This window comes from Myotis nattereri (assembly GCF_964212035.1).
Source record: "Myotis nattereri genome assembly, chromosome: X".
NCBI lineage: Eukaryota > Metazoa > Chordata > Mammalia > Chiroptera > Vespertilionidae > Myotis > Myotis nattereri.
In genome coordinates, this window is record NC_138078.1 from 141,898,177 (window position 1) to 142,037,796 (window position 139,620).

A 139,620-nucleotide genomic window follows, 5' to 3' on the forward strand; every position below is an offset into this window, starting at 1 on the left:
AATATATTTTAAAAAATATGTCTAGGACTATATACATATCCAGCACTGCCCTAGCCGGTTTGGACAGAGAGAGAAACATTGATGTGAGAGAGACACATCAATTGGTTGCCTCCCTTGACCTGGGCCAGGGATAGAGCGTTGGCCTGCAGACTGAAGGGTCCTGGGTTCGATTCCAGTGAAGGACACTTGCCTGTGTTGCAGGCTTGTTCCCCAGTAGGGGGCGTGCAGGAGGCAGCCTAGCAATGATTCTCTCTCAGCACTGATGTTTCCCTCTCTCTCCCCCTCTCCCTTCCTCTCTGACATCAATAAAAATATATTTTAAAAAGAGATATCCAGCACTCAAGGGAAAATCATGTCTGGCATCCAAACTAAAGTTACCAGGCATGCAGAGAAGCACCAAAATACAACCTCCTAACCAGGGAGGATATTAACCAATGGAAAGGCCTCCAATTTGAAAACGAAGCAAAACCGCCTTTATTCTAAGAAAACATGATCATCTTGCAGACAATCTGATGGCATCTATAAAAAGAGCTGCTATAATAAGTAAGTTTAGCAAGAGCTGCAATATAATTTACAAGGAGCTCATTCTTTCCAATGAAAGGCTTAAACCAATTGTCCCAGCACTTTTCTTCACTGCCCTGGGTCAAGGCCAGTCAGCCCACAAAGCTATGCTTTTAGTATTTTGAGGTTGCTTGCTCTTCTCATGCGAACTAGATTTAAAACACATTTTTGCCCAGGAGACTCAATCGTGACAAGGATGTGGGAAATCAGCATTCTCGTGAGGGGGTACGTTTTTTATGGTGCCTGTTTTTTTATGGTTAATCCTCATCCGAGGAAATTTTCTCCATTGACTTTCAGAGACAGTGCAAGGAAGCGGGAGAGACAGAGAGAGAAACATTGATGTGAGAGAGACACATCAATGGGTTGCCTCCCGCACGTGTCTTGACCTGGGCCAGGGATCAAGCCTGTAACTGAGGTACATGCCATTGACCAGAATCAAACCTGGGACCAGTCGATCTGATGGCCAACGCTCTATCTATTGGGCCAAACAGGCTAGGGCTTCTGCAATGCAATTTTGCACTGTAGAATGAGAGCTTTATACAATAAATCGTATTTAACTCAGTAAGTCCACCTCTTGGAATCTATCTTAAAGAAAAAATCACTCATGCAAAGATTTATATACAAGAATTCCAGCCTGGCCAGTATGGCTTAGTTGCTTGAGTGTTGTCCCGTGTACCAGGAGGGCACTGGTTCTATTCCGGGTCAGGGACATGCCTGGATTGCAGGCTGAATCCCCTGTGGGGGGCCTTCAGGAGGCAGCCGATCAATGATTCTCTCTCATCATGGATGTTTCTATCCCTCTTTCCCTCGCCCTTCCTCTCTCTAAAACCAACAACAACATTTTTTAAAAGATTCCATTGCACCTGAATGGCGTGGCTCAATGGTAGAGTGTTGACCTATGAACCAGGAGGCCACATTTCGATTTCTGGAGGCAGCTGATCAATGATTCTGTCTCATCGTTAATGTTTCTGTCTCTCTCTCCCTCTCCCTTCCTCTCTGAAATCAATAAAAATATATTTAAAAATAAAATAAAAATTCCATTGAATCATTACCTATAATAGGACAAAAACTGAAAATAATTTAGTCAATAATTACATTATAATGTATCTGTTATGTCTCCATTCAGTAATGCTTTTGAAGAATTTTTATTTATTTATTATTTTTTTAATATATTTTATTGAGTTTTTACAGAGAGGAAAGGAGAGAGATAGAGAGTTAGAAACATCGATGAGAGAGAAACATCGACCAGCTGCCTCCCGCACATCTCCCCACTGGGGATGTGCCCGCAACCAAGGTACATGCCCTTGACCGGAATCAAACCCGGGACCTCTCAGTGCGCAGGCCGACGCTCTATCCACTGAGCCAAACCGGTTTTGGCAAGAATTTTTAGAAAGAGGAAAAGTTCAGCCCTAGCCGGTTTGCTCAGTGGATAGAGCATCGGCCTATGGACCAAAGGGTTCTGGGCATGTACCTCTGTTGCAGGCTCCTCCCCAGCCCAGGCCCTGGTTGGGGCACCTGCAGGAGACAACCAATTGATGTGTTTCTCTCACATCAATATTTCTCTCTGTCTTTCCCTCTCTCCTCCACTCTCTCTAAAAGCCAATGGAAAAATATCCTAGGGTGAGGATTTAAAAAAAAAAAGAGGAAAATTCATGTTAGATGAAAAATATTAGTAAAGCCCTGGCCAGGTAGCTGTTGGTTAGAGCATTGTGCCACTATGCCAAGGTTGTGGGTTTGATCCCTGGTCAGAGCACATACAAGAAGCAACCAAGCCGAAACCGGTTTGGCTCAGTGGACAGAGCGTTGGCCTGCGGACTGAAGGGTCCCAGGTTCGATTCCGGTCAAGGGCATGTACCTGGGTTGCAGGCACATCCCCAGTGGGAGATGTGCAGGAGGCAGCTGATCGATGCTTCTCTCTCATCGATGTTTCTAACTCTCTATCTCTCTCCCTTCCTCTCTGTAAAAAATCAATAAAACATACTTAAAAAAGAAGAAGAAGAATAAGAAGAAGAAGAAGAAGAAGAAGAAGAAGAAGAAGAAGAAGAAGCAACCAATAGCCCTGGTCAATTTGGCTCAGTGGATAGAGCGTCGGCTTGCAGAAAAGGGTCCCAGGTTCGATTCCGGTCAAGGGCATGTACCTTGGTTGTGGGCACATCCCCAGTAGGGGGTGTGCAGAAGGCAGCTGATCGATGTTTCTCTTTCACTGATGTTTCTAACTCTCTATCCCTCTCCCTTCCTCTCTGTAAAAAATCAATAAAACATATTTTTAAAAAAGCAACCAATGAATGCATAAATAAGTGGAACAACAAATGGATGTTTCTCTAGCACATGAAACAATAAATAACAAAAAAGAAAAATATTAGTAAAAATGCTAACCTTGCAAAATATTATACATTATGTTATTCTTTTTTAAAAATATATTTTATTGATTTTTTACAGAGAGGAAGGGAGAGGGATAGAGAGTTAGAAACATCAATGAGAGAGAAACATTGATTAGCTGCCTGCTGCACACCACCCCCTACCAGGGATGTGCCCGCAACCAAGGTACATGCCCTTGACTGGAATCGAACCCGGGACCCTTTAGTCCTCAGGCCGACGCTCTAGCCACTGAGCCAAACCAGTTAGGATACATTATGTTATTCTTATGCGTTCACTATATAAATACAACTATGAAACTAAGGAAGGATTCCAAAATGTTCACACTAGTTCATACTGAATGGCAGGACCCATTTTCCATTTCCTAAATTGTCTTCAGCTTCCTTGTAGTGTTGGAATATCTGATTCCCAGAGCTCCCCTCCAACCCTGGGACAAAGACAAGACTATGAGGAGGTGCTATTGTTGAAGAGAAACTCAGACATGGAATAGAGCTCAGTTTTATTTGCTGTAGTGACAAACACTTAAGCACCAAACGAAACAAGTGGACCACAAGTGTCCAAGGGCCAGTACAGGCTAAAGATGAGGGCCTTGTAATAAAGTGGCAACTACTGCAGGAATCACTGCCGTAGGAAGGACCAGATACAAGGTTGGGCCTCAGCCCCCTTTTCCTAGCCCAGGCTCAGCGGGGAACAGGGGGCCCGAAGCGCTGCATGGTCCGCATCACTAGGGAAAGCTGGTCAAGAAAGTTGATGATGGAAGTTCGGAGGAGACGAGAATCTTCAGCTCTCCAGTGGCTAAAAGGGAGGGGGAAAAAGAAAATCAGCCCGGCCGGTGTGGTTCAGTGGTTGAGCATTGACCTATGAACCAGGAGGTCACAGCTTGATTCCTGGTCAGGGCACATGCCCAGGTTGCCAGGTAGATTCCCAGTGTGGGGCGTGCAGGAGGCAGCCGATCCATGATTCTCTCTCATCATTGATGTTTCTATCTCTCTCTCTCCCTTCCTCTCTGAAAACAATGGGAATATATTTTTAAAAAATAAATTCAAGTTAGAGGTGATGACTCCTCCCTTCCTTGCTCTGCCCCTCAGGCATTACACTGAATCTTTTGCTGTCCCCATGACAACACCCCTTAGACCGCACCAAACCTAATCCTTGAATGTTTCCGGGTCTCCAGCAAAGCACCCCTTGGTGGAGACTGGCCCTGCCACCTGCTGCCCCGCCTCCTCCCCGCCCCCCTTGTAGAGCTTACACGGCTAGAAGGCTGCCATTCACTGTGAATTCCTTCCGAACCACTTCTCGGTGAGGTTCCACATCGGGGGCCAGGGATCCACGGGCGATGTCTGCCTCCAAGGGCGACGGGAAAGGCACACTGAGGGCGCTGGTGGAGATTGTTAAGGCACAATCCACACCGACTTTGTGTCTCAGGTCCCCTCCCAGGCCACCTGGGCTAGTCTCACCCCCTCCAGGCCACCCCTGGGCCTAATTCCCACCAGCCACCCCGTTACTCCCCTGCTGTCATTTATTCGCCTCCAGACTACCCCTGGCCGGTACACACCCAAGCAGCGCCTAGTTCTCTCTGCTCCCCTTTCGGCCCCGCTCGGTCTGTCCCTCTGCACCCCACACAGCCGTCCCGGAGACAGCCCGCAGCGTATTTCCGCTGTGCCCCCGGGGTAGGATACAACGTATGAAGTTGATTTCCCGGCCTTCCGGCCGTGAGTGCGGCGTCTTCCCCGCGCCCTGAGGCATGCTGTGCTCGCGCAACACGTGGATCTGCGCTGGTTGTATCGCCCGCGGCGCCCGCACCTTCCCGGACCTGGGCACGGGTGAGGCTTGAAGCTGTGGCCTGCATGTCGCCTTGCTCCGCCTTCGATCCCGCCCCTGGAGCATGGCTCTAACCCCCGGCTTTCGCCACAGGCCCCGCCCCTTCGCGTTGGCCCCGCCCCTCGCGCTGACTCCGCCCCTCAGGCCTGCGTCACCAGGCCCTAGTGAGCCCCCCAGTTGTGGGGTCAATTCCACTAAGCTGGCCCTGCCACCCGCGGGTCCGGGAGACCCCGTATCGGACTCCCTCACGAAGCTCCGCCCCTAAGCGCGCCGTTAAACCGGAGATCCCCAGAGCTGCAGCATAGGTCCCCCCGCTGCCCGCCCGCCCGCAATTCGGTTGGGCGGGAGATTGGTTCCCACCCAGCCCAGCCCTGCCACTGCCGGGAGACATCTAGTGGCTGCCTAGCCGGCGCGCGCTCCCTCATGATGCTCCGCCCCTTAGAGCGACGTGTGACTTCAGTGCCCCTGTGCAAACCGTCCCCCCCACCCCCCAACCTCGTGTGAGGCCAACAGACCCGTGGGCTAGTTCCCACCCAGTCCCTTCTTTGGGCCCAATGTTCCTAAGAAATGTGGCTCAAAGTTCTTGTAGTGATTTGTGGAGGGAGGTGGGGTCGGATAGCCCACAGGGCTACTGCTCTACACCCTGCCCCATCTCCGATGTAGATGGAGAAACCAAAGTGGCTTTTTAAAAAAATACATATTTTTGCCCTAGCCGGTTTGGCTCGGTGGATAGAGCGTCAGCCTGCGGACTGAAGGGTCCCAGGTTCGATTCCGGTCAAGGGCATGTACCTGGGTTGCGGGCACATCCCCAGTGGGGGGTGTGCAGGAGGCAGCTGATCGATGTTTCTCATCTATGTTTCTAACTCTCTATCTCTCTCCCTTCCTCTCTGTAAAAAGTCAATAAAATATATATATATTTTTTATTGATTTCAGAGAGGAAACGAGAGGGAGAGAGAGAGATAGAAACATCAATGATGAGAGAATCATTGATCGGCCGCCTCCTGCAACGCCCCACACTGGGGATCCAGCCCGCAACCCCAGCATGTGCCCTGGCCGGGATTGAACCTGGGACCTTCAGTCTGCAGGCCAATGCTCCATCTACTGAGCTAAACCGGCTAGGGCTAGGTCTTCATTTTTAATATAAACCACATCATGTCAAATCTCTGCTTAAAATCCCTTTTATTTTTTTATTTTATTTTATTTTTTTAATTTTTTAAAAGTATATTTTATTGATTTTTTTACAGAGAGGAAGGGAGAGAGATAGAGAGAAACATCGATGGGAGAGAAACATCGATCAGCCGCCTCCTGCACATCTCCCACTGGGGATGTGCCCGCAACCCAGGTACATGCCCTTGACCGGAATCGAACCTGGGACCCCTCAGTCCGCAGGCCGACGCTCTATCCACTGAGCCAAACCGGTTTCGGCTAAAATCCCTTTTAAAAAATATATTTTTTATTGCCCAGCCAGGCATGGCTCAGTAGTTGTGCCTCAAACTATGAACCAGGAGGTCACAGTTCGATTCCCGGTCAGGGCACATGCCCAGGTTGTAGGCTCTATCCCCGGTGTGCGCCATGCAGGAGGCAGACCATCAGTGATTCTCATCATTGATGTTTCTCTCTCTCTCTCTCTCCCCCTCTCTCTCTTCCTCTCTAAAATCAATCATATATATATTGATATATGATCATATATATATATATATATATATATATATATATATATATATATATTTACCAAAAAAGGTACATGGGAACAACCCGGCATGTGCCCTGACTGGGAATCAAACCGTGACCTCCTGGTTCATAGGTTGACGCTCAACCACTGAGCCACGCTGGCTGGGCTGTAAATATTTTAAATGCCCAAAACTACATTTGAAAGAGTGAGAAAATCAAATGCTAAAGTTGAATAAAAACAAATGAGTCTAACTGCTTATCCAATTTATAACAAAACCGCACAGAGACAAGGATTCAAGTGCCTTTTAAACTCAGCTGTCTGACTGTGCTTCCTTCATGGGATATATTCTCAGGACAAAAGGCACTGGTTTCACTCTTAGGGTGTTTGTTGTCGGCAATGGCAGCAATGAGGTGACTGTGAAGCTATTTTGGGTGTGCTTTAAGACAGATTCTCTCTGGTAGAGCCAATGAGTAAATATATCCGTGTTTCCGGGAATGAAAATTCTCACTTTGGAATAAGGGAAGGTGGCAAAGAACTGTGATGCTGGGCTAAAATTGGGGATTGCAGTATAAACTTTTTTTAAAAATTGATTTCAGAGAGGAAGGGAGAGAGAGAGAGAGATAGCAACATCAATGATAAGAAAGAAGCATTGATCGGCTGCCTCGTACACACCCCACACTGGAGATCAAGCCCGCAACCTGGGCATGTTACCCTGATTGGGAATCGAACCGTGACCTCCTGGGTCATAGGTCAACGCTCAACCACTGAGCCACGCCGGCCGGGCTGCAGTAAACATTCTGACACCTATTGAAGGATCTCAGCATTGGGGCCTGCAGGTGTCCATGGAGCCATCCCCCAGACTCTAGGGCAGTGATGGCGAACATATGACACGCGTGTCAGAGGTGACACGCGAGCTCATTTTTTTGGTTGATTTTTCTTTGTTAAATGGCATTTAAATATATAAAATAAATATCAAAAATATAAGTCTTTGTTTTCCTATGCTTGCAAATATCAAAAAATTTCTATATGTGACACGGCACCAGAGTTAAGTTAGGGTTTTTCAAAATGCTGACACGCCGAGCTCAAAAGGTTCGCCATCACTGCTCTAGGGGCAAAGGCAGAGTGCAGCCTGTGGCTGCTCCATCCTCACGCGGAGTCCCCAGTCTCTTCTCATGACAGCAGAGGGCCTGGACCAGAGCCTCCTGGTCTCTTCCCAGCCGGGCCTCCCATCACTCATCCCTGTAGCATTTCCTCCCTTTCCTGCCTGCCCTTCCCCAACCTGCCCATCTCTGTCTTGCCACATACAAGCTTCTAAAATGAGGGGTCCCCAGTTACTGTCACCACCTCCTCCCTTCCCCATACAGTAGCATCTTTCCCCCCTCCCCCCAACACCGCTAATGACCTTTTTAAAAAAAACAAAACCTTATCCGAGAAGCTAGGACATTTTTTCCATTGATTTTAGAGAGTGGAAAGGAGGGGGGAGGAGGAGGAAGAGGAGGAGGAGAGAGAGGGAGAAACTTCGATGTGACAGAGACACATCAATCAGTTGCCTCCCACATGTGCCCCTGAAATCCAGGCATGTGCCCTTGACAAGAATAGAACCCGGGACCCTCTGGTGCACAAGCTGACACTAACCACTGAGCCACAGTGGCCAGGGAGCCAATGACCTTCTGGTTACTAATGCAGAGGAGGCTCTGGCCTGCCCTCACTTTGCCTCTTGGCAGCCCTGTGGAAGGGCATTCTTGGCGCCTGACACTGAGCTAGCTCTCCCTGTGGCCTTACATCGGGGTTGTTCCTGGCCTCTATTTTATCTCCAGTTGGTGAAGTTCAAGGCCCAGTCCTCTCCCCTTCTCACGCCACACTCTCTGGGAAGCCACCTCATCCGTCTTCACAGGTTCTAGGACGTTCTGTCCACAGATAACCCTGATCACAGAAGGCTGCAGACGGCTCTGGAATCAGACTGGGCCTGGCTCCATCAGCTCTTCCTTTACTGAGGCTCCCATCACACACCCTGGACTCCACTCCTGTCTCTACATCCTGCCTGATCACCCTGCTGAGTTCCTGACCCCCGTGTCCAACTGGCCAGATGTCTCCTAACCACCAGATGGCTGTCACCCCCCAGCCAGGAGGCACTGGCACAAGGAACTCAACAACCGCCTCTAGGGTCTGTCTGAAACGTCCATCTGCCTGTCGCTCCCCCTGCAGTGACAGTTGTCACTTGGGGCCACCATTTCCCCTCCCTAAGGACCTGGCTTTTGTTGAGAATTCCCTCTCCCATCCACAGCACATGCGTGCCCAGGGTGGCTGCCCCCCCACTACCCACCGCTACCTGCCCCTGGACAAAATGATTGGAGGCACGGCCCAGTTCTGAGCAATAAAAATGAGAGTTTATTTGCTGGAGGCATGTGAGAAAGAAGCTATGCTACAGGGTGAGAAGGTGCTGGCTATGAAGGAGGGGTTCAGTGGAAGCTGCAGGCAGTCATCTTTGCTCCTGAGGCGGCAGCCTGGGGTGAAGCAGACAGTGCAGAGCACACAGGGGAGGTAGGAAGAAACTGGGTATTTGGTAATTGTTCATCTGCTGCCAATACCCCTGGACTTCTCAGTTTTGTAAACCGGTAAGTTTCCTTTATTGTTTAAACCAATTTCTTTTATGGTTAAACCAATGATGGGAAACCAAAAGCAGCCTGGCTGAAATAGTTCTTTTTGGATCAAAGTCTCACATTCACCTTTAGTGCTATTGAAAATTTCAACATAAAATTCCTGACTCAGAATAGAGGGCGTTGGCAGGTCTGTCACGTGAGCTGCTAGATCACACGGGCTCCCACGCAGGCCCTGCTGTTTGATATTCCCAGCTCTCAGGTGGGGCCAGGGCTTCCATCTGCTCTTCAAATCCATCGCCCATAAGGCCTCTGTCCTTCCCAGCCCAGGGCCTCCGGCAGGGAGGGTGGCAGGGCTCGGGTATCCATCCTCCTGTGCACACGGCTTCCTTCCCGCCTCAACTGCCCTGGTGACCTCCTCCAAGGAGCAGGTGCCTGGGTGAACTCTAGTGCCCGCATACCAGGCAAGTGGGAGGACCAGTGCCACCAGGCTGTGCTTCTGCCCGCTCCCTGGCACTCCGAGGTTTCCTTTTGGGCAGTGAGGGGTGTGCAAAGTGAAAGCCCTTGTGCACATGTGGTAGGGGGAGGGTCTGCTTCCATTCTATGGGTGTGCACATGGCATGGGGGCCCGGCTGAGGCCTGGCTCTGGCACTGCCTTGATGAGTGACCTCAAGCCAGTCACCTGTCATCCTTAAGGAGCAGGAACTACCCGTGTCCAGCGGGAGTCAAGTACAGAGGGTGCCCAGGGAAGAGCTTGACAGGAAGGGCCAGGACACCCCCTCTCTGGGCCACGCTTGGCTATTGCTTGGCTGCTGGCCTCAGTTTATGGAACATAAAGGAGAGGACAGCTGCAGACACCCGCCCTGCCCGCCCCCGGTCTGGAGTCAGGATGAAGGAAACTGAGTGAGGTTTAAGGAGTGGCCTTCACTGGGCAGTCAATGGCGGGGACCAACGTGGCACAGGGACTTGCCTGAGGTCACACCACAGAGCTGGGCGATGTTCACCCCGACTCCCCAAGCTGCTTTTCCTTCATTGCATGCACACTGGCTGCAGCAGCTGGGGGGCCCAGGACTGGCTGGCACTTGGCCTCCCACCCAGGTTGGACCTGCCAGAGGTCTCATCCTGAGGCACTTAGAGAAGTTGGCTGGACGTGGGTTCAGGCTCCCTCACTTCATTGCAAGGAGTGTCAGCCGTCCGACCTTTTGAGGTGGAGGAGCCAACCCAGGTCAAGTGCTTTCAGCGGTGCCTGGCACCTCGCAAGAGCTGGGTACAGGTTCCTGGGTACCCACCAGCTAGTATTATAAGCCAAATTGCAACATGAGGACACATTTAATGCTACATGCAGCTTGCAGCCTGGCCAGGCTCATCCCCACACTCCGTGAATCTTATTTAGAGAATCCCTTCTCCTTCACTTCAGTGACTTCGGGGTTCAGGAAGCGGTTGGCTAAACGTTCGATGTCATCCAGGGTCAGGCGGCTCAGGGACTTCTCATAATCCTGAGGAGAGAAGGCCAGGAGGATTCAGGGGGTGCCAAAGGGGGTACACCAGGCCAGAGGCAGGTGGGAGCAGCTGGGACAGGAGTGGGCGTCTGGGGCTACCCTTCTCACCCTCTGTAGTTGATCTAGGACCCTGTTGGCATCTGCGGCACTGAAGTGGCGGGCCAAGACTTTGGCGATCAGCTGCCAGGCGGGTGGGCGCAAGGGCGGGGCCTCGGCCAGTTTCTGTGTGGCACTTTCTTCCAGTAATACCTTCTCCAGGGGTTTGACCACGAGGTTGAGCTTGGAATTGGGCCCGATGCTGTAATCGGAGAGTTTTTTCCCATCTGCCAAAAAGAGATCAATGAGGTCATGACCCACAGCGGTGGGGGCGGCCTCAGGGATTGCTGTGGCATCTGGCTGAGGAGGGGTCAGCTACCGCCTCGAGAGTCAAGTGGCCGATGCCCCAGCCCTAGCTTGGCCTGGACACCCGACCAGGTCTCCCCGGCCGCCTCCTCTCCCCTTTACCTGCCAGGGCCTTGCCCTTGAACAGCAACCGCTGCTGGCGTACGGGGACGTTCAACTTCTCGGAGACCAGATGCTTCACCGTGGACACCAGCTCATCCTCCGACACCTGGCCAGGCCGAGGGCGGGAGCAGGGGTTGAGCCCGCGGCCCCCGATGAAGGCGGCTCTCCAGGCCTCCCCGACGCGGCTGCCCGCCCGCCCGCCCGCTCCCCACCCTCAGCCCAGCCCCGGACGCGGAGGGGGTCGCGGGCCTGGGGACGCTACCTGTAGGCTGCACTCACGGCCCTGGAGCGCCTTCACCGTCAGCTGCATGGCGGCCGCGGCGGCGTCCACCCAGGCCAACACGCACCCCTCAGCCCCCTACCGCGCGCCGCCGCCCTGGGCGCGCGCCGGAACCGCCCGCCGCCACCGGAAGCAGCGAGAGGGCGCGCCCGCCGCCCTGGCCCCGCCTCCGGCCCGCCCTGCCCTCGTGGCTGCTGGAGGAGGAGTCCCTTCGGTGTCCCGCTTCCTCCCCGCCCCGGGACCGCCCCGGGGGACAAACCCCCCACTGCGATCGTGCAGAAGGGCCCGCCCGGAGCGGGAGGACCGAGCCGGACCAGGTGGGCTCGGTGGAGAGCTGGGGGTGGGAAGGAGGGAGGGCCAGAGACCGCTCGCCCCGCCCCGCCCGGCGAACGGCCGGGCTCGCCCCGCATTGGCAGCAGCTGGAGTACCGTGGGCAAACTACGGCCCACGGGCCGGATGCGGCCCGTTTGAAATGAATAAAACTAAAAAAAAAAAAAAAAAAAAAAAAGACCGTACCCTTTTATGTAATGATGTTTACTTTGAATTTATATTAGTTCACACAAACACTCCATCCATGCTTTTGTTCCGGCCCTCCGGTCCAGGTTAAGAACCCATTGTGGCCCTCGAGTCAAAAAGTTTGCCCACCCCTGCCGAAACCGGTTTGGCTCAGTGGATGGAGCGTCGGCCTGCGGACTGAAGGGTCTCAGGTTCGATTCCTGTCAAGGGCATGTACCTGGGTTGCGGGCACACCCCCAGTAGGAGATGTGCAGGGGGCAGCTGATCAATGTTTCTCTCTCATCGATGTTTCTAACTCTCTATCTCCCTTCCTCTCTGTAAAAAGTCAATAAAAATATATTAAAAAAAAAAAGTTTGCCCACCCCTGATAGCTGGTCGGTGCCGTCACCCAGTCTGCCTCTCTGGTCCACAGAGGGCCCCGCCGTGACAAGCTTGCCACACTGGCCACAGGCCTTCTGCCTCCTCCTTCCCAGTGTGGCGGCAGGAAGCCAAGTGAGCTTGGCAGCAGGCGGGGAGCCAGGCCTCTGCTCTCATTCTCCCACGGCTCATTCTAGAGCAGAGAAGGGAAGCGTGGGCAAGAAAGGCTGAGAAAGTCTGTGCAGAGGTCACCGTGGCACCTGAGCCAGTCCTCCACCCTGGCCCACACCTACTCAGTCAACACCCTTCTGCCCCCACCCTCAGGCCCCAAAGGGCAGAGACTGGAAGAGACCCAAGCTTGCTTTTCTCTTTTATTGAAATATATTTTCTGGGCAGTGCCCGCCTACATAACTCAGCATGGCCTCTTTGGCACTGAAAGCTGGAGAATAAAAAAACCAGTAACAAAAATAAGCCTGGATTTTTCTGAGTGCATAGTGCATGAGAACTAAAGGCCTTTGGTACACAAGAACTGTAGGGGCGGTGGGGGTACGGTAGGGGCAGGGGGATGGCAAAAGCTTGACCCAGGGGCCTCATTGAACTGGGCACATGCTGCTGTAGATGAAGTGCCCAATAACCAAGGCCAGCATCTCCGAGGTGCCGCTCAGCGCCACAATGAAGGGGGCTTGTGAGGCGTAGTCGGCTTGAAGGCGGCGGAGGGACAGCTGCAGCATGGCCAAGGCCAGCACACTGTTCTGCACCCCTACCTCGATGCTGACTGTCCGCCGCTGGGCCACGGGCAGTTTCAGGCACATGGCCAGGCAGTAGCCCACCAGGAGGCCAACCAGGGGCACGGTGAGGCCCACCAACACGATGGGCAGCCTGACGCCCGCCAGGATGAAGACCCCCATGCGGTAGGCCAGGAAGAGGCCGCCCAGGAGCAGCACAAAGCTAAACGGCTTGATGACCTGCAACAGCAGCTGCGAGAACTTGGGGAGCTTGGACTTGATCAGCACACCTACAACGATGGGGATGGCGATGAACAGCAGGCTCCCCAGGATCTTGGAGATGGGCACGTGGAGTGTCTCGTGGATGCTGAGCAGGCGGCTGTACACAGCAGAGGACAGTGGCAGGAAACCAGTGGCAGCCACCGTGGAGATGAAGGTCATGGAGATGGCCAAGGTGACATCCCCTCCAAGGAGGAGGCTGAAGAGGTAGCTCCCCCCGCCACCAGGTGACGAGCAGGTGATGATGAGGCCCAGAGCCAGGGCCTGCGGCAGCATGAAGACCTTGGCCATGAGGAAAGCATAGAATGGCATGACCAGGAACTGGCCCAACAGGCCGAGCAGCATGGGCTGGGGGCTGTGCAGGAGTCCCTTCAGGACCTCCAGCTCCACTTTGCACCCGAATGAACACTTGTTGACAAAGATGAGAGGCAGGAGCAAGTAGAGTATCGGGTTCTCTGAGAAGTGGACTAGGTCGGTGCCAACAGTGGCGGGGGCATCCTCGGCAGGTGAGACCTTGATGCAGAAATCTTTCCGCTCCTCGATCAGCGTGGGTGGGGATTCACTGGGGTCCAGAAGCTGGATGTGGAGGGGGGCTAGCCCAGCCAGGCCCGAGTGGATGCCCACCACGAAGCCGCCCCCACTGCCCCAGGTTATCGCACTCACGTTCTTGATGGTCAGCACCTCTGTGGCCAAGGAGGTAACCCTCAGTGTGGGGCTGGGCCCTGGCCCATTGCCCTGGCCTGGGTACTGGCTCGAGATCACGATGATGCCCTCGCTATCCTCTGGGAACTCAAACTCCACCACGGAGCCATCCCCAATGCTCAAGTAGGGGCCCCCTGGCAGTGGCCCAGGGTGGCCCAGAGCTGAGCTGAGGTTGGCAATGGCTGTTCCCTGTACCCCCCAAGACAGGCTGGCAAGCAGCAGGGCAGCCCTGAGCATGCCTTGGGGGCTTTTGCAGCCACTGCCCCCTCCTGGGCCAGACCTCAGCTGGGAGCTGCCTGTCGGCAACACCATGACTCCTCGCAGAGGATGGTGTGCCCAGGCCCTCTGTGGCTTAGGAGAGCAGCCTCGCTGGTGCCTTTGGGTTGTCCTGAGAAGGGTCCATGGGTGGGGCCTTCCTTGATGAGAGAGCTCTTCCTAAAGAGAGAAGGGACACAAGGAAGTGGCTGGTGAGGGCGAGCACTGGTGCTCCCAGGAGCATGGGGACCTGGAAGTCCACTGCTCAGAGACTCAGCGGGGCCCCCTGCCCCAAACCTTGGAACAGAAAGGCAAGGTCTAGTGCTGGCTCTTGAGTGCCATCCAGCTGTCCCATCCCCTAGCGCAACTGCCTCAAGCTTGCCGTCCCTAATCCAGAGGGGCCACCTACAGATGGGAGTTCCCAGTCAGCCTGGCCATACCCGCTGACTTCCCTGGGCTTGCCCCCAGCACAGTGACCCTGCAGAGATGTCCTGATATCAAGGGGTTCGGGAAAGTCACTCCCAATCCTGTCACCACTAGGCTGATATCCACCGGCTTAGAGACACAGCTTATATCCCAGCTGGTATGGCTCAGCGATTGAGCTTTGACCCAGGAACCAAGATATTGCCAGTTGTATTCCCGGTCAGGGCACACGTCCAGGTTGTGGGCTCGATCCCCAGTGGGGGCTCTCCTCTCTCAGTGATGTTTCTATCTCTCTATCCTTCTCCCTTCCTCTCTCTCTCTAAAAATCAATTAAAATATGTATATTTTTAAAATATATTTTATTGGTTTTTTTACAGAGAGGAAGGGAGAGAGATAGAGAGTAAGAAACATCACTGAGAGAGAAACATCGATCAGCTGCCTCCTGCACACCCCCTATGGGGATGTGCCTGCAACCCAGGTACATGCCCTTGACCGGAATCGAACCTGGGACCCTTCAGTCCACAGGCCGACGCTCTATCCACTGAGCCAAACTGGTCAGGGCAAAATATGTATTTTTAAAAAGACAGCTACAGCGGGCTGCAGCTGTGCCACAACCAGGATGAAATCTCTGAAAGGCTGCCCAGGGGTGACAAGGAGACAAGCCCGAGGAAAGAAAGGGTGCTGATAGCAATTAGTGGCTCAGGCCAGATCTGAGAGGCCATGGGAGAGCAGGTTAGGGCGTCTGAGTGCCAACTAGCAGGCAGAAGGCAATCAGCAAAGTAGTGTGGGCAGCAGGTGACCATCAGGATAAAGGCCCCAAGAGCTGATGTCCGCCACCGACATGCAGTTGTAAAAGGTGTTGCCATGGATATCTGGCCTATCCTACCTGCTGACAGTGGTGTGATGGAGGGTCTGGAAGGGTGCAGGTCCCCTCTCCCCATGGAAGTTGCTGGAAGGAGAAGCAGGAGGGGCTCAGAGAGGGCCACACAGCCGCTGGGGGGGGGGGGGGTTCCTCCCAGCAGAGCTTCTACTCGTCTGGCAGTCCTAGAATTTGAGTTCCTAGAGCCTCTGTATCACGTCTGAGGGGCTCTGCTCGGACTCTTCCCCATGCCCACATGCAATCCTACCTGAGCCTGGAACTCCGAGTGGGACTTGAGTGCTTCTAGGAGGTGGGGTGCCTCAGGGTGAAAGGAGGCGGTACACTGCCTTCCATTTCTTTATCTGGGCGGCCCCACCCTATTGTCACATCACCAGTTGGAACTGGGGCAACCAGGATGGGGTCACAGTGGGTTTTCATCACTACTGTTGGTTACCCCATGCCCTGCGGTGTCCCAGTCCTGGAAAAGGCACCTGCCTCTCTAGGTCCTATTAGTCTTTGGCCCTGGTCTCCCTCATGTGAGACTGGGGAGCAGGGGAATTAGTGGGTGGAAGGAAGGTTAAGCCAAGGCTCATCCATGGGAAAGTCTCTACCCTAGTGCCCTGGGACGCCGTGGCCTCCACTGAAGTTTGGGTCACTTACCCTGGAGGCTTTGGTCCAGTCTTGTGTCCCACGGCTGAAGAGAGAGGCAGGAAAACCAGAGGGGGTATGTGAGGAGCAAAGTGGAGGGGAGTCACAAGGAAGAGATGAAGACACCCGGGACTGAAATCACGGGGGTGGAATGAATCAGTTCAGAAGGGAGAGGTGGCTACGGGCCATTGACCCGGTCCTTCCAGTACGGGCGGGCGGCTCTGAGTCACTGCAAGACGGGTCTGGCCCAGGTCCCACGCCATTTCTGCTTGAAGGGTCGGAAGAGTTTGTGCGGAGGCTCCCCAAGGCAGGGCAGGGAACCCCAAGGCCGGCCGCTTTTCCCACACAGGCCGAGTATTTGGTATTAGAGCAGATGACAGTGCTGATCCGGGGGGTTCTCCCTACCTGGGAGTCTAGAAAGTTGTCGCACTGGGCACGGGCAGAGCTCAGGAGAGAACCCGGGAGGGAGGGAGGGACGGAAGGAGGGGCGCGCCCGCAACTGACAGGCCCGCGATCCGCCGGAGGGTTCCAGGGTCGCGGCGGAGGAAGGGGGGCCCTCACGCCATTCCCAGGCCCCGCAGCCGCGCCAGGCCTCATGAACGCGGAGCGGCGGCCTTTCCCCGTCAGGCCAGACAGAGCGAGCGCAGAGCCGGGACAAGGGGTCTTCCCGCCCTTTCCGGCCCGAGGCTCTCACCTGCCGCCACAACCCAGCAGCTCGGCGCTGGCGCCAGACCCTACCGGGCCTGGCGGACGCAGGCGAGCTCGGGCCCTCAGGGGCCAGCCCCGCCCCCGAGGCCCCGCCCCTGTTTGTCGACGCCCCGCCCCCTCAGCTGCGCCCGCTCACCTCTATAGGGTGGGGCCGTTCCCACCGGACGTGACGCATCTGGGAGCGACGCACTGGCGCCGGCGCGTGGGTCTGGCCGCCTCCCCGGTCGCGGTTGGGAGCTGTTGGTTGCGGCCTCAGGCGGCGCGCGAGCCCGATATGAGTCGTCTGTGGTCGTCGCCAGGGGCGCCCTTTCAGGACTGGGGCCCCAGTCATTCCCAATCACGCAGTGGGCCCCCGGCTTAGCTGTTAGCACAGCTGGGATGCCTCAGGTCAGCGTTCCGACCATGTTCCTTCTCCCGGCGCCCAGCCATGTAGTCTTAGGGCCGAGGCTCGACCTAGTTCCATCGTCCTGCTGACTGCATTTGCTCTCCTTGACCCCTGGCACCAGTGGACTTGTCCACCTTTCAACACTATTTGGCGCCACTAGCAAGGTCCAGAGGATTCACAGAAAAGAAATGCAAATCGATGGCATAAGGATGGGCAAAAAGGTGATGAGGGTGGACACGGGAAGACAGTAAACAACTCTAGAGTCAAGAGGATTTGCATGTTCCCAAAGGCGGCACGCAGGGAACCAGTGGGTCAGTAGCAACCCGCTGCTCCGGAAGAACCTCTTGTCACAGCTGTGATGGAGGCCATGGTCCCTAAAGTTGCAGGTACTTGCCCTGAGAGGCACACAAGACACATCGTTGAGAATGTGTAAACCCACATCATCTCTACTTTCATTTGCATTTTCAAATGAATATAATACTTTAAATAAAAATGTATTAAATACATTTTATTTTAAAATTTCATATTTGTTTTATAAAATTGCCGAAACCGGTTTGGCTCAGTGGATAGAGCGTCGGCCTGCGGACTGAAGGGTCCCAGGTTCGATTCCGGTCAAGGGCATGTACCTGGGTTGCTGGCACATCCCCAGTGGGAGATGTGCAGGAGGCAGCTGATCAATGTTTCTCTCTCATCGATGTTTCTAACTCTCTATCTCTTTCCCTTCCTCTCTGTAAAAAATCAATAAAATATATTTAAAAAAATAAAATAAAATTTAGACTAGTATGTGCATATGATATGCATGTATACATACAGTGTGGGGTTGCATGCTTAAGAGGGTTGGATTTATGTGGGTGATCAAAAATATTCAGAGGCCATAGCTCTGTTCTTTAGTCCCAGGGGACCAGTAAGTCGTAAGCCATTTGCATGTGGACTTGGTGTCTGGGAACATTTGCTACTGCCCGTCTCAAGTGGAGTTCAGGGGTCCTGCTGGAAGCAGGCTGGCACATGTGAAAGGGCTTGGCTTGGCACATGCGGCATTGAGGACTGCAGCTTGCAAAAGTGTGGTGGGGGTCGGGCTGTCTGAGGACCGGGTAAAGCTGGCCAGAGGGATAAGGGGAATGGGTCCAGTGCAAGAGCAGGGTAAGAGATGTGTGCTTCCTGGAGAAAACCTGCGGTTTTTGGTTTATTTTTGTGTTTTTTTTTCCTTGCCCGAGGATATGTTTATTGATTTTGTGAGAGAGAGGGAGAGAGAGAAACATTGATGTGAGAGAGAAACACTGATCAGTTGCCTCCCATAAGAACCCTGACAAGGGGTTGAACTCCCAATCTAGGTATGTGCCCTGACCAGAAATCGAACCCACAACCTGTTGGTGTATGGGATGACACTCCAACCAGTTGAGCCATGAACCAGGGCAAAACCTGTGTTTTTTTATTTTTATTATTATTGATTTCAGAGAGGAAGGGAGAGGGAGAGATGGAAACATTAATGATGAGAGAGAATCATTGATTGGCTGCCTCCTGCATGTCCCCTACTGGGGACTGAGCTCACAACCCAGGCATGTGCCCTGACCCAGAATCGAACCGTGACCTCCTGGTTCATGGATGGACGCTCAGTCACTGAGCCCCAGCAGCCGGGTGAAACCTGTATTTTTATATTCCAACTGAATGGGAATTGGTGCTCAAGGAGAGCAAATGCAGTCAGAAGGTTGCTCCCCATTATCGTCATTGATGTCAGCCTTCCCTGAAAAGCCAGAGTGGGCTGCTGGGTTGTCTCACAGGAGGCAATTTGGAGGCTTTCTCTGCAGGAAAAAGGTGGGGCCAAATTAAAGGCAAGGTAATGTTTGCAGTTACTTTAACGGATTAATAATTTACTCCAGAAGAGGAGGAAGCTCTACAGATCAGTCAAGATAATCTAGTTTCAAAAGAGAAGTCATCTAGACTGAGAACAGACAGAACAAATTATAACAGCTGAACCAATACAAATGCACCTCAGATGGGAGACCTGCCACCTTATTAATAGGGTCACAATGGTGATCCTGAGAGCAGTTCCTACCTTCCGCTGCTCTGAGATAAATAAGGTGCATGGAAGTCATGTTCTATACAAGCACAAGGAGGGGATGTATTTGATCTTTTTAAAAAAATATATTGTTATTGATTTCAGAGAGAAGAGAGGAAGAGATAGAAACATCAATGATGAGAGAGAATCATTGATCAGCCGCCTCCGGCACACCCCATACTGGGGATTGAGCCCGCAACCTGGGCATGTGCCATGATTGGGAATCGAAACGTGATCTGGTTTATAGGTTGATGCTCAACCACTGAGCCACACTGGCTGGGCTGGATGTATTTGATCTTTACAGGGAAGTGTAGTGCCTACCTAGCATTACGTCACAGTACCTCAATTTCCTTTGGGGGAACCATCTCTCCTTTACTCTCAGTACACAAGGCTTGCATGTGGATGACCCCAACATTGACCTCTGGGGTAGGCATATGCCCAGGTATAGCCAAACAGAGCCACACAGACTGATGCAAGGTAAGCCCATACCCCAGTCTGGACCAATGAGAGTCAGTCTCCAGGGACAAATAGAGGAACTATTGGGAAGGTGAGAGCTCTTTTTTGGCTGGGGTTGCCTCCCCCTCCCTGGGGGAAACACATGTGTGAAAAGGAATAAAATACAGAGAAAAGCAAAGCCCAGAGATGGAGAGAGCCCATATCCTGGTGACTTTTAAAAAATATATATTTTTTATTTTTATTGATTTCAGAGAGAAAGGGAGAGGGAGATAGAAACATCATTGATGAGAATCATGGATCAGCCACCTCCTGCACGCCCCCTAGTGGTTGATCCAGCCTGCAACCCAGACATGTCCCCTTGACTGGAATCGAACCCGGGACCCTTCAGTCCTCAGGCAGATGCTCTATCCACTGAGCCAAACTGGCCAGGGCCTGGTGACTTTATTAGAACTGGTATCACCTGTGGGCTTTGGGGTCCATTACAGGAATAATAAGTCCCCTTCCTGTTATTACTTTAAAAAAATTTTTTTTATTGATTGAGAGATAGAGATATTTGTTGTTCCACTTATTTATGTATTTACTAGAGGCTCAGTGCACGAAATTCGTGTACTGGTGGAGGGGGCGTCCCTCAGACTGGCCTGCGCCCTCTCGCAGTCCAGGAGCCCCTTGGGGGGTGTCCAACTGACAGGGAGCGGACCTAAGCCAGCAGTTGGACATCCTTAGTGCTGCTGAGGAGGCGGGAGAGGCTCCCACCATGGCTGCTGTGCTTGCCAGCTGTGAGCCTGGCTCAGGGCTTCTGGCTGAGTGGTACTCCCCCTGTGGGAGTACACTGACCACCAGGGGACAGTTCCTGCTTTGACCATCTGCCCCATGGTGGTCAGTGTGCATCATAGCCACCAGTCGTCCCACCATTCGGTTGATTTACATATTGGCCTTTTATTATATAGGATTGGTTGATTCTCGTGTGTGCCAACTGGGGATTGAACCTGCAACTTTGGCATATCAGGATGATGCTCTAACCCAGTGGTCGGCAAACTGCAGCTTGCGAGCCACATGTGGCTCTTTGGCCCCTTGATTGTGGCTCTTCCACAAAATACCACGTGCGGACATGCACGTACAGTGCGATTGAAACTTCGTGGCCCATGTGCAGAAGTCGGTACCCAGCCAGGGCTATTTACTTATTTTTTAAAAATGTTTTTATTGATTTTACAAAGAGAGGAAGGGAGAGTGATATAGATAGAAACATCCATCGGCCCGCTCCTGCACGTGCTCCACTGGAGATGGAGCCTGCAACCCAGTCATGTGCCCTGGGAATCGAATCGTGACCTCCTGGTTCATGGGTTGATGCTTAACCACTGAGCCATGCTAGACAGGCTCATTACTTATTTTTTGCTTATGCCAGTTTGAGTTGGGATTCTGGTACTTGTAACCGAGGATGTTGTAACGCCTAAAGGAGAGGGCTCTGGGTGGAGTGGGGGACATCCTGGCAGAGGAGGACTGCAGGATAAAGTTTGACCTCCACTTTGGAAAGGCAGGCAGCTGCACTCCACAGTCATCAGCTTCTAGTCTGCATGAGGCCAAGTGGGGGACAAAGCTGGCCTACTGCTTCCATCTGTGTGACTCTGGTGACCCCCAGGGAGGGCACAGACCCCTGAGAAGTTAGGAGCTATGACTGGGGCTCAATCTCGCAGACATTTGGTGAATGTTTGGGGAAGGCTGGCAGTCACAGCAGTTGTTCGAGAGGCATGGTGGGGCCTCCAAGCCACCCAGCCTTGCAGTACAGACCTTCAGTGAGGTTCCCTTTCATTTTATCACTGTGGTAGCCCCAAAGGGTATATTGAGGTTTATTTACAGTATTCTATCTACTTTGGGGGACTTTTGAAAATTTCCCTAATTAAAGGTTTAAAAATGAATACATGGCCCTAACCAGTTTGGCTCAGTTGATAGAGCGTCAGCCTGCAGACTGAAGGGTCCCAGGTTCAATTCCAGTCGAGGCATGTACCTTGGTTGCGGGCCCATCCCTGATGGGGGGTGTGCAGGAGGCAGCTGATCAATGTTTCTCATTGATGTTTCTAACTCTCTATCCCTCTCCTCTCTGTAAAAAATCAATAAAATGTATTTAAAAAAATGAATACATGTATACTATAATGGTAGCTACACATCATTATATATTTGTCAAATCCACAGACTACCACACAAGAGGGAACCTAATGTCAACTGTGGGCTTTGGGTGATGATGATGTACGTAGTAACTCTCTGTACTTTTTTTGTTGTTAATCCTCACCTGAGTATATTTTTTCCATTGCTTTTCAGAGAGTGGGAAGGAGGGGGGAGAGAGAAACATCAATGTGAGAGAAACACAGTGATTTCCTCCCACACCACCCCAAACCAGGGCTGGGGATCGAACCTGCAATCAAGGTATGTGCTCTTGACCAGGAATCGAACCCGTGACCCTTTGGTGCCTGGGCCAGTGCTCTTCCACTGAGCCACACCAGCCAGGGCTCATTGTACTTTCTGCTCAACTTTTCTGTGAACCTAAAACCCTAAAAAGGAAAGTCTAGCCGTGGCTTGTTTAGCTCAGTGGTTAGAGCGTTGGCCCATGGACTGAAGGGTCATGGGTTTGGTTGCTGGTCAAGGGAACGTACCTAGGTTGCAGATTCGATCCCCAGCCCCAGTTGGGAGATAACCAGTTGATGTGTTTCTCTCACATCAATGTTTTTTTTCTCTCTCGCTCTCCCCGACTCCGTCCCTCCTTTCTACTATCTCTAAAAAGAAAAAATATCCTCAGGTGAGGATTAGCAAAGAAAAAGTTAAAAAAAAGTCTATGAAAAAACAGATACATGTACAGTGCTTGATAGAGGGCCAGGCTGGGTGATCAGCATCTCCTGGGCAACACTCTATCCACTGAGCCAAACTGGCTAGGGCAGTGACTTCTCTCCCATTTCTTTTTTTTTTTTTTTTTTAAATATATTTTATTGATTTCTTACAGAGAAGAAGGGAGAGGGATAGAGAGTTAGAAACATCAATGAGAGAGAAACATCGATCAGTCGCCTCCTGCACCCCCCCCGCTGGGGATGTGCCTGCAACCAAGGTACATGCCCTTGACCGGAATCGAACCTGGGACCCTTCAGTCCGCAGGCCGACGCTCTATCCACTGAGCCAGACCGGTTAGGGCTTCTCTCCCATTTCTGACTCCATACCGTAGAACCTGCGTACCCCCCCAACCCCGCAATGTGGTATTCCAGCAAAACTTCTGCTAGTTTCTTGCTGGTTCTCGTTCAATGAAGGGAAAGAATAATCTGTGAGAAATGATAAATAGTCCACATGACGCTGCCCTTTGCAGGCCTGATTTCAAAGGCACCCAAAGCTGAGTGCTGGGGGGAACACACACTGGCTCCCAGGGAGGCTGGGTGTAGTGGGAGGCCCGGGCAGGATTTAATCCCCATCGGGTGTTCCTACAGGCCTGTGCTGTGTGTGAGGGAGTTGGTGGGTTTCCTGTCCAGAGAGCAGAACTGTCCCTTTCGGGCAAGGATACGGGCTACCAGCTGGCGAGCTGCTCTGCTTGCTACCTGAGTCCCAGCTCAGCGACAGCAGGACATGTCCGTGGCAGAGTCCTGGAGACAAAGGCTGTCTGCTAAGGCCGTGGGGGTAGGTTGGCTGGGCCTCCAGGCCATATCCCTCTCCCAAGGACAACGCCACCCGACTCCATGTTGAGTGCACACATTCCACTGGGGCACCAATTTATTAAGAGGTCATCTAGAAGCCGGGTTCTGTAACAAACTGCAGGAGCTGCCACCCACTGCACCAGGGCCCGTGACCAGGCTCACTGCCTTACTGCCCTGGCCAGCCAGGCTCTAAGGCGGCCCCTTCCTACAGAGAGCGGGGCAGGAGGCAGCCAGGTAGGTCCCTGCCATGGGCCGCCAGATGTGGCTCACCGGAAGGAAACCTGTGGGAAACAGGACTAGTCTGCAGAGCAGTGAGCGGCTCTGGGCGGAGAGGTTCCGGAAGTTGCCCAACCAGGTGGCTGTGCAGCCAGGGGGCGAGCACCCAGGGCCTTGGGAAGTGAGTGGGGGCTGACTAGCGAAAGCAGCCTTAGGAAAAGGAGATGGGGAGCTGGGCTCCCCTGCCAAAGTACAATGAGACTGGCCATCGCAGTCCCCGCCACCAGTCACACACGGGTCACCGCTCACGGCCTCGGAGCCCTGATGTGTTGAACAAGAGAGCGCTCCTGGCCGGTGTGGGGTCGGGACTCAGCCCTGCGCTGGCACCACTTCTGCCTCCTCCTGGGCCAGGCACACGCAGCCTCCTTAGCCTGGTCGTCGCTTGGCTGGCTAGCTGGCCGTGCTTCTCCTTGGGATGCAGCCTTCCATCTCCAGCGCCTCGGGCCAGCCTTCATACTTGTTGGTGTGTCTGCTGTTCTTCACATGCTGCGGGGTCAAAGGAGCAGGGCGTCACAGCCTCAGCCCTCACGCACCCGAGAAAGAACTGGCAGTGCCCCTGGGCCAGTGTCAGCCAACCGTGCACTCTCAGGGCACCCGCCCCCTCTGTCTGTCCCGGCACCTTGATCTTTCTCATGGAGAAATAGCCCTGGCTGCCCCGGCGTGACCTCCACAGGTGCAGTGAGAGGCCAACTCCTCTGTACCTCTGTGGGCCTGGCACACGCTGGGGAGGGAAGGAAGGGGTCTGTCTGTATGCCTGTCTCTGCCCAGCCCACGGGAGCTGCTGGAAGTTATAGGAAGAGCAAGCTCAGAGGGAGTGTTTCTTCTCGCGGGGGGTGGGGGGGACTGTTAAGCTGCTCTTTTGGTAACCAGAAGCTTCCAGAAATCAGTGGAGGCTATTTCTTTAGTCCTGCTGTGAGGAGCAGGGCTTGGGGACACCATGGCTTTCACAGAACAGGGAGCTTCCCAGCAATGAGGATGGCACCTGGGGCTTCCTAGCCCCTCGCATGGGGCCTGACACGGGTGACCCCAGAGGAGCCGTGAGCCAGATAGCAGCCAGGCTGGTGCAGAAGGGCATGCAGCGTGAATCTGGGTATTGGGTTTCGGGAGGATGGGAGGACCAAGCATCTTGAAGTGTTTAGGAGGCGAGTTTCTTACTTGTGAGTGTTGCCAGTGTGTAACACTCAGAGACCCTTTAGGGCCTGGCCGGTGGGCTCAGTGGTTGGGCATCGACCTATGAACCAGGAGGTCATGGTGCAATTCCCGGTCAGGGCACATGCCCGGGTTGCGGGCTCGGTCCCAGGTGGGGGGCGTGCAGGAGGCAGCCCATCAGTGATTCTCTCTCTTCATTGATGGTTCTATCTCTCTCTCCCTCTCCCTTCCTCTCGGAAATAAATAAAAATAAACAAATTTCAAGAAATCAATACTTGAAAAAATAAAAGTAAAGACCCTTTAGGGTAAAATCCATACAGGAGGGGGCCAGAGTTGCCTCGGGTGGGGGTGTAGGAACAGGATTTAGGGAAGGCTACAGCATGAACAAAGGGGGACCTCATGAGATGCAGGCAGAAAGCCCGGGCCAGCTCCCTGGTCTGGGAAGTGGAGTTGCCAGCCTCCCCCACCGCCCCGTACCTGCTCAAAGGGGCTCTTGTTCTGCACACCCTTGGCCCCCACAAACACCCAGCTGTCCCGGAAGGCTAGGTCCTTGACATTCTTGCTGCCCAAATCGCTGAAAAGCTTCCTGGTCTCTTCGTTCATCCTGCCGCACAGAAGGAGAAGGTGTGAGTGGTTGCCATAGGAGGGCAAGGCTGAGGCTGGCCCGGGCAAGCACTTACTTGGTGGCGGGGTCGTCGTAAGATGCCACAAACACCAGGGTGCCTTCATGCAGTGGCCGAATAAACTTCAGAAGATCGTTGACATCTGGGGGCACAGATCCCATGGAACACGGAGCATCAGGCACCACTGGGCTTCCCTCCCCCACTAACCCCTATTCTCCGAATGAGGACACTTAAAGTAGGGATCAGGCCAGGGACACACCCCACTAAGGGTGACAGGAACAAACTGGTATACGAAGCCAGGGCACTCCCCATGGCCACACACCTGTCCCTGCCCCTGCCCCTGCCTTTTCCAAACCCAAGGAAGTGCTCGAGAAGCCCCCAGCGAATGGCCAGAGGAAGGGCAGTGTTTGCAGTGGTTCTCAACCTGTGGGTCGCGACCCCTTTGGCGGTCGAACAACCCTTTCACAGGGGTCGCCTGAGACCATCCTGCATATCAGATATTTACATTACGATGCATCACAGTAGCAACATGACAGTTATGAAGTAGCAATGAAAATAATTTTATGGTTGGGTCACAACATGAGGAACTGTATTTAAAGGGCCAGAAGGTTGAGAACCACTGGACACCCAGTCATTCTGCTGCACAGTCAAAACTGGGGGGCCAGGCGGCCACTCACCTCCTGCCCACATGTCGAAGGCCCGGGCCTCGATGAGCTCACCGCTGACACCTGGATCAACAGGGAGGATGGGGTCTTCCTGGGCTAGCCAGCAGGGCAAACCCACCCTACCACCTCGGTCCTCCCATACTAGGCTCACCACATGGCATGGTCACTGGGTGCAACCCTTCTAGAACCTTTTCAAATATCCCCCCATATCAGCCTGGCTGGTGTGGCTCAGTGGTTGAATGTTGACCCATGAACCAGGAGGTCATGGTTTGATTTAGATTCTTGGTCAGGGCACATGCCCGGGTTGTGGGCTCGATCACCAGTAGGAGGCGTGCAGGAGGCAGTCGATCGATGATGTTTCTCTCTCTCTATCCCTCTCCCTTTCTCTCTCTCTCAAAAATCAATAAAGGGAAACACTTTTTTAAAAAAGCAAAAAATATATATGCCCCCATATTCCTGCCAACTATGCCCCTTATTCAGACAGCGGCGGCCCATCCAAGGCTGCAAAGCTTCTGCCTGGCATTTGAGGCCCTCCAGGTGTGCCCTTCAAATTCCTGGAAACTCCTAATTCTTTCCTACTATCATCCTTTTAAAAAATAAATACATATATTTTTTCTTGATTTCAGAGAGGGAGAGAGAGATAGAAACATCAATGATGAGAATCCATGATCAGCTGCCTCCTGCATGCCCCCCACTGGGGATCGATTCGGCAACCAGGGCATGTGCCCTGACCGGGAATCGAAATCGAGCCATGATCTCCTGGTTCATGGGTTGACTACTCAACCTCTGGGCCACACCGGCAGGGATCTACTGCCACCATGCTTTTGTTCATTGAGTTACTTCTGTGGACCCTTCAGCTAGCACAAACCCCTGCCCCGCCTCCTTGGGAATTTGGAGGGGAGGGGAAGGGTGGGAAGGGGAGGGGGTGGGGAAGGTCACAGCACAGCAGGGTTCCCCTTTCCTCAACCAAACTCTGACCCCACATCCGAGGGAACTTACCATTCACCAGGGCAATGTTCAGTCCTCGACCCACGTTGTCCTTCACACTGCTCATGAGCCTAGCAAGGGGACAGCCCTCAAGTGGCACGTCTGCTCCATTCTCCTGACCTTGCAGGCCCAGCTTCCGATCACCCATTCCCTCCCCCGCCCCCCCCTACACCCCAAGGAACTCACATCTTGTCCTCCAGGCAGATCTTGGGTCCGATGACATTGGCAGCCCCGCTGACCATGCGGAAGGCCAGGTGCTCCTCAGGACATGGCTGGGGCAGGCCGCACTTGTACTTCCTGGCCCGTGGCTCTGGGCAGGGACAGGAGGGGTGACCCATGGGCCTGGCCCTGGGTCATCCGAAGTCTGAGGGAGGGAGGTCAGGACCGGCCCATAGGGAGGAATGACTGATGATTGAGCAGGGGGCCAGTTCAGGGAGAGGACATGGCTCAGGCCAGGAACACCTCCAGGCATTCTGTATCCCCTGGGCCGCAGGCAAGGTGACAGGGACCCCTAGGGAGGCTTTTCTGCCACTGATCGGAGAAGAGAAAGGAGTAGCAGCTGGGAGGGCAAATGTACAGATGCGCGTACGGCCAGAACAGACTGAAGGAGAGCAGTAACTGAGAGAGCGGCGTCGCTCACTGGTTGAGCGTCAACCTATGAACCAGGGGGTCATGATTTGATTCCTGGTCAGGGCCCATGCCCGGGTTTCGGGCTCGATCCCCAATGTGGGGCGTGCAGGCGGCAGCCTATCAATGATTCTCTCATCTGATTTTCTATCTCTCTCTCCCTCTCCCTTCTTCTCTGAAATCAACAAAAATATGTTTTTTGAACAAAGAGAGAAAGCACTTGATTCCCATGGGGCAGAGGTGGAAAGACAGAAGGACAACCTCTGTCACAGGCTGTATTGTGTCCCCATAAAAGATATTTTAAAAATATATTTTTAATAAAGCAGCAGAATATTAACAAAAGGTGAAGCTGGGTACAATATTCTTTGTCCTAATTTTTTCCAATTTTCTATAGATTTGAAATCATTTCCAAATCAATGAGTAAGAATAATTTTTTAAAGAATGTGTGCAATCATTTTATTAAACTGGTAATTTTACTTTCCTGGATTGGTTTTATACCTTGCCAATAAACACATTTATGCCCCCCCCCAAAAAAAATTGATTTTTTTATTGATTTCACAAAGGAAAGGAGAGTGAGAGAGATAGAAATATCAATGATGTGCCCTAGCTGGTTTGGCTCACTGGATAGAGCGTCGGTCTGGGGACTGAAGGGTCCTAGGTTTGATTCTGGTCAAGGGCATGTATCTTGGTTGCAGGCACATCCCCAGTGGGGGGTGTGCAGGAGGCAGCTGATGGATGTTTCTCGCTCATCGATGTTTCTAACTCTCTATCCCTCTCCATTTCTCTCTGTAAAAAATCAATAAAAATATATTTAAAAAAAGAAATACCAATGATGAGAGAGAGAATCATTGATCGGCTGCCTCCTGCAGGTCGCCTACTAGGGATGGAGTCCTGACCAGGAATCGAACTGTGACCTCCTGGTTCATAGGTCGATGCTCAACCACTGAACAACACTGGCCAGGCTGGAATGGGAATTTCTATCCTATGCCTGTCCCACCAGTGTATTCTGGAAGCAGGGAACTTGTTTCCTAGGTTGACGGCATGCAAGCGGCTCAGCGGGCTGTAATGGCCAGTTTGGGGAGAGATAAGTGGAAACCAGAAACCCTGGAGAGCTGGGGGCAGGCAGGGTATCACATAAGTAGGAGGAGGGGCAGGCCCAGAAGAGGGGCAGGGAGGTAACAGGAGCCTTACCTGCCGTCACTGAGTTCTCTGGGCCTGTGGGGAGAGAGTTGTTTCTGTTAGTGCGGAGGCCTCCTGGCCTGCAGCAGGGCAGCCTGGCCCCATACCATGCAGTCAAGGTGGTGGAGTAACAGGCTCAGAGGCCAAGGGCTAAGCCAGGCTGATCTTGGCATGTTCTTGCTCAAGTCTAAATGATGTTCATATGCAAAGCTCCCTGCTCCAGGAAAAGGGTAAGTTGGAATTGTACAAAGTACTTAGGTCACTAGAGATAAGGTGTAGAGTCCCCTCCTAATCTCAGAGCTCAGCAGAAGGTCGGCAGGGAGCAACCAGGGAGTCATCCCCAATGTTCAGTGGAAATCCCTCTGCCCCTTACTCAAGCCCCGCCCACTCCAACTGGGCTCAGAACTAATCAGCGGGGATTTGCTGCTCAGCCCAAGCAACCTCCCAACCAGAAGGCTGTGCTGGATGCCAGGAGACAGACAGAGGAAGAGAAAGGAAATCCAGACCCCTCCCACCCCCAGCCTGAGCCTCAGCCCACGGGCCCAGGTGGCCACCATGGGGACCTCTGTAGCCAGGCAAGGAAGAGTCCCACACTCACTGATGAAGAGTTGCTGGATGCGAGAGAAGCCACTGCCAGGCCCACCCAGGAAGATGCTGACTATGATCCAGGTGAGAGCCACGGTCACAATCAGGGCCACGATGCGGAGGGGGCCTGGAGGCAGGACGGACAAGGCAAGGCCACCTCAGATGCCAGTGAGCTCCAAACGGTCCCAGGGCCTCTCGCAACCAGATCTCCCCATCCACTTGGGATGAAGGGACTGGAGGACAGGAGGCCGGCCACCGGCCGGAGGGTGGCAGCTCCAAGGCTCTCAGCTTGGTTTCCCCCGGGGCAGGTGCTGGGGCCTTCCAGAACTCACTGCTCACACTCCCCCAGGAGCACCCACCCTCCTGCCTGAGGCTGCGGGTATTTGTGATCCACCCGTCACACCCTCTCTTTCTCCTGTTGTGATGGAGGAGGAGGTCCCTAGTCCTTTTGAAGACCAGTCCCTTCACCTGCTGTGACGTGGATCCCTAGCTCTCCTCCCTGTTCAGGTTTCTTGTTTTGTTCTTTTAATTTTTTAAAAATTGATTTCGCCCTGACCGGTTTGGCTCAGTGGATAGAGCGTCGGCCTGCGGACTGAAGGGTCCCAGGTTCGATTCCGGTCAAGGGCATGTACCTTGGTTTCGGGCACATCTCCAGTAGGAGGTGTGCAGGAGGCAGCTGATCCATGTTTCTCTGTCATCGATGTTTCTAGCTCTCTATCCCTCTCCCTTCCTCTCTGTAAAAAATCAATAAAATATATTTTAAAAAATTGATTTCAGAGAGGAAGGGAGGGGGAAAGAGAGATAGAACCATCAATGATGAGAGAGAATCATAGATCGGCCGGCTCCTGCACGCCCCCCACTGGGGATTGAGCCTGCAACCCGGGCATGTGCCCTTGACGAGAATCAAACCTGGGACCCTTCAGTCCGCAGGCCGACGCTCTGTCCACTGAGCCAAACTGGCTAGGGCCCTACTCAGGTTTCTTGTAACAGCAATCATCCCATCTCTGTCTTTCTCTTCTATTTTCAACATCTCTCCTCCTGCCCTAGCCGGTTTTTCTCAGTAGTTAAGAGCATCAGCCCGCGGACTGAAAGGTCCTGGGTTCGATTTCAATCAAGAGTGTCTGCCTCGGTTGCAGGCTTGATCCCTGGCCCTGGTTGGGGTGCGTGGGGGAGAAAGGGAACCAATTGATGTCTCTCTCTCTCTCTCTCTCTCCCCCCATCCCTCCCTTCCACTATAAAAAATATCCTTGGGTGAGGATTAACAAAAACAAACAAACAAAAAGCTCGGCTGGCGTGGCTCCGTGGTTGAGCATCCACCTATGAACCAGGAGGTCACGGTTTGATTCCCGATCAGGGCACATGCTCGGGTTGTGGACTCGATCCCCAGTGTGGGGCATGCAGGAGGCAGCTGATCAATGACTCCCTCTCATCACTGATGTTTCTCTCTCTCCCTCTCCCTTCCTCTCTCAGAAATCAATAAAAAATATATTAAAAACAACCCCCACAACAACAAAAACAAAACCCAACTTGTTTCCAAGGCCACCTATGACATTCTTGGTGTCAACTCCCCGGGTCACTTGTCAGCCCTGATCTTTCTGGACTTCTCAGTTGACTGCCCAGGCCCTGCTGCTGAAAACAATTCCCTGCTGGAAGGGATAGGCTGTCTTCTCTGCCTATTCTACTCTTCTTCCTCTACCCTCCTTATAGGTGCTCTCACCTACTCCCCGCCTTGAATCACCCCCCCAGGGGGCAGTGGCACCCTATTTTTTTTGCCCCAGCCTTGAGGCTACACCCTCCCAGCCAGTTCCCCACTGGCTCACTGCACCGGAATGCATTCATAATGTTGCAACCTTACCAGGTATGAACTCTAATTCCTGAGTTCTGCTTTCCATCCCCCAAGCTGTCCCTCCCTAATCCACGTTCATCCTTCGTTATCCAGCCGACAGCAGGGCTAGCACTAGATGTTCATATTCAACCCCACAGCCACTTGGGTCAGTTTCTCCTTTAAGACCACTACCTCTCCACCCAGTCTCCGTGCTCCCAGGAGCCTCTCTCCCACAACTTGTTTTCCGAACAGCAACCAGTTGCCCGAGGTGGTAGAAATTCACTATCCTAATCCTCATCTCACAGCTCGGGGAGCTGAAATGCTAGCAAGTGAAAGGATTTGTTCAAGGTCCTGGAATGAATGTTTGTGCACAGTCCTCCGTTTGCAAAAGCAAACCCCGTGGTCCACCTGGGCCCCTCCAGCTGCAGCCCCCTGGACACCTAGGCCAGCCGGGTCTCCTTTCCAACTTCCTCCTGTTCACTGTGGAAGCCACCCACCTGCCAACCTCATGTCCACGTCTCCCGCTGTGTTGGGGCCGCCGGCAGGTGAACTGTTTGGGGACCGTGCGCTCTGGAGTCAACAAAGCAGAAGAGCAGGTTTGGGTGGGGGTCAGGGATGAGGCAGAGCTGGGCCCCTGCGGCGGGACGGGCGCGATCGGTGCACGGACTTGTTCATCCACCTGGCCAGGCTCCGGGGAACGCGGAGAGAAGCCCTGTCGGGACAGGAGGGGGTCTCGGAAACGCGTTGGCTCGAGGTCGATCGTGCCTGCGGAGCCTCTGAGGCTGGGAAATGAAAGTGGTTCTCTCGGACGCAGGCCCCTCCCCTGGGAGGCCCCGAGTTCAGGCCGCCCCTCCGGGCCCGGGGGCCTGCGACGGGGGCTGGGCCGGCCGGAGACTTGCCTAGCTGTGGGGAGATGCGACCTCGGTCGGGGGTGACCCTGTCAGGCCGGCCGCACCGCCCTGCTCGGCAAAGGAAGGAGAGAGCGAGAGCAGAGGACACACAGCCCCACAAGGCCTTGCAATGGCGGCTCGGGGCGGGGCCACAGCCCGCAGACACCACCCCCGCCTGGGGCGAGGGCTTTGCCGCTCCGCAGCCAGGTGGGGGGGTGGGAGTGGAAAGCAGCGGAGGCCCCGCCCCTGGCCGGAGAAGCCCCGCCCACAGGCCTCCTCCTCCATTTGCTCCAGCCGCCGGGTGAGAACGGCCCGCCTCTGACGTGTGCTTGGGAAGAGCTGACTGATCGCCAAATGGGAGGATCCCTATCCGGCCCCGCCCCTGTCCACGTATGCCCCGCCCCAGAAGTCTCTGGTTGGAGGCCAGTTCGCGGGGAGATTCCAGCTTCCCAGGCTTAGAGTGCTGGGGTTACGCCGGCGCCCTGCGGTCGGATTTCTGAGGCCTAGAGAGAGGCGGATGGATCTGGGAGCGTAATTAGAAATTGTTTTAAAGTGGATATATGTGCCTTTTAGAAACAGGGAGGTAAAGAATAAGATGCAGGAGAAAACACCAGAATGCGACGAACCAGAGACTAGGAGGCTCAGCCTTTTGATGCCTTTCCTCGCAGTCTGATTTCTAGATGGCAGCGCGTTCACCCCGTCTTCCATGTCGTTCTGATGATGGGAGGGGAGAATACCTGCTCCTCTAGCCTCTCTCAGGAGGACGTCCCTGACACCACCCAGTGCACCTGATCACCCACTGCACTGGGAGAGCTGGGCCCACCCCTGTCAGCGGGACTCCTTCTGGAGGGCAGCAGGGTGGCATGGGAACCACAGAAACATCCGTGCTCTTTGACTCCATGACTTCACTATGGGGAAGCTGACGTTCCAAAATGCAGAGAAAGCTTATATAGCTAGGCAGTGCCAGATCTCTGGTTAGAATCCAGTAGCTTCTACACTAGCATACACATCACCCTCTCTCTTTCTCCCTAACAAGATCAAGGTAACCCTAGCTGATTTGGTTCAGTGGATAGAGTGTCAGCCTGCAGACTGAAGGGTCCCAGGTTCGATTCCAGTCAAGGTCACATGCCTGAGTTGTGGGCTTGATCCCCAGTAGGGGATCCCCAGCAGGAGGCAGCCGATCAATGATTCTCTCATCATTGATGTTTCTATCTGTAGTAAGTGTTTCCCTCCACGTCCTGCGCGTGGTTCAGGGTTCGGGTCTGGAAGAGGAGCCGCACAACAAATGAAAAAGAAAAGACAGGAAGTAATTTGGGAATATTGGGGGACCAGGCGGCAAGTCCAATTCAAGAGGAAGGACTTCCACTGCGCTCAGGCCTCACCAAGCTTTTTATAGTGAGTGGTAAACAAGGTAGTGGTTACCAAGGTTACACTGTTCTTGTGAGTTTCACTTGTTTACACCGTGGTTATACTTCCTGCACTCCCTCAGCCCATTAGATTCCCAGATAAGATCTAGGGAGTGTTATAAGGTCAAGCCTAATTATGCTAAGAGGACTGTGCCCTCTAAGCTAGGACTTGTTTGTGACTTTGCCAGCAGGTCAGTTCGAGGCTTAACCCTATATCAGTTTCCCACACTATCTCTCTCTTCCTTCCTCTCTGAAATCATAAAGGTGTATTTAAAAAAAAAAAATCAAGGTAGTTTCAGGACCCTGCTGCTGCAGTCGCGGGTTAGTATTTAGATTTTTTTTTTTTTTTTTTTAGTATTTGGATTTTGTTATGGAGTTTGGTCTTGGAGATAATGGTGACCATGTGCCAAACACTCCCATATTTGTGGGCACTGAACCTGGGGCACCATGCCTTCCTCACTGGTCTCTCCTGCAACGCTCATAGTTGTGATGTCCCCTAGAGGGAGCTCTCAGTCACTCACACTCCTGGGCTGCCAGCCAGGCTTGGGGCATCTGCCAGGAAGGTCATTCTTAGGGGACATTGTTGTTATCTTGCTCACAGCTTTGTGTGCGTCCTTAATTTTCTCTGGGACTGTTTTACGATGGGAACGCAGAGAGGATTAGACCCTCGTGTCACAGGCACCCATGTCCATGACCCGGTACAGGCAATCGCATGAGGTGGCAGAGAATGTCTCCTCTGGGCCCTCTTGCTTGGGTCCCAGCGTAGCTCCCATAGCTGAGGTGCCAGTTGACTATTTTGTCTTGGGTCTTCATGTGCCAGTTGATACCATCAACAGACCTCTCTTTCCCTCTCTGTGTGGACACCGATGGTTCCGTTGTCAGTTGATGACAGTCATGTGTGCTCGTGTGCTTCTGCCTCGGTGCAGGTACCTCCTGCCTCTGCCCCAGACTTGGCACCCGAAGCTGAAGTGACAGTCGAATCACCTCAGTGGTCCCTCATTCCCCTCTGCTGTGTTGGCTGTCCCTCTGTTGACTTTGACTGTCTCCACCCGGGCCCTCATGTGTGAGCACCCAGTGTGAACTGATAGTTGGGGGTCCCATTGGGCCCTTATGTCTCTTCCTAGTCCCTCCATTCTCCTTTCTGCCGTAAATATGCGTATCTGGGCTTTCTGTTGATGCTGTCACCTGGGCCCTCATATCTCTGACTTGTGTAGCTAGCTACATAGAGCTGAGGTGACATTTGAGTGCCCTTATGTCTGCCCCAGTGTAGCTCTCATCACTGACTTGTGTTGTGTCTTGGGTCCTCATGCTGTGCCTCAGGGTAGGGACTCAGATCTGAGGTAACACTGAATACCCTCATCTGTCCCTCATACCTCTACCACAGGTTAGGCATCAAGAGCTGATGTGAGCCCAGCTGTTGTGGCTCAGTGGTTGAGCATCTACCCATGAACCAGAGGGTCATGGTTCCATTCCTGGTCAGGGCACATGCCTGGGTTAGGGGCTGGATTCTCAGTGGGGGGCATGCAGGAGGCAGCTGATCAATGATTCTCTCTCATCATTGATGTTTCTATCTCTCCTTCTCCCTTCCTCTCTGAAATAAAAAAAAATGTTGTGTGTGTGTGTTTTTAAGAACACATAAAAAAAGAGCTGATGTGAGCCCTGGCTGGGTAGCTCGGTTGGTTACAGGGCCCTCCCAGTATGCCAATGCTGTGGGTTCAATCTTCAGTTAGGCCACATACAAGAAGCAACCAATGAGTGCCTAAATGGGTGGAATAACAATCTGTTTCCTCACCCCCCCTTCCTCTCTCTCAATTAAAGAACCCCCCCCCCCACAAAAACCTGATGTGAAAGGTGACTCCACTCATGAGCCCTTAAGCCCCGCTATAGTCTAGGCATCTAGAAGTTAAATGTTAGTTGAATGTCAAAACCTGGACCCAATCAATGCCATGCCTCAACCCCAGTACCAGAGCTGAGGGAGCTGTTGGCTGTCCTCACATGGCCCTTCTGCTTGGTCCCAGTGTACAGATTCGGTGCCAGTTGCAAGCCTTGTACCTCAGCACCAATGTCACCACCCAGAGCTGAGGTGACAGGTGTCTTTCCTCACCCGAGAGCTGTCACATCTGTCCCAGTGTAAGCACACAGGTATGTCAGACGCCTCTCCTCACCAGGTCTGTCACCTCTGTTCCACACTGTAGGGCCCCAGAGCTGAGGTGACATTTGACTCAGTTCAGTGAGGCCCTAAGGTCTGTGTTGGAATGTATTAACCCAGAGATGAGGTGACAAGTGATTGCCATCACCTGATCCCTCATGCTTGTGCCCCATTGTAGGTACCTGGACCGGAGGTAACAGCTGAATGTCTCTACTGGGGACCTCATGCCTCTTCCCCATTGCAGGCTCCCAGAGCTGACATGACAGCTGGCTGTCCCCATCAGCACTTTCACCTATTTCTTCCTCATAGGCACCCAGAGGTCAGGTGACACTTGGGTGTCCTCCCTAGGGTCCTCACATCTATGCCCCAGTGTAGCACCCAGATCTATGTCATAGCGGATACACCCAGGGCAGGATCAGATGGGGAGGTCCCCAGCCCCTCCTCCCTGCTCACACACGGTCATCACGTACTGGGGGCTTGGGAAGAGCTGGGGGGCCCCTGCATGGCCCCTGCTGCTGCCCCTACTCGGATCCTCCCACACTTCTTGGAGGGGCCCCCATGGTGATGCCATGCCAGCACCTTCCCCTGGGAAGGACAACCCCTAGCACACAGATCTGCTAGGCCCCTTAAAGTCTGTAAAGTTTTTTGGGGGCTCTGTGAAAGGGCTCTGAGCATGAAGACCCCCGCGGGGTTAGGAAGGGCCCCTGCACCTTTGCTTATCTGCTTTTGCCCCCAAGGCTTTGATGTCCTCAGGTCTGTATTTTGAGGATTTGGGTTTCAGGAGCGCAGGCTAGGGCGGGTGGGGATTTTCCGCGAGCCAGTAGGGCTGACAGCGCCCTCTGGTGGTGAGCAGGGGGAAGGCGTGGCTGCGTCTTCAGGGATTGGCTCTGCACCATTCAGGTCACCATGGGGGGGGGGGGGGTGTATTGCTCTTTGTGCCATCCTGGGCCTTTTGCAAAGCCTCCTCTACCTCCATTGTGGCCACGTGACTGCACCTCAGAGTCAAGGGTAAGACCTTCTGTAGCCACACCGGAGCCAAAGGGTTACAGGGAGCCTGAGTCCCTAGGATGGCCCATTGTCCCTTTTCCAGGGCACAGGGGTGAGGACCAAGGCCACGGCACCTGGCCAAAGCCTGGCCCCCAATCCTGTCCACATGGAGCATTCTCAGGTGCTCTGCGTGGACCTGACGATCCACACTCAGCTTTGAAAAGCCACCTTACTTAAGGGTCTGTGACCTGTCCCTGTCCCATAAAGCTCCTTTCCCTATTCAATGGGGTCCAGGTGAACTTCTCTCCCTCCTCCCACATCCTGGAGGTGCCGCCTCCCATGGTGAGATGGAGATGGGGAGAGAATGAATGGTGCCCAGAGATGGTTTGTATATGCTGTGTACATGTGGGGTGACGTGCCATCCTCGTTTATGGGATGGCAATAGGCTGATCCACAATTTGAATTTCTTCCTCTATATATTGCTTCCGCAGAGACCTAAGCAGAGCCTCAGCTCATCCCTCCTACCTGGTGCTCCACCTGTCAAACTGCACGGGATTCCCAACTGCTGCCATCCCAGCCCAGGGGGACTGTGCAGGAGTAAGAAGTTGGCTTTCATTGGCAGACCAAGGATGGTGGGAGGAAAGAGCCCCAGGCAATTGCTTCCCAAGCAGAGGTGGGGGACAGCGGGAGCACAGGCCAAGCTGGAGGGAGGATTTGTGGTGGTCATGTTCTTGCTAACAGCTTGAGGGCCTTCTCCATCCTGGAACCCTAGCCCTGTCAGTGGCGGGCCTCAGGATGTGTTCTTACCTCCCTGGGACTGGAGCTTTCCTCCCCTGGTCATTTTCTGGGTTGCTGGTTTCTTCCCTCCAGAAAATGTACTACCCACCATCTGATCATTTTGTCGTTGCTAATCCTCACTGGAGGACACTTTTTCCATTGATTTTTTTTAGAGTGGAAGGGAGGGGGCAGGGAGAGAAACAGTGATGTGAGACAGAGGATCAAACCTGCAACCTAGGTATGTGCCCTTGACTCGGAATAGAGCCAATGATCTAACCATTGAGTTACACTGGCCAGGGCCATCTGATCATTTTATCTGTTCCTTTTGTTTCTGGTTGGCTGCACCTAAAGGAACCCAGGCCTATGAATGCAGGGACCACAGTGCTGGTTCCTGCCATCTTTCTAGTGCTCAGCTTAGGAGCTGGGGAGGAGGGGAGACAGCCACACAAGGGGTGCTGCCTTTGTTTTGAGCATACTGGGTTGAACAGTGTGCCCCCCAAATCCGTGTCTCCCTGGAACTTTGGAATGCCACCTTATTTGAAAATAGTGTGTCTGCAGAGGTAGTCAAGGTAAGTTTAAGAAAACAGGAGAGAGATACACACAGCAAGAGGGCTACATGAAGATGAAGGCAGACGAGGATGTGCCTACAAGCCGAGGAATGCTCGCCACCAGCAGAAGTTGGAAGAGACAAGGAAGGTCCCTCCCCTAGCTTGGAGGCAGTGCAGCCTTGCCCACTCCTGGATTTCAGACTTTTGGCCTCCAGGATTGTGACGGGATAAGTAAGTTATAAGCCCCCAGTGCATGCTTGTTACGGTGGCCCTGGGGAACAAACACAAGCGGAGCCTCCATGACCTCAGGACCCCAGCTGTCTGCCTCAGAGTGGCCAGGCTGTGGCGCCTCCCTGGACTACCTCCTCCCTCTTGGCCTCCAATGTTAGTCACAAGCCTTGCTGCCTTTCCTTCCTAAATCCTTCTTACTTCCATGGACTGGCAATGTGCCAACGGCCCTCATGGAGTCCCTGCAGTGACCTGGCCGGGCAGGAACACTCAGGGTGCAGGTCCGTGTGGGCAGCACGCTCACGGAAGCATTCAGGTGGAAAGGACTCGCTCTATCCTTGTGTCCTGTGGAGTGGGACAGGGTGAAGGCACAGAGGTGAGGGGGACTCTGGGGGTACTGGGATGCAGGAAGGGGTCACGAAGGGACACAGGGGGCAGAGGTGAAGGACACTCAGGTTCCTGGACCAGCCAGTAGAGGGAAGTGGCTGACAGGGAGGGGGTGAGGGCTGGGTCCCGAGAAAGGCAGGGAGCCAGAGGCCCCCACCAGGTGGACTGGCCTCGTGGTCACAGGAGGCAGAAAGGAAACAGCCAGGGGACAGGTGTGTTCGTGGATTTAATGGGAAGGGCGGAGGTGGGGCATCCCACCTGCTGCTTCTGCTTTTCTAGTAGCAAGAGGGGCACCTATGGGGGTGGGCCATGGAGTGCAGAGTTTGCCTGGCAGGGCACAGGGACGGTCAGGGGGCCCAAAACATGGGCGACTGCTGGGCAGCATGGAGTCCCCTCCAGCGGGTGATGAGGAATGTAGAGTGGCCCTGAGGCTGGTATGGCCACGCTGGCGCCCTTCCCCGGGCTCTGAGGAGCCTGCCCACAGCCAGTGGAGGGGTAGGCCGGCCACTGGCCCAGTGAGGCCCACCCACTGATCCTCCCCCTCGTCCCTGACTCCTGTCCTAGGAGGAGCCTGGGACAAACGGAAGGGCCATTCTTCTTCCTTCCGTTCGGGCTCAGTCCTGTAGACAGAGGCTGGCTCAGGCGGGGCCAGTGGTGGCCAGGGATGGTCACAGCGCGAGTGTCGGTGGTTGAGGAATGTAGCTGGGCCCGAGGCCGGGAATGTGAAGCTGAGGCCTATGGTCCCGAAGTCCTCCCGATGTGGGGTCAGGCGGTGGGGAGGTGGGAAGGGCAGAAACCAACAGGGGGTGGGGAGGGGCCCAGGGCTCAGAGCTTGTGGGGGTTCACCCACTTGTAAGTGCCCTCATACTGGAAGCCCACTCTCTTCATCAGCTCATCTGCTTCCGCTGGACCTCGGCTGAGAGAGACGGGCAGAGGGGAGACATGAGTGTCCCCCCCAAGCTCCAGGGTCCCCTTCCGTTGCCCCCGCCCTGTCCGCTCCTCACCTGCCGTAAACGTAGGGGATGGGCTGCGGCTTCTCGCGCTCGATCTGGTGCAGCAGTGGCGTGAAGATCCGCCAGGCCTCCCGCAGCTCGTCACTGAGGGGACACACGTGTGTCTTTGGGGGGACGTGGGGGAAAGGGCGGGCGCAGGCTGTGCCCACCGCCTGGAGCCCAGCCCCCTGGCACACAGAAGCACGGGAACCCCCTCACCTGCGCACAAAGTGCATCTGGCTCCCACAGAACACATCCAGGATGAGGCGCTCATAGGCATCGGGGAGCTTCACGTTCTGTAGGAGAGGGTGTCACTGAGGCTATCCACGTGCCCCCAGACCCCCCAGGGTTCGGTGCCCCCCACTGCCAGGACTGGGTGCCCCCCAGGGCTGGGCAACCCCCGCCAGGCTGGGTGCCCACCTTGTATCTGTTGCCGTAGGTGAGGTCCAGCTCAGACTCCTCAGGGTTGAAGAACATGCCGGGCTTCTTGGTCATCATCTTGGTGTACACGGCCTCGTTGGGCTGCACGCGGATCACCAGCTCGTTGCGCTTGCACTGCTGCTGGAAGATGTCGCCGGCCACGTCGCGGAACTGCAGGCGCACCTCGGCCTTGCGCTCGTTCAGGGCTTTGCCGCAGCGCAGGATGAAGGGCACCCCTGGGTGGGAGCGAGGCTGCCTCAGGGCTGGCTCTGCCGCAGCCCAGGCCGGTGCCGTGTGTGTGACAGGGAGCGGGTGTGCGACAGGGTGTGTGCTCAGAGCAAAGGCATGTGCATGGACCCTGTGTAGTGAGGCGGCTGGGTCCGCCCTTTCCCTTCTGGCGTCCCCTGTCCCTGAGTGGTCAGACCCTGGGGAGAAGCGCTCTGTGAGGGCTGCCAGCCTGCCCGCCGGGCGGGGACATGTTACTCACCATCCCACCTCTCATTTTCCACATAGAGGACAACAGCTGCGAAGGTGGCAGTGGTGGATCCCCGGGGCACCGTGGGGTCATCCAGGTACCCTTTGGTGGCCTCGCCCTTTCCCTTGGGATTGCCCACATACTGGCCCAACACCACATTTTTCAACTGCGCCTCTGAGATGCATTTCAACACCTTGACCTGGGATAGAGGCAGGGAGAGAGGGGTCCCTTGAGTAAAAAGATGGAGCTAGCCCAGCCAGTGTGGCTCAGTGGTTGAGCATTGACCTATGAACCAGGAGGTCATGGTTTGATTCCCAGTCAGGGTATGTGCCTGGGTTATGGGCTTGCTCCCCAGTGTGGGCTATGCAGGGGGCAGCCAATCGATGATTCTGTCTCATCGTTGATGCTTCTATCTCTCTCTCCCCCTCCCTTCCTCTCTGAAATCAATAAAAATGTATTTAAAAAAAAGATGGAGCATAGCATGAGCCACATGACCCCAGAGCCCCCAGAAAACCCTCATTTTTTCTGAAGGAGAAGCTAAGTCTTAGGCAATAGGTCAGCCCTTGGTCACACAGCAGTCACTGCTAGTCCTGCAACATGACATCTTGGTCTTCTGATTCCCAGCCCAGGACACGCCTTCATCAGAGCTGGCAGCGAGGACCAGGAGGGTGTACCTCACCCACCTTCTCATTGCGGACGTCGTCCGAGTCCGTGGAGGCTGGCTTCTCCATGGCCACCAGACACAGCATCTGCAGCAGGTGGTTCTGCATCACGTCCCTGGCAGGGAAGCAGGCGGAACTTGGTCAGGGCTTCCAGGTGGGAAGGGAGGTGTGAGGAGTGAGCCCGCCTCAGCCCCCCTCCCTGTGGGCCAGGTTTTGGGGGCTGGAGCTTCAAGTGGGAATTTTTATGTTTTTAATCCTCACCAGACGATATGGATATGGATATGGATATATATATATATATGTTTATATATATATAATATATACATATATATATTTATATATATATAATATATACATATATATATATTTATATATATATAATATATACATATATATTTTAAAATATATTATTTATTTATTTCAGAGAGGAAGGGAGAGGGGGAGAGGGAGAGAGAGAGAGAAAGAGAGAGAGAGAGAGAGAGAAACATCAATGATGAGAGAGAATCATTGATAGGCCGCCTCCTGCACTCCCCACACTGGGGAGCAAACCAAAACCCAGGCACATGTCCTTGACTGGAATTGAACCCAACATCCTTCAGTCTGGAGGCTGACGCTCTATCCACTGAGCCAAACCGGCTAGGCAGAGAATATGTTTTTACTGATTTTTTTCTTTTCTTTTTTTTAAAAATATATTTCTTTATTGATTTCAGAGAGGAAGGGAGAAGGAGAAATAGAAACATCAATGATGAGAGAGAATCATTGTTTGGCTGCCTCCTGCACACCCCCAACTGGGGATCGAGCCCGCAACCCAGGCATGTGCCCTTGGCCGGAATCGAACCTGGGACCCTTCAGTCCGCAGGCTGACGCTCTATCCACTGAGCCAAGCCAGCTAGGGCTGATTTTTTTTCTTTTTGAGAGAGAGAGAGAGGGAGGGAGGGAGAGAGGAGAGAGAGAAACATAGATGTGAGAGAGGAACATCAATTGGTTGCCTCCTGTACACACCCTGACTGGTGATCAAACCCACAATCTGGGTATGCACCCTGACTGGGAATTGAACCCGTGCCCTTTTGGTATATGGGACGATGCTCCAACTGAGTCACACCAGCCAGGGTTCAAGTGGGCCTTCTCTGAGCCGCAAGTTACGAGGTTCCTTTCCTAATCCTTAGTGTCTCCCTGGTTCCCTCCAGGGAAGGAAGGAGGCAGTGACCCTCTGTTCATAGCTACTGCTGACTGATATCACTCCTGCAGAATTTGAACTCTGGGTTGGAGAAGAGGAACCCTGCTGGGGGGCAGGCTTGAGCCCCATGCCCATTCAGGCCTCCTAGGAAGGGGTGATGGGCTCTCACCGGATGATCCCAAATTCATCGAAGTAGCCCCCGCGGCCCTCAGTACCAAAGGGCTCCTTGAAGGTGAGGATGACGCAGGCGACATTGTCCCGGTTCCAGATGGGGCCAAAGATCCTGTTGGCAAACCTGCAGGAGGGGCAGGGCAGAGGCTGGCGCTGCATCCGATGGGGCAGCAACAGGGCAGGCTAAGCACCCCCCCCCAGTGCCCGCCCCGGACCCAGTCTCCCTTCACCCCATCCCCCAGGCCTATCCCCAGCTGCACCTCAGCACCATCAGGTTCTGGACCATCTCCTTGCCCAGGTAGTGGTCGATGCGGTAGATCTGGTCCTCACAGAACAGGGAGGAGATGTGGTTGGACAGGCGGTCGGAGCTCTGCAGGTCCTTCCCAAAGGGCTTCTCTACAATGATGCGGTTCCAGCCCCTGCAGGAGCCCAGAGCCACATGACTCCCGCACCCTCCCTGGGGAGCAGTGGCCAGAACCTCAGCTAGTGGGGGGGCAGGGGGAGGGGACAATTATCTCTGTGGGTTTTAAAATGGCAAAAAGTCCCTTTCTTTGTTAATCCCCACTGAGAGTTAACATGGCATTCTGTATTCAAAACCAGGCCAAAGAAAGAGATGGCTGTGGCTTTGGGAAAACAAGGGAGTGACCAGGCCCAGGAAGCGGGATTTTGTGGAGCAACACTGCCACCTTGTGATCGGGAAGGGAACCTTGGGTAATGCCCAAAAACCAACGCAGCCACAATGGGCAGTTTCATGGAACCATACTGCCACCTTGTGGTGCTATTGGGGATTGCGTCCAGGAAGTTGGATTTCTAGTGAGATAAACCTTGAGGGTCCACATGAGACATTGGAATGTAAATACGTGTGGTAGCATTTTCAGTAAGAATGTTGGAAAGCTACCGTGTTTGCAGCCTATTCCATTCTTTATGGAGCTAATTCATGTCGAGCCTTTTTGCGACTCCCTAGACCAGTGGTTGGCAAACTCATCAGTCAACAGAGTCAAATATCAACAGTACAACGACTGAAATTTCTTTTGAGAGCCAAATTTTTTAAACTTAAACTATATAGGTAGGTACATTGTTATTAACTTAATTAGGGTCCTCCTAAGCTGGCCTTTACTAAAAACGTCCTCAACCTGATTAAGGTATGTTCACTGAGATCGACCCCTTCCAACTCTCCCATCCACACTTGTATACTTGTTTCGTCTATCTCCTTTCCGAAAACCGACTTCTGCGCATGGGCCACGAAGTTTCAATCGCACTGTATGTGCGCGCCCGCATGTGGTATTTTGTGGAAGAGTCACACTCAAGGGGCCAAAGAGCCGCATGTGGCTCGTGATTTTGCTGACCACTGCCCTAGACTAGTGTGCCCCGGATCTATGGACAGCTGCCAGGGCAGGCCAGCTCCAGGTAGGGCACACGGAGAAGGCAGGAAGGAAGGGCAAAAGACAAGCCTTACGTCTGGCTCATGCAGGTCTCTCGGATGTTCTTGGTGACGGCCTCATAGACAGTGGGGGGCAAGGCCAGGTAGAAGAGGCGGTTGGCCTGTGACCCCTGGCAGAGGGCGTTTATGTGTTCATTGAGGTGCTCGTAGGAGGCTGCTTGATCGTACTGGCCAGACACGTAGGAGTTGCGGGCAAAGAACTCCTCCAGTCTGGCCTTCTCCTCGGGGGTGGCCTGGGGGAGACGGACACAGGGATGTCAGCCCCTCCTCACCCATCCCGCAGCCAGGGCAGGCTCCTCTGGGAGTCAATCAGCCTACCCCACACTAGGTTCACATCCCCATTTTGTCAGCTTCGCACACCAGAAGGGGAGGCCAAGGCAGCATGGATCATTGCAGGAGATGGGGCTTCGCAGTCCCAAGCAAGGGCCAGGATGGGGACAGTCACCCCTGGGGACCTTGTGCCCTAAGACAGAAGTTAAGACTTCAGGAAAGTTTTGACCTGGGAGAAACACACTGGAGGAAGATCGCTCTTTCTAAAGTCATTACTCCAAACTTCGGTGTGTTGGGAAAATGCAAATCTAGGATTTCCATGGTCTAGAGCAGGGGTGGGGAACCTTTCCTCTCCCAAGGGCCATTTGGATACTTACAACATCATTCAAGGACCATACAAAATTATCCACTTAACAATTAGCCTGCTAGGCTTTATCCCTGGCCCTGGTCGGGGCTCGTGCAGAAGGCAACCAAACCATGTGTCTCTCTTACACTGAAGTTCTCTCTCTCTGTCTCTCCCACTCCCATCCATTCTCTCTAAAAATCAATGGAGCCCTAGCCAGTTTGGCTCAGTGGATAGAGCGTCCGCCTGCAGACTGAAGGGTCCCAGGTTTGATTCCCCTACAGGGCACATGCCTGGGTTGCGGGCTTGATCCCCATTAGGGGGCGTGCAGGAGGCAGCCAATCGATGACTCTCATTGTTGATGTTTCTCCCTCCCTCTCTCTCTCTCTCTCTCTCTCTCAAGTCAATAACAATAAAACAAATAAAAAGGAATCTAGAGAAGTTAAATAAAAAAAAATCAATGGAAAAAAATATCCTCGGGTGAATATTAACAATAACATCTAAATAAATAAATATGTGACCTTTAAAAAAATTAGCTTGCTATATTTGGTCAAACATTTAATTCACTCCTAATGCCTTGGCAGGGCCGGATCAAAGGATTTTGTGGGCCTTATACGGCCCTCAGGCCTCACATTCCCCACCCCTGGTTTAGAGGCTTTTTCTGCTCCTGGTCTTGGGGCACAGTGAGTCCCCATGAGGGGGAGCTGGGAAACAGAAATCTCAGGCTTGTAGGGTTCCTACACACCACCCTGCGCGCCTCCTTGTCATCAAGGAAGTGGCAGAAGCAGCAAGGCAGAGTTTTCTGTGCCAACTTGGCAGAGTGGTGTGGGTGGTTTTTTTTTTTTTTTAAAAAATATATTTCTATTGATTTTTTACAGAGATGAAGGGAGAGAGAGAGTCAGAAACATCGATGAGAGAGAAACATCGATCAGCTGCCTCCTGCACATCTCCTACTGGGGATATGCCCGCAACCCAGGTACATGCCCCTGACCGGAATCGAACCCGGGACCTTTCAGTCCACAGGCCGACGCTCTATCCACTGAGCCAAACCGGTTTCGGCGGTGTGGGTGGTTTTGAGGAGGGAAAGGATGGGACGCTTGGGCATGAGGGTCCCCAGGTGACTGTCTTAACAAGGCCTGACCCTCTGTCAGGACATGGAGAGGAGGGCTGGGCCTCGGGGCCGGGGAGAAGCAGAGAGCGGGAATGGGAGGAGGGAAGGGCACCCCTTCACAAATCCCAGAAGCTACTCACTTTGAAGAAGGGCTCGCTCTGCTTACGGATGTCAGCCACCGTGAGACGAGAGCGGGCATAGCCCACGATGAAGGTGTTTTCAGGCAGAAGGCCATCCCGGAACAGCCACCTGAGGGCAAAGCATGGCTGTGGGCAGGGTGGGGAGGGGTGGGGAAGGCCAGGAAGGCTCAGGGCAGTGGGATTAGTGGAGGAGGTGCTTACCAGATGGTGGGGTAGATCTTCTTCTTGGCCAGGTCACCCTGTGGCAGAGGAAACAGGCATGGTTAAGAGAAGCTGGGGAGCCCAGCTGGCATGGCTCAGTGGTTGAGCATTGACCTATGAACCAGGAGGTCAAGGTTCCATTCCCTGTCAGAGCACATGCCCGGGTTGTAGGCTCGATCCCAGGTGGGAGGGGCGTGCAGGAGGCAGCCGATCAATGATTCTCTCTCATCATTGATGTTTCTCTCTCTCTCTCTCTCTCTCTCTCTCTCTCTCTCTCTCTCTCCCTCTCTGAAATCAATAAAAATATATGTTTTAAAAGAAGGAGAAGCTGGGGACATGACCTAGGTTGTCTCCCCACTTTGAGCCTGGGTACTCACTCAGGGTCAGCACTCAACCACAAGCATACCTGTCTTCCTCCTTAATGTAGTCAGAGGAGCTTGAATGAGAGCCTGTGCTAGCCCTTTATCGTGACCCTGAACTAGTAGCACCCACGTATCGCAGGAGCCACCTTGAAGTGGATGGACCCTGTGCTGGCCAGGAGGCACCACGACCAGCCTGGCCACCCTGCAATCACACAGGCCATGGTCTCTGGCCTCAGTGCAAGCAAGGGGAGCCAAACCCCAACCAGAGAGCCCACGTCCAGGCAGCTCTGAGGCTAAAGAAGAAAACCTGAATACTCCCACTCACTGGAACCAAATGGCGGTGGAAGTGGCACATATCAAAACTTGTGTGATGTGGCCTTAAGTGCTGATGTTGGCAAAAAAAAAAAAAAAAAGGCTTGAAACTAATGAGCTAAGCATTCAATTTAGGAAGTTAGAAAATAGGACAATTTAAAAAAATTTCTCACCCGACGACGTTTTCATTGATTTTTAGAGAGAGAGAGAGAAACACGTTGACGTGAGAAACATCGATCGGCTGGCTGCCTTCTGCACATGCCCCCAACTGGGGCTGGGGATCGAACCGCAAACCTGGATATATGTCCTGACCGGGAATCAAACCCACGACCTTTTGGAGCATGAGATGATGCTCCAACCAACTGAGCCACACCAGCCAGGGCAAGCACAGTAGAATTTTCAAGCCAAACAAATTACAAGGCAGGAAATAAAGAAGAATTAATAAAATGGAAAACAAAGCAAAAAATGAACAAAGCCAAAAGCTGGTGCTTGAAAAAGACTAATAAAACCCTCCCTGGTTTTGCTCAGTGGTTAGAGCATGGGTCTGCAGACTGAATGGTCCCGGGTTCGATTCCCCGTCAGGGCACATGCCGGGGTTGCAGGCCTGATCCCCAGTGGGGGGCATGCAGGAGGCAGTTCGATCAATGATTCTCTCTCATCATTGGTGTTTCTCTCTTTCTCTCTTTCTCTCTCTCTCTCTCTCTCTCTCTCTCTCTCTCTCTCTCTCTCTCTCTCTCTCTCCCTCTCCCTTGCTCTCTGAAATCAATTAAAAATATAGCCGAAACCGGTTTGGCTCAGTGGATAGAGCGTCGGCTTGCGGACTGAAAGGTCCCAGGTTCGATTCCGGTCAAGGGCATGTACCTGGGTTGCGGGCACATCCCCAGTGGGGGGTGTGCAGGAGGCAGCTGATCGATGTTTCTCTCTCATCGATGTTTCTAACTCTCTATCCCTCTCCCTTCCTCTCTGTAAAAAATCAATAAAATATATTTAAAAAATATATATAGTAAAACAAAACACACAAGAATTGAGCAGAGGGTAGAGAGTGGGTAAAGCAAGATGGCAGAGCACTGTGGGAGCTGGGCCATGGACAGTGGCCGTTCATAGAGCTATTCTGTCGATTTTGTGTGCGTGTGAAAATTTCTAAAAGAAAAGCAAGCGTGTGATACACGGCAACTGTGAGCAACGATATAGTGAACGAACCCCACAAATTTGACAGAAGACTCATTAGAGAGAATCAAAGTTCCTTCTCCCCAAGCTCCAGTCCAGTGGCTGTGGGCATTCCCACGAGCTTTCACTTTGTAAGCTGATGATGGAATCCTCCCCTCCAGCTGGGAGAGGACGGGCACCGACGGTCACAGGCTCCTGGAGAGGAACAGAGCAGCGAGCCCTTTCATCTGCCTGCCCTGTAATTGAAGCTCGGGACGGGCCCGGGCACGACCCACGCTCCACTCAGCGTTGCCAATCAGTGGGGTGGGGGTGGCAGGGGGAGAACATGCTAGGCTGGGATGGATCTGAATTCGCCCCAGGCAGAAAAAAAGGAGGCCATGCGACTGGGACCAACACAATCCCAACCTGGTTAAAACCCCTCTGCAGCCGGCTGGTGTGCCTCAGTGGTTGAGCATCGGCCTGTGAACCAGGAGGTCAGGGTTTGATTCCTAGTCAGAGCACATGCCCAGGTTGTGGTGGGCTTGATCCCCGTGTGGGGCGTATAGGAGGCAGCCGGTCAATGATTTTCTCTCATTATTGATGTTTCTCTCTCCCTTCCTCTCTGAAATCAATTAAAAATATGTATTTAAAGAAGTCTAGTGGCACCTTAGGATAAATAAAAAAAATCCCTCCAAAGACAGGCAGTTAGGAGGCACTGGGGGCCTGGGGGGGGGGGTGCTCCAGGGGGAGGAATCCCTATGTGGGTGGAGGTGGGGGAAGGCCTGGTGCCTTGACTGTTCATGTTCCTCCTGTCCTTTGCTTTGTCTCCAATGTCCTTGGGTGACCTGACCTCTACCCAGGGCTTAAGGTGGGGACCTGCATGCAGACAACTCCAAGTGTCTTCCAGCCCAGAGTTCGCTGAGCACCAGGCTCACACAAGCAGGTGTGGACTGGCCATCTCCAGTCGGGACCCCAAACTTGCAAAGTGGGCCGTTCCCAAACCAGGGTATGCTGTGCCGGTGCCCCGCCCAAGCCTGCCAACTGCTCACCACTGACCTCCAAATGGTTGGGAGTGCGTCCCTAACTGCCACCTTTCACGTGACGCACTGCCATAGTGGCATCAGATGGCTGCCCTCACCGGGCCTTTAAGGTCCAGCTCTGAGCGCAGTCTGGGCTCCGAGCTTCCCCTCTCTGTCCTTCAGCGCCCAGGAGCCTCCACAACGGCAATACCCATAGCGAATAGCAGTGCCCGCCTCTGGCTTCTCCCATCAGTGGGGCTGGATGAGGACTCTGCTTCTGTCACCTTGGCTTAGTGTTGGCCTGTTGTTCAAGAGAGGGCTTGCTGGGGACTAGTCCGGAGGAAAAATAATCAGAAACTCGGCCTGCAAACACCTCATGGCAGGAGCTGTTTGCCTACCACTGCATTCCAGCAGGCTGTGGGCAATGGCGTGGTGGCAAGGGACTAGTTTCCTGTCTGCTGAGTCACGGTGCCCCACACCCCGACTGTTTGTTCTTGCCATTCTCTCTGGGATTAATTAGCAATAGAACCTGCTTGTCTTGTTCCGCTCAGCCCCTGCAACCAGCGGTCTGCTGGGCTCCAAGTCACCTAAGGAAGAGGTGGCACAGGACCCAGGGCAGTGGGGGGCGGGGGCCCTGGCAGCTGCTCTCTTTGGGCCGGCCTGGGTTGGACTCCTCTGCAAGAAGGCATGCGGGAAGACACTGATCAAATTTAAGCATGCCACGTGTGGGCATGGAGCAATTCCAGGGGCTTTTGGTGAGATGCGGCAATCTTTCCTCTACCCTTCATTTAAAAAAATATTTGCATTGATTTCAGAGAGGAAGGAAGAGGGAGAGAGAAACATCAATGATAAGACAGAATCATTGATCGGTTGTCTCCTGCACGCCCCACACAGGGGATTGAGCCCGCAACCCTGGCATGTGCCCGGACCAGGAATCAAAGTGTGACTTCCTGGTTCATAGGTTGACAGTCAACCACTGAGCCTCACTGGCCGGGCCCTAAACCCTTCATTTTGCTGGAGGACCACAGCGGGGAAGGAGCTGCCTGGGGACATGGTGATTTAGCTGTAGGAGCAGGACCTTATTGGGATCTCCAGCCACCAGTATCTGGCTTGGCTGGGGCAAAGGAACCCGGGCCGCCACCTGCTTGTTGCCCAGGTGGCTTCTGTATCCTGTCTTATAAGCCCAAACCACTGCTGCGGTCTGTTTGTGAGGGTTTTATGGCAGAAGGCGTGACAGAGAGCTCCAGGGACTGGCTGCCAGCTCAAGGCCCTGAAGGGTGGGCCATCCCATCCCTCTAGGGTCACTGAGGTCAAGGATCTGCTGGGTGCCCGACCGGCGTGGCTCAGTTAACTTATGAACCAGGAGGTCACTGATCAATTTCTGGTAAGGGCACACATCCGGGTTGCAAGTTCAATCCCCAGTGGGGAGTGTGCAGGAGGCAGCCGATCAATGATTTTCTCTCATCATTGCTGTTTCTATCTCTTTCTCTCTCGTTCTCTCTCTTTTCCTCTCTGAAATCAATAAAAACACATTTTTTAAAAAGGACCTGCTGCATCTCCTGGGGTGGAGCCTGGGCCCTGGCTGGGTACCAGCTGGCTCTTGGCCACTGGGCTGAGATAAGTGGGGGCTGCTGAGGTAGGCTTGGCTGCAAAGCCAACAAAAGGGCCTCCCTACTCCACCCTGGAGCTGGTGAATCACCAGGACTTTGGGGGGGGGGGTGTTGCCAATATCATCATGACACAGCAAGAATTTTATCGGCCCAAGGGGAAGGCAGTCCAGAAAAATTCCGAGGAAAGGGAGGTGCCGGGTTGCCAGGTCATCCTTTGTACCCGTCACTGGGATGGGTCCTGAGCACCCATTGAGCCCATGGCCTCTGTGGTCCAGGTGGGGAGACTGAGGCCCAGAGAGACGAGGGGCTGAGAACCAGGCAGTAAGCCAATCCTGTCCAAGTCGATTCCCAGTCTTATCTCTTTCTCTTACTCCCATTCCTCTCTATGACCTTGGAGGGAAGAGTCACTCCAGGCTGGCCGAGGCCCTACCAGATGGGGAAGGAAAGGATCTGCTGGGCCCAAGATTCTTCCCCACATGCTTGTCTGTAAAGAAAAACTGGTTTCTTTCTTTAAAAATTTCTTTTTATTATTGATTTCCGAGAGGAAGGGAGAGGGAGAGAAACATCAATGATAAGAGAGAATCATTGGCCAGCACCGGTTTGGCTCAGTGGATAGAGCGTCGGCCTGCGGACTGAGGGGTCCCAGGTTCGATTCCAGTCAAGGGCATGTACCTTGGTTGCGGGCACGTCCCCAGTGGGGAGTGCGCAGGAGGCAGCTGATCGATGTTTCTCTCTCATCGATGTTTCTAACTCTCTATCCCTCTCCCTTCCTCTCTGTAAAAAATCAATAAAATATATTTAAAAAAAAAAAAGAGAGAGAGAATCATTGATTGGCTGCCTCCTGCATGCCCCCTCCTGGGGATTGAGCCCACAACCCAGGCATATGCCCTGACCAGGAATGGAACCGTGACCTCCTGGTTTATAGGTCGACACTCAACCACTGAGCCACACCGGCCAGGCAGAAACTGGTTTCTTTTATCCCAAAGTTTTCTGGACTGGGACAGTAAGTACCTACACGCTCTTCCTACTTGGGGTGGGAATCCTGAGATGGAGGGAAGTGGCTACACAGAAGGGGGAACAGACAGCAGCTTCAAGCCCATTGGGTAACCCCATGAGCCAGCATTACAATGCTCCCGGAAGGAAGCTGGGTGTGTGGCAAGGGTTGGGTAAGCGGGTGGGGGAGGAGGAAGGGGCAGAGGGCTGCCCCGAGGGGCCCACCAGTCACGGGGGTTCTGTGTTTGCTCTTCCCTTTGCATGGAATGCTCCCCCAGCTCTGGCTCCGCAGGCCCCTCCTTTGAGATCTGGCTGCTGAGGGATGGGGTAGGTGACACAAGGGCCTGCTTGTGTCTCCTATCACATGCGCCACTCTGAATTCTTTTTCTTTTGTTTTTTTTAAAATATATTTTATTGATTTTTTTTTTTACAGAGAGGAAGGGAGATAGAGAGTTAGAAACATCGATGAGAGAGAAACATCGATCAGCTGCCTCCTGCATATCTCCTACTGGGGATATGCCCGCAACCCAGGTACATGCCCTTGACCGGAATCGAACCTGGGACCTTTCAGTCCGCAGGCCGACGCTCTATCCACTGAGCCAAACCGGTTTCGGCAACCACTCTGAATTCTTACTGGGCTGCTAACTCACCTTGGGTCCCGGGCCCCCAGCACACAGGTCCCAGGGGGAGGGCGGGGCCTGTCTCTGCGCTGCAAGGAGGCCCTTGATCGCCATTTGTTGGATGAATGAACAGAAAACTCACTGGTTTCCCACAGTACCACCCTACCTACCTCCTACATGGAAGAAGCAGGCATGGGAGGCCTGACTCTGGGAGGTGTTCTAAGTGCTGAGTGTGGGAGGCTGGCCCACTCAGCTCCAGCCCCTCTAACAGGAGCCCTCCTATGGAGGACAGACACCCTGTGCTCCCCCACTCCACCTGTTGGAGCGGCACTTCCCATTTCTGCTCTGGAGGCTTCTGGTTGTCACTCTCAGGCAGAGGAGAGCAAAGGGGAACCCTACCAATTGCAAAGAAACAAAGTTGCCCAACCCCAAGCTGGTCACAGGTGAAAGCAGTGAGGAGTCACAGAATCAGCTCGGCGAGTCCAAGGACCCCTGGCATTTGCTTCAAAAACTCTCATTTGCGCCCAGCCAGTGTGACTCAGTGGTTGAATGTTGACCTATGAACCAGGAGGTCACGGCTCAATTCCCCATCAGGGCACATGCCCAGGCTGTGGGAGGCAACCGATCAATGATTCTCTCTCATCATGGATGTTTCTCTCTCTCTCTCTCCCTCTCTGAAATCAATAAAAAGATATGAAAAAAAAAAGCCCTCATTTACTATGTGGAAACACAAGTTCAGAGAAGGGGAGACACTTGCCCCAGGTCACACAGCAAGGTTGGATGCTCTCAATGAAACATCTAAAATGTGAGGGCCTGGAGCTATAAGCCATTTATTGTGGCCTGGGATGCTCTGTTGGAGCATCCTGTGACAGGCTGGTATGGGGATAAGGGAAAGGAGGAGACATAATCTTGAGTTACTTTCCCTTCCAAACTATTTCCTGGAGAAAGGGCCAAAGGGTCAGAGTCCTAGGCCTTAAAGTTGGCGGCTCCTCTAAGGGGGCCAGGCTTGGGCGAAGGGTGGAGGCCAAGCCTTCCTCCCTGTGCTCCTCCTGTGCATTCCCCCAACTTGGGCTTATGGGGAGGCAGAGGATGGTGCTTAAGGGGGACCTTCCTACCCTCCACCAGCAGACCCTCCTCCCCGGCTCTGCCTCCAGCCCTGTATTCTGGCTCTCCTTTTCCAAGTTGTGATCAGAATCACCAAGTTGGCAGGGAGTAGGCTCTGCGAAGGGCAGCAGCACGCTATGCTACATGAACAAAGAACCAAGGTCCTCCAGAGCTGAGGGGACCATGACGTGAAAGGCGCAGGGAGACAATGCCTACACTGTCAAGAGCTAACTAGTTTTGGTAGAATTCTTTTTTTTTGGTTTGTTTGTTAATCCTCACCCGAGGATATTTTTCCAGTGATTTATAGAGAGTAGAAGGGATGGAGAAGAGAGAGAGCAGAAGGGAAGGGAGAGAGAGAAAACACCCATGTGAGAGACACACATTGATTAGTTGCCTCCAGCACGCACCCTAACCAGGGCTGGGGTTCGAGCCTGCAACTGAAGTATGTGCTCTTGACTGCGAATTGAATCCATGATCCTTCCGTCGTCAGGCCAACACTCTAACCACTGGCCAGGACTTTTGGTAGAATTCTGGCTCAAGATTATATAGTAAGTTACAAGCAAAAATGGTCATGCGCTGCTTAGTAGATTCTTGGTCACGAGCAGGGTTAAAAATGAAGAGGCCTCTTTGACTTCCAGATGAAGCTCTGGCCGCTCATCTCACCAGCCCATGGACACATCTTGCCACCTGGCAGATCTCCCTTCTGCACCTCACACTGGGGGTGGGGGGGTGGGTTAGGGTGGGAGTCATGGTCTTTCCTTTCAGAGCAAAATGACGGTGCCACTGGCTAGGCAATGGGGCTCTTCAGCAGGTTTTGGAAGCTGAGGCAAGGAGACAACATTCAAAGAAAGGATGAGTGTTTGTCCCCGGGGAACTTGACTTGGTAGCGAGAGACAAAGGTGCAGATAGGACCTCAGATCCTGCCTCTGGAATTAACTGACTGTGTGACATTTGTCAAGTCACAAACAGGTTTGAAAAAGACAGGCGTGGCATGAATAGCCTCCCCTGTTTGCACCTCACTTTTCCCCAGGGAGGAGGAAGCCCAATCAGACTGTCCCTAAGGACCTCCCAGCTCTAGGACACAGGTCTACAGTCAAGGGCTGTGCAGAGATTCCAGATACGCCTGGAAGTGAGTGGATTCCAGGTGGGGCTGGGGTGATAATGGCACAGGCAGGAACAAGAGGGAGAGCCCAAGTGGCCCCCCAACAATCAGGTGGGAAAGCTCCGGCACACAGCAGGAAAGGATCTTAAGCAATATGGCACTCTAACTTTGGATTTTCAGAGGCAGGGCCTAGGGGAGACTCACCGATGCCCCCATGATGATGAAGATATGTGTTTCGGACTGATGGAAGGCATCACCCTGGAACAGCTCTTCCCGCAGGATCCCGCACACCTGGGTCCGGCTCAGGTCCACCTGCTCTGCCATAATGCTCTCTGCTGAGAGAAAGACTTGTTGGCAAGGCAGGAGAGCAGAAAAGCTTTGAGAAGTTGGTCCCTCTCTTAAGGGGTCTTTTGGGCTCTCACCCAGCTGAGGTCTAATGATTGAAACCACTCGCTGTGAATGGCGGGGGCAGGAGCAAGATGGGGGGGGGGGTTAGAAACTTCTGGCTGTGGGTTCTGGCCATACTCCCCAGAGCAGCCTTCTTTCACAGTGGACGTTATAAAGTTACACAAAGCACCAGTGGATTCCAACTGGAGCCTCAATTCTGCGGAGTGAGCAAAACTCTGCTGGAGCATCTCACCCAGGAAACCAGGTGGCAACTCCCCAATGAGCTGGATGGAGCATGTGAGACCCTGCAGCTCCAGCCCTCTTCCGGCCAAGCTGGGAGACTCCGGCAAGTCCCTGTCCCTCTCAGGGTCTGTCTCCTCAGGGGTCCAATGGGGACGATTGGATGTGAGACCCTTTGATTTTGCCCGGCTACCCAGCGCGGCACATCGGAGGGCCTCGCGGCGCAGCACGCGCCTCGGACGGCGTGACACTCACCCGCTTCGTTACCTGTGCCTCGTTGCCGCCGCCCGTCGCGCTCGCAGCCCTGGAGCTCCTGGCAGTTTCCGGGGGCTGAGACCCGCCGGTCCATTTAACTAGCGGAGGCGGGCGCCCGAGCTGAGCTGACCGCCTCAGGCGAGGCGCGCGGGCGGGGCCTCCACGGACCCCTCCCTTGCGGGGGCGGGGCGCGGGCAGGTGCGCGCGCATCCCAGGCTGCGCGAGGGAGGGGCCCCCTCCAGCGCGAGGTCTCCTCCCTTTGCCCGCCCCGCCCCTTGGGCACCTGCGCCGGTTCTTGAGCCGCAGTCAGGCTGCTGTTCCCGCCGCCGCTGTCCCGCGTACCTGATGCCTAGCAGGTTCGGGCGCAGCTCTGCGCCGTTCGCTCACTCATCCATTACAGGCTCGGCCCGGCCCCTGCAACCGGCTTTCTCCTCCGACCCCGGTCGCCCTGCGCCCTCGCGAAGGGCTCCACATCCGCCGGCGGCGTGGCCACGCCTCCTGGACCCCCGTTTACGGCGTGGCCCCGCCTCCTGGTCCAGACAGGTCGCCGGCTGGGGTCAAACCAGCCCTATTAAATCGCCTCGTCGTGGCTCCTCCCCTTGCGGGGGCGGGACGGCCGAGCGACCGGGGGCTGGATGCCGCCGCTGGAGAGACTAGGGGAAGTGTGGGCTTGATGCCGGGAAAAGCAGCGGGTGGTACACGTCGCTAGGGAACATACTGCGGGCCGGCTGAGGCTGGCGGGCTCGGGCTTTCTTGGGAAACAGCCTCCTTCACACCTCTTGCCGGCCTCCTGGGTGGGGCGGGGCTTGCGTGTTTTACTTCCCGGTACCACAGCAACGACACCGGAAGCCGGAAGTGGGGATTTCAGCGGCCGGAGAGGGGAAGAGCTACCGCGGAATGGGGACTTGCTTGGAGTGACGGGCTCGAGGGGCGCTCGCGACCCGCTGCTCCCGCCCTTCTCACGTCGGATCGATTCTGCTGACAGGTGTGGCCCTCTTCCCCGAAGACAGGAAGACAGGGTACCATCGGTGGGCGTTCCGCCGCCTCCTAGATTCCCCCGGACGTCCAGGCTTCCTACTCCTGTTGGGCCCCGGTCCGTTTCTGCCGCCCGCTCCTAGGGCACTGGCCCAGGCGGGGCCGATGCTGGACCCAGATTACTTTGGCGGCGAGCTTGACTGTTCCGCTTGTCCCTCCTCCGCGGCCGCGGAGTTTGACCACGCCCCTAGTTCGTGGATGACTTCTAGTTCGGAGACATTTTCTGTTCATCAAACTTGACTGCATTTGAGGTTGTTAAATTCTTTAATAAGGTCCCAATACAGTTTGGCAGCTATCTTACCTCCATGTGCCTCCGTTTGCTCACTTTGCAAAACGATTAATGTCTACCCCACCTCATACCATGTGAGTGTGTGTGTGTGAGAGAGACTCGAGAATGAATGGGCCATCCTGGCATGTTTTAAAAACAGCAAAGAGGCCACTATAGCTGGAGCGGAGTAAGGCACTTGGAGAGGAAGTAATGGGCAATCAGATGGTACAGGATCTTTAGGCTCTAGTAGGAATTTTGGCTTTTACACGGAGTGCAATGAGGAGCCATAGTAGGCGTCTGATTAGAGTAGGGACGTGATTGGAATTACTCTTTTAAGCTGATTTTTCTGGCTGACTGTAGGGAGCAAGGTTAGGAACAGGGTGGCCTGTTAGGAGGCTATTGCAGTAATCCAAGGGAGAGACAATGGTATTTTGAGCATTTTATTATGAAAATTTAAAAGATGTACAAAAGTAGGAAGAATAGTATAGTAACCCATGTACCCACATCCCAGCTTGAACAATTATCAACTCATGGCTAATTTTGTTTAATTTATACCCCTTACAATCCTGTCTCATTATTATTATTTATCAAGAACAGCTTTATTGAGATGTAATTCACATACCACAGAATTCACCCATTTAAAGTGTACAGTTCACTGGTTTTTAGGATATTCAGAGTTGTACAATCATCACTAGTGATTCCAAAACATTTTCATCACTTCAAAAAGAAGCCCTGTGCCCTTTAGCTATCACCTCCATCACTCCATCTCCGGTCCCTCTAAACATCCACTAAGCTTTCTTTTTTTTTTTTTAACTTTTGTTTTTTAGTTATTTCAGAGAGAGGAAGGGAGAGCAGGAATCATTGATTGGCTGCCTCCTGCACGCTTCCTATTGGGGATCAAGGCCACAATCTGGGCATGTGCCTTGACTGGGAATCACACAGTGACCTCCTGGTTCATAGGTCGACGCTCAACCACTGAGCCACACTGACAGGGCAGCTTTCTGTCTATATATTTGCTTATTCTGTACATTTCATATAAACAGAATCATACAATATGTGGTCTTTTGTTTCTTTTTTTATTTTTTGTTAATCCTCACCTGAGGATATTTTTCCATTGATTTTTAGACAGAATGGAAGGGAGGGGGAGAGCTAGAGAGAGAAACATCAATGTGAGAGAGACACATCAATTGGTGATTGGTTGCCTCTAGTAGGCCAGGCTGGAAATAGAACCTGCGACCAAGGTATGTGCCCTTGACCAGAAATCCTTCAGTGTGTGGGCTGGCGCTCTAACCACTGAGCTCACCGGCCAGGGCATGAAATTCTTCATTTCAGCTTACAGCCCAGAGACAGGTGCTAGACAAGAGTTTCTAATCAGTGCTGAACCATGGCTTTTCCAAGTCCCACATATGGGCCTGCACCTCCCTTTGGAATGGGAGTATGGGTCACCTCTTAGACCAAAAAATCCATTTTCACATCCTGTTACACTCGACAGAGTGCTCGGCATTCTGCTTATAGGGATGGCCCCAGAGCTGCTGACATCTGCGCTCCTTGTCCTGCAGGGGAATCTGCACAGGTCCCGTGTGACGCTCCTGCTGTCTTTCTCTTCCAAACCTTGACTTGTTGAATGAGCAGGCCCCCCGGGAAGAATCCGCTGTGTGAGATGGTGCAGCCCAGCGGTGGCCCGGCTGGGGACCAGGACATGATGGGTGAAGAGTCTTCTCTGGGGAAGCCGGCCATGCTCCACCTGCCTTCGGAGCAGGGTGCTCCTGAGACCTTCCAGCGCTGCCTGGAGGAGAATCAAGAGCTCCGAGGTGAGGAGGACAGTGGGCGTGGAGTAAAAAGTCAGGGGACCCAGGCCTGCTGGGGGAAGGCTTATTCTGCTCACCTGTGCCTCTGTGTCTGCTGGATCTATGCCTGTGGTTCTCAACCTTCCTAGTGCCGCGACCCTTAAATATAGTTCCTCATGTTGTGGTGACCCCCAATTTCACTGTTACAAATTGAACATAATTAAAGCATAGGGATTAATCACAAAAGCAATATGTAATGATATATGTGTTTTCCGATGGTCTTAGGCGACCCCTGTGAAAGGGTCGTTCGACCCCCAAAGGTGTCGTGACCCACAGGTTGAGAACTGCTGGTCTAGGGGGCCGTCTGAGAGCCAGCTAGCAATTCAAGCTCAGTCACCCTCCCTCAGTGTTTCAGGTGGGGTTCCCTGGAAGCATACTGTGAGACAGAGATGAATGTGCAGGAAGTTTCTTTTTTAAAAAAATTGATTTCAGAGGGGAAGGGGGAGAGAGACAGAAACGTCAATGATGAGAGAGAAGCATTGATCAGCTGCCTCCTGCACGCCCCCCACTGGGGATTGAGCCCACAATCCAGGCATGTGCCCTGACCAGTAATCGAACCATGATCTCCTGATCCATAGGTAGATGCTCAACCACTGAGCCACACCGGCTGGGTAGGAAGTTTACTTAGAGTGCTCTGAGGACCAGAAGAGGAAGAGAAGGGAAGGGAAGGACAGGGAAAAGGCAGGGGTGGGCAGAGGAAGAAGCTGGGCTGCAGTGCAGGCCAAGCTCTGGAGCTGGAATGACACTTCTGAGTTGTCCCAAGTTGGGCCAATGTGGCCAGGTGTTTATACTTCCATACTGATTAGTCATTAAGCACTGGCTACCCTGGGAAGGGGGCATGGCCTTTTGTGGGAAGGGGCGTGGCCTTCCCTGGGAAGGGCCTATGGGCTGCTTTGGGAAAGAAAGGGAGGAGTCTTGGGCTCCTGACCTCCGGCCAGGTGTCTCTGTGAAGAGCCCTCAGCTGAAGGCTGTCCTCCAGCTGCCTCCTCCCCACATGTGGATGGGGGTTGAGTTTTTTCCTGGCCACCCCATCCCTGTCTCCACCACAGCCCCCACTCTCACCCCCCCACATCCTCACCTGAATCGGGGGCAGTTTCTCCAGGTCCCAGTGGCCATTGTACTGTGCCCCTCAGGCACCATGGCTGTCCCTGGGTGTGGTGCATCCTCCCTCCTCTGTGTGACAAGGCCTCACCCCTTGATCATACCTCCGGGGCTCCAAATCTGCTCCTTTGGTACTTAGGTGTAGCCCCAGGTGCCCAGGTGGCATCTCTAGCTTCTCATTCAATGAGACTCTGTGTGAGAGGCGGCTCGGTGTTATGGGGAATGCACTGTGCCAGGCCAGGGGGCTGGCAGGCTGGCTGCCAGGGCTTACCTCCCCTCGGCTGTTTCCTCTGCTGCCAGATGCCATCCGGCAGAGCAACCAGATGCTGCGGGAGTGCTGCGAGGAGCTGCAGCGTTTCCAGGGCAGCCAGAGGGAGGAGAAGGAGTTCCTCATGCAGAAGTTCCAGGAGGCCAGGAAACTGGTGGAGAGACTGAACCTGGAGAAGCTGGACCTGAAGAGGCAGAGGGAGCAGGCCCTACAGGAGGTGGAGCACCTGAAGAGATGCCAGCAGGTAGCCCAGGGGGCAGGCAGGCCTTCTCCCAGGAGCGGCCAAGCTAGGGGCTCTGGCCACCTGTGCGACCAGCCTGGTGCGTTCTACAAACACACAGGGATGTCAGTGTTTCCAGAGGGGTCCCCCAGAGCACCCTCAGGAGTGGTGGCTACTATGGAGGGGTTACTGCACAGGGGTCAGTGATGGGGAGGACTGAGTCTCAGCCCTGGGCTAGAGCAGCTTGAGGTTACGGGGATCTGGTCCGGACTGTTTGATGAGGGAGATCAGGCAATTGCGAGTTTCGACATCTTTTGTTTAGAAACCTATTTTATTTTATTTTAATATATTTTATTGATTTTTTACAGAGAGGAAGGGAGAGAGATAGAGAGTTAGAAACATCAATGAGAGAGAAACATCAATCAGCCGCCTCCTGGACACCTCCTACTGGGGATGTGCCCGCAATCCAGGTACATGCCCTTGACTGGATTCGAACCCGGTACCTTTCAGTCCACAGGCCGACACTCTATCCACTGAGCCAAACTGGTTTCGGCATAGAAACCTATTTTAAAAATTAATTTCACAGAGGAAGAGAGAGGAAGAGAGAGATAGAAATACCAATGATGAGGGAGAATCACCGAATGGCTGCCTCCTGCACGCCCCCTACCAGGGACTGAGCCCGCAGCCCAGGCATGTGCCCTGACTGGGAATGGAACCGTGAGCTCCTGGTTCCTAGGCCGACACTCAACCACTGAGCCACTCCGGCTAAGCAACTCTTTTTTTTTTTTTAATCCGCACCCGAGGATATTTTTTCATTGATTTTGAGAGAGAATGGAAGAGAGAGGGAAAGACAGAAATATCAATGTGAGAGAAACACATCGATTGCCTCCTGCATGAGCCCCGACCAGGGCTCGGGACGGGGCGGAGCCTGCAACCACGTATGTGCCCTTGGCCGGAATGGAACCCGGGACCCTTTGGGCTGCAGGCTGATGTTCTATCCACTGAGCCAAACCGGCAAGGGCTCCTTTTTTTTTTTTTTTTTTTTTTTTTTTACTATTTAGCCTGAAAACTTGATCTACATATTTTTTTTCTTTTTAAAAATATTTTTATTGATTTCAGAGAGGGAGAGAGAGATAGAAACATCCATGACGAGAGAGAATAATTGATCGGCTGTCTCCTGCCCGCCCCACACTGGGGATTGAGCCTGCAACCCAGGCATGTGCCCTGAACGGGAATTGAACCGTGACCTCCTGGTTCATAGGTCGATGCTCACCTTCTGAGCCAAACCGGCTGGGCTAGACAACTTTTGAATTTTGTGGCTGGCAGAGGTCTTCTGGGAATAGTGTTATTAACACCTTACCTTCTAGTGGCCCTGGGCCTGTGGAATAGAGCGTGTACTTTTGTCGCTGTCTTTGTGTCTCGCCTCCCTTGGCATCTAGTCTCAGAGAGGCTGAGAGATTCCTGCAGGGCTCAGTCCTCACGGCCTGGTCATCAGTGTTAGGAGACTTGAGGCCGCTCTGTGCTGGGTCTCATCATACCCCATCCGCAGAGATGAGGAGGGGCTCATGGGACTCGACCCCTCTCCATTGCATCACTTGCCTGGCTGGGGTTTGGCAACTTCTGAAGGCGAGAGGTGAGATGAGTAGGGCTGCCAAGGGCGGGAGAGAAGCCCTCAGGGTGACGCATCTTAGCACTTGCAGGCTGCCCCAGGGTTTGGGGCCACCAAGGGTGGGCAGCTGGTGAGAAAGCATTGCTGACAGGAAGTGGCTCTTTTTCATGTAGCAGATGGCTGAGGACAAGGCCTCGGTGAAAGCCCAGGTGACGTCCTTGCTGGGGGAGCTCCAGGAGAGCCAGAGTCGCTTGGAGGCTGCCACCAAGGATCGGCAGGCTTTGGAAGCCAGGTGAGTGGCGAGGGCACGCCCACCTGGAGGCCTCTGTCAGGGCACCTGAGAAGACTGAGGACATTTAGGTGTCTCCGGGGGTTCCTCTGTGAGGGGGGACTGGAGGACTGTGAGTCAGCACAGGGGCATGGAGACAGGTGCTTAGCTGAGCTGTGCCCTGACCAGGAATCGAACCGTGACCTCCTGGTTCATAGGTCGATGCTCAACCACCGAGCCACGTTGGCTGGGTATCAGCACCTAACTTTTATCTGATAACAGATGGAAATGTGTGTTACATATACCTATACCTATACCTATACCTATACCTATACCTATACCTATACCTATACATGTATATATATACACTGAGTGGCCAGATTATTATGATCACCTGACATTTGTAGGCAAATTAGCTATTTCATGCTGAAGTTGCTAGAGGGCTAGACCATTATAAACATCTGAATAGCACAACATACCTAGGTATCGTTGCTGATCAAGTTCATCCTATCATGTTGATGGCATATCCCAATGGAGATGGCTTCTTCCAACAAGACAATGGGCCATGCCACGGTGCTGTATTGTGCAAGAGTGGTTTCAAGAACATGGGGGAGACTTTACCTTGCTTAGGTGGCCCCCACAATCACCAGATCTCAATCCAATGGAGCATTTGTGGGACGAAGTTAAAAGAGCCATCAGGCAGCTGGTTCCACAACCATCAAATCTCACAGAACTGGACAGTGCTCTTCATCAGGCATGGTGTCAGATTCATTGCATCACCTTTCAACATCTCGTGGAGTCAATGCCAAGAAGAATCGCCACAGTATTGAAGGCAAAAGGTGGTCCAATGAAGTACTGATGGGGTGGTCATAATAATCTGGCCACTCAGTGTATATGTATATGTATATGTATATGTATATGTATATGTATATGTATGTGTAAATGTATATATATACTAGTATGTATGTGTGTGTGTATATATATATATATATATATTTATTTGGACAGGTGTGGGAAAAAACCCCCTGTAACCTGCCCCCACCCGGAAACACACACTGTTGCCCTCATAGTGGGGCCTATGGAAGGCCTCAGGATGGCAGGGTGACGTGCCGGAACCTGGAACTGCAGATTTAGGGGGATATGAGTGTGGAGACAGGAGGTCGGGGGCTATGGGGTAATATGGGGCCTGAATCGGAAGACTGGAGGCTTTGGGGGGACCCAGGGGAGAAGAGACGAGCTGCTACAGCAGGAGTACAGAGGGAAAGAGGAATTTCCTGCCCAGGCTACTGCTGCCCCCCCCCCCCCCAGGCAGGCCAGTGGGAGGCTCTCCTCACAGGGGTGGATGTTTGGATCTCCAAATGAGCCACTGAGGTGGGCCAGTCACTTCCTTGCCACTTCTAGAATAGTCACGGGGAGGGAAAGAGTTGCCTGAGCACACTGACCCTGCCTCCCCCTCCAGTTGCCCCACCCGTTTTTTTCTTTTCAAAAAAATATTTTTATTGATTTCAGAGAGGAAGGGAGAAGGCGAGAGAGAGAGAAACATCAATGATGAGAGAGATCATTGATTGCCTGCACATGCAATCACTGGGGATGGAGCCTGCTACCCTGGGCATGTGCCCTGACTGGGAATCAAACTGTGACCTTCTGGTTCATAGGTCAATGCGCAACCATTGAGCCACGCTGGCCGGACAACCCCCAACCTATTTCTTACCTTGCTTCCCCCCCCCACCTTCTAGAAAGGCTTATTTTTTTTGACTGCCTCCACTTCCTCTCCTCCCAATCTCTCCTGGCCCCTCCAAGGAGACTGCTCTGGCTGGGTCCCCATCCCCCGCCTGTTGGCCCCTAAGGGGTGGTTCCTGAGATCTTCTCTCTCCTGGCCGCAGCAGCATCCTCTTCTGGGATCACTCCTTCACCTTTGAAGGGGCTTCTATAATGGATGGCATCAGCCTGAACCTGAGCCCCAGGTCTCCTTGGCACCTGCACTTGGTTGTTGGCTGGGTCCCTACATTGACACAAACACGTTGTCCCTAACCTGGTGCCCTGCAGTTGTCACTGTCTCCAGTGACAGTGCCTCCTCCTTTCTTTCTTCTTTTTTTTTTTTTTGTTGTTAATCCTCACCCCAGGATATTTTCCCATTGATTTTTAGAGGGCGTGGAAGGGAGGGGAGAGACAGAGAGAGAAACATCGATGTGAGAGAGAGACATCAATTGGTTGCCTCCTGCATGTTCCCTGACTGAGGCTGGGGATCGAGCCTGCTACTGAGTTAGGTGCCCTTAACTGGAATCGAACCTGGGACCCTTCAGTACAAGGACTGATGTTCTATCCACTGAGCCAAACCGGCTAGGGCAACCTCCCTCTTTCTCACACTGTGTTGGCTCTGCATTGCCAAGATGTTCTGAACCAAGACTCCTCTCCATGCTCCCAGGGCCCGTCTTCTCTCCTCAGACTGCACAGCTTCTAGTGCTCTCTGGCTCCCACCTGCCTTTCGCTGGCAGTCCTCAGCACAGCAGGGCTCCTGTGAGCACCCTCGCTCCTGCTGGGGCCCCACTGTGACCTCCCTGTTCCCCCATGCAGGGCCCGGGCAGCCAGTGAGCAGGCCCGGCAGCTGGAGAGCGAGCGGGAGGCGCTGCAGCAGCAGCACAGCGTGCAGGTGGACCAGTTGCGCATGCAGAACCAGAGCATGGAGGCTGCTCTGCGCAAGGAGCGCCAGGTTGCCTCGGAGGAGAAGTGAGTGGTGCCTGACATGGGAGGGATGGAGACCGGAGGGATGTCGGAGGGATGTCGGTGGCTTTCTACCTGTGGGAGAGCCCTTCTAGGGACTGCCTGTGGCTGAGGGCCGGATTCAGTTCCTTAACCATTATCACATCCAAGTGATTCATACTTTAAATGACAACATTGTCCAGGCCATATTCAGACTCTACTGTTTGGCCCACGTGTTAACGGCATCTGGTCCAGGATCCTTCATTCCTTTTGTTGGTATACCTTTGACTAGTCCTGCCTTTCTGTTTTTCATGAAGTTGACTTTTTTTGTTGTTAATCGCCACATACGGATATTTTCCCCATTGATTCTTTCTTTTTTTATTCCATTTATTTTTTAAACATTTTTATTGATTTTTAATATTTCTAGGGAGAGGGATAGAGAGATGGAAACATTGATGAGAGAGAAACGTCATCAATTGGCTGTCTCCTGCATGCCCCTCACAGGGGATTGAGCCCACAACCCAGTCATGTGCCCTGACCAGGAATTGAACTGGTGACCTCTTGGTTCCTGGGTCAATGCTCAACCGCTGAGCTACACCAGGGTGGGCTTCTCATTGATTTTTAGAGAGAGTGGAAGGGAGGGGGAGAGACAGAGAGAGAGAAACATTGATGTGGGAGAGACACATCCATTGGTTGCCTCCCACACATGCCCCAACCAGGGTCAGGGTTTGAGCCTGCAACCGAGGTACATGCTCTTGACCAGAATCAAACCCAGGACCCTTCAGTCCACAGGCTGACACTCTATCCACTGAGCCTTACTGGCTAGGGTATGAGGTTAACTTTTTTAAAGAGTGCAGACAGTTCCATTTTATTATAAACATTTCTTTTCATACTTCAAAATATGCTAGTTATGAGGAAAATAATATTAACTGTTTAGCCAAGCGTGCCTCGGAACTGATGGCCTCTAAGGCACGTATGTGTCCTGGGAGCCCCATTCGGGTTTGTGGGAGGATAAAAGAGGGCGGAGTTGGAAGCAGGAAAAGCTGTGGCTGGTCCAGGACAAGGTGGTTCCTCCAGCGAAAGCTCCTTTTTCTTAGGCGGAAGCTGGCGCAGCTCCAGGCAGCCTATCACCAGCTCTTCCAAGATTATGACAACCGCATGAAGAGCAGCCTGGCGAGCAATGAGCGAAACCGAGTGAGTATGGCGGGCACACCCCAGGAACTGCCTAGGACTGAGCTGACCCGTCTCCTCTCCCATGGGGCCTGCTCTCCCAAATGCGAGGGAGGGATACTCGACTTATCTTAGAATTTTGTCAAGGCTGCAGTGTGATGGCTCAGGGTAGACTACAGGGAGATGGGGACACTTGGGCTGTGATGCTCGCTGCCTATGGTGGCCTGGGTTGGATCTCCACCCCCTCCCTGGGCTGGGTCCTCCTGCTAGCCGTCACCAGTTTGGCTCCTGGCTCAGATTTCTCTGGGAATGTTTCCATCCCAGTGTTGAAGTCAGAGGAGAGCCCTTTTCTAGTTTGTCCTTATGAGACCTCTACTGGGTTCAGTTTTTGTTTTTTTAAAATATATTTGTATTGATTTCAGAGAGGATAGGAGAGGGAGGGAGAGAGAAACATCAATGATGAGAGAGAATCATCGATCGGCTGCCTCCTGCACACCCAACACCGGGATCGAGCCCACAACCCTGGGCATGTGCCCTGACCAGGAATTGAACAATGACCTCCTGGTTCATAGGTCAACACTCAACTACTGGGCCATGCCGGCTGGGCTGAGTACAGTTTTTAGTGATCACATTTTAAGAAGGATTCTGGGAAGGGAGTGTTGGCCTGGGTGGGAGCTTGTGCCAGATGACCTCAGAGGTCCTCTTCAGCCTGGTCAAACACGAATATACACAGAAGAGACTTATAAGGGTAAAGTCTGAAACCAGTCACACAGGAAGAGTTAGTTGCCAAACTGTGGCTCTTAGATCTCCAGAGGGATGGTTGGGTGGTGTGTGTGCATGCATGTGGGCTTGTGTCTGTGTATCTGTGCATGTGTCTATCTGTATGTGTCTGTGTGTTGTTTGTGTGCCCGTGTATTTGTGCTATGACTGAGTGCATCTGTGTATGTGTGTCTGAGTGCAAGTGTCTGTGTGTGTGTATGTGTGTGTCTGAGTGCAAGTGTCTGTGTGTGTGTATGTGTGTGTCTGAGTGGGAGTGTCTGTGTGCGAGTGTGTGTGTATGTGTGTGTCAGAGTGCGAGTGTCTGTGAGTGTGTGTGTATGTGTGTGTCTGAGTGTGAGTGTGAATGTGTATGTGTGTGTCTGAGTGCAAGTGTCTGCGTGCGAGTGTGTGTGTATGTGTGTGTCTGAGTGGGAGTGTGTGCGAGTGTGTGTGTGTGTGTCTGAGTGCGAGTGTCTGTGAGTGTGTTTATGTGTGTGTCTGAGTGGGAGTGTCTGTGTGCGAGTGTGTGTGTGTGTCTGAGTGGGAGTGTCTGTGCGAGTGTATGTGTGTGTCTGAGTGGGAGTGTCTGTGTGCGAGTGTGTGTGGATGTGTGTGTCTGAGTGCGAGTGTCTGTGAGTGTGTGTATGTGTGTGTCTGAGTGGGAGTGTATGTGAGTGTGTGGATGTGTGTGTCTGAGTGGGAGTGTCTGTGTGCGAGTGTGTGGATGTGTGTGTCTGAGTGTGAGTGTCTGTGTGAGTGTGTATATGTGTGTGTCTGAGTGGGAGTGTCTGTGTGTGAGTGTGTGGATGTGTGTGTCTGAGTGCGAGTGTCTGTGTGTGAGTGTGTGGATGTGTGTGTCTGAGTGTGAGTGTGTGAGTGTGTGTACATGGGTGTCTGGGAGGGACCAGCAGACCTTTGATCAGGTGGCAGAGTGGAAGGACCGATGCGTTTTGGCGTAGTGGGTGCGTGGTGGACTGTTAGTTTGGGAGAACAGCTCAGCGTGGAGCAGGCAGCCTCAGGAGGGAGTGTGGCTCTGGGCCTTTGATGGGTTGAAGGAGGACTGTCCAGCTGGGATTCTGGGAAGGGAGTGTTGGCCTGGGTGGGAGCTTGTGCCAGATGACCTCAGAGGTCCTCTTCAGCCTCCACCTTCCCATGCCCTGCACACACTGACATCTTGTGGCTGGCGGGCCACCTGGGTCCGATCTTTTGTTCCTCTTAGTTCTTTTCGCCTGAAGTAGCAGCCGGCCTGGGGGTGGCACGACCCCAGGCCTGGGCCAACTCGGGCTTCATCAGCTCCCCTCGCCCATCCCTAGGGAATGCAGCTGGAAGATCTCAAGCAGCAGCTCCAGCAGGCCGAGGAGGCCCTGGTGGCTAAGCAGGAATTGATCGATAAGCTGAAGGAAGAGGCCGAGCAGCACAAGATTGTGATGGAGACCGTTCCGGTGCTCAAGGCCCAGGTGAGGGTCTGTGGCCTACACGCGGGTGAGCAGGCCAGGCCTGCTGGCGCTGGCACCTGGCATGTCTCTGGTGTCATTTTGCAGTGGCCTCTCAGAAGCTCTTCGAGCCCCTTGACCTCTTGACTATTCCTTGGCCTCTCAGTGCACCTGGGGACTCTCTCTGTGCCATGGGCCGTGGGAGGGTGGAAGCGGGCTCTGCCTTCGCTCCTGTGCCTGGCACAGTGTCCAAGGAGTGGCTGACGGGTGGTGGGCACATTCCTCTCTCTTGGCTTTGCCAGGCGGATATCTACGAGGCTGATTTCCAGGCTGAGCGGCAGGCCCGGGAGAAGCTGGCCGAGAAGAAGGAGCTGCTGCAGGAGCAGCTGGAGCAGCTGCAGCGGGAGTTCAGCAGGTTGAAGGCCAGCTGCCAGGAGTCGGCCAGGTAGGTCTTGGAGCACGTGGCGCATGCAGAGCAGAGCAGGATGGGGGCTGTGGGGGCTCCAGCTGTGAGCGCAAGAGACTGAGGGTGCCTGGCCCTCTGTCTCTCCTCCTGCCGCCCTGTCCTTCCATCAGCTTTGTACACCACTCAGAGCTTGGCTTGCACGTATTGATTGCATAGTTTCTCTTCTCAAAGGATTGAAGATATGAGGAAGCGGCATGTAGAGGTCTCCCAGCCCCCTGCCCAAGGTGAGAGCTGCACGAGGAGGGGTTGGGGAGGGGAGGGTGCTGGCAGCCTGGGGAGCCTGGGCGGTGGGAGCTCAAATGGGCTGCTTCTCATTGGTACACTTCCCCCCCCCCCCCCCCCCCGCTCCCCCAGAGGGTTGTTAAAGGGAAGGTGCTAGTGACAGTGACCCTGGTAATTGGATCTGCTGGTCCCATCAGGTCTCATTACTTTCTGTCCCCTCCCCCTCTTCTCCTCCTGCAGCTCACCAGTCCTTTCACCCCGCGTTCATCCAGAGAAGCCCCCCCGAGGAGCCACCTGACTTCTGTTGCCCCAAGTGCCAGTATCAGGCTCCTGACATGGACACCCTGCAGATCCACGTCATGGAGTGCATTCAGTAGAGCCGCCTGCCGGCGACCAGCCCAGGACAGTGCAATCTCCGCTTCCCTCTCCCGCCTGCCTCGTTCCAGGCGAGGTGACAAAGAGCAGGCTGCTTCTTTGAGCGCCACGAGCTAGCTGCAGGGACTTCCGCTTCAGCTTCCCCGGCTGCTGGTTTGCCTCTTTTAGGGCCCACGGTGTCCCAGCCAGTCCTGATGCTGTGCTCTTTTTGTCCGTTCTGTCTGCTTGAACCACTTGCCTCTTGGGCTCCCTATTCCACCTCCATTGGGGAAGTCAGGAATCAAGGTCAAGGCTCTCAGAGAGGACTGCTTCCCAGCCTGAGATGGGAGGGAGCTCTTCCTTCTGGCCCAGCTCCTGCGCATGCACTGCGGGCACAGTCCTGGGCTGTGTGCTCTTCCGCTGGGAGGCTGCACCACGGCATTTGCCTTGTTGCCAGTCTTTTTATTGTCATAAATAATGCCACAGTGAAAATGCATTGGGTCAACCTTGTGTGTCTTTGGGTCAGATTCTTAGAAGCGGCCACACTGAGCATCTGCAAACAGGGTAGGTGGTGCCGGTGCCCCCCAGTGTGGTTTCCTGCTCTCCCCTCGTTCCCCATAGCCTTGCCCTGGTGAGGGATGTCAACCGGTGGGCTTTTGCCATCATGTAGTTCTCATTAAGAGTGAGCGTGAGCGTCTTTCAGAGCTTCGGGGTCCTTTTCAATTCTGGTGTGAATGGCTTGTTTGTATCTGTTGACCAGTTTGTTCTTGGGTTGTTAGTCTTTTGTTCCTCGCTTTGTAGGAGCGCTTTGGTCATTAGTGGGGTCAGCTCTTCCGTGTGGTGGAAGTTGCAGTGATCTTTTCCCATCGTGACTTGGTACTAGCGTGGTTTGGACTTGAAGTTTGTTATCTTTGTGTAGTGACATTTACCCGCCCTTTGTCCACTGCTTTGGGTTTGGAGTTGTGGCCACCTCATGGTCTGATGGGGTGCGGGGGTTGGGGGGATGCTTCTCCCAAGTACACTTTTTAAAAAAATCTTTATTTTTTTATTGATTTTACGGAGGAAGGGAGAGGGAGAGAGAGACAGAAACATCAATGATGAGACAGAATCATCGACCAGCTGCCTCCTGCATGCCCCACACTGGAGATTAAGCCTGCAACCCGGGCATGTGCCCTGATCTGGAATCGAACTGTGACCTCTTGGTTCATAGGTTGATGCTCAACCACTGAGCCACATTGGCCAGGCAACCACTGCTCTTTTGAACCTTCCCTTTTGCCTGCTTCCTTTCTATAGGGGCCAACTCTGCCTTCTACACCAGAGATTTTGAACCAGACTCTTTTCCCAGAAGAGGGATTCTTCTTTCTTTCTTTCTGGTTTTGATCTGGTTGAGCTTCTGGAACAAGTGGTGGGATTCTTCCGGTGTGGGAAGTAGCTTGCCTGCCTTCTTAGCTGTGGCCCCTTGGTTCTCATGAGCCTGGCTTTGAGAAATAGATAGACAGCTAGAAGCACATCCTGCCAGAACCTATGTTTTTCTCTGTTGCTCACACACCTGCTGCTTGATGCTTTAAGAAAAATCCAGATGGCCAGTTAGCACAATAGGAAAGCGTTTCTCTTTCACCAGTAACTAAAACAACACAGACTCCAACTGAACAGAAAGTAATTTCAAAAGTGCAACAAATGATGTCTGCTGCTCTGCTGGCAAGGCACAGGGGACAGGCCTGTGGTGCCACTCTTGGGTGGACCGGTTTGGCAGAATGGACATTCTCAGCCTGTTTAACTCTAAGAGATAGTCAGGTACTGTGACTCTGACATTGTAGACATGCTCACTGCACCATCATTGAAAATTTAAAAAAAATATTGGTTTCAGAGAGGAAGGGAGAGAAAGAGAGATAGAAACCTCAATGATGAGAGATAATCATTGATTGGCTGCCTCCTGCATGCCCTACACTGAGGGTTGAGCCTGCAACCTGACTGGCAATCAAACCTTGACCTCCTGGTTCATAGGTTGACGCTCAACCACTGAGCCACGCTGGCCGGGCTGCGTCATCATTTGTAGCTGCCAAAAGTTTTGGTGAAAGAGGAGGCTACACTCTGGACCACTCAGGCCCACACAGCCAGGGTTGTGACCATCTTGCAGTGTGGAACCCGCTCTGCAGCAGGTTGGTGTGAAAAGGCCAGTAGACAAAATTATGTATGTGTGACCCCAATAAAACAGTAAAAGCTGCAGATGCACACCCTGCAACCATTTGGGTGGGAAAATGGTATTGTCATTGTCTTTGGAACAAGAATGAGGCCCTTTCTCTTAAGGCTACAAACTGCAGTATTTATGCATGAAATGATATGATGCTTTGTTAAGTGAGCTGTGAGAACATTACAATTTCTCTATATAAATGTTTGCATAACATTAGGAATAGCTGCTCTTTGAATGCTTGGTAAAACGGCTTAGATCTAATGGATTTCATGTGGGTGAGGGTAGATTTTTAAACCACTGATTCAATTTCCTCGAAACTGAATTTAGTTGTACTCAGGTGTTTTGTTTCTTGAGTAAATTATATTTTCTTAGCACAATGTTCAGTTAATCACTTTTCAGATTTACTGCAATAAATTTATCCTGTCATTTAAAAATCTCTGCTATTCTGTATTATATACTTTTTACTCCTAACATTTCTATTCATAATGTCTAAATTTAAAAAAATCAATCTTTCCAGATGTTTGCCTAGTTTTTTTCCCCTCTTTCAAAGGTGTCTGGGGAATCCTTTAAAAAATGTTTCCAGCCCTGGCCAGTGTTGCTCGATGGGTTGGAGCATTGTCCTGTGCATAGAAAGGTCAATTCCTGGTCAGGGCACACACCTGGGTTTCAGGTTCGATCCCCAGTCAGGGTGTGTAGGGGAGACAACTGATCAATGTTTCCTCTCTTGCATGGATGTTTTTTTTTTCTCTTTCTCTCTCCCTTCCTCCCACACCTTTTGTGCTTTTTAAAGAATACATATTTTTATTGCTTTCAGAGAGGAAGGGAGAGGACGAGAGAGACAGAAACATCAATGATGAGAGAGAATCATTGATTGGCTGCCTCCTGCTCACCCCACATTGGGGATTGACCCCGAAATCCGGGCATGTGCCCTGACCAGGAATTGAACCGTGACCTGATTCATAGGTCAACGCTCACCCACTGAGCCACACTGGCTGGGCACCTTTTTGTGCTTTTAAAGTTTCTCTATCCCAAAACGAGGCAGGGTTTGGGCAGTAGGCTATATAATCACAAATGTATATTCCATAGCTATTTTAGCCAGTCCCTGATGTATAGGCCTTTATGCTGTTCTCATTTTTTAGTATTATAAACAGTGCTGAAATAAATATCCGGGTGCATTTGTTTTTGTGCAATAGATATTTAGAAGGAGAATTGTTGGGTTGAAGTATAAACCCTTTTAAAAGTATTTGGTACATAAAATACTATGCAGCAGTAAAAAAGAAGAATCTCTTACCCGTTGAGACAGCATGGAGGGACCTGGAGAGTATTATGCTAAGTGAAATAAGCCAGTCAGAGAAAGACAAGTATCACATGATCTCACTCATATGTGGACTCTAATGAACAAAATAAACTGATGAACAGAGTGGATCCAGAGACATGGAAGCATGGAACGGACTGCAGAATTTCAGAGGGAAGGTGGGGGAGGGTGGGAAGAGATCAACTAAAGAACTTGTGTACCCTGGCCGACTCTGAGGCATCAAAAAGCTGTTGAACATAACCAAGGGCAGAGGAGACAGATCATCTCTGAGAGTGGTGAAGGCAGCAGCCCAGGTCTTGAATACATTATGGCAAAATCAGGACCTCCGGGCATTTATAAAAAGGATGGGTGGAATCAGAACCATTTCATTACACCTGTGTCGATGTTAGAGTGAGACCGATTCACCCTTCCTTGTCTACCACCAACCAACAGATGTCACCCATCATTCAGTCAGGCTCCAGCAAACCTTCACCAATGTACATCAGTTCCTATTCCTCACCAGCAAGAGAACAAAATAGATGGCTACAGCCCTAACTGGTTTGGCTCAGTGGATAGAGCGTCGGCCTGCGGACTCAAGGGTCCCAGGTTCGATTCCGGTCAAGGGCATGTACCTTGGTTGCGGGCACATCCCCAGTAGGGGGTGTGCAAGAGGCAGCTGATCGATGTTTCTCGATCCCTCTCCCTTCCTCTCTATAAAAAATCAATAAAATATATTAAAAAAATAAAAATCCTTCTCCCCTTAAAAAAAATAGATGGCTACAGCATCAACAGCTGTATTATAGTCAAGATGACTCCCACAGAAAGAACTTTGATGCATACAGATTGTATTTGCAGTCTCCTCATAGCTATGAAGATCCTTATTTTGATGATCGAGTTCACTTTCCAGCTTCTACTGATTATACAACACAGTATGGACTGAAATCGACCACAAATTATGTAGACTTTTATTCCACTAAATGACCTTCTTATAGAGCAGAACAGTACCCAGGGTCCCCATACTCATGGTTGTAGCATCAAGATGCTCAGCGAGGAACTTTTTCTTTCTAGCCTTGTTTGAATTGAAACGAGAAGTCTGTAGTGCTGATGTGCTGATGAAATGTGAAAGTGACATGGAAGGAACGAGTGAAGAGCATTTATTTTCTTTTTTGAGGAATTATCAGGGAAGTGAGAAAACCTTTGAGAGAGAGAACTATCTAAGCCAGTGATGGCGAACCTATGACATGCATGTCAGAGGTGACACGCGAACTCATTTTTTTGGTTGATTTTTCTTTGTTAAATGGCATTTAAATATATAAAATAAATATCAAAAATATTAATCTTTGTTTTCCTATGGTTGCAAATATCAAAAAATTTCTATATGTGACACGGCACCAGAGTTAAGTTAGGGTTTTTCAAAATGCTGACACGCCGAGCTCAAAAGGTTCGCCATCACTGATCTAAGCTCTATTTAGGTGTTAGGTCTAATTACTTGTAGATTCCATAGTCTGGTGAAGGTGTGGGTGATGTGATGAGAGATTTAAGAAACTGGTGAAATGAGATGGGGGTGTGTAGGTCAAATCAAATTAAAGATGATTTTTTAAAATGTGAATAAAGTTATGTTCTTATAGTTTGTACAGAAAAAAAAAATAAAATGGATACCCTTCAAAAAAAACAAACAAACGTGTGCATATATGCATAGCCCATGGACACAGACTATAGGGTGGTGAAGGCCTGTGGTGGGGCAGGCTGGATGGGGTCAATGGGGGAAAAGAGGGGACATATGTAATACTTCCAACAATATTCAAAACAAAACAAAATGAAAAGGTATTTGGTACATATCATCAAATTGCCTCCCAAAGTTTGTACCAATTAGAACTCTAACCAATTGTGTATGAAAGATGCCATTTTCCTACTGCCCACCTCACACAGAATATGTTCAATCTTTTACATTTTTGTAAAACTAAATACATATAGTAACCCAAATCACATCTCAGTGTTGTTCCACTTTCCTGTTGATTTTAATGTAATTGAATGATAATGTGTGTGACATTTGGCCAGTGGCATCTCGTCTGAGAACTGTCTATTTGGGACAGTCATGGTTTTCATACTGATTGGGAAATGCTCTGTACATGTTCAGAATATCAGATCTTTATCCTAATTGGAAAATACTTTCCCTACTCATTGCTGCATTTTAACTTTGTTCACCGTCCTTTTCCATGCATAAATAAAAAATGTAAATGTATTCAACGTGATCAATTTTTTCATGATGTTCCCTGGATGTTTTCTCTTACAAAAAAGTGATGATAAAATTATAAAACTCTCCACTCACAAGATCCTTTAGTACTTTAACATTTTAATCTGCGGGAAACTAATGTCAGTGATAAAGGACATCGGATCTAACTTTGTTTTCTCTTCAAAGTTTGAGTCAGGGGTCCCAACACCATTTATTGAATAACCCATATTTCCCCACTGAGTTGAAAAGTCATCTTCACCAAATTATAAATCCCCAGCACCAAATTCTTGCATATTTGTTCTTCCAGCTAATTTAGGTTGGGTGATTCCAGGATGACCTCTGAGGGAGTGATGGGAAGGATACAGTAGGTGATGTGGGGAATGGGGTGAGGAGACAGAGAGAGAGGAAAAGAGAAGAGATCCAAGCAGAAAAAACTGGTTTCTTGAGAATGCTGGTAGCAAGGCTTACAGAACTCTCAGCTGGGTGACATTTTGGAGGATCTGTGGTTCTCCAAGTCTTCACAAACAATCTCAGGTCTCCCCTTGAGAACTGGGAGGGAATTGGTGCTCTTGTATTCACGACAGAGACAGGGTGAGTTGGGAATGCAACTACCACTGCAGTTTCATAACTTTCAGAATACGTTTCCAGTTGGGTTTCCTTGGCATCTCAACCCTTTAGCTACATGCATAAGGGACCCCATCAGCAAGGTTGCGGGGGGAGGCCAGAAGGTTCCTTCCGGGTCTGGAGACCGTCAGAGTGACGGTCTACCCAGGCGTCACCTTTGAAAATGGTTTCACGCAGCCTCTACCCAAATCCCAGAGCTGGCCTTCAGAGCACTTGGTCCCAGGTGCCCACTGGTGACGGTGACAGCTGGGTTGTCTGCTTCCCTCTGCTGCCATGTGAATGGAGTCTCTCGGCTTTCCCCACCTGGACGCAATAAGGAACTGCTAATCACACACACCACCGCGCAATTCCCGAGTGTGTTGCTTGGTGGAGCGTGTCACCAAGAAGGGATGGCATTCCCACCTCCTGCTGGTGTAAGCATGACTTGGGTGGAACTAAAGAGGCTCCTGTGACTTCAAAGAGGAAACAAATCTGCAGTTGGAGGCCCTTGTCACTAGGTGGCGGTACATGCATGGGTTGTGACTTCATGGCACACTCCTCAGGCTTGTGAGCCAAGCGGAGGAAGAGATGGTGCCCCTTCAAACTCCTGCCTGGACCGTGGCATCTCCACACACTGCCCAGGCCACAGGCTTACTTGTGACGTCATAATGACTATTCCAAGTTCAAGTGGAGAGAATTGATTCATCGCCATATCTTCACACGTGCATATGACGGGAATCACAACAGTGTGGCCGAGTATCTTTTCCAAGTGATGGACATAATAGACACGAATGCCTTGCCTTCTCCCCTGGAGAGGTGGGGGGGGGTGTCTGTGTCCCTGACCCTTGAATGTAGGCTGGCTCATGACTGCTTGCCCCAATGCAGCACAGTGGACGTGATGCTGTGACTTCCAAGGCTGAGTCGTGGAAGGTGGTACCGCTTCTGGACTGTTCCCTGGACTATGTGCTCTGGGAACCCTGAGTTGCCTGAGAGAAGATGGGCCACCTTGAGGCTGCCATGCCGTGAAGAAGCCAAGCTGGCCCTGACCGGTTTGGCTCAGTCGATAGAGCGTCAGCCTGTGGACTCAAGGGTCCCAGATTCGATTCCAGTCAAGGGCATGTAGCTTGGTTGCGGGCACATCCTCGGTAGGGGGCATGCAGGAGGCAGGTGATCGATGTTTCTCTCTCATCGATGTTTCTAGCTCTCTATCCCTCTCCCTTCCTCTCTGTAAAAAATCAAGAAAATACATTAAAAAAAAAAAAGCCAAGCTGCATGGAGAGGCCGTGGGGAGGCGCTGTTGTCCACAGAGCCCCAGCCTCCCAGTTGTCCCAGGACCACAGGACACGGGAGGGAGGGAGGGAGCCCTCAGAGGGTTCTGCTCACACCTGCCTGAGTCTTCCCAGCAGAGGCTCCAGACACGGTGGATCAGAGACAACAAACACATCGCCACTCCCCTCTAGCCCATGTCCTGACCCACAGGCTCTGATCTGTGTGCACAACAGGTGGCTATTTTCTTTATTGTGGACACTGTTGCAGATGTCCTCCATTTCCCCCTCTTTGCCCATCTTCACCCTTCCTTCCCCACCCCCCCTTCCTCTGGCCTTCACCACTCTCTTGTCTATATCCATGAGCTATGGATATATGTTCTTGGCTAATCCCTTCATCTTCTTTTATCCAATCTCCCAACCCGCTCCCCTCTGACTTTTGTCAGACCATTCCATGCATCCATGCCTCTGGTTGTATTTCATTTGTCAGGTTTTTTTGCTCATTAAATTCCACATATAAGTGAGATCATGAGATATTTGTCTTTCTTTGGTTTATTTTGCTTAGCATAATAATCTCCAGTTCCATCCATGCTCTCATGAAGGGTAAGAGTTCCTTCCCTTTTTTACAGGTCACTTGGGCTGTGTCCAGATCTTGGTTATTATAAATAACGCTACTATGAACACAGGGGTGCATATATTCTTTCTTTTTTATTTTTTTAAAATTAAATCTTTATTGTTCAGATTATTACAGTTGTTCCTCCCCCCCCCCCCCCGCAGCTCCCTTCCACCCGGTTCCCACCCCACCCTCGGCCCTTACCCCTGCCACCCTCTGTTCTCATCCATAGGTGTACAATTTTTGTCCAGTCTCTTCCCACACTCCCCACACCCCTTTCCCCCCCAAGAATAGTCAGTCCACTCCCTTTCTATGCCCCTGATTCTATTATGTTCACCGGTTTATTCTGTTCATCAGATTATTTATTCACTTGATTTTTATTTTTATTTATTTATTTTTTATTTTATTATTTTATTTTATTTTATTTTTATTTTTTAAATATATTTTATTGATTTTTTACAGAGAGGAAGGGAGAGAGACAGAGAGCTAGAAACATCGATGAGAGAGAATCATCGATCAGCTGCCTCCTGCACATCTCCCACCGGGGATATGCCCGCAACCCAGGCACATGCCCTTGACAGGAATCGAACCTGGGACCTCTCAGTCCGCAGGCCGACGCTCTATCCACTGAGCCAAACCGGTCCCGGCTTCACTTGATTTTTAGATTCACTTGTTGATAGATGTGTATTTGTTGTTCATAATTTGTATCTTTACCTTTTTCTTCTTCTTCCTCCTCTTAAAGGATACCTTTCAGCATTTCATATAATACTGGTTTGGTGGTGATGAACTCCTTTAGCTTTTTCTTTTTTTTTTTAATTAAATCTTTATTGTTCAGATTATTACATTTGTTCCTCTTTTTTCCCCCCATAACTCCCCTCCTCCCAGTTCCCGCCCCACCATCCGCCCTCACTCCCCACCCACTGTCCTCATCCATAGGTGCAGGATTTTTGTCCAGTCTCTTTCCGCATCTGCCACATCCCTTTCCCCCCCAAGAACAGTCAGTCCATTCCCTTTCTATGTCCCTGATTCTATTATAATCACCAGTTCATTCTGTTCATCGGATTATTTATTCACTTGATTCTTAGATTCACTTGTTGATAGATGCATATTTGTTGTCCATAATTTGTATCTTTACCTTTTCCTTCCTCTTCCTCTTCTTAAAGGATACCTTTCAGCATTTCATATAATACTGGTTTGGTGGTGATGAACTCCTTTAGCTTTTCCTTATCTGTGAAGCTCTTTATCTGACCTTCAATTCTGAATGATAGCTTTGCTGGATAAAGTAATCTTGGTTGTAGGTTCTTGGTATTCATCACTTTGAATATTTCTTGCCACTCCCTTCTGGCCTGCAAAGTTTCTGTTGAGAAATCAGCTGACAGTCGTATGGGTATTCCCTTGTAGGTAACTGAGTTTCTTTCTCTTGCTGTTTTTAAGATTCTCTCTTTATCTTTTGCTCTTGGCATTTTAATTATGATGTGTCTTGGTGTGGTCCTCTTTGGATTCCTTTTGTTTGGGGTTCTCCGCGCTTCTTGGACCTGTAAGTCCATTTCTTTCACCAGGTGAGGGAAGTTTTCTGTCATTATTTCTTCAAATAGGTTTTCAATATCTTGCTCTCTCTCATCTTCTGGCACCCCTATAATTCTGATGTTGGTATGCCTGAAGCTGTCCCAGAGGCTCCTTACACTATCCTCGCATTTTTGGATTCTTTTTTCATTTTGCTTTTCCGGTTGGGTGTTTTTTGCTTCCTCGCATTTCAAATCATTGACTTGATTCTTGCGCTCCTCTGTTCTGCTGTCGGGAATCTGTATAATATTCTTTATTTCAGTCAGTGTATGCTTAATTTCTAGTTGGTTCCCCAATATAACATCGAGGGTCTCATTAGTTTTCTTGTAGATCTCATTAAGTTTATCGGCAGCTTCTAAACAGTTCTTGAGAGACCTTAAAAGTGTGGTTCTGATCTCTAGATCTTCCATTGACAATTTTGTCCTGTTTCTTTGTCTCCGCATTTTGTTATGCTTCCTTGGTGCACCCCCTAGTGGTCTTTGTTCGTGGTTTTATAGTTAAATCTTGATTGTTGTAGCTAATTCCAGGGAGGGTTTGACCTCCAGGCCAAGTGGTTATGAGAATCAGCTGTGTCTGCAGTGAGAGAACTTCTGTCCTCTAGGGAGGTGCTAATCTGGCGTTTGCCTGAGGCTATCCGGCAAATGCCTGTGTGCAGGGCTTGGGCGGGGCGGGTCGCACAGGATCAACAGGGTGGGCCGGAGAGAGCAGTTATGGCCGCTCTCAGTCCTGTCCCCAGGGGCTCTGCCTCTCTGAGTGCCAGCACCCGCTGCAAACCTCGGAGAGAAAGCTGCACTCGCTCTGACCGAAGCCAGACAGTTCCGCTTCTCCCGTTTGAGTCTGGGTCCCTAAAGACTCGCCCGGATCTGGAGCTCAGAGTCTGCGACTCCCTTCCGATTGAAAACGCCAACCGCGCCCTCCGCCGCCAGCCCGCTCTGCGAACTCCGCACCTCAGAATTTGACTTCAGCACTGCGCCTCCTCTGAGTGTCCGTATGCGTTTCTCTTTCCTCCTAGTTGTAGGACTTCCATTCAGCCAGCGTTCCAGTGGTTTTGGGTGATGTCCGTTCCGTCTTTTAGTTTCACTTTTGAAGTAGTTGTTCAAAGCAGCAAACTCCGGCGTTAACCTATGCCGCCATCTTGGTTCTCCTCCTTTAGCTTTTTCTTATCTGTGAAACTCTTTATCTGACCTTCAATTCTGAATGATAGCTTTGCTGGGTAAAATAATCTAGGTTGTAGGTTCTTGCTATTCATCACTTTGAATAATTCTTGCCACTCCCTTCTGGCCTGCATAGTTTCTGTTGAGAAATCAGCTGACAGTCCCATGGGTACTCCCTTGTAGGTAACTGACTTCTTTTCTCTTGCTGCTTTTAAGATTCTTTGTCATTTGCTCTTGGCATTTTAATTATGATGTGTCTTGGTGTGGTCCTCTTTGAGGGTTTTGTTTGTTTGGGGTTCTCTGCGCTTCCTTCTTTTTTTAAAAAAAATATATTTTTATTGATTTCAGAGAGGAAGGGAGAAGGAGAGAGAGAGAGAGAGATAGAAACATCAATGATGAGAGGGAATCATTGATTGGCTGCATCCCTGACCGGGGATCGAGCCCACAACCCAGCATGTGCCCTGACCAGGAATTGAACCCTGACCTCCTACTTCATAGGTCAATGCTCAACCACTGTGCCATGCTGGCTGGGCCATATGTTCTTTCTAATTGATACTTCAGAATTCTTGGGATATTTTCCATACTGTTTTCCACAGTGGCTGCACTATTTTGCATTCCCACCAACAGTGCAAGAGGGTTCCCTTTTCTGTACATCCTCATCAGCACTTGCCATTTGTTGATTTATTGATGATAGCCATTCTCACAGATGTGAGGTGATTTGTAGTTTTAATCATTGTAGTTTTAATTTGCATCTCTCCGATGATTAGTGACATTGAGCATTGTTTTATATGTCTATTATCCATCTATATGTCCTCTGAAGAAGTGTCTATTCTGGTCCTTTGCAAATTTTTAAAAATTGGATTGTTTGTCTTCCTGGTGTTGAGTTGTATAAGTTCTTATCAGTTGTATCATTGGCAAATATGTTCTCCCATACAGTGGGTCCCCTTTTCACTTTGTTGATGGTTTCTTTTGCTGTGCAGAAGCTTTTAATTTTGAAGTAGTCCCATTTATTTATTTTCTCCTTAGTTTCCTTTGCCCTAGGATATATATCTGTAAACATATTCCTATGACAGATATCTGAGATTTTGCTGTCTATGTTTTCTTCTAGGATTTTTATGGTTTCACAACTTATATTTAAGTCTTTTACCCATTTTGAATTTATTCTTGTGTATGGTATAAGTTGGTGGTATAGTTTCATTTTTTTGCATGTATCTGTCCAATTTTCCCAACACCATTTATGTAAGAAACTGCTTTTACTCCATTGTATGCTCTTGTCTCCTTTGTCAAATATTAATTGACCATAAAGATGTGGGTCAATTTCTTGGCTCTCTGTTCTGTTCTATTGATCTATGTGCCTGTTCTTGTGCCAGTACCAGACTATTTTGATTATAATGGTTTTGTAGTATAGTTTGATATGTGGTATTGTGATACCTCCAACTTTGTTTTTCTTTCTCAAGATTGCTGAGGCTATTCGGGATATTTTTTTGGTTCCATATAAACTTTTGGAATATTTGTTCTAGATCTGTGAAATATGCCATTGGTATTTTATTTATTTTATTTTATTTTATTTTTTTGCCATTGGTATTTTAATAGGAATTGCATTGAATCTATATATTGCTTTGGGTAGCATGAACATTATAATGATGTCACTTCTTCCAATCCATGAACACGGTATATACTACCACTTGTTTGTGTCTTCCTCTATTTCTTTCTTCAATGTCCTATAGTTTTCTTCTTTGTTTAAATTTATTCCTAGGTAGCTTATTTTTTTTTGTTGCAATAGTAAATGGGGTTGTTTTCTTCGTTTCTCTTTCTGATAGCTTATTATCCTATATAACAAAAAGCTAATATGTAAATCAACCGAATGGCAGAATGACTGGTCGCTATGATGTGCACTGACCACCAGGGGGCAAATGCTCAATGCAGGAGCTTCCCCCTAGTAGTCAGTGCACTTCCACAGGGGGAGCACTGCTCAGTCAGAAGCTGGGCTCACACTGGCGAGCCCAGTGGTGGCTCCTGCCTCTGCAGCAGCGCTAAGGATGTCCGACTGATGACTTAGGCCTAAGCCATCAGTTGGACATCCCCCAAGAGCTCTTGGACTGCAAGAAGGCACAGGCTGGGCTGAGGGACCCCCCCTGCTGAGTGCATGAATTTCATGCACTGGGCCTCTAGTTGGTATGTAAAAATGTCACCAATTTCTGGATATTAATTTTGTGTCTTGCTAGTTTGCCAAATTCATTTGTTAGAGCTAGTAGTTTTTTAATGGAGTCTTTTGGGTTTTCTATGTACAATATCATGTCATCTACGAATAATGACAGTTTTACTTCCCCCTTCCAATTTAGATGCCTTTTATTTTTTCTTCTTGTCTGATTGCTGTGGCTAGGACTTCCAGTACCACATTGAATAAGAGTGGAGAAAGTGAATATCCCTATCTTATTCTTGATCTGGAAGGAAATGCTTTAAAATTTTTTTTTTTTATTATTGATTTCAGGGGGGGAAGGAAGAGGGATAAAAACATAAATGTTGAGAGAGAATCATTGTTTGGTTGCCTCCTGCATGCCCCCACACTGGGAATTGAGCCTGCAACCCACGCTTGTGCCCTGACTGAGAATTGAACCGTGACCTCCTGGTTTATAGGTCAATGCTCAACCACTGAGCCACACCAACTGGGCTGAAGGGAAATGTTTTTAGTATTTGTCCATTGAGTATAATGTTGGCTGTAGGTTTTTCATATATGGCCTTTGTTATGTTGAGGTATGATCACTCCATCCCACTTTGCTGAGAGTTTTTTTTTTTTATCATAAATGGGTGTTAAATTTTATTGAATACTTTTTCTGCATCTATTGATATGATAATGTGATTTTTATCTTTCATTTTGTTTATATGATGTATCACATTTATTGACTTGCAAATATTGTGCCAACCTTGCATCCATGGAATAAATCCCACTTGATCATGGTGTATGATCTTTTTACTGTATTGCTGGATCCAATTTACTAATATTTTGTTGAGGATTTTAACATCTATGTTCATCAGGGATATTGTCCTGTAATTCTCTTTCTTTGTAGTGTCTTCATCTGGTTTTGTAATTAGGAAAATGCTGGCCTTGTAAAAAGAGCTTGGAAGTCTTCCTTTTTCTTGAGTTTATTGGAATAGTTTGAGGAGATAAGGGTTAGTTCTTTGAATATTTGTTAAAACTCCCCTGTGAAGCTGTCCTGGCCAGGGCTTTTGTTTGCTGCGAGTTTTTTTATTACTGCTTCAATTTCATCAGTTGTTATTGGCCTATTCAGGCTTTCTCATTCTTCCTGATTCAGTTTTGGAAGATTATATTTTTCTAGGAATTTGTCCATTTTATCCAGGTTGTCCAGCTTGTTGGCATATAGTTGTTCATAGTATTTTCTTACAATCATTTGTATTTATATGGTGTCAGTTGTTATTTTACTTCTTTCGTTTCTGATTTTATTTATTTGGCTCCTCTCTGTACCTTTTTCTTAAAAAAAAAAAAAGATTGATTTTAAAGAGAGTGGAAGGGAGAGAGAGAAACATCAATTTGTTGTTCTATTTATTAATGCATTCATTGGTTGTTTCTTGTATGTACCCTGACTGAGGATTGAACCCACAACCTTGGCATTTCGGGGACAATGCTCTAATCAACTGAGCTACCTGGACAGGGCTCTCTTTGTTTTTTTGATGCGCCTGGCTAAAGGTTCATCAAACTTGTTTATTTTTTCAAAGAGCCAGCTCTTGGTTTCATTCATCTTTTGTATTGTTTTTAGTCTCTATGTCTCTATGTCATTGATTTTCTTTTTGATCTTTATTATTTCCTTCCTTATGCTTTCTCTGGGCTTTTCTTGTCCTCTTTTTAGTTCTTTTTGTTGTAAGGTTAGATTATTTATTTGAGATTTTTCTTGCTTCTTCTTGAGGTAGGCCTGTAATGCTATGAACTTCCTTATCAAGACTGCTTTCGCTGTGCCCCATAGATTTTGGGTTGTTGTGTATTCATTTTCATGTCATTTTAAAATTTCTTCCTTGATCTCACTGGTAACCCATTCATTTTTTAATAACATGTGATTTAGCCTACACGTGTTTAAGTGTTTTTGAGTTATTTTTATCGTAGTTGATTTCTAGTTTCATGCTATTGTGATCCAAGAAGATATGATTTCAATCTTCTTGAATTTGTTAAGACTTATTTTGTGTCCTAACATGTGGTCTATCTTTCAGAATGTCCCATATGCACTTGAGAAGAATGTATATCCTGAGCTTTGGAATGAAATGTTCTGTAATATCAATTAAATCCATCTGATCTAGTTTGTCATTTAAAGTCACTATTGCCTTGTTGATTTTTTGTCTGGGAGATCTATCCAGTGATGACAATGGGGTGTTAAAGTCCTCTACTATGACTGTATTGCTATTGATCTTTCCCTTGCAGTCTACCAAGAGTTTTAAAAATATATTTAGATGCTCATACATTGGGTGTGTATATGTTTACAAGGGTTATATTTTCTTGTTAGAGTTATCCCCTAGTGACCTTTTTGGCTGTTGTTCGTGGCCTTTGTTTTGAAGTATATTTTGTCAGATATGAGTATTGGTACCCTAGCTTTTTTGTTTGTTTGTTTCCATTTGCATGGAATATATTTTTCCATCCCTCAACTTTCAGCCTCTGTGAATCTTTTGTTCTGAGGTGGGCATATGGGTCATGTTTTCCTACCCATTCAGCTACCCTATTTCCTTTGATTGGAACATTTTTTTTTAATATTTTTTTATTTTTTTATTTTTAAATATATTTTATTGATTTTTCACAGAGAGGAAGGGAGAGAGATAGAGAGTTAGAAACATCGATGAGAGAGAAACATCGATCAGCCGCCTCCCGCACATCTCCCACTGGGGATATGCCCGCAACCCAGGTACATGCCCTTGACCGGAATCGAACCTGGGACCCTTCAGTCCGCAGGCCGACGCTCTATCCACTGAGCCAAACCGGTTTCGGCTGATTGGAACATTTAATCCTTTTACATTTAAAGTTATTATTGATAGGTACTTATTTATTGCCATTTTTTCCTTTATACCTATGTTCTTCTCTCTCTCTCTGTCATCTTCTTAAAGCAGTTCCTTTAACATTTCTTGCAATGCTGGTTTGGTGGTAATAGAACTCTTTTAGCCCTTTTTTGTCTGGGAATCTCATTATTTTACCTTCTATTTTAAATTCTAGCCTTGCTTTTCCATTCATCTTTTGTATTGTTTTTAGTCTCTATGTCTCTATGTCATTGATTTTCTTTTCCATTTTTCTTTTCTATTCTTTATTTTTAGTTTTTAGTCTCTATCTACTACTGGATAGAGTAGTCTTAGTTTCAGGTCCTTGCTTTTCATTACTTTGAATATTTCATGCAATCCCTTCTGGCCTGAAGTGTTTCTGTTGAAAAATCAGCTGATAGCCCTATGGGAACTCCCTTGTAGGTAACTATTTCTCTCTTGCTGCCTTTAAGATTCTCTTTGTCTTTAGCCTTTGCCATTTTAATTATGATGTGTCTTGTTGCGTGTCTGTTTGGATTCATTTTGATTGGGACTCTCTGTGCTTCCTGAATTTGTGTGACTTTTTCCTTCACCAAGTTAGGGAAGTTTTCTGTCATTATTTCTTCAAATAGGTTCTCTATTCCTTGCTCACATTTTTCTTCCTCTGGAACCATTATGATGCGGATGTTATTATGTTTCATGTTGCCCCAAAGTTCCCTTAAACTATCCTTATTTTTTTTAGTCCTTTTTTCTTTTAGCTGTTCTGATTAGGTGTTTTATTTTCTACCTTGTCTTCCAAATAGCTGATTCAATCCTCTGCTTCATTCAACTTACTTTTAATTTTTGCCATTATATTCTTTTTTAAAAAAATTCTCACCTGAGTACATGACTCTATTGATTTTTGGAGAGAGAGGAATAAAGAGAAAGAGAGAAACACTAATCTGATATGAGAAAGAAATATTGATCTGTTGCCTCCCATACCCGCTTTGACTAGGGACTGAACCCACAACCTAGGTATGTGCCCCTGACCAAGAATTGAACCCACAAATTTTTGGTTTATGAGACAAAGCTTCAACCAACTGAGCCACCCAGCAGTGCCCTTCCAGTGTATTCTAGATGTCAGATGTGGTATTCTTTATTTCCAACTGATTCTCTTTTTTTTCTAATTGAATCTTATTCATAGCTTCTATGCATCTTTTCATGTTTTTGTAGTTCCCACTAAGTTCCTTGTAATTCTTACTAAGTTCTTGAGCATCCTTATAAGCATTACTTTGAACTCTATAACCGATAAATTGCTTGCCTCCATTCCATTTAGCTCCTTTTCTGGAGATTTCTCCTGTTCTTTCTTATGGAGCTTGTTTCGTTGTCTCTCCATTTTAGCTGTTTCTTTGTTTGTTTCTATGTATTAGATGGACCTGCTATGACTCCCAGTCTTTGTGGTGTAGCCTTATGTAGTAGGTGTCTTGTGGGACCCAGTGGTGCAGTCTCATTGATCTCCTGAGCTGGATGCTCAAGGAATGTCCCTTGTGTGGGTTATGTGGGCCCTCCTGTTGTAATTGGGTCTTGATTGCTGTTGACCTTTTCATGGGTGAGATTGACCCTCAGGCTGACTGACTGTGTGGCTTAACACTGACCACATCATGCAAGCTGTTGTACAGGTGCTGACAAAACAACAAACAAATACAAACAAACAAAAGACCCCACCACTAACAACAAAAAACAACAACCAAAAAGAAAAATAAAAGAAAAAAGAATAATAAAAGGAAAATGAAAAAAATAATACAAGAAGAAAAGAATATGAAAGGAAAGAAGGAAAAAAAATAAAGAATAGAAAAGAAAAATGGAAAAGAAAGGATGAGGCTGAAACCGGTTTGGCTCAGTGGATAGAGCGTCGGCTTGTGGACTGAAAGGTCCCAGGTTCGATTCCGGTCAAGGGCATGTACCTGGGTTGCGGGCACATCTCCTGTAGGAGATGTGCGGGAGGCAGCTGATCGATGTTTCTCTCTCATCGATGTTTCTAACTCTCTATCTCTCTCCCTTCCTCTCTGTAAAAAATCAATAAAATATATTAAAAAAAAAAGAAAAGAAAAGAAAGGATGAGAAAAGAAATAATAGAATAAGAAAAGGAAAGAGAAAAATCCTATATAATAAAAGCCTAATATCCAAATTGTTCCCTCAGGAGTTCGATTGCTCGCTATGATGTGCACTGATCACCAGGGGGTGGCGTGGAATATGGCAGGTGTTGGCAGCACAGCGCTTGCAGTGGGTGGCAGTGGAGGTGCTGCCGGCCCCAATGGGCCCCGACAAGAGTGGGACCCTGGCGGGATGGTGGAGCAGGTGAGCGGCAGTGCCAGGCCAAGTTGGGTTTGAGCAGAGGCCTGATTGCCCCACTGATCATCCCACAGACAGTGACCAGTGGCAGTGGCGGTGGCGGGGGGTGGGGCCACCCTCCCAGCTCCTAGGCAATGAGGGAGCCGGGTGGGGGGGTGGGCCTGGCCCCGATTGATCACCCCACAGGCGGGATGGTGGAGCAGGTGAGGGGGCGGTGCCAGGCCAAGGCGGGGTGCCAGGTGGGGCTGCAGAGCTGTGAGGCTGGGGGGCGCAAGCTGGGGCCTGATCCCCACAGGCCACTCTGAGGGACCCCACCCATGCACGAATTTGTGCACTAGGCCTCTAGTAAAAAATATAAAGGAAAACAGATTAAAAGAAAAAAATAGAAAAGTATAAAAAAAGAGAAGAATAAAGAAAAATGAAGTGGAGTTTTCTGCAGCAGTTTAGTGCCTGCTGTGATCTCCCCGTGGGTATGCTGTTTGTGAAGCTTGTTGGATCCCGCTCCAATGTTGTCTGAAGCTGGCCACTTGGTGTGTTGGTTCTAGGCCTCAGGTGAGGTTCTCTGGTGTAAGGCAATGTCAGACACTGTCTATGCTTTGCCCTTGGCAACCTATCTGAAATGAAAAGTGATCCATAGTTTGTGGCTGCCTCTGCTGGGCTTGGTTGAACATGGGAAGGACCAAGCCATGTTTCAAGGCTTGGTTTTACCAGCACAGGGCCTAGGGGAAGGTCAGCAAATGTCCAAAGGCACCCCAGGAATCCGCCTCTGCCTGCCTCAGCCTGCCAGCTGGCTGTTAGGCTTAGTCACTGAAAAGGCTGTCTCTGAAAGAGCCTCTGGCGGAATCTGGAGGATGGGACTATTGGCTCTCCTGTGAGGGGGAGGTGCTGGTCAGACTTCAGGGAAGATGGTGGATGTGTTCTTTGCCCCAGAGCCACATGTCTGAGTCTGTCCCAAATTTTTTTCCATGACCTCAGTAGGGCGGAGCCCCTAGTAGTTAAGTGGGTGGGACTTCTGGAACACAGAGGTTGGGTCTGCCAGAAGCCAGAAGGGTCTTTCTATCTGATCTCCTGAGAGGGGGAAATGCCAGTCAGATTCATGGGAAAGTGGGGGGAATGCCCCTCTGCAAAAGCCAGTCTATGACACCCTCTGAGACCACTCAGACCTCTATGCCTGCCTAGCCGATGCTGCTGACTCCTCAGCAGGGCTTAAGACGCAGGGTGGGGTAATTGCTTTTCTCCAGGCTGATGCTGCTTGGAGGGGATTGTTTCTTCCAAGAAAAATGGCAGCTGCAGTAGTAGAGGATGACCCAGCCCTGGGATCCTAGCAGCTGCTCTCCCACATCTCTCCCCAGAGCCACCCAGACTCTCTTCAGGCAACTCCAGTCTGCACCACCCTTCCTCTGCAGGAGCCCAGGGTAAGTGACTGTGAAAAATTGTGCATTGGCCCTTTAAAAGGGTGGCTTTGTCTCCAGCAGGCTCTGCCTCCCCTTGGTGGACATAAACCCTGCGGCCTTTCGCAGCTGGATGCTATGAGGCTGCCTGTTCCTAGCTCTTGTGTTCCGGGTTGGGGAGCCTGGTCTGGGGTTTAGACTTCACGCCCCTCAGAGGGAACCTCCCACAGCTGAGATATCCCTCCATAACCTCGGCCTGCGACCTGTAGGAGCAGGGCCAGCCCCTTTAGGGTCTCTGCCCTTCGTATCAGTCTCAAGGTGGCTTCTTCTGCCAGTCCTTGCTTAAAAGTCTCCTCTTCAGATAGTTTTTAGTTGGTAATTCAGGGTGATTGTTTCCACTTTAGTTGTAATTTCCAGTTTGGTTCTGTGAGGAGTTGCAAGCAAGATCCACTTACTCTGCCAACAACTTGAGCCCCACCCCCACCCAAATATGGGGCTGTTTTAAATGGCTTAACTTTGGGGGTGATTTCTTATGCAGCTATAGTGATGGCTACAACAGCAAAACAATGAAATATGGTTGCTAACCTTTACACAACACTAACTTTGTATGGGTCCTTATTCCAAGCACTTTAACTATATTCACTTGAATTCTCAAGACAACCCTGCCAGGCAGATATTCTACCATCTCGAGTCACCAGACCCAGAAGCCTAGGTCCAGAGCTGGTGGCTATTGGTCAAAGGTCACCGAGCTCTCCAGGAGAGGCCCTTCGACGGAGTCCTTGCAGTCTGGCTACAGAGCCCACGCTCAGAGCCACTGTCCTCCGTGTCAGGCTGCTTCTGGTTCTGCTTCCAGCACCCGAACTTGCGCTGGGTGGGCAGGGAGGCCCTGGGGCAGAGGGCGATGCCAGAGGAGGCATTCAGATTCCAGTTTTTATTTAGGAAACTTGCTGAGGGACCTTAGAGAGCCAAACAAAAAGCCTCACCCCCAAAATGGAAAGAATGAGTGTGACCTCTCTGGGGCGAAGAGAAAGCTGGGGTTCACAGGATTTTATAATCTTAGACCAGGGGTGGGGAACCTTTTTTCCTCTAAGGGCCATTTGGATATTGTATAACATCATTCACGGGCCATACAAAATCATCAACTTAGGAATTAGCTGCTATATATATGGTCAAACATTTAATTAACTCACCCCTAATGCCTTGGCAGGGCCAGACCAAATGATTTCGTGGGCCTTATACAGCCCGCCGGCCAGACATTCCTGACCAGTCTTAGGATCTAGGACACCCCTCAGACATTCCAGCGCAACCAGCTGACCTCTGGGCCCTGGGCAGCACCTTGGCCCCCGGGGCCCCTGCTTACCCTCCTCTGCCTGAGTCACGGTGCCCGAGTCCCCACGCAGAGTTGCAGTGAGTGAGGCTGGACACCATGGGCCGGGGTGCAGCGTGGGCCAATGGGCCACTCAGCAGCGCTGCACAGAAGCCGGGAGGGTAGCATGCTCTCTCCCTGCCGGCCTTGCAGACTGGCTCCTGCATGAACCCAAGGGAAGCCCGACTGGCTCCTGTGGTCCCAGTGGCTGTGGCCCGACTCACCCTGAAGAGGCTACGTGGGTGCGGGGTGGGCTCCTTGTGGGTGCCCGGCACCTGAGTGCAGGGGCTTCCCCGGTGTGTGAGCCCTGGCATCCCAGGGGAGGGTAGCAGGGGGAGTGAGAGCCAGCTTGGCGGACACCCCACATTCTCACCACACCTCCATCCCTGTCACCCCCGCCTCCAGGTAGCTGGTGAGAGGTCACAGCATGTCGCGGATGCCCGCTATGTTCCGTACTGCCCCCTGGTGGTCAGTGCACATCATAGCGAGCGGCCAAACTCCTGGTCTCCTTGGCAAACGACCGCCAGAGGGGACAATTTGCATATTAGGCTTTTATAATATAGGATACACTCTAATATTCATTGGTTCTTCATTTAAAAACTGACAAGTGCTCTAAGTCAAAAACTTCCATGATACAAAAGCATAAAAGGATGAAATTGTAATTCACAGACATGGCCTTTCCCCGATCCTTTTCTGTGGAGGGCAGAATTTAAGGATATTCACACATATCCTAATCCCTGTTGTGTACACCCTGTGTAAGCCTCTCTGCTCAAAGGAGAAGGGAGCAGGGAAAGTGATGGCACAAGCAACCTGCACCAGGTTTGCTGGCTGTCTGCTCCAGCCTCTGCTGATTTGGATATTAAGGATGTTGGGCAGGCAATTTAAAATGTCACCACATTCCCCTACCACAAATCAGCACCTTATTTTTTCACCAAGCTTTTCCCTACTGGTACATTTAAATTTATCTATATTTCAGAGAGGAAGGGAGAGAGAGCAAGACAGCAAGAGAGAAACATCAATGATGAGAGGGAATCATTGATTGGCTGCCTCCTGCACGCCCCACACTGTGGATTGAGCCCACAACCTGGGTACGTGCCCTGACCGGGAATGGAACTGTGACCTCCAGGTTCATAGGTTGACACTCATCCACTGAGCCATGCCGGCCAGGCCCTCATGGTACATTTTTGACTAGATTCCAGACTTCTGAAAATGTTGATCTGATATTTTTTGCCAGCTCATTAGTTGCTTGCATAGAGGAATGGAGCCCTGGAGTCCTCATGTGCCCTTTGTTGGCAATGTCACAAAGAACATCCATGCACTGTACTATTTTAACCAATAAATATCCAAATTTTCATAAATGAACAAAATGTACTAGAACCATAATGGAAGAGTGAGGAGCAGAAGAGAGTGGACAGTATTGTAAAATGGCTGAATTCTCTTCTGTTCATTGATAATTTCTAAAAACTAAGAGGCAAGAAAGGAAAAAGAAAAAAAAGCAAGAAAGGGAGGAAGAGAAAGAGAGAAGGAGGAAGACAGCAAGGAAGGAAGAAAGAGAGGGGAAGGGAAGCAAGAATAATAGGAGGAAGGAAGGAAGATAAAAAGCCAATTACAAAAAAAGGACCGGAGGGAAGGAGAGATGGATGGAGGATGGAGACCCTCCCTGTAGCCACTACAGCAGCTGCACGTTGTCAGGTGAGATGCTTCATCGTCACCATGACCACCAGCAGAATCCCCATCGACATACCTCTCTCCCTCCAACTCAAATGTTCTCCAAGTTCCCCAGTGACAGACTCTGTTCACACAAATGGAGTAACAGGGACTGCACTGACCCTGCCACTTACTTGAAAGAACCCCCCAAACCAGACACAATACATGAAGCGCAGGCCGTAAAGAAAATGGGCCTCAAGCAAGGAAAGACAGTGCCGTCTGGGCGATGAGAAACAGGAGGTGTGCCCGGCACTTGCCCGAGGACTGTCTGGGGAGGGAGTTTCCTGGCAGAGGCCAGTGGCCACCCTGCGTTTAGGAGAAGGAGCTGAAGTTCTCAGCACCTGGAGTTTGCGGGGTTGAGGCGCAGAGGGAAGGTGGCAGAGGGCGAGAACCCTGCGTATCCACAGAGGGTCCCCTGGAGTATCCCACTGACCACTGATCAGCACACGTGCGTGAGGGGACTATGTGAGGCTGGGCAAGAACCACTGAAGGGGTGAAAGGTGCTACTGCCCAGCGCTCACGCAGGACAGGGACTGGTGGCTGTCCCTGCCGGCCAGGATGGCAGACCTCATAATTCAGGAGGCATGGGGCGGGGTGCTCAGAAGGGTCTTGCCTCAATAGTGTGGGAAAAATGTCCTCACATGGCCTTTTCTCGGTGCACGGGGATGGAGAGAGAGGAAGTGTGTGGGGGAGAGAGAGGGAGAGAGAGGGAGAGAGAGAGAGAGAGAAGAGAGAGAGAGAGAGAGAGAGAGAGAGAGAGAGAGAGAGAGAAAGAAGAAGAAGAAGGAGGAGAAGGAGAAGGAGAAGAAGAAGAAGTCGGGGAAGGTAGTGCGGGCGAGCTCTGGTGTCTTCTTATAAGGAGCTAATCCTCCAGGACTCATTTAACCTTAGTTACTTCCTAAAAGGCCACATCTCCCAATACAGCCACACACACGGGGTGTAGGGTTTCAATATGTGACTTTGAGGCCATGGGGGGAACACAAACACAGCAAATCTTCTGAGCCAGACTCTAAAGGACCCAACTATTTCCAAGTCACCTAACAGCATCCAGAACAAAGCTCAAAAAAATGCAGGGTGTGGCAAAATCAGTTTACAGTTGTCCATATGGAAAATTAAACAATAACTAATAAACAATAACATAAGAATAAACTCGGTTTCACATACTCCCAACTGTAAACCTACTTTTGCCCCACACTGTACGTCTAGGACTATAAAGGTACCAGCACTTAGGGGGAAATCGTCATGTCTGGCATCCAGAAACCTACCAGACAGAAAAAAACAACAACAGCCAATAATGAGGAGAGGAATCATGCAAGAAAAGGCTGGAAAGAAAGAAACGCGGCCTTTATTTGCAGCAGAGAAAATCTGATGGTTTCTACAAAGGAGCTACTAGCTCATCAGGGAGTTTAGCAAGTTTGCAGGATGCAACATCTTTTTAGAGAGAGCAACTATAAGAAGGTGGAAAAGTTAAAAAATAAGAGGCTTAGTTCTCCCTGTTAACATAGGAGACACCCCCACACCCCTTTCAGAAAGCATTTACTTCAGAAAGCTTGTATCTTCTCTCTCTGCCTCTTGGAAAGCGTGTAAATTTCTTTTCCTGCAGGAGACAAGAAGTAGCCTGTGACTGGCCACTCGGCACTACCTGCATGTGCAGAATGCCATCGTGCTCATCCACAGAAAGCCCCTTGGGGAGTCCAAGTCTTAGGGTGTAAATGCACTGACACGTGCCCCCCGTGAAGCTCATGCTCAGTCCCCGGCAGCCCCTAAGGCTGTCCCACGGGAAGGGACACGGGCGGACCCTCTGAATATGAGGACAGCCTCCCACGTGTCCTTTGCCTGCGTTCCGCGACACAGGCAGCCTGTCCTCACGTCAAACGCGGGCACAGAAAAGGACCCCGAGCTGTCGGAACTGGGGACCAGAGTCAGGAGACCACAGCTGTGGCCCCACACCCAACCGGTGCGCTGCCTGAGGCAGGACCCACTCGCATTCCCCCGGTGAGGCCTCGCACAAGCCAGCTCTGAGCCACGCACTCAGTGAGCCAGACCCCAGGGCCCAGGAGCACCGGAAGGTGGTGAGGCAGGCGAGGACGCTCAGGGTGCGGACTAGACAGGGGTGGGCCCTCCGAACAGGGGTGCCCTCAGCAGCTGCTCCCCCGCACCATCCAGCACCAGGGCGCAGGCAGCCCGCACCCGCGGTCCAGAGCAGGAGGCACGTCGCTATTGTGAAGGCCTCTCGCCAGCTTTGTGACCCGGGAAGAGCCTTTTCCAGGGCCTGGGAAACAGCTCTTTGCAATGGAAACACCAAGCACGCTGGGGCCCGTCCTGGGGTCTCTGTGTGTGGGGGGGGGGAGGGTAGAAGCCGAGCTTCAGGGTACACCTGGCTCCAGGTTGCAAAACTCGCTCGCGTCATACAGATACAAGATGTCCATTCCCGCTTGGACCATGTCAATTGCATCAGCCTAGCGCTGCTCTAGCGAAATAACAGCGCGGGGGTGGTGTAAACGGCAGACATTTATTTCCTTAGGGATCTGCAGGCTACAAGCCCACAGTCAAGGTGCCAGGAAATTCAGCTTCTGGGAGGACTCGTCCTGGCTTGCGGGTGGCCACCTTCTCCTATGTCCTCACATGGCCTTTCCTCCGTGCACAGGGATGGAGAGAGAGGAAGGGAGGGGGCAGGAGAGGAGAAAGAGAGAGGAGGAGGAGGAGGAGGGGGAGGGGAGCGGGGGAGAGTCAGAGTCGGGGGAGGTAGTGCGGGCGAGCTCTGGTGTCTTCTTATAAGGAGCTAATCCTCCAGGACTCATTTAACCTTAGTTACTTCCTACAAGGCCACATCTCCCAGTACAGCCACACGGGGTGTAGGGCGGGGGTCCTCAAGCTTTTAAACAGGGGGCCAGTTCACTGTCCCTCAGACCGTTGGAGGGCCGGACTATAGTTTAAAAAAAAACCTATGAACAAGTTCCTATGCACACTGCACATATTTTATTTTGAAGTAAAAAAACAAAACGGGAACAAATACAATATTTGTATTTGCATGTGGCCCGTGGGCCGTAGTTTGAGGACCCCTGGTTTAGGGCTTCAATATGTGACTTTGAGGCAATGGGGGGAACACAAACATTCGGTCCAAAACACCAGTGACCAGCCTCTTCCATGAGACTCAGTTGAGAGCCCAGCAATGAACAGGTCACGGTTGGATTCCTGGTCAGGGTATGTGCCCGGGTTGCGGGATCGATCTCCAGTGTGGGGCATACAGGAGGCAGCGGATCAATGATTCTCTCTTATCATTGAAGTTTCTCTCTCTCTCTCTCTCTCTCTCTCTCTCTCTCTCTCTCTCTCTCTCCCTCCTCCTTTATCCATGAAATCAGTAAAAAAATTTTTTAAATGAAGTTTAGGCTTCTTTTTAAAAAATACATTTTATTGATTTTTTAGAGAGAGGAAGGGAGGGAGATAGAGAGTTAGAAACATCGATGAGAGAGAAACATCGATCAGCTGCCTCCTGTACACCCCCCACTGGGGATGTGCGCGCAACCAAGGTACATGCCCTTGACTGGAATCGAACCTGGGACCCTTCAGTCCACAGGCCAATGCTCTATCCACTGAGCCAAACCGGAGAGGGCTAAAAATATTTTTTAAATAAAAAACCAACCAAACAAAAACCCAGTGATCTGATACACACGGTCACCCTAGTTATCAGGTAAGTTTAGGATGAACTACATGTGAGCCCTGGTGGTGTCAGGTTCTCTTATTTGAGGACGAGATCCACACATCTTGAGAACCTGTATGTGGCGGGGTACAGGGCGCGAGGGTGCGGGGCGGAGGGGGCTGGCGGGGCGGAGGGGGCTGGTGGGGCGGAGTGCGGAGGTCCCGGACAGGCGGCTGCGGCGGCGGCGGCGGCGGCGGGGGTTGGGGGAGGGGCGGATGTCCCTGCACCTCCGAGAATATCGGTTTGGCTAAACAAAAGGATTACATTTCTTTCTGTCCTTGGAATCCCTTAGCACATTGCCTGGGATGTCCACCAGGTCCTGGTGCAATGGTTACGCAATAACAAAACTGCTTTTCTGCTGCCTTTCTGGAGGCGTTTCCTGGGTTGGCAGAAGATTTAGTTCTATTTTTTTATTTCTTAGCTCCTAAAAGTACCCGAAAAGAGCCCTCTTCATAGTTGAGGAGGGGGGAAGGCAGGGAAACAGGTATCAGCATTGTACCCCCAGTTCAAAGAGGGCCAAGTGTTTCAAGATATTAAAGGACCTGGGAGAATAGGAAAGCCACCTGAAATGGGGGCGGGGTTCTTACCAACCTTCTTTTCTACTTGCCCTGCATCTGTCCATTCCTGCACTTGGCATTAGTCACATGGACGTCCCCCAGAGCCACCGGAAGGGAAGGCGCTACCCCAGCGTCCTGGTGGCTCCAGGTGGCAGTGCTCAGGTAGGTATGACACCGTGGCTAAGAAGGTGGGTGCTTGAATCAAATAAAAATTCAAATCCAGCCTCTGACTCTTCTTAGCTGGGTGACCTTGAGAAAGTTACTTAGCTTCTCTGTGCCTCAAAAGGTATAATATTATCTAGCTCACTGGGTTCTTGTGAGCATTATATATAACAATGTCAGTAAGTACATAGCATAGTGCTGGCATACAGAGCATTCTGTTTTTACTTATATTTTCCCCAAGTCTTAACCAGTTGCCCCAGTACTTTTCTTCTCTGACCTGAAACAAGGACAGTAAAGAACAAAATTCCTTTTTAAAAAAATATTTTTATTTATTTCAGAGAGGAAGGGAGAGATAGAAATATCAAAGATGAGAGGGAATCATTGCTCAGCTGCCTCCTGCACATTGGACCGAGCCCACACCCCAGACATGTGCCCTTGATCAGAATTGAACCTGGGGCCCTTTGTTCTGCAGGCCGACGCTCTATCCACTGAGCAAAACCAGCCAGGGCAAGCACACAATTCTTATTCTAGTGTTTCTGGATTCTTTGCTCTGCTCATGCAAACTGAGTTGTGTGTGTGTGTGTGTGTGTTTGTGTGTGTGTGTGTGTGTGTGTGTGTGTGTTTGGTGGCAGGAAACAATTCCAGCAGTGACAGGGTTGTGGGGACAGCATTCTGGCATGGGTGGGCACATTTTCTGGAAATCAAGTTTGCTTTGTAGATCTACCTGTGGAATCTATCTTAAGAAAACCACCATTCATGCAGAGATTATATACAACAAGCCCATTAATACACTATGTATAATAGGGAAAATGAAAATAATTCACGTGTTGAATAATGACATTATAATGCATCTTCTATGAATCCATTCAATAAGACCTAAGGCCCAGATATTAGATGAGAAAATTTCAGGGGGAAAAAATCAATGCTAACTGAAAAATCTTACTTGTGCATAACAACTGTTATACATTTAATGTAGACCAACAATTCTAAAACTATAAAAGTGTTCCAAACTGTTGAATGACAAGATCCTAGTACTTTTCATTCATTAAGCCATCTTCCATTGCCTGTACTACTTGAATATCTGAACCCCAGAACCTCCCCTCCAACCCAAGGACAAAGGCAAGAAAAGCTGGATGCTGAAAAGAAACTCAGATTCAAAATAGTAGCTCACTTTTATTACCGATTTAGGCAATATTTAAGCATCACTCAAACAAGAGGGCAGAGAGTGCCCAAGGGCTAGTGTAGGCAAACAACAAACCCCACACCCCCAAATAAAAGGGCAGCTACTGCAAAAACCATGGCCCCAGGGAAGGATGTACTTCCTAGGACCGACACTCCTGGGGCCTCAATTCCTCTTTGGGGAAGGACACTTAGAACGAAACTGGGGCACAAAGTGCTGCATGGTCTGCACCACGGTGGCAAGCCGGTGGAGCAAGGAAGCAGTAGAAATTTGCAGGAGGTCAGCGTCTTCAGCAGTTAAGCGGCTAAGAGTGAAGGGAGAAGAAAAGCATTTTAGAGGCGAGAACTCGGCGCCTTCCTCACTCCAACCCCTCCCCCACGTGGCAATTAGACCTACTCCTCCATCAGAGAGGTCCTCAGGCTGCGGCAGACCCTCCAATGGCACGGTGCCCCTCGGCCATCCTCAGACCCCCATCCTTGGGGGTCCCTACATCGCCAAGAGAACGCCCCTGGGCCAGAGATCCGCCCGCCCGCCTCCTGCCGCTACTCCCACCCCGTCCCTTCTGGAACTTACATGAACAGGTCACTGTCAGCCACTCTGAGGTCCCAGTGAATCCTCCCGTGGTAGGTTTCGGCACCTGCCATCAGGTATCTGCGGGCCACCTCCGCATCCACGTAGGTCAGGAAAGGCACCGTGAGGGTGCTGGTGGAGTTAAGGTAAAGGCTCCATCCACACCGACTTTGTGGGTCAGGCCCCGTTGCCCACCAGAGGCCGGTCCTGCCCCAGGCCCCCCCTCAGCCCCCCCAAGACCCTCCAAGGACTCTGGACCACAGCCCCTCGTGAGCCACTTGCCGTGTCTCCGGGCCACACCCCATGTCTCCAGGCCACCACAGCTGCTTCCCCAGCCACCTCGGTCCCATAAGCCCCTCAGGCCTCCCAACCCGCAGCCCCCGAAGCCTATCCTGCCCGTCCGCCGGCGCCCCCCACCTCCCGCCCAGCCCCTCACCCTCACCCTTCCCTCCCACGGGAGGGGGAGGGGGCTCCTTGGAAAGGATACAACTCCGACATTGGGCGTCCCAGACCTCTGTGGGAGGTAGAGGCCACTGCAGCCTGCCCCGACTCCTGCGAGGCCGCCTCAACCTGCGAGGCCGCCGCGACCAGGGTGGGGCCCTCGACCTGGGGGGTCCCCTCGACCTGGGGGGCTCCCTCGGCGGCAAGGCTTTCCTCTTTGGTGCTGTCCTGGTCTCCAGGGCCCACGCCGCTCCCTGGGCCAATGGGTGACCCAGCACCACCGTCCATGCTGCCTCCTCCGTCGACCTCCTCCTCCTTGGGAGCCTGCATGGCTGCGTTGCCTGCCACACACCGGAAGTCCCCTCTCACTCACACTGAGACAATGGCTTCCCAAGAAGCCCTGCCCCCTCAGGTTGCGCCTGCGCACACAGACCTGGGGGCGGGAGGGAGGTGGCTCCTGGCACTGGATTGGTTCCTGTCCACAGTCTGCCCTGCAGGGGGACCCCGTGTGAGGAGCGTGAGGAGCCTGAGGAGCGTGAGGAGCGTGAGGAGCGTGAGGAGCGGCTGGGCGTCCTCTCGAAGCCCCGCCCCTCTGTGCCTGCGCATGCGTCTGCGGGCCCCGCCCATCCTGGAAGAGCTAGGTTGGAATGAAAGGCCCGCATGCCTGGAGGCGGAGTGAGTCCACAGGAAGGAGAGCAGAAAGGTGGGTAGAATGTGGCAGGGGAAGCAGGGTCAAGACATGGCCGCCTGAGCCGTGCAGGGACACCATGCCTCGGGCATGGAGAGCCATGCCCTGAGGGAAGGACATGGTCCACGTCCCTGTGGGCACACTGTGTGTCCCTCGGGAAATGGCGAGGGGCAGGTGGCCCGCTGGGGGAAACTGGCCATATTGAAAGTCTTTGCCAGCCTCAAACTTTCAGGAATCTGAGAATAAATAGTATTTCTCAGAATGTACGGATGGGCTCCTGTCCCACAAGCAGCCAGTTCCCTCGGGGCAACCCAGAAACTCACTGCCCCTGAGAACGGGTGGCGAAAGGGCCCACGTGTCCATGGAGACCCCAAAAGATTAATTTAGGCTTTCCCTTCCTCGGCCGCCACAGCAGCTCTCCAAACCGCGCTGCTCCAGGCAGGCAAGAAGGGGTACCGCCTCACCCCAGCAACCCCCTGACCCTCCCCCACATAAATCTAAAGACTGAACAGAAACATCAGGGCAAGCCGAGATCTCCAAGAAAGGGGGTCTCCCCCAAATTGGGAGGTTTGTCCTGAGGGGTGTCTTCAGGGCTGGGCACTCATTCCCTCGTGCAGGCCCCGCTTCATGACCTCATCGGCGCCCCATTACCTCTCAAAGGGCCCGTTTCCAAATACCATCTCGTTGGGGGTCAGGGCTTCAATATCCACGGGTTTTACGGGAGCGGGAAGGACCCAAGCATTCAGTCCATAGCATTGTGCGCCTCCTTGACCCCATCTATGTGGGTGTGACTATTTTTAACGGGGCGCCAAGGACTGATGTGACCAAGCATGGAAACAGCATCTTTACTGATGGGGAATCCAGCTAGCTGTTGAGAGAGGTGTGCCAGGAGGAGGTACTCGGTTCTCACAGGTACTCCCAGCTGAGGGACAGGACAGAGACAGTGAACTAAGATTTTGTGATACAATTTTTAAAGCAATCCAAACCCAGTGCCCTCATGAAGCTCCTGGAATCACAGGAGCTATCGAGGTCCAGACCTGTGATGATGGTTACACTGCTTCCTCTCAAGTTCACCTCGGAGTGCCCTTTCCTCCCCTGTGCTCCGGGCCTGGGGGACCCTGCGTCCCCAGCTGTCCTCACCAGGGGTGCTGACGCTCGTGCTCCTGTGCCAGGCCCCACCCCTCACATCTCAGGCACAGGAGGTGTCCCAGGCCATGTCTCGGTTCCTCTCTGCTGCTTCTGGGCCCCCCTTCTACCTGCTGTTCTGGTGACTGTCCTTACCCAGCCCTGCTCTGTGCCCCAGAGCTGGCCCAGGTGGATGGCACCACTCAGGAAGCTCCTTTGTCCAGGATGCTGGTTGGGCTCAGCCAGTGGAGACCAGAGGGTGGGGGGAGTGAGCAGCAAGGGCATTTGTCTCCTCACACCTTCTCCGGGACTCCCTGCAGTTCTGGGAGTGGCTGCATTCCTCAGCTCCCATGGGATGCAGGAGCACTGACCCTCTCCCTGCTCCTTTAGCTTGCTATAGAGAAGATGGCTTTTCCTCGGGTGAGGATGAACAAAAACGGAATAAATTGGGAAGATGTTTTTTCCTGGTGCCTGACCACCCCTTGGTGGCTGTGGCATGCTGGTAAATGCTTGACAGCTTGTTCTTGGTGTGTGGGCAGGTGGGGAAATTGGAAAGTATGCATAGACGTATGTATAGAAGTTGATTAGAATTCTGACTCTTATAATTCTGACTCACATAAGGAATGTGTAGTATGTATTGTAAATTTCATAGACTTCATGGACTCACAGATTGTTTTAGTTGACTTTTGCCAAACCCTTGTATCTATCACCAATCTGTAATTGCCAGTGTGATCCTGACACGATTGTCACTTGGTATTTTCATTCACGTTCATGAATAAGGCAAAAACAAACAACACAGACATTCATCCATCAGTGATGTGAGCAACTTCTTTGCTGAGTAAAATGATAATGTTGGAATATGGCAAACGCATTTCCTCACATTTTTATGCTATTTATCACATTGGGACAGCTACAAACAACACACAGTTTCAGGTACATTTACTGTCATTAATCACATTTCCTCCATCACTTCCTTAAGTCTAGGCAATCAACAAAACAATAAGCCAAGGTCTGATTTGTACCATTTGCCAATTTCCGTGGTGTCAATATTCTAACTCTGGCTGATTTCAAACCACCGGCGGATGTCATGGAACACAGTGTCAGGGAGAGATGTGTCCTCTTTCATGATTAGACACTCCTTCCACCTCACAGCCCCAACACACAAAATTAACTACAAGAGCATAGATGACAGTACCATAGTGAAAACAATTAGAAAGTGGGGTTTTGTATCTTTCTTTCAGAAGTATAATTCATTTAAATCATAATTACATTGTAATTTCATGTAATGAAAATTCTAAGAATTATGCAAGATAAATGACCTCTGGAGATCACTTTGCAGCACAGTGCCTGTCGTGAGCAATACTGTATTATATTCTTAAAATTTGCTGTGTTGAGTATGATGATAAATATTCTTATCACACATACCCAACAAAATAATAAAGGGCATGGGAGGAAACTTTGGCTGATGCCCTTGATGGTGGTGATGGCTAACAGGTGTATGCTTACCCCCAAACTCGTAGAGTTGTATACATTACATATGCACAGCCCTCTACATGTTAAACATACCTCAATATGTGCGTTAGAGAATAGAATAAAATAAGCTTTTATTATTGGCTGCATTGAACATCTAGCTCCCAAATTTCCGATGATTTAACACACCTCTCGGGAGCCCACACGAGCCTGCTCCCACTCAGCACTGCTTATTGGTCCCTCACCCCTGCTCACACCTCTCTACATGGCCCTTTCATTAAGCACAACTTAGTAGAAAACTTTACAGGTTCCACTTGTGTCCTGCTGGTCCCCTGACAGGCACTCCAACGGTAGAGGCAGGCATCTTAGGATGACTCGGAGTGTCCTCATGTAGCGGTCAGGGTTCATTTGCAGATCCGGCAAGCCTCTGCTAGTTTTACACAGAGAACCAGGTGCTTACAAAAACACATAAAGGGCTGGTATAAACATATAAAGAATGGATGTCGGCTGAGGCTGTGGGAATGGCCCAGAACACCACAGAAAAGACCTGCCAAGGGAGTCGGTACCTAGGTCACAAGGCAGGTGGAGAATCAGGAACTGCTGACTCCACTGTTGGCTCCTGGAACACACTCCCCTTGCTGTGGTCCAAGTATCAGGAAGTGTTTGGCTTCCAGAGCCACACTGCAGTTGCTACATCTGCACGGGCCACAAAAAAGGAGGCTTGGACCCAGGGGTGTGCTGCCGAACCTCCAAACAAATAAGAACACACCCACTATCTCACCAACACCAGCAACTCAGAGTCCAATCCATCTCAGGGTGTTCTTTCCATCTCTTGTTATTTGATGGAAAGTTCTATAAATATAATTAAGTCCATCTAGTCAAATGTATCATTTAAGGCCCATATTTATTTCTGTCTGGATGGTCTACCTATAGCTGTAAGTCAGTCCCCCACTTTTATTGTCAAGTTCTCCCTTTAATTCTATTGATAATTGCTTTATATATTTTGGTGCTCCTAAGTTAGGTGCATATAAATTAATAAGTGTTGTGTTTTAAAAAAATCCTCACTGGAGGATACTTTTTCCATTGATTTCAGAAACAGTGGAAGAGAGGGATGAGAGTGGAAGGGAGGCCTGGTGCAGATCTAGCAGGTGCAGTGTGGCTCTGGAGAGAGAGAAACATCTATGTGAAAGAGATACTTTGATTGGTTGCCTCCCACATGCAATCTGACTGGCGTCAGGGAGCAAACTCGCAACCCAGTTAAGTGCTCTTGACTGGAAATCGAACCTTAGACTCTTTGGTACTCAGGCAATGCTCTAACCACTGAGAAACAGTGGCCAGCGCTATTAGGTCTTCTTGATGGATTGTCCCATTTTTTGTCATAAAATGCCCATCTTTGTCTCTTGTTACCTCTTTGTCTTGAAATCTATTTTGTCTGATATAAGCATGACTAAACCCAATTTTCTCCGGGTGCCATTTGTTTGGAGTATCATCTTCCACCCTCTTCACTTTGATCTTTTGGGCTGAGATGAGTCTCCTGAAGGTTGCATATAGTTGGGTCTTGTTTTTTTGTTTTAATATATTTTAAAATTGCTTTTTAGAGAGAGAGGGAGACAGAGAGATAGAAACATCGATGAGAGAGGAAGCCATTGATTGGCTGCCTCCTGCACTGCCTCCACTGGGGATTGAGCCTGAAACCCAGGCATGTGCCCTGACTGAGAATTGAACCAGTGACCTCTTGGTTCCTGGGTCGACGCTCAACCGCTGAGCCACACTAGCCAGAAGGGTCTTGTTTTTTAATCAATCCTGCTACTCTATGCCTTTTGATTGCTGAATTTAGCCCATTTACATTTAGAGTGATTATAGCTATATGAGGACTTACTATAGCCCTTTTATCTTTTGTTTCTGATTGCTGTATATCTCCATTGTTTCTTTTCCCTCATGTTTCTGCCTGATATTTTGGTTTTGTGGTTTTCTGTTTTCTTCCTCCCTCCATTTCCTTTCCTTTTTTTTTTTTTAAATGTTTCTTATCTCAGTTCTGGATTTTTGTTTTGTGTTTACCATTAGGTCTGTAAAAAAAATGTCTCAGATAAAATAGTCCTCTTTCTGCCCTAGCTAGTTAATAGAGTGGATAGAGCATTGGCCTGTGGACTGAAGGATCCTGGGTTGGATTCTAGTCAAGGGCACATGCCCCGGTTGTGTGCTTAATCCCCAGTAGGGGGCATGCAGGAAGCAGCTGATCAATGACTCTCTCTCATCATTGATGTCTCTATCTCTCTCTCCCTCGCCCTTTCTCTCGAAAATCAATAAAAAATATTTTAAAAAATAGTCCTCTTTTTTTCTGTTTGCGTCTTATCTTCATTCACCTATACAAGTTTAGTCCTTTTCCTCCTCCTTTCTTATGCTTTTGTTATCACAATTGATCCATTTTTATGTTGTTCATTCATTACCAAGGTTCAGTAGTTATAGTTATTTTTAATGCCTTTTCTGCATTAATCTTTGTTATAATTGTTTAATACCCTATTCTGAGGTAGAGTTGCAATTTCCTTCTTCTGTCCATCATCTTACAGTATTGTATACTATTGTGTTTTTGTTTTAGGTAGAAGAAATATTTTCAACATTTCTTATAAGGAAGGGGTGGTAAATTCTCTCAGCTTTTGTTTGCCAGGGAAAACCTTTTTTTTCATATTTAAAGGATAACTTTGCTGGATATGTTCTTCTCGGCTTGTGGTTTCTCACTTTCAATATTTTGTATATATCATTCAATTCTGTCCTACTTTGTAGGGTTTCTACTGAAAATTTTGATGATAATGTGATGGGGGTTTGTTGATAGGTTACTGTTTTTTCCCCTAGCCACCAGGGAATTCTTTCTTTGTCATTAACTTTTGACAGCTTTAATATGTGTCTTGGAGAAGTTTTTTTTTTTATGTTGAGATAATTAGGTGTTCTGTTACCTTCTTGTATTTGAATATCTAGCTCCTTCCATGAGTTTGGGAATTTCACATTGATTATTTACTTTCATTTTAAATATATTTTTATTGACTTTAGAGTGAGGAAAGGAGAGGGAGAGAGGGATATAAACATCAATGTTGAGAATCATTGATCATCTGCCTCCTGCATGCCCCCTATTGGGGATTAAGTTCGCAACCTGTGCATGTGCCCTAACTGGGATTGGAACCATGACCTCCTGGTTCATGAGTCAATGCTCAACCACTGAACCACACTGGCTGAGCAGAAACATAAATTTTTAACTCAGTAATTCGACCTTTTGGAATCTATCTTGAGGAAATAACCATTCACACAAAGACAAATAGAAGAATTCCATCGAATCATTATTTATAATAAGGAAAAATGTAAACATTAAATGTTCAACAGTTATATTATGGTACTTCTTTTATGCATCCAATGACATGTATTTAAAATTATTTTTTAAAAAAGAAAGCTCATATGTTAAATGAAAATAGTTCAGAAAAAAAATTTAATCCTGAACTTGCAAAAATCACACATTACCTGTTATTGGTGCATAATCCTATATAATAAAGAGCTAATATGCAAATGGTCATCACACCCTTGGGCCTTCGTGCCAGGGCCAGGGGACCTGAGGCCGTGTCCCCCACCCTGGTGCCCGGGCCGAGGGAACATGAGGCTGTGCCTCCTGCCCAGGCCTGGGGACTTGAGGCCTTGCCCCCTGCCCCAGTGCCAGGGGACCTGAGGCCGGGCCGGGGGACCTGAGGCTGTGCTCCCCACCTGGCAGGGCTTGATGGGGGACCTGAGGATGTGCCCCCCGGCCCAGCGCCAGGCCAGGGGACCTGAGGCTGCGCCCCTGCCTCACGGGGCTTGACGGCGGTGGGGCTAGTCAGGTCTGGGTCTTGTGGGATTTCGCAGCGTGTGTGGGTGGGCAGGGACTTGACTCTGGGTCCTGCAGTGCGCCCCAGACTCTGACAGGAGGGATATTTTCATATACATTTTACTAATTTTTTTCTATCTCTGACACATTATCGAGAAAGGGCAAATAGCAATATTAAAATATTTCCTCTAATTAATTCCCTTTTAATGTGCACAAATATCGTGCACTGGGCCGCTAGTTAATATATAAAGCAACTATAAAACTAATATTTTGAAATACTGACAGTGGCTAATGCTGAATGACATAACAATTCATTTTTGTTTTCTTCTATTTCCTAAATTGTGCTCAATTGACTAGAATAGCTGAATCTCACACCTCCCCTCCAAACCAGGGACAAAAGCAAAAAAATTTGGAGGCACGGTAACAAAATAATCGCAGACAAAAATAGCAGTTCACCTTTATTCCTGCTGTAACAAACAATTAAGAACCCCATCCTCCAACAACAGGGAAACAATAGAGGTGCGGAAGGGTCAATACAAGCACACAATTGGGCCCCCATAATGAAGTGGCAACCCCTGTAGGAACCAATGGCCCAGGGAAGGATGCCGTGCCTAGGGAGGGAGTCTTAGCCCCCTTTTTCCAGCCTAGGGGTAAGGAAAAAATATGGGGGCAAAAGGCGCTGCATGGTCTGAATCAACAGGGTAAGCTCTTGGAGAAAGGTGATCAAAGTAGTCAGGAGTTGGGCAGGGTCTTCAGAAGACAGACGGCTAAATGAGGGAAAAAGAAAATCAAATTAAATGTGATAACTCTACACCGAGCCCTCTCTGTCCACTTAGGTGGTGATAGGCCCAGTACACCGCAAGTACCTGCTTAGATGTGACTTTTTGGGGGGTCTTCACTATTATAATGACCCTCCGGAGAACCACCCAGTAACCTGACCCCCACATGGCCCTTTTTAGAACTAACATAGATAGAAGATTATCAGACACTGCCAGCTCCTGCTCAACGACCACTGGTTGTGGTTGAGGACGCTGGTCCAAGTACACCCAGGCCAGCTCTGCCTCCACGGGTGACCTGAATGGCACTATGACGGAGCTAGAGGAGAGTCAGTTAAGGCATCATCCCATCCAGACTTTGCTGCTTCCGCTCAGGCCACTCTCCCCCGTCTTAGTCCCTCACGTATGGTCCCTCCTTCCTGGTCCCTCAGGCCGCCTCCCCCACCATCTCCACTGTCCGCCATTACCCATCCCCTCAGCCCCCCGCCCCCCCACCCCCCGGCCGGTCCCGCCCCTCTTCCCTCCCTACCCAGGCTGACCCCTCCTCCCGACCCAGTGTCTGGCCTAGGTCCGTCCCCCTGACCACCCGGCCACTTGTGAAATAGGATACAATTGGAGTGGTACTGGTCTTGGATTTATGGCCATGGGCCCTGGCAAGGCAATACCATCTGGCCCGGGAGCGTTGAGTGCCGGGGCGCCCTGTGCAGGTCCTCCTTCGGCACCGGCCTCCCCGCTGCCGCCTCTCCCGGGGCCCTTGTGGCCTCCAGGGCGATCTGGGATGCCAGGGTCGCCCGGAATGGCCTGTCCTTCCCCATCTTCGGCCCCGCGGCCTGGGACACCTTCGTCATCCTCCATGGCCCCTCAGCCTCTCCTTGCGACTTCTGAGAGCCGCTCACCCCTGAGGCGCCCACGGTCTGACAGGAAGCTCTGCCCCTAGCGGGTGACCCCACTTGAACTCCCCAGAGCGCATGCGCAAACAGGCCCTGTGCCATTGGCCAGAAAACCCAGCCAATGAGTGCCCTGGGCACGTGACTGTTTCCCCGCGAAGCCTGCCTAGCAACAGGCTGGCGGGTGAGCCTCAGAGCCTGTGCGGGTGCCCGCCCAGCTACCCTCACGGTGAACAGCTGGCCGCTGGGGGTCCCTGTCATTGGGCCTGAGAGTGGGTCAGGGGCCTCTGGGCCGGTCCCCCGGGAGTCCCGCCTGGCCCTGCCTGCCCTGCCCCCGCGAACCCCAACTCAGACGCTGGAGGAGGCGGTGGATGGGCCTTGCTCCTTCAGCACCTCTTAGTGCTGCCCGCCGGCCTGGGGAGGGTGGCTGCCGGCCCCTCTGCCTCTGCCCGCACGCACACCGCCCTGTCTCAGACCTCAGGCTGGGGCGGGCGGGGTCCAGGCGCTCAGGAGGGACCAGCAAGTTGGACACAAGCAGAAAAGGAGCTGGAGCACCAGCCCTGGGACAACCCAGCTGCTTTACCCTCCGCTGGCTCAGCCCTCCTGGGGGCTCTCCCTCCCCCTAGGGACAAAGTCTTGCTACTCGGGGGGTAGGGGGTGGGTGGAGGGCCGGGGGCCTTTAAGTGGGCTCTGTGTCTCCATGTCTGCTGCTGCTACTTTACTTCTGTGTCTGGAAGGGGGTCAACTCAAAAGGAAAGGCACAGGGAGAGGTGGGCCAGGCTAGGGGTGTGGTAGGGCTGGTGGCAGCAATGCCTGGAGACGTGTTTCTGTGCCCACAGTGCGGCTCAGCCCACAGTGGTCGGAGTGGGTGGATGTGGTGTTCTGTCCCAGGGATGGGGCTGTTCACCTGGCTGGCACAACTGCAGGGATGGGAGGTGGGCGCCCACCTGTGAGCTTAAGGCTGATGCACTTCCCACACCTCAAGGCCTCCATGTAGCAGCTTTACTGAACCCACGTCTGTGTCACATCTAATCCCAGGATGGCTGCGTGGATTCGGAAGTGACTTTCCCCACACCCCGAGACCAGGTGGAGGGGTGATGCAGGGTGGGGAGGGCAGGAGCAGTGAGGACATTCTTATTCTGCTAAAAAGCTTCTGCAAAGGTAACATAGAAATGCCATTTTCCTAAGCCGCTCCTGCTCCACCTCTGCTTGTGTTTGGGGGATGGGAGAGGGGAAGGGACAGAGGGTACAGGGGAGGCCTCCCCACATCCAGCTGCTCCCATGGGCAAGTATTTGTTCTGGGGTCTCCGCGCCCCACACTGTTCCGGGAACTGGGAATAGTACAGCAGGGAGGGAAGCCTGCAGAAAGCCTTTCCCAGGGCGCTGTCTCCTTGGGGAGAAAGGATGACAGAATCCCAGACAGGAACACAGCAAGCAGGGCAGGTGGGTGAAGGGATTCAAGAGGAAACACAGGAAGTAGCTGTTAGCAGGTAAGAGCCACAGATCCAGCAAGGACTGAGTGGGGAGGGCGAACAGTGTGGTGACAAGGAGGACCCCCAGGGATTGGCATAACTGGGTCACGCTGACATGGGGCCGAGGAGGGAGAAGCAGGCTGGACAGGTGACACGTGAAGGGCTCTGCTCTGACCCGCTAAGGAGCGCCTTCCTGTGCTGTCTACTTATCTCTGGAATCTTCCTGCCCACCCTCGCCTGCAGGCTGCCTGTTCCTGCTGAGAATCTGGGCCCCTGCGCCCCTCGTGCCCCCTGAGGCCACACTGCTGGGGAGGACACCTCTGTTCCCAGTGCCCGCGCTCCCCTCCAGCTCCCTGCACGCCCCCTTCTCCTGCCTCCGCACAGCCTGTGCACAGGGGGCCTGGGAGTGCAGGGGAGTTTGCACCTGGACACAGCTCTCTGCTGACGCAGCCAAGACTCACGGGACAAATACTTTGAAGGACACTTCTGAGGTGCAAGTGACTGTTTAATGAATGAAATAGGATGGGACAAATGAGCACTGGGGTCAGAAGCTGCTTTTAATGTATCACACTGAGACACGGGGGTAAACGTGTGGAGGAATGCATTCACTTTTATACTATTCATTTGTATAGGATATGAATGGTTTGTAATGAGTAGGTATTTATGTGTTAGACACACAATAAAATTAAATTGAAAATACCTGAAGAAAATTTAGATGAACTTTGCTTTTTGGACAGGGAAAGGCTTTCCTAAGCCTACTAAGAAGGGAATAATAATAATCAATAATGTGACCCTGGCCGGGTGGCTCAGGTGTTTGGAGCGTCATCCTATACATCAAAAGGTTGCGGGTTTGATTCCCTGTGTGGGCACATCTTAGGTGGCGGGTTTGTTTCCCATTTAGGCCCGTCGGGAGGCAACTGATCCATGTTCCTTACATCAATGTTTCTCTCTCAGTCACTTCCTCTCCCTCTAAAAATTAATAAGAACAACCTCGAATGAGAATTTTTAAAAATAAGCAAATAGATGCTGAGTGATTACCATGTTCCAGTCACTGTTCTAAATATTAAACATGAATGACCTCATTCCATCCCGAAGTACACCAACATTTTCATTGTGGTTATCTTTAGTAGGGAGATGATGGGCAATTATTTCTTTTCCAAACTTACCCATAATTTTTTCTATTTTTGACAGTGGGCATCGATTACATTTCTAAATAGGGAGAAATTAACATAATTATTCAGCAATTGTTGTTCACAGAAACTTCTAATTAGTTCCCAAGTGAACTACTTTGCTGAAGTTTGAATTATCCTCTTCTATTCATTGGGGGCCAATCTTTCCTTTAAATGCTTATACTTCAGTGGGGCGGTGGGGGCTTGCCCTCAGGGGTGGGAGTGGTGGGGGGAGTCATGGGAGGATAAAGGAGACATATGTAATACTTTAAACAATAATTAAAAAAGTGCTTATACTTGGCCCCTTTCCTTGATGCAGGTAGAAGGACTGTGATGAAGTCCCTGAAGTCACAGAGCCTGGGCACCCAGCCTAATGACTGTGGGGCCCGTGTGGCACAGCCCTGCTGTCCTCATGACTTTGAGCTGCTTCCCAAGAGCAATCCTTCCTAAACTCCACACATAATGCCCATCCGACATGGACACTTATTCTTCTAGAGGCAACTGCAAGTTTGCTGTCATCAGCATTTCATCAGGATGACACAAGGTAATATTTTGCTCTCTAATCCTTCCAAGTACTCCAGTACACGTGCACATGTGTGCATGAGCAAGAAACACACGCACACGCAGCGACATACTCAGGAATCGCTCAGCACATCACAGCCTCTTGTGTCCATAGCGCCAGGACTAGCCCGAACACTTCTGTCTACACAGCGGTTAAGGCCTTTGCATTTCTGAATCAAAAAAGACTTGTTTGGAATGTAGTAAATATATTTAAAAACACACTAGGCATAATATGTAATGTTTAAGTCTAATAGGGGTCGGGGCCAGGGAGTATACATTCACAGAAGGTGATGGTTAAATCAACAGCGATCTTTTTACCAGTTGCCAGATACTCAACGTCTTTTTTGAATTCTTGAACTTCAAATCAGTGTAGTCACCTGAACTTGCATGTCCTGTAGGCACCTGGAACCCAATTTGCCCCCAAATGACCTCCAGTTTTCCCTGCCTCCACGTGCTTTCCTCTCTTGGTAACAGGTATTTCCACAGCCTCCCAGTCTCTCACCTCACCTCCCATCAAATCAATCCCCTAAATGTGTCTGAGCCACCCTCCCTAGTCCACCTAAGGCCAGGATGGCATAATCTCTTACCTGACAGAATTGTAAACACTAATATAAATGGAACCACTTTCAAATGGAGCGGGAGAGGCCATGCCAGAGGGCTGCCTTGCATGCCTTATGCCTGAAATCTTTGCGAAGTTAAAACAGGGGAAAATAACCTTCGGACCGGGCCTAAGGCACCCTTGTGTCCCAAGCAGCTGTTTACAAACAAGAGACAGCAGATGCTATGACTACTGCACTGAATATGAAAAGCATCGTTTACTAGTAGCATAACCATCACTATGTTGTCATCTGTACCAATAGAATTTTCTTCCTTCTTTGGATGTAACTCTTCCCCTCCTCTGTCTCATAAATACCTATTGCCTCTGTCTCCTCATTGGAACTTTACTTGAGCTTCTACCTGAACTAGTAATTCCCTAATGGCTGTTCTTTAAAAAAATTTTTTTTGAATCCTCACCTGAGGATATTTTCCCCTTGATTTTTAGAGAGAGTGGAATAGAGAGGGAAAGACAGAAATATCGATGTGAGAGAAACACCTAATGGCTAGTCTTATTTATCGCCAATGAATTGTCGCATAATCTGGAAGCCTTCTTATTTGTAGGTTAACAGATTTTTTGGGTCCCTTCCCTCTGAGAACCCCTCTTAATGTTGGTGAGGGGAGTAGGTTATCTTCACTTGCCTTCTGAACCCCCGCAATCCTTACCCTCATAGATGTCGTGGGCAAAGGGCTGGACCCATGCCTTGGCTTTCTCCAGGTGAAGAGGTATCTGCCTTGTCCTGAGGCACCTTATGCTCTCAGACCCATACCACACTAGCGGGGAGTGAGGGACCCCTTGTGTTGGCCCCTCTCTTATGGTTACAAGTGTCTGTGTGCATGGGTGGGTAGGTAGTGTCAAGGACAATCCACTAGACTTGTCTTAAGTAGGAACTGGACCAAGGCAGTCATCAAAAAGGGGTGATCAGCCAGGCTGTGAACCAGGAGGTCGCAGTTTGATTCCCTGTCAGGGCACATGCCCAGTGTTGTGGGCTCGATCCCGAGTAGGAGGTGTACAGAATTCAGTGCATCAGTGATTCTCATCATTGATGTTTCTATTATCTCCCTCTGTTTTCCTCTATGAAATCAATAAAATATATTTTTTTTTAAAAAAGAAGGTGAATGGCATTTGAGTTGTGCCTTAAAAGAAGAGTGAAGGTTAGATAAATGGCAAAAAGATGGGAGAGCACATTCTAAGCTGGTAACTATTGTGCTACATAAAGTTGTTTTAGTGCCTCAGGACCTTCGACTTTTAAAACTCTTTAATATAGAAATGAAACATTTACACCTAAGGAGAGAGAATCATATTTAAAATACAAAGCTAACCTTCAACCAGCTTCAACTTTTGTCAACATTTCACTAGTTTATTTTGGAAGAAGACAAGGATTTAGAGGTGACAGCAGTGTGAGCTAATATTTCTTGAAGTAATAAAAGAAGAAGCACCCAGTTAAGCTTGTCCAAATAGAGGGGTGCCCATGCACCCTTTGTAAGGGCATCAGATGGCCCAGCAGCACAGGGCCCACATGGGGCTGCAGTGGGGTATTGTGGGCAACAAACTGCTACCATTTTGGTCGCTGTCTGTCTCCCCCTCACTCCTGATCGCTCTCTCCGTAGCCATATGGAATCAATTTAATGATCACCACCTTCCTTGGGATTCAGCTGGAGTCGCCATCTATGTTTCCTGCAGGACCTCCTCAGGGAGTCAGCCCCCCAAACCTTCCAGGCTGCAGCCTCTCCCAGCTCTGAGGGCACCGAAGGAAGGGCATCCGGAGGGTGAGGGGGCAACATGGAAGGACCCAGTACCCATCAGCTCGCTAATCCCTGTTTCCATTGATCGGCACCCTGTATGCCAGGTGCTGCCCAGGCATCGCTTTCCGGGCTTATCCACGAATCCTCACCACAATCCCAGAAGATGGGGAATAGCATTGCCCCATTGGATAGCAACCTGAGCCTAACTTTGGCACAGCACCCATAGCCCTGACTGTGACCAGGAATCTGCTGGTGTGTAAGCTCCTGGGCAGAGCCTCTAGGGCACTGGTCGCCAACCTTTCGGACCTCACAGACCACCAGTGGTCTGAGGATCACCGGGTGGCCACCGCTGCTCTAGGGAATCCTGACCAAAAGCAAGCAGGGCTAGGCACTAAGGAAAAATGATCTATCTACATGGTTCCTGTCCACCCAGATCTGCCACTGCCATTGAGGAGTGCCCCTCTGGTGGCTCTGGGGCCTCTTTGGTGTAGAAGATGGGGTCATCGCTTACGCATCATGAGGTGGGTAGGAGGAACTGCAAATTCAGGAGACAGGCAAGGTTGGAAATAGCTGATGCTCATTGGGTTTTTCTGTGTCAGTAAGGAATGCTTTTGGGGCTTAAACTATAAGGAAATGTATTGACTGATTGTGCAGTCCAGAGGGAGAGGGTCATCATGCTGGTTTACTTGTCCAATGAAGGGTCATCAAGGACCCAGTCGCCCCATTCCTGACCCTTTTAGCAGAATGTGGGTGTTCCTAGGTTTGGGGTTGGGACAAGTCACTCCTTCCTCTGAAGAGCTGGTAACAATTGTGTGAAATAAAGTTGTTTCGGTGCCTAATCCCCGAGGCTAATTTGTGAGCTCCTTGAGGGCAGGGTCTGTGTTGCTCTTCTGTAGCCCCAGTGCTATGCCCAGCGCCTGTTACACACAAGGTGCCCAATCATTCATTCATTTATTCCATCAACAATTCTTGCTTGCTCAGTGCCATGATGGAGGAAAATTCAGGGTCCATGGCACAGAGCCCAGCCTGTGGGTGGGAGTGGGGTCAGCAAACACTCTCTTGAGATCTTTCCGTCTGACAGGAGTCCCTGAACACAGTGTCCTCGGCTCAGCAGGTGTGAAGGCTTTCATTCACTAGCAGCCGGGGTGGGAAGGTAAGCCGAAGCCATGGGGCTCACAGTTTGGTTACTGCGTACTGAGTGCCTGTTAGGTGCCAGGTCTCTGGTAACAGAGAGTAATCACACCTCTTGCCTGCAGGTGCCCCCAGGCCAGGCAGGGACAATTCATTTCAGTGCTGGGCGATGAGTAAGCACTTGTGGCCACGGTGGAGGGGCACCTCCCCAAGCAGGGCAGGGCAGGGGGGGGGGGGGGAAGGGCAGTCTGCACTGCCTACCAGGAGCAAGTGGCCCTTTAAGCAACGCAAGGAGGAGGGTCACCTGGCCCAGAGGCTGGACTGGGGTGGACAGTGAGTGAAATGCCTTCGTGAGGATGGTGAGCTGATGGGGCAGAGCAGGTCACAGGCCCCCAGGGCTGCTGCTGTTTGCTTTGCACTGTTGTATCTCAAGTGATCGCTAGGTTGTTTTGTGGTGATGCAAGATTAAATTTCTGGGAGGCTCTGCCTTTCCACGTCTTTACTTTGCCTAGTTTGGGCTTGGGAAATTCTTGTATTTTATCCTCTCTGTTTGTCCAGAGAAGTGGTGCCTTAATGTTTCGGCTCTTCAGTTTCTTATACAGTTAAACTTATACTTAACCGTATGACCCAACAAGGACACTTCTGTTATTTACCTGATAATTAATGCCATATGTCCTCCAAAATTTTGTGTCAACTTTATTTATAATAACCCCAATCTGGAAACAACCGAAATGTCCATCCGCAGGTGAATGGTTACACCGATCCTGATACGCCTGTGCGTGGAATAGCACTCAGCAATACAGAGGGATGGAGGAGCGACTGCTGCTGGGAATTCCCCAGGGCGGGGCCCCACCCGTCTCTGCAGATTCAGATGCAGCAGCAGGTGGAGGCCAGAGAGGAAGACAGGCCAGGACTAGCCCAGAGGCACCGAGTCCCTCCCAGAACTCCATCCAGGGGACCAGGGGTCAGCGAGCTTGAGTTACATGAGGGCAGTCAGGCCAGGCCTGCCCCAGGCTCAGCCAGAAGCTGGGGGCGGGGCCAGGTGGCGGGAAACCCTCAGTTCCCAGCAGCCTCAGCACAGACGCCCAGGGCAGGCCTCTCCTGCCAGGAAACCAGCGAGTGGGTCTGTCTGTGCAGACGCAGGCGCAATGGGTGCACAGCGCTCAGCTCCAGGCGGCAGAGCTTCTGGCGGGAGTGCTCATTGGCTAAGCTGGCTGTGGGTCTGGGCCCAGGTGGCCTGAGCCAGTCGCACTGCCTCTGAATCCAAGGGTGTCGTCTGCGCAGACAGGAAGGCGCCCTGGAGAGGCCTGGTTGCCTTGCGCGAAAGGGTGGGACTTCCTGGGAGAGCCTCAGTCCCTCATTCGTGGGCAGGGGGGCCGTCATCTTTAAGTTGGAGCCAGGGGGCGCAGGGGGTTTGCAGCAGCCATGCAGGCTGCAGGCAAAGATGCGGGTGGTCGGCCTGGGGCAGCGGGTAGACTCGGAGGCCCTGGAGACCAGGGTGGAACTGGAAACCCTACCAGCCACGGTCTCCCCGGCGACCTGGAAGGCCAGCGTGGTCCTGGCGGCTCGACTAACCCTGGCGGTCCAGACACCCAGAGTGGCCCTGGCAGCCCTCCTGGCCAGCGTGGTCCTGGTGGCCCCATTGCCAGGGTGCCCCTGGTATCCCAACAATCAGGGTGGCCCCTGGTTCCCTGGGTGGCCAGGAGACGAGGAAACCATGGCAGCAGCAGCCATAGGTGCTCCCACTGTGGCACGGACACTCCATGTTTCTGCGCCAGGTAGACATGCAACATCTGTGGCTGCAGGACCAGGAAACCGAAAGGTGGTCTTGCATCCTTTCCGACGATGCCCTGAGGACTGGTAGCCAAGGGATGGCTCAGGGACATCCTGCGAGGCTAGGGCTGGCTTTGGGGACAGGGCACAGGGCAGCCTGGGGAAGATAAAAATGGGAGCAGGGAGGGGACCTGGGGTAGCCGGTGGGAGGGGAGTCGATGAGTCGACAGCGAAGCGCCTGCAGGGTCGTGAAGCAGCCTGAGGGAGTGGTGGAGGTTGGACAGGATGAACTGTGTGAGGAGGGACGCGGGCCAAGGTGGCCTGAGGTGGGGAGTTGTGGGTAGACAACTTGAGCGGGAGCCTGGGGTGAAGGCCAGCCTCTGCGGTATAAGGAAGCCCGAGGCACTGGAAAATTCAGCTGCGGATGGCGCCTTAACCACGTCTTCCCCAGCAAGCTCACTGTGCTTTCAGCTGCCTCCTGGAGGCAGAGATGGCTGGCAGGTCCATGGCCACAGATGACCAACACCACCTGCAGGCGGTTCAAAAGATGTTCACCGTGAAGGGCAGCATACGGGCTGTGTCAGCTGTAGAAGGAGCCGAGATGGAGTGGGGGCAAGTGCTCAGGGCCTAAGAGCCAGTGTTAGGCAGAGAGGGGCCGCGTCGTGCATACAAGGAGACACTCGAGTGTCAGGTCTCAGGAGAGGGGGTGTGCGCTGGGTGTAAGGGAGTCATCACCTTTAACGTGATTTTTATCCCCCACCTTTAGCAAATGGACTACAGATGACCCTGGTCAGCTCTGAGCCTCCCTGGAAAAGCTTTCGGTGGAGATGGGGAACATTCAGTGCCTGTGGCCTGACACACCCAATGGTCTGAACCAAGGGCAGAAGAGAAAGTCAGTTGGACACCTAGGTGGCCCCGTCTGCCACCTCCACAAAGAATGCTGTGATGAACATCCTCATATAAACTTCTTAAGGGGGTAGGTGACAGCTTCCCAAGGGCACAGTTGCCGGGTTTTCGGGATGGGCAGACTATTTGACACAGTTGTGTCAGGGTGCCCTCTGCTAGGACTGTGGCCATCTCCACTGCACCATATCCTTGGGATCTTTGGGGGTTTCTTCTTCTGTAACTAGACCATTCATATCCTTTGCCCCGTTACAAAACTAGGATTGCCGTTATCTTCTTGATGACCAGGAGGTTGTTTTAAAAATATATTCTTGATATTCTTCCCTTACTAATTTTATTTTTTATTATTTTTTAATGTATATATTTATTGATTTCAAAGTGGAAAGGAAAGGGAGAGAAAGAAACATCAATGATGAGAGATGATCATTGATCAGCTGCCTCCAGCACGCCCCCTACGGGGACCAGGCCTGCAACTGGGCATGTGCCTTTGACGGGAATCAAACCTTGGACCCTTCAGTCTGCAGGCCGACACTATCCACTGAGCCAAACTGGCCAGGGCTCCATTACTAATTTTATTTTATTTTATTTTATTTTTTTTCAAGTTTATAATGTTTTATTTTTTTTTCTTTTAATTAAATCTTTATTGTTCAGATTATTACATTTGTTCCTCTTTCTTCCCCCCCATAACTCCCCTCCTCCCAGTTCCCACCCCACCCTCCGCCCTCACTCCCCACCCACTGTCCTCATCCATAGGTGCACGATTTTTGTCCAGTCTCTTCCCGCATCTCCCACACCCCTTTCCCCCCCAAGAATAGTCAGTCCACTCCCTTTCTATGTCCCTGATTCTATTATAATCAACAGTTCATTCTGTTCATCAGATTATTTATTCACTTGATTCTTAGATTCACTTGTTGATAGATGCATATTTGTTGTTCATAATTTGTATCTTTACCTTTTTCTTCCTCTTCCTCTTCTTAAAGGATACCTTTCAGCATTTCATATAATCCTGGTTTGGTGGTGATGAACTCCTTTAGCTTTTCCTTATCTGTGAAGCACTTTATCTGACCTTCAATTCTGAATGATAGCTTTGCTGGATAAAGTAATCTTGGTTGTAGGTTCTTGGTATTCATCACTTTGAATATTTCTTGCCACTCCCTTCTGGCCTGCAAAGTTTCTGTTGAGAAATCAGCTGACAGTCGTATGGGTATTCCCTTGTAGGTAACTGAGTTTCTTTCTCTTGCTGCTTTTAAGATTCTCTCTTTGTCTTTTGCTCTTGGCATTTTAATTATGATGTGTCTTGGTGTGGTCCTCTTTGGATTCCTTTTGTTTGGGGTTCTCCGCGCTTCTTGGACCTGTAAGTCCATTTCTTTCACCAGGTGGGGGAAGTTTTCTGTCATTATTTCTTCAAATAGGTTTTCAATATCTTGCTCTCTCTCATCTTCTGGCACCCCTATAATTCTGATGTTGGTACGCTTGAAGCTGTCCCAGAGGCTCCTTACACTATCCTCGCATTTTTGGATTCTTTTTTCATTTTGCTTTTCCAGTTGAGTGTTTTTTGCTTCCTCGCATTTCAAATCATTGACTTGATTCTTGCGCTCCTCTGGTCTGCTGTCGGGAGTCTGTATAATATTCGTTATTTCAGTCCGTGTATGCTTAATTTCTAGGTGGTTCCCCAATATACGATCGAGGGTCTCATTAGTTTTCGTGTAGATCTCATTAAGTTTATCGGCGGCTTCTAAACAGTTCTTGAGAGACCTTAAAAGTGTGGTTCTGAACTCTAGATCTTCCATTGACAATTTTGTCCTGTTTCTTTGTCTCCGCATTTTGTTATGCTTCCTTGATGCACCCCTAGTGGTCTTTGTGCGCAGTCTTATAAACCTTGATTGTTGTAGCTAATACCAGGGAGGGTTTGACCTCCAGGCCAAGTGGCTATGAGAATCAGCTGTGTCAGCAGTGAGAGAACTTCTGTCCTCTAGGGAGGTGCTAATCTAGCCTTTGCCTGAGGCTATCCGGCAAATGCCTCTGTGCAGGGCTTGGGCGGGGCGGGTCGCACAGTATCAATAGGGTGGGCCAGAGAGAGCAGTGATGGCGGCTCTCAGTCCTGTCCCCAGGGGCTCTGCCTCTCTGAGTCCCAGGAATGGCTGCAAACCTCGGAGAGAAAGCTGCACTCGCTCTGACCGAAGCCAGACAGTCCCGCTTCTCCCGTTTGAGTCTGGGTCCCTAAAGACTCTCCCGGATCTGGAGCTCAGAGTCTGCGACTCCCTCCCGATTGAAAACGCCAACCGCGCCCTCCGCCGCCAGCCCGCTCTGCGAACTCCGCACCTCAGACTTTGACTTCAGCACTGCGCCTCCTCTGAGTGTCCGTATGCGTTTCTCTTTCCTCCTAGTTGTAGGACTTCCACTCAGCCAGCGTTCCTGTGGTTCTGGGTGATGTCCCTTCCGTTTTTTGGTTTCACTTTTGAAGTAGTTGTTCAAGGCAGCAAACTCCGGCGTTAACCTATGCCGCCATCTTGGTTCTCCTTTAGATTTCTCTATTTTATTTTTTAATTAAATCTTTATTGTTCAGATTATTACAGTTGTTTCTCTCCCCCCCCCCCCCATAGCTCCCCTCCACCCGGTTCCCAACCCACTCTCTGTCCTCACCCTCACCCTCACCGCCCCACTGTCCTCATCCATAGGTGCACGATTTTTGTCCAGTCTCTTCCCGCATCCCCCACACCCCTTTCCCCCCAAGAATAGTCAGTCCACTCCCTTTCTATGCCCTTGATTCTATTATAATCACAAGTTTATTCTGTTCATCAGATTATTTATTCACTTGATTTTTAGATTCACTTGTTGATAGATGTGTATTTGTTGTTCATAATTTGTGTCTTTACCTTTTTCCTCTTCTTCCTCCTCTTAAAGGATACCTTTCAGCATTTCATATAATACTGGTTTGGTGGTGATGAACTCCTTTAGCTTTTTCTTATCTGTGAAGCTCTTTATCTGACCTTCAATTCTGAATGATAGCTTTGCTGAGTAAAGTAATCTTGGTTGTAGGTTCTTGGCATTCATCACTTTGAATATTTCTTGCCACTCCCTTCTGGCCTGAAATGTTTCTGTTGAGAAATCAGCTGACAGTCGTATGGGTACTCCCTTTTAGGTAACTGACTGTCTTTCTCTTGCTGCTTTTAAGATTCTCTCTTTGTCTTTTGCTCTTGGCATTTTAATTATGATGTGTCTTGGTGTGGTCCTCTTTGGATTCCTTTTGTTTGGGGTTCTCTGCGCTTCCTGGACTTGTGAGTCTATTTCTTTCACCAGGTGGGGGAAGTTTTCTGTCATTATTTCTTCAAATAGGTTTTCAATATCTTCCTCTCTCTCTTCTTCTGGCACCCCTATAATTCAGATGTTGGTATGCTTGAAGCTGTCCCAGAGGCTCCTTACACTATCTTCCTATTTTTGGATTCTTTTTTCATTTTGCTTTTCCGTTTGAGTGTTTTTTGCTTCTTCGTATTTAAAATCTTTGACTTGATTCTTGCGATGCTGTAGTCTGCTGTTGGAACTCTGCATAATATCCTTTATTTCAGTCAGTGTATGCTTAATTTCTAGTTGGTCCTTTTTCATAACCTCGAGGGTCTCACTAGATTTCTTGAGGGTCTCACTACATTTATCGGCGGTCTCACCAGACTTTTTGAGGGTCTTACTAAATTTATTGGCAGTTTCTAGAAAGTTCTTGAAAAACCTTAAAAGTGTGGTTTTGAACTCCATATCCAGTAGTTTGCTTTCCTCCATTTCTGTCATTTGTGTCCTGTTTCTTTGTCTCCGCTTTTTTTATTCTTCCCTGTGTTGATAGAGTGGCTTTCTGTGTTAGGTGTCCTATAGGGCCCAGTGGCTCAGCCTCCCCAATTACCTGAGGTGGACACTCTTGGTGCACCTCCTTGTGGGCTTTGTGAACAGTCTTGTCGTAGTTAAGCCTTGATTGTTGTAGGTATCAATGGGAGGAATTGACCTCCAGGCCAATTGGCTATGAGAATCAGCTGTGTCTGCAGTGGGAGAACTTCTGTGCTGGAAACACCCTTCTGGGGCAAAACTTGCTTCAGTGGGGCTTTGGTGCTCACTCAGTCTGCCCCCTTAGTGTGTCCTTAATGGATCCAAGGAGCTGCAAACTGGATGGTGCCACTCTGACCACTTGGCACACTGGCTCCTGGATCTCTAAGGAGGTGCTAATCTAGCCTCTGCCTGAGGCTACCCAGCAGGAGCTCAGCTGTGAAGCAATGCAAGTTTCTCTGGGGCCTTGGGCCAACTACAGTTTTGTTAGGTAATTTTCAGATTGCAAAGGGCCAGGCCTTTCATATGCAAAAGCCGGTGCACAGCTTGGGCGGGGTGGGGGTCCCAGGGGATCAACAGGGTGGAGCAAGCAGCTATGGCTGCTCTCAGAGGCTCTGCTTCTCAGTGTCCCAGCAATCATTGCAAGCACTTCCGAGAGAAAGCTGCCCTCAAGTTCCGACCGATGCCAGACAGTCCAATTTCTCCCGTATGAGTCAGGTTCCCCAGAGACTCACCTGGAACTGGAACTCAGAGCTTGAGACTCCCTACTGATTGAAAAAGACAACCGTGTCCTCAGCCGCCAGCCCTCTCCACTTGCGCCTCCGTACCTCTGTACTTCTGCACCGCAGCTCCTCTGAGTCTCGGTATGCTTTTCTCTTTCCTTCTAGTTGTAGAATTTCCACTCAGCCAGCCTTCCTGTGGTTCTGGATGATGTCCGTTCCATCTTTTAGTTGTATTCTTGAAGTGGTTGTGCTAAGCAGCAATCTCCGGTGTTTACCTATGCCGCCATCTTGGGTTTTTTTCTCCCTTACTAATTTTAAATAACATTTAAGTTCTACCCTACTCTTTGGCCACAATAATATTTTCTTTATTAACTTTAATCAATAATTTAAGAAACATTATTGCTAGACACTGTTCCATGCTTCCATAGAAGTTATATACTAATGGGGAGAGACAGTCAAGGAACAAAACAAATAATTACAGCTAGGCTGGTGTGGCTTAGTGGTTCAGCATCAACCTATGAACCTGGAGGTCACAGTTCAATTCCCAGTCAGGCCACATGCCCGGTTTGCTGACTAGATCCCCAATGTGGGGCATGCTTGAGGTAGCTGATCAATGATTCTCTCTCATCATTTATGTTTCTTTTTCTCTCTCTCCCCTCTTCATTTCCTCTCTGAAATCCATACAAATATATTAAAAAAACAATAACTACATTATGTAGTGTGTGAGCAGGTGGGGAGTCTTATGGTATGAAATAAAGCGGGGGGAAAGATAAGGAGTACTGGGATGAGTGGTTTTCAATTTTAAATGGGGTGGTTGGGTAGACTTCATTGTGCGAGTGAGATTGGAACAAAGGCTAGAAGGTGGTGGGGAGAGGGAGTAGACCAGTGAGCTGGAGCAGTGTGAGTGAAGAAGAGAGTGGCAGGATAGGGGTCAGAGAATTGACGGGCCAGTTGCTGTAAGACCTCAGAGGTCATACTAAGGGCTTGTGCTGTCAGTGAAATGGGAAATAATGGAGGATTCTTATGGGTTATATTGTACCCTCCAAAAAGGATATGTTGAAGTCCTAATCCCCGGTGCCTGTTAATAAGATCTTATTTTGAAATTGGGTGTTTGCGGATGTAATTATTTAAGACTAGAGGCCCAATGTAGAAAATTCATGCAAGAGTAGACCTTCCTTCCCCTGGCTGCTGTCACTGGTTTCCCTCTTGCACCCAGGACCCAGGCTTCCCTCACAACCCCGACTTTGTCCAGAAGGTCGTCTAGAAGGACGTCTGGTCTAATTAGCATATTATGCTTTTATTATTATAGATGAGGTCATACCGGGTTAGGGAGGCAAATTTGTTGAAAACAAGGTATATCAGAGAGAGCTAACTCCTCCCCCAAAATGTGTAACTAATCCTCTCAACACTTTTCTTTACTTCTTTGAAATCTTAGTAAGGACAAAATTCTAATTCCAGTACTGGGTTGTTTTATCTTCCCATGCAAACTAAGTTTGTTGTTTTTGTTTTTAATTTTGGCAGGAATCAGGACTAATGGTAAGAAATAATCATGGGCAAACTAGAATTGTGGTGGGAGGGTTCACTTTCTGGATAGCAATTGCATACTGCAGACTAACAGCCTTAAAAAATAAATAGGAACAAATTTTTAACTCAGTAATTCTACCTTTTGGAATCTATCTTGAGGAAATAACCATTCACGCAAAATCATATAGAATAATTCCAATGAATCATCCTATGTAATAAAAGCCTAATATGCAAATTGTTCAACCAGGAGTTCAACCACTCTCTATGATGTGCACTGACCACCAGGGAGCAGCTGGAACATGGCGGGTGTTGGCGATGCGGTGCTAGCAGCAGGCAGCAGTGGAGGCACTGCTGGCCCGACGAGAGTGGGACTGCAGTGGGATGGTGGAGCAGGTGAGTGGGTAGCACCAGGCCAAGGCAGGTGCAAGTGGAGAGCTGATTGCCCTGCAGACGGCGACCAGCAGCGGTGGCAGGGGGCAGGGCCGCTGCCTGGCTCCCAGGCGCTGAGGGAGCTGGGTGGAGGGGCCCAGCCCCGACCGATCGCCTTGTCGACAGTGACCAGTGGCCAGCAGGCCCTGGGCTCGGATGAGGAACTGGGGTGGGTGGTAGCAACCAACCTCCATTGGAGCCCGGGCAGAGGGCTGCGACCTCTTGCCGGATACCTGGGGGTTGGGGTGACTGGGACAGAGGTGTGATGCGAATGCGGGGTATCCACTGAGCTCGCTCTCACTCCCCTTGCCACTCTACTCCAGGACGCCAGGGCTCGAATGCTGGGGAAGCCCCCATGCTCAGGTGCTAGGCACCCACAAGGAGCTCATCCTGCACCCGCGCGGCCTCTTTCAGGTGAGCCAGGCCGCAGCCCACAGGAGCTGGTCTGTGAGGCTGGCCGGGAGAGAACCCGCTGCCCGCCCGGCTTCTGTGTGGCGCTACTGGGTGGCCCAGAGGCCCATGCTGCACCCTGGCCCATGTCGTCTAGCTGTGCTCACCACATCTCTGCATGGGGACTCGGGCGCCATGACTCAGGCAGGTGGGGGCCCAGGGGCCCAAGTGCTGCCCAGGGCCCAGAGGTCGGCTAGGACTTGCCCTTCCACACCAGACGCTCATGCTTTGATCGCCAGCCAGGCCTAGGGATCGCACCTGTGCACGAATTTCATGCACCGGGCCTCTAGTTATTTATAAGAAGAGGGAAAACAGAAACATTAAATGTTTTACAATTAAATTATTGTACTTCTTTTATGCATCCAATGATATGTGTTTAAAGTTTTTTCTTAGAGGAAAACTCATATGTTAAATGAAAATAGTTCAGAAAGAATTTAATCCTGATCTTGCAAAAATTATATATGGTGGAACCTCAAACTTAATTCATTCTGGAGGGCTGTTGGAGAAGTGATTTGTTCGAAAACCGAATCATTTTCCCCCCAATCAAATATAATGTAAATTGAATTAATCCATTCCAGACCCCCAAATGATTCTGTTGTAACTTTTCATATATACAGTGCATGTCTAATGTACTGTTTAAGGTGTAAATAAACACTTCTTTTCTTAAGTTTATCGAGCCACCCCTACTAGCCTTAAAGGAATCACTTTTAGCATTTGGTCCAGGGATGTCTTTCAGGTCAGCATGCAGCATCTTTTCTTGTTCAGTTATCACTGCCTCCCAAATGCTGTCACTGGCTAACTGCTTTTCCTTTATCCAATCAACAACAGTTTTCCTACCTCTTCCATTGCCTGTGATCAGTTTTTTATTAAAATCTTCACCAGAGGATATTTTCCCATTGATTTTTAGAGAGAGTGGAAGAGAGAGGAAAGACAGAGAGAAATACCGATGTGAAAGAAACACATCAATTGGTTGCTTCCTGAAGGAACCCAAACCAGGGCCTGGACCAGGGAGAAGCCTGTATTCGAGGTACGTGCCCTTGACCAGAATCGAACCTGGGACCCTTGGTCCCACAGGCTGACGCTCTACCCATTGAGCAAAACTGGCTAGGGCTGTGATCAGTTTCTTTCACACCCTTAGCAACATTGGCACTCTTGATGGCCTCCTTATGTTTTAAAATTGTGCTTATCCTTGATGTTGATTGAGCCAGCAACAAAAGCATTCTTTCCATTGTTTGTTGCCTGAGAGATGCTTTGTCACGCTGACGTATCAGCTTGAAAGGATTGTCAGTTCAAAAACTGAAGATTGGTTCCACAATCTAGGCATTTTTCTGTGAACAACTTGGTTGAGAACCTAATTTTTGAAGATGGGAGATGGTGGAGAAATGACGTTTGACTGAATTGTATGCTATTTTTGTGCATGTAATATATAAAGCAACTATAAAACTAAGAAAATATTCCCACATACTGGCAGCTGTTAATGCACAATGGCATGACAAATCATTTGCATTTTCTTCCATTTCCTGAAGTGTCTTCAACTGATTAGAAAAGCTGAATTCCACATCTCCGCTCCAACCCAGGGACAAAGGCAAGTAAATATGGAGGATTGGGTAACTGAAAATGTACTCAGAGGAGAGTAGCAATTCACTTTTATTTTCTGCTGTAACACACAATCTAGAAACCCTCTTCCAGCAACAGCGAAACAATGGAATTGAAAGTAACAAAGGGGCAATACAAGCAAACAATTAGGCAAGGCCCACATAATGAAGTGGCAGCTTCTGTAGGGTTCCATGCCTCAGGGAAGCATGCACTACCTAGGGAGGACCTCTAGCTTAGTCCCAGCCCCTTTTCAGACATGAGCGCGAAATGCGCTGCGTGTTCAGAACCAATAGGCCAAGCTCACTGAGACAGGAGCAGAGAGAAAGTCCCATTTGTTCAGGGTCTTCAGCACTCAGTCGGCTGAATGAGGGGGAAAGAAAATCAAGTTATGTGATAACTCTGCATCTAGCTCTCTGGCCCCTCTGGTGGTGACAGGCCCAGTACACCAGGAGGACCTCCTGACTTGTTTTTGGGGGGGTGGGGGTCTCCAATTCACTATTAGATTGACCCTCCGCAGAACCACCCTTACCACCTGCCACCACTCCCCACTTGGCCCTTTTTTTAAAATTATTATTTTTTTTTAATTTTTTTAAAAATATATTTTATTGATTTTTTACAGAGAGGAAGAGAGAGAGATAGAGAGTCAGAAACATCGATGAGAGAGAAACATCGACCAGCCGCCTCCTGCACATCCCCCACAGGGGATGTGCCCGCAACCCAGGTACATGCCCTTGACCGGAATCGAACCTGGGACCTTTCAGTCCGCAGGCCGACGCTCTATCCACTGAGCCAAACCGGTTTCGGCAGTTGGCCCTTTTTAGAACTTCCATAATTAGAAGATTGTTAGATACGATAAGCTCCTTCCGAACCGCCCTGGGGAGGGGTTGGGAATGGCGGGCCAGGGCCTGGACAGCCCTCACTGCCTCCATGGGTGATGGGAAGGGCACCAGGAGGAAGCTAGTGGAGGTTTAGTTAAGGCACCATGCAATCCACACTTGTCCTATTTCCCTTCAGGTCACTGTCACCCCTCTTAAGCCCTCCCTCCCCCGCCCTTCCCTCCTTCCTGGTCCCTCAGACCACCTCCCCCCACCATCTCAACTGCCCATCACTGGCCCATCCCCTCAGCCACCGGGGGCTCCCCTCTCCCCTCAGTACCCCCAGGCTGACCCCCTCTTCCCCATCCCATTGCCTCTCCCAGCCACTCCTCAAAAAAGGATACTAATTGAGCTGTTGTCTTCCTGGCCTTCTGGTTGTGGACCCAGCATGTGAACTGGGCCCTGGCAAGGCACCTCCGCCCAGCCCGGGAGGGTCGAGTGCCCTCATGACTGGAGCTCCTCCGCCTTCAGCACCAGCCTCTCCCATGCTGCCTGTACCGGGTCCCTCTTGGTCTCCAGGGCCATCTGGATTGCCCTGGCCTTCAGCATCTTCCGCCACACCGCCTGCACCTTGGTCTCCAGCCTGCATGGTTCCTCAGCCTTTTGACTTCTGAGAGGCAGCTTAATGGCAGAGGGAATGAGGCTCCCTCCGAAGCTCTGCCCTCTAGCGGGAGAAATTGTTCAACCCTTCAGGTCCTGTGCCACTTCCCAGAAACCCCTCTTGAGGCCTCTGGGCACGAGACTGTTTCCTGCCCAGCCTGCCCTGCCCCCAGCTTGTGGTGAGCCTCAAAGCCTGAGCTGGTGCAGCCCAGCTACCCTCATGGGTGACCAGCTTGCTAACTGCCAGTCCCTGTCATCGAGTTCTGGGAGTGAGTCAGGTGCCTCTGGGCCAGTCCCAGCCTGTCCTCCCAGGGCTCCACATGTGGCCAGAGTCTGCAAAGCCTGTGCAGGACCCAGCCCTGAGGGTATTACCAGCAGAGTTACCTTAGGCAGCTCTCAGTCGGAGCGCAGGCCCGGCTGGCCACTATGGAGGGGCAGCTGCACAGGGGCTGCTCAGAGCATGTGGGCGCCCAAGATGCAGGGGTTCCCCAGGGACTCTAACGGGCTTGTCCTGGATGTGTGGACGTTGCGTACAGCAGCAACCTCAGGCTTCCTGAGGGTGGGACATGCGTGCCTTGAAGGAGCACTGGGGAGTCTCCCACATTGGCCAAGATGGCAAGGGGGTGGTTCTTACACCCAGCATGCCAAAAGATGCATGGACAAGCGCCAGAAGCCAGAATTTATAAGTGGATAGGGCCCAAGCACCCAAAGGCTAGAAGGAGCAATGCATTTGTCCCAAACACCCCAAAAGCTAGCAAGATAATTGGATAGAAAAAAGTTCTCCCCTCGCTATCTCTATTAAGAACTGGGTTTGAGAAAGAAGGGGGGTTGTCTTTGAGACCCGAGTCCACCATTCTTCCAGGGCTGGCACCTGAATAAAACCTCTTTCCTTTTGCACCAGCACAAGCCTGGCAAGTTCTGGTGAGCCCACAGAGCAGAACGTGCGTTTTTCAGTTACAACAGGAGTCATTCCTGGGCCTTGCCTCCCCCTCAGCATCCTCCAGCCCAGGATGGATGGGCCTTGCTCCTTCCACACCATTCTGCACTTCTCTGTCTACACTCCATGGTGCCTCCCAACCTGGGGGAGGGAGGTAGCTGCCAGACCCACTGCATCTGCTCTGTGATTGCCAGGAGCCCGGTACACATGCTGCCATGTCTCCAGGCCCCAGGCTTGGGCCAGTCCAGCCCAGGTGCTCACGAGGGACCAGTTTGACACAAGGGCCACAGGAGTGTGAGCACCACCTTAGGACAACTCCCAGTTGCTCTGCCCTCTGCTGGCACAGCCCTCATGGGCTGTCCTTCTTCCTAGAAGCAAAGTCTTGCTGCTCAAGGGTGGGGGGTGGAAAGTGGGGGTAGGGGTGGGGATGGAGGTGCCAGGGCCCCTCAGCTGAGAAGTAACCCTGTGTCCGCTGGCCTATTGGTATCAGAAGGTGGGCAAACTAGAATTCTGGTGGGAAGGCACACTTTTGGTTTTTATTTTATTTATTAATTTATTATTTTTTAAAATATATTTTTATTGATTTTAGAGAGGAAAGGAGAGGGAGAGATAGAAACATCAATGAGAGAGAATCATTGATCAGCTGCCTCCTGCACACCCCATACTGGGGATCGAGCCTGCAACCCAGGCATGTGCCCTTGACCAGAATCGAACCCAGGACCCTTCAGTCTGCAGGCAGATGTTCTATCCACTGAGCCAAACCAGCTAGGGTAGAGGGCACACTTTTTGGATAGCAATTGTGTACTATAGATTAACAGCCTTAAAAATAAACGTAAAAATTTAACTCAGTCATTATGCCTTTGGAATGTATCTTGAGGAAATAACCATCCATGCACAATCACAGTGAAGAACTGCATTGCATTATTATTTATACCAGAAGGAAAACAGAAACACTAAATGTTTTAAAAAATATATTTTATTGATTTTTTACAGAGAGGAAGGGAGAGAGATAGAGAGTTAGAAACATCGATGAGAGAGAAACATCGATCAGCTGCCTCCTGCACATCCCCCACTGGAGATATGCCCGCAACCCAGGTACATGCCCTTGACCAGAATCGAACCCGGGACCCTTCAGTCCGCAGGCCGGCGCTCTATCCACTGAGCCAAACCGGAAAAACACTAAATGTTAAGCAATTACATGATTGTACTTCTTTTATGCATCCAGTGACATGTATTTGAAGTTTTTCTTAGAAAGAGGGAGAGAACATATATTAAATACAAGTAGTTCAGAAAAATGTAACCCTGAACTTGAAAAATTTACCAGTACACATTGCATGTGATTTTCGGGCATCCAATTTGTAAATGCATCCATAAATCCAAGAAAATGTTCCAAAATACTGACAGCTGTTCATGCTGAATGGCATGACACAATTCATTTTCATTTTCCTCCATTTCCTAAATTGTTCCCCACTGACCAGAGTAACTGAATTGCACACCTCAGTTCCAAACCAGGGACAAAGTCAAATGAATGTGGGGGCTGTGGTAACAAAACACACTCAGAAAAGAGCAGCAGCTCGCTTTTATTTTCTGCTGTAACCAACAGCTTAGAACCTCCGCCTCTAGAAATGGGGAAACAATAGAATTGAGAGTACCGAAGGGCAAGTACAAGTAAACAATTAGGCCCCCATGATGATTTGGCAACTCTAGGGTACATGTCTCAAGGAAGCATGCACCAATAGGGACTTAAATCTTCGTCCCCACTTATAGTACTGGGGTTAACAAAAAAAAATGAGGGCAAAATGTGCTGCATGGCGTGAATCATCAGGGAAAGATCACGGAGACAGGCAGAGATGGAAGTTGCCAGTTGGTCAGTGTTTCCAGCAGTCAGCCGGCTAAATGAGGGAAAAAGAAAATCAAATACAATATGATAAATCGGCACCGAGCTCTCTCTGTCCCCTCAGGTGGCGACAGGCCCAGTTCACCATGAGTATCTCCCTAGAACTGACTTTCTATTTATTATTCTTTTAGAGAGAGAGAGTGGAAGGGAGGTGGAAGGAAGAGAGACAAGAGAGAGGGGGGAAGGAGAGAGAGTGGGAGTGAGAGAAATACAAATGTGAGAGGAGAAACACGTGGATCAGTTGCTTCTCTCACACACTGGCCATGAACTGACTGGGGGGCAGGTATTGAACCTGCAACCCAGGTAGGTGCCCTTAACAGGGAATAGGACCTTCCACCCTCCAGGGTGCCTGCCCAGGCTCTAACCACTAAGCCTCACTGGCCAGGGCTAGATCTGACTTTTGGGGGAATCTCCAATTCAATGTTATCAAGACCCTCGGGAGACCCACCGTAGCCACCTGTCCGCCCCACCTCCAGTCCCCACCATGACCCTCTTTAGAACTAACATAGCAAGAAGCCTGCCAGACACTGTGACCTCCTGGCGAACAGTCCTAGGGTGAGGTTGGAAAGGAAGGCCCAGAAAATGATAGGCTATCTCTGCCTCCAAGGATGACCTGAAGGGCACCAGGAGGACGCTAGAGGAGAGTCAGTTAAGGCACCATCCCATCCAGACTTTGCTGCTTCCGCTCAGGCCACTCTCCCCCGTCTTAGTCCCCTCACGCATGGTCCCTCCTTCCTGGTCCCTCAGGCCGCCTCCCCCACCATCTCCACTGTCCGCCATTACCCATCCCCTCAGCCCCCCGCACCCCCACCCCCGGCCGGCCCCGGCCCTCTTCCCTCCCTACCCAGGCTGACCCCTCCTCCCGACCCAGTGTCTGGCCTAGGTCCGTCCCCCTGACCACCCGGCCCCTCCTCAAATAGGATACAACTGGAAAATGTCTGGTCTTGGCCTTCTGGCCATGGGCAATGGCTCGGCATCTGCGTTTGGCCCAGGAGCGTCGAGGGCCCGGGCGACCTGTGGCGCTTCCCTGGCGACAGCACCGGCCTCCCCGCTGCCGCCTCTCCCGGGGCCCTCGTGGCCTCCAGGGCCATCTGGGATGCCAGGGTCACCCGGAATGGCCTGTCCTTCCCCATCTTCGGCCCCGCGGCCTGGGACACCGTCGTCATCCTCCATGGCCCCTGAGCCTCTCCTTGGGACTTCTGAGAGCCGCTCACCTCTCAGGGGAAGAGGGGTTGTCTGGAAGCCTCGCCCCCTAGTGGGTACCACCACTTGAAGGCCCAGAGCGCATGCGCACAAACAGGCCCTGCGCCATTGGCCAGAATCCTAGCCAATGAGTGCCCTTTGCAGGTGTCTGTTTCCCACAAGCCTGCCCAGCGCTCAGGAGGAACTGAGCCAACAGAGGGCAGAGGTACTAGGTATTGACCAGGGCTGGTGCTGCGGCTCCTTTTCTGCTTGTGTCCAACTTGCTGGTCCCTCCTGAGCGCCTGGACCCCGCCCGCCCCAGCCTGACGTGTGAGACAGGGCGGTGTGCGTGCGGGCAGAGGCAGAGGGGCCGGCAGCCACCCTTCCCCCATGCTGGGGAACCGCACTAAGTCACAGTGCCCGGGTGGGAACTGGTGCTGAAGGAGCAAGGCCCATCCATCCCGCCTCCTCCAGGGTCTGAGTTGGGGTTCACGGGGGCAGGGCAGGCGGGGCCAGGCGGGACTGCCGGGGGACCGGCCCAGAGGCCCCTGACCCACTCTCAGGCCCAACGACAGGGACCCCCAGCGGCCAGCTGTCCACCGGGAGGGTAGCAGGGCGGTCACCCGCACAGGCTGTGAGGCTCCCCCGCCAGCCTGTTGCTGGGCAGGCTTCGCGGGATACAGTCACGTGCCCAGGGCACTCATTGGCTGGGTTTCTGGCCAATGGCGCAGGGCCTGTTTGCGCCAGCCTGTTGCTGGGCAGGCTTCGCGGGAAACATTCATATGCCCAGGGCACTCATTGGCTGGGTTTCTGGCCAATGGCGCAGGGCCTGTTTGCGCATGCGCTCTGGGCGTTCAAGTGGTGGTACCCACTAGGGGGCGAGGCTCCGGACCAACCCATCTTCCCTTATTGGTGCCACGGCTCTCAGAAGTCGCAAGGAGAGGCTGAGGGGCCATGGAGGATGACGACGGTGTCCCAGGCCACGTGGCCGAAGATGGGGAAGAACAGGCCATTCCAGGCGACCCTGGCATCCCAGATGGCCCTGGAGGCCCCGGGGGCCCCGGGAGAGGTGGCAGAGGTGAAGGCGGTGCAGTTCCCAGGGAAGCGCCACAGGTCCCTGAGGCCCTCAATGCTCCAGGGCCAGAAGCAGATGCCGAGCCAGAGCCCATGGCCGGAAGGCCAAGACGAGTCATTTTTCGCTTGTATCCTATTTGAGGAGGGGCCGGGTGGTCAGGGGGACGGACCTAGGCCAGACACTGGGTCGGGAGGAGGGGTCAGCCTGGGGTAGGGAGGGAAGAGGGCCGGGGCCGGCCGGGGGTGGGGGGGGGCTTAGGGAATGGGTAATGGCGGACATTGGAGATGGTGGGGGAGGCGGCCTGAGGGACCAGGAAGGAGGGACCATACGTGAGGGGACAAGACGCGGGAGAGTGGCCTGAGCAGAAGCAGCAAAGTCTGGATGGGATGGTGCCTTAACTGATCCTCCTCTAGCGTCCTTAAGGTGCGGTTCAGCTCATCTATGGAGGCACAGATAGCGTTCCATCTCCTGACCATCCATTCCGAACCTCATCCTGGGGCAGTTCGCCAGGAGGTCATGGTGTCTGGCAGGCTTCTTGCTATGTTAGTTCTAAAGAGGGTCATGGTGGGGACTGGAGGTGGGGCGGGCAGGTGGCTAGGGTGTGTCTCCCGAGGGTCTTTATAATATTGAATTGGGGATTTCCCCCAAAAGTCAGATCTAGCCCTGGCCAGTGAGGCTTAGTGGTTAGAGCCTGGGCAGGCACCCTGGAGGGTGGAAGGTCCTATTCCCTGTTAAGGGCACCTACCTGGGTTGCAGGTTCAGTACCTTCCTCCCAGTCAGTTCATGGCCAGTGTGTGAGAGAAGCAACTGATCCATGTGTTTCTCCTCTCACATTTATGTTTCTCTCTCCCTCTCTCTCACTCTTGATTCTCTGTCTGTCTTTATTGTCTCTCTTCCTCCCACATCCTTTCCACTCTCTCTAAAAAATAATAAAAAGTCAGTTCTAGGGAGATACTCATGGTGACCTGGGCCTGTCACCACCTTGAGAGGACAGAGAGAGCTAGGTGCAGATTTATCATATATATATATATATATTTTTAAAATATATTTTATTGATTTTTTACAGAGAGGAAGGAAGAGGGATATAGAGTTAGAAACATTGATGAGAGAGAAACATCGATCAGCTGCCTCCTGCACACCCCCTACTGGGGATGTGCCTGCAACGAAGGTACATGCCCTTGACCGGAATCGAACCTGGGACCCTTCAGTGCACAGGCCGATGCTCTCTTCACTGAGCCAAACTGGTTAAGGCGATTTATCATATTTTATTTGATTTTCTTTTTCCCTCATTTAGCCGGCTGACTGCTGAAGACAATGACCAACTGAGAATTTCTGCCTCTTCCTGTCTCCGCGAGGTTTCCCTGATGATTCACACCATGAATCACATTTTGCCCCCATGTTTTTTTTAACGCCAGTACTGTAAATGGGGGCTAAGACTTAGATTCCCTCTTTGTGCATGCTTCCCTGAGGCATGAACCCTACAGAGTTGCTACATCATCATGGGGGCCTAATTGTTTACTTGTACAAGCCCTTCAGTACTCTCAATTCTATTGTTTCCCCATTTCTAGAGGAGTGGGTTCTAAGCTGTTTGTTACAGCAGAAAATAAAAGTGAACTGCTGTTCTTTTCTGAGTGTGCTTTGTTACCACAGCCCCCACATTCATTCAACTTTGTCCCTGGTTTGGAACTGAGGTGTGCAATTCAGTTACTCTAGTCAATGGAGGACAGTTTAGGAAATGGGAAAAAATGAAAATGAAGTGTGTCATGCTATTCAGCATTAACAGATGTCAGTATTTTGGAACATATTCTTGGGTTTATGGATGCATTTATATATTGGATGCACAAAAATAACTTGCAGTGTATAAGTTGTGAAAGTTCAGGATTAAATTTTTCTTAACTACTTATATTTAACACTAGTGGCCTGGTGCATGAAATTCATGCACATTAAAAGGGAATTAATTACAGGAAATATTTTAATATAGCTATTTGCCCTTACTCTATAATAGAAGTGTCAGAGATGAAAGAAAATTAGTAAAATGTTTATGAAAATCTCCCTCCTGTCGGTCTAGGGCAGGGGTCCTCAAACTTTTTAAACAGGGGGCCAGCTCACTGTCCCTCAGACTGTTGGAGGGCCTGACTATAGTTTAAAAAAAAACTATGAAAAAAACCCTATGCACACTGCACATATCTTCTTTTGAAGTAAAAAAACAAAACGGGAACAAATACAGTATTTGCTTTTGCATGTGGCCCACGGGCCGTAGTTTGAGGACTCCTGGTCTAGGACATGCCTCCGGACCCAGAGTCAAGTCCCTGCCCACCTGCGTGTGCCTTGAAATCGCGTGAGACCCAACCCGGCTGGCCCCACCTCCGTCAAGCCAAGCAGAGTGGGGGGCGCAGCCTCAGTTCCCCTGTCAAGCCCTACTGGGCAGGAGTGCAGCCTCAGGTCCCCCATCAAGCTGTGCTGGGCGGGGGGCAGAGCCTCAGGACCCCTGGCCCTGGCACCAGGGTGGGAGGCACTGCCTCAGATCCTCATGCTCTGGAGTCGGGGCGGGGGATGTGGCCTCAGGTCCCCCATCAAGCTGCTCTGTGTGGGGGGCACAACCTCAGGACCCCTGGCCCAGCGCTGGGGCCGGGTGGCATGGCCTGAGATCCACAGGCTCAGCCTCAGGTCCCCTGGCCCTGGCACCAGGGCAGGTGGTGTGGCCTCAGGTCCCCTGGCCCCAGCACGAGTGTGCAAAGGTGTGACGGTGTGATGACACCCTTGCATATTTGCTCTGTATTAAATAGGATTATATAGGATATGGTCTCTCCCACTTTCTAAGAAAAACTTGAAATACATGTCACTGGATGCATAAAAGAAGTACAATCATATATTTGCTTAACATTTAGTGTTTCTGTTTTCCTTCTGGTATAAATAATAATTGAATGCAATTCTTCAATATGATAGTGCATGGATGGTTATTTCCTCAAGATACATTCCAAAAGGCATAATGACTGAGTTGAAAATCTATGTTTATTTTTTAAGGCTGTTAATCTATAGTACACAATTGCTATCCAAAAAGTGTGCCCTCTACCCTAGCTGGTTTGGCTCCGTGGATAGAACATCTGCCTGCAGACTGAAGGTCCTGGGTTCGATTCTGGTCCAGGGTACCTGCCCGGGTAGCAGACTCGATCCCCTGTGTGAGGTGTGCAGAAGGCAGCTGATCAGTGATTCTCTCTCATCAGTGATGTTTCTATCTCTCTCTCCTCTCCCTTCCTCTATGAAATAAAATTTTTTTTTTAAAAAAATATAGCGGCTCCATTTATGTTAGTGTTTACAAACCTGTCCGGTAAGCGATGATGCCATCCTGGCCTTGGGTGGGCTGGGGACGGTGGCTCGGACACAGTCAAGGGATTGAGTGGATGGGAGGTGCGGTGAGAGATTGGGAGGCTGCGGAAATACCCGTCACCAAGACAGTGAATGAAGAGAGGGAAGCATTTGGAGGTCGGGAAAATAGGAAGTCATTTGGGGGCGAGTTGGGATCCAGGTGCCAGCAGGACATGAAAGTTCCGGTGGCTATGCTGATTTGAAGCTCAGGAATTCAAGAGAGGTGTTGAGTATCTTGCAACTAGTAAAAAGGTCCTTGCCGATGTAACCATCAGTTTCCTTGAATGTATATTCCTTGGCCCTGACACCTCTTAGGCTTAGTCATTACATATTGTGCCTAGTGTGTTTTTAAATATATTTACTACATTCTCAACAAGTCTTCTTTGATTCAGAAATGCAAAGGCCTTAACCGCTGTGTAGACAGAAGTGTTCAGGCTAGTCCTGGCGCTATGGACACAAAAGGCTGTGATGTGCTGAGCGACTCCTGAGTATGTCGCTGCGTGTGCATGTGTTTCTGGCTCATGCACACATGTGCACGTGTACTGGAGTACTTGGAAGGGTTAGAAGAGCAAAATATTACCTTGTGTCATCCTGAAAATGCTGATGACAGCAACCTTGCAGTTGCCTCTAGAGCAGGGGTGGGCAAACTTTTTGACTCGAGGGCCACAATGGGTTCTTAAACTGGACCGGAGGGCCGGAACAAAAGCATGGATGGAGTGTTTGTGTGAACTCATATAAATTCAAAGTAAGCATCATTACATAAAAGGGTACAGTCTTTTTTTTTTTTTTAGTTTTATTCATTTCAAACGGGCCAGATCCGGCCCGCGGGCCGTAGTTTGCCCATGGCTGCTCTAGAGGAATAAGTGTCCATGTCGGATGGGCATTATGTGTGGAGTTTAGGAAGGATTGCTCTTGGGAAGCAGCTCAAAGTCATGAGGACAGCAGGGCTGTGCCACATGGGCCCCACAGTCATTAGACTGGGTCCCCAGGCTCTGTGACTTCAGGGACTTCACCACAGTCCTCCTACCTGCATCAGGAAAAGGGGCCAAGGGCAAGCACTTTCAAAGGAAAGATTGGCCCCCAATGAATAGAAGAGGATAATTCAAACATGAGCAAAGTAGTTCACTTGGGAACTAATTAGAAGTTTCTCTAAACAACAGTTGTTGAATAACTTAATTTTTCTCTGTTTACAAATGTAATTGATGCCCACTGTCAAAATTAGAAAAAAATGGGCACGTTTGGAAAATAAATAATTACCCATCATCTCCCTACTAAAGATAACCACAGTGAAAATGTTGGCGCATTTTAGGATGAAATGAGGTCATTCGTGTTTAGCATTTAGAACAGTGACTGGAACATGGTAATCATCCAAAGCATGACATTTCTTATTTTTTAAATACTCACCTGAGTTATTCTTATTAATTTTTAGGAGAGGGAGAGGGAGAGAGAAACATAGATGTGAGAGGGAAACATGGATCAGTTGCCTCCCAAAGGGCATGGCTGGGAGTCAAACCCATCACCTAGGATGTGCTCACACAGGGAATTAATCCCACAACCTTTTCATGTACAGGATGACGCTCCAAACACCTGAGCCACCCGGCCACGGTCATGTTATTGAGTATTATTATTTTATTAGGCTTAGGAAAGTCTTTCTCTACCGAAAAACCAAAGTTCATCTAAATTTCCTTCTGGTATTTACACTTTGATTTTATTGTGTGTATGATACATAAACGCCTACTCATTATAAACATTTCTACCTCATACAAATAAGTAGCAGAAATGGAAATGCATTCCTTCACATGCTTCCCTCCTGTGTCTCAGTGAGATGTGTAAGAACAGCTTATGACCTCAGTGCTCATTTGTCCCATCCTATTTCATTCATTAAACAGTCATGGACACCTCAGAAATCTCTCTCTCTCTCTCTCTCTCTCTCTCTCTCTCTCTCTCTCTCTTCCTCTCCTTCTAAAAATTAGTAAGAACAACTCCTCAGGTGAGTATTTCAAAAATAAGGAATTACATGCTTTGAGTGATTACCATGTCCCAGTCACTGTCCTAAATACTAAACATGAATGACCTCATTTCATTGTGGTTATCTTTAGTAGGGAGATGATGGGTAATTATTTTTTTGCAAACTTGCCCATTTTTTTTCTAATTTTGACAGTGGCTATCAATTACATTTGTAAACAGAGAAAAATTAATAGAACTTTTTAGCAATTGTGGTTCAGAGAACCTTTGAATTAGTTCCCAAGTGAACTACTTTGCTCAAGTTTGAATTATCCTCTTCTATTCACTGAAGGCCAATCTTTACTTTGAAGGTGTTTGCCCTTGGCCCTTTTTCCTGATGCAGGTAGGAGGACTGTGGTGAAGTCCCTGAAGTCACAGAGCCTGGGGACCCAGTCTAATGACTGTGGGGCCCATGTGGCACAGCCCTGCTGTCCTCATGACTTTGAGCTGCTTCCCAAGAGCAATCCTTCCTAAACTCCACACATAAAGCCTATCTGACATGGCCACTTAGAGGCAACTGCAAGTTTGCTGTCATCAGCATTTTCAGGATGACACAAGGTAATATTTTGCTCTTCTAACCCTTCCACGTACCGCAGTACACGTGCACATGTGTGCATGAGCAAGAAACACATGCACACGCAGTGACATACTCAGGAGGTGCTCTCACAGCACAGCCTCGTGTCCGTAGCGCCAGGTCTAGCCTGAACACTTCTGTCTACACAGCGGTTAAGGCCTTTGCATTTCTGAATCAAAGAAGACTTGTTGAGAATGTAGTAAATATATTTAAAAACACACTAGGCACAATATGTAATGACTAAGCCTAAGAAGTGTCAGGGCCAGGGAATATACATTCAAGGAAACTGATGGTTACATCGGCAAGGACCTTTTTACTAGTTGCAAGATTCTCAACACCTCTCTTGAATTCCTGAGCTTCAAATCAGCATAGCCACCGGAACCTGCATGTCCTGCTGGCACCTGGATCCCAACTCGCCCCCGAATGACGTCCTATTTTCCCGACCTCCAAATGCTTCCCTCTCTTCATTCACTGTCTTGGTGACAGGTATTTCCGCAGCCTCCCAATCTCTCACCTCACCTCCCGTCTACTCAATCCCCTGACTGTGCCCGAGCCACCCTCCCCAGTCCGCCCAAGGCCAGGATGGCATCATCGCTTACCGGACAGGTTTGTAAACACTAACATAAATGGAGCCACTATATTTTTTTAACATATATTTTTATTGATTTCAGAGAAGAAAAGAGAGGGAGAGATAGAAACATCAATGATAAGGGAGAATCATTGACTGACTGCCTTCTGCACACCTCACACCGGGGACTGAGTCTGAAACCTGGGCATGTGGCCTTGAGCAGAATTGAGCCTGGGACCTTTCAGTCTGCAGGCAGATGTTCTATCCACTGAGCAAAACCAGCTAGGGAGAAGGGCACACTTTTTGGTAGCAATTGTGTACTGTATAGATTAATAGCCTTAAAAAATAAACATAACATTTTAACTCGGGAATTATGCCTTTTGGAATGTATCTTGAGGAAATAACCATCCATGCACTATCATATTGAAGAATTGCATTGAATTATTATTTATACCAGAAGGAAAACAGAAACACTAAATGTTAAGCAACTGTATGATTGTACTTCTTTTATGCATCCAGTGACATGTATTTCAAGTTTTTCTTAGAAAGAGGGAGAGATCATCTACTTATATAAAAACCCTGGGTGTAACATCACAACCCCAGGCGCGTCCAACAGGAAGGAAGTCAGTCCTGCAGGGGTTGTCTTGGAAATAGCTGCGCCCTCCCCCAGCTGTTCCCTCGGAGGGCGAGGTTTCAGGCAGCAACCCACCCTCAGGGCAAGGTTTCAGGCCGGAACCCGCCCTCGGAGCTGAGTATGGAAGTACTGAGTCCTGGATTGCCATGCCAAGGGCTTCGCCCTCCCCGAGCTGCTTCCCACAAGGCCTTATGGAAGAATCCATCCTCAGAGCGCCAGGAGCGCCCAGCAGCAGTCAGTCCTGGGTTGCTGAGGCGGAGGCCACAGCGTGGTAGAACTCTGGGTCTGGCCCAACAGGGGGCGTGGCTGGCCTTCAAACCAGACCCTGACAGTAGGGAGGAGGCAGCCCCATTCCTCACAGAATCTGCTGTTGGACAGCTTGCTATCAGTGGCCTGCCAGGCAGGAACCCCATTCACCTGCATCCTGGACCCTGACAGGAGAGAGGAGGGAGCCCCATTCCTCACGGAATTGACAGCTGGCCAGCTTGCTGTCAGGGGCCTGCCAGCTAGGAATCCTATTCACCTGCATATGTGTATAAAGTTTTAGTACATAATATTAGAGGTCGTGGTGGTACTATTTTACCCACAGCGTCTACAGGAATTGCTGCAAATTTACTTCTCGGTGGAAGCACCTTTCATTCCCAGTATAAATTACCGATTCCATTAAATGAAACTTTAATTTCTAGACTCGATATAATCAGTGAAGTTGCTAAAACTATTCAAAAGGCCCAACTTCTCATTATTGATGAATGCACCATGGCATCCAGTCATACTATATGTAAATGCCATAGACAGATTACTAAGGGAAACTATGAATTTGAATGTTGTATTTGGTAGGAAAGTTCTCCTTCTTAGAGGAGATTTTCGACAATGTCTCAGTATTGTACCACATGCTATAGGATTAGCAATAGTACAAACGAGTTTGAAGTACTACAATGTTTGGGGATGTTTCAGAAAGTTGTCTCTTACAACGCATATGAGATCAGAGGATTCTGCTTATAGTGG

General features: G+C 50.6%; 6 protein-coding genes across 15 annotated transcripts; 1 reads left to right on the forward strand and 5 right to left on the reverse strand.

The window, feature by feature from the left end:
• Nucleotides 1-3,419: 3,419 nt before the first annotated feature.
• On the reverse strand, nt 3,420-5,088 carry LAGE3 (L antigen family member 3). Its single transcript, XM_081081373.1, has 3 exons — nt 4,617-5,088; nt 4,187-4,315; nt 3,420-3,732 (listed from the first exon to the last, which is right to left on the reverse strand). Exons 1-3 carry the CDS (start codon nt 4,784-4,786, stop codon nt 3,618-3,620), a joined length of 414 nt encoding a protein of 137 aa, XP_080937499.1. The 5' UTR covers nt 4,787-5,088; the 3' UTR covers nt 3,420-3,617.
• A 3,703-nt stretch (nt 5,089-8,791) lies between these two features.
• UBL4A (ubiquitin like 4A) lies at nt 8,792-11,449 on the reverse strand. The gene is made up of 4 exons (XM_081081411.1): nt 11,293-11,449; nt 11,031-11,136; nt 10,635-10,849; nt 8,792-10,523 (listed from the first exon to the last, which is right to left on the reverse strand). The coding sequence occupies exons 1-4, from the start codon at nt 11,338-11,340 to the stop codon at nt 10,413-10,415; spliced, it is 480 nt and encodes a 159-aa protein (XP_080937537.1). The 5' UTR covers nt 11,341-11,449; the 3' UTR covers nt 8,792-10,412.
• A 1,110-nt stretch (nt 11,450-12,559) lies between these two features.
• SLC10A3 (solute carrier family 10 member 3) lies at nt 12,560-16,819 on the reverse strand. Of its 2 annotated transcripts, XM_081081480.1 has the most exons (3): nt 16,087-16,819; nt 15,454-15,516; nt 12,560-14,324 (listed from the first exon to the last, which is right to left on the reverse strand). In XM_081081480.1, exon 3 carries the CDS (start codon nt 14,199-14,201, stop codon nt 12,774-12,776), a length of 1,428 nt encoding a protein of 475 aa, XP_080937606.1. In that variant the 5' UTR covers nt 14,202-14,324; nt 15,454-15,516; nt 16,087-16,819; the 3' UTR covers nt 12,560-12,773. The 2 variants fall into 2 exon arrangements, with proteins under 2 accessions (XP_080937606.1, XP_080937607.1); XM_081081481.1 differs by lacking the exon at nt 15,454-15,516.
• A 5,824-nt stretch (nt 16,820-22,643) lies between these two features.
• FAM3A (FAM3 metabolism regulating signaling molecule A) lies at nt 22,644-32,317 on the reverse strand. 3 transcript variants are annotated; one of them, XM_081115199.1, is made up of 10 exons: nt 32,160-32,285; nt 31,758-31,830; nt 29,449-29,562; nt 28,863-28,886; nt 27,231-27,354; nt 27,057-27,115; nt 26,070-26,120; nt 25,450-25,534; nt 25,247-25,373; nt 22,644-24,106 (listed from the first exon to the last, which is right to left on the reverse strand). In XM_081115199.1, the coding sequence occupies exons 2-10, from the start codon at nt 31,768-31,770 to the stop codon at nt 24,011-24,013; spliced, it is 693 nt and encodes a 230-aa protein (XP_080971325.1). In that variant the 5' UTR covers nt 31,771-31,830; nt 32,160-32,285; the 3' UTR covers nt 22,644-24,010. The 3 variants fall into 3 exon arrangements, with proteins under 3 accessions (XP_080971325.1, XP_080971324.1, XP_080971326.1); XM_081115198.1 differs by having other exon boundaries at nt 31,758-32,317; XM_081115200.1 differs by lacking the exons at nt 31,758-31,830; nt 32,160-32,285 and having other exon boundaries at nt 27,231-27,392; nt 29,449-29,473.
• Nucleotides 32,318-38,028: 5,711 nt separating this feature from the next.
• G6PD (glucose-6-phosphate dehydrogenase) lies at nt 38,029-56,252 on the reverse strand. Of its 6 annotated transcripts, none has more exons than XM_081115206.1 (14): nt 55,528-55,791; nt 54,508-54,635; nt 46,036-46,073; nt 45,835-45,943; nt 43,986-44,203; nt 42,790-42,948; nt 42,528-42,653; nt 41,203-41,296; nt 40,532-40,718; nt 40,045-40,280; nt 39,844-39,920; nt 39,637-39,729; nt 39,483-39,548; nt 38,029-38,590 (listed from the first exon to the last, which is right to left on the reverse strand). In XM_081115206.1, the coding sequence occupies exons 2-14, from the start codon at nt 54,625-54,627 to the stop codon at nt 38,578-38,580; spliced, it is 1,536 nt and encodes a 511-aa protein (XP_080971332.1). In that variant the 5' UTR covers nt 54,628-54,635; nt 55,528-55,791; the 3' UTR covers nt 38,029-38,577. The 6 variants fall into 6 exon arrangements, with proteins under 6 accessions (XP_080971332.1, XP_080971329.1, XP_080971330.1 ...); XM_081115203.1 differs by having other exon boundaries at nt 55,186-55,693; XM_081115204.1 differs by lacking the exon at nt 38,029-38,590 and having other exon boundaries at nt 38,840-39,548; nt 55,528-56,252.
• Nucleotides 55,781-71,532, forward strand: IKBKG (inhibitor of nuclear factor kappa B kinase regulatory subunit gamma). 2 transcript variants are annotated; one of them, XM_081115207.1, is made up of 10 exons: nt 55,781-56,170; nt 58,121-58,299; nt 59,737-59,948; nt 61,707-61,825; nt 64,376-64,528; nt 65,599-65,695; nt 67,744-67,887; nt 68,166-68,308; nt 68,501-68,553; nt 68,792-71,532. In XM_081115207.1, exons 2-10 carry the CDS (start codon nt 58,149-58,151, stop codon nt 68,926-68,928), a joined length of 1,209 nt encoding a protein of 402 aa, XP_080971333.1. In that variant the 5' UTR covers nt 55,781-56,170; nt 58,121-58,148; the 3' UTR covers nt 68,929-71,532. The 2 variants fall into 2 exon arrangements, with proteins under 2 accessions (XP_080971333.1, XP_080971334.1); XM_081115208.1 differs by having other exon boundaries at nt 56,075-56,170; nt 58,048-58,299.
• Nucleotides 71,533-139,620: the final 68,088 nt, after the last annotated feature.

Coding starts and splice junctions, on each gene's coding strand:
- LAGE3 (XM_081081373.1), bottom strand. CDS start 4,786: ATGCAGGCCACAGCTTCAAGCCTCACCCGTGCCCAGGTCCGGGAAGGT. Junction 4,316..4,616: donor GGAAATCAACTTCATACGTT/GTATCCTACCCC, acceptor AATCTCCACCAG/CGCCCTCAGTGTGCCTTTCC. Junction 3,733..4,186: donor AATGGCAGCCTTCTAGCCGT/GTAAGCTCTACA, acceptor CCTCCCTTTTAG/CCACTGGAGAGCTGAAGATT.
- UBL4A (XM_081081411.1), bottom strand. CDS start 11,340: ATGCAGCTGACGGTGAAGGCGCTCCAGGGCCGTGAGTGCAGCCTACAG. Junction 11,137..11,292: donor GCCGTGAGTGCAGCCTACAG/GTAGCGTCCCCA, acceptor CGGCCTGGCCAG/GTGTCGGAGGATGAGCTGGT. Junction 10,850..11,030: donor CAAGGGCAAGGCCCTGGCAG/GTAAAGGGGAGA, acceptor TCTTTTTGGCAG/ATGGGAAAAAACTCTCCGAT.
- SLC10A3 (XM_081081481.1), bottom strand. CDS start 14,201: ATGGTGTTGCCGACAGGCAGCTCCCAGCTGAGGTCTGGCCCAGGAGGG.
- FAM3A (XM_081115198.1), bottom strand. Junction 28,887..29,448: donor CATCCAGCAACTCTTCATCA/GTGAGTGTGGGA, acceptor CTCTCCCCACAG/GCCCAGAGAACTCAGTGACG. Junction 27,355..28,862: donor AGAGAACTCAGTGACGGCAG/GTAAGGCTCCTG, acceptor GTCCCTGCCCAG/AGCCACGGGCCAGGAAGTAC.
- G6PD (XM_081115201.1), bottom strand. CDS start 55,279: ATGGACCGGCGGGTCTCAGCCCCCGGAAACTGCCAGGAGCTCCAGGGC. Junction 46,074..54,507: donor TCATCATCATGGGGGCATCG/GTGAGTCTCCCC, acceptor CCTCTGCCACAG/GGTGACCTGGCCAAGAAGAA. Junction 39,730..39,843: donor CAGATGCACTTTGTGCGCAG/GTGAGGGGGTTC, acceptor GTGTCCCCTCAG/TGACGAGCTGCGGGAGGCCT.
- IKBKG (XM_081115208.1), top strand. CDS start 58,113: ATGAGCAGGCCCCCCGGGAAGAATCCGCTGTGTGAGATGGTGCAGCCC. Junction 65,696..67,743: donor CGAGCAATGAGCGAAACCGA/GTGAGTATGGCG, acceptor GCCCATCCCTAG/GGAATGCAGCTGGAAGATCT. Junction 68,554..68,791: donor CTCCCAGCCCCCTGCCCAAG/GTGAGAGCTGCA, acceptor CTCCTCCTGCAG/CTCACCAGTCCTTTCACCCC.